Below are 144,179 nucleotides of genomic sequence, written 5' to 3' on the forward strand. Positions count from 1 at the left end.
TTTAAACTGACAGAAACAAAAAGTGTTCCATTTAAAAGTATCCTACAGTATTGAGACAGTCCAATAAAACACAGCACACCTAGCTTTAAAAAATCTTTCCTGAAGAGAAAAGTAATAAAAAAAAATCAATAAATTTAAGAAACTGGAATTTTTTTCCTCAAAAGGAACTTATCTGCCCAACAAAGGAAAGCACAAGCCAACCATTACTCCTCAAAAGCTGCAGAGATGCATACTCTTTGACAGCAGTAAAGCTCTGAAAGGCTTCACACCCAAACCTATCTTTTAGTCAGCTCAGCTCGAACTGCTTGATAGTTTGGGTGTGTGGAAGGTGCTCTGAAGTTTTGGAAGCTGGCCAGCCATTATATCCTTGGTAGGATATAACCCATATAGCTAAGGCTACTGCAGCAGTGATCAATATGATGAACATTCTGTGAAACAGAGGGTTCAAACACCAATTCAGAACCGAAATGTGCATTCAAAATTTAAGCTTTTAAATCATCAGAGAAGTTCTGATTATGTAATCAAGCATACTGTTTTAATACAACAGAAGAAGCAGTATTTCTCTCAAAGCATGTTTCAAAACCTGAGTCAAATTAGAAACAATTTACTTCGTATGAGACATCTGCTGTGCAGGTAAGGATGAAGCAAAGTCATCCTAACTGTATGCGCACTATAAAACAAATTTCCACACAGCCTTAATAATTTAACAATCTAAAGAGTACATTACTAGAGACATTCTTTTGCCCTGAAGATCTAATCATTTTCCCTCTGGATTAAATTAAGCCAATGACTTCATCAGAACAGGCGGCTAGAGAGACTGCAGCTGGGTCAGCAGTCAAATGAGAAAAGAGATGTCCCATATCTGTGGAGACCCTATATTTTCTCTTAGCCTTTTTAGGGTCTACTGGAATAGATATTGGTGTGAAGCAGACAGTTTTGCAAACATCTTCCAAGAATGATAAGAGATGGGGCATAGCCACAGAATTGGACATATCGTATATACCCTGCCTAGCTCTGGAATAGTTCCTAACACCAGAGTTAGGATCCATCAAGTCAGGGGAAGAACACCAGCCATAATAATAAACTGGATGTACTGGATAATGTATCAAAATAAACACTTAAAGTTTCTAGTAATTGTGTCCCACAAAACTGAATTCTGACAAATTGTGCTGTTATCACAGAATAAAATGGTTTGAAATGTGTTCAGAATTCTTTTACAACTGATGAAAGTTAAAGAATTTCCAGTACACAAAGTACAAACACTAAAGCAACCAGTGTGCCAAATCAGTGTTAAAAATTTGAGCTCAAAACACTTTAAACATGTTAATCTTCCATTAAAATAATATTTAATAGCATGCATTCAAATTACTTAATTCATGGTAAACTCATGTTCTAATATTAAAAACATTAAAAGTAGAGTCACCCATATGGTAGATAATGTATAAAAGCTGAACAAAAAAATAAAAGTACTGTAATATTTTCCTGTCAAAAGATGAAATGAAAGCAGAGCAACAGTAAAGACAAGAGCGATTAAATTATGGTTCTGATTGCACTGGACTACCCCTAGTATCTAGCAGTATGCATACATACTACACTTTTGAGAGAAATATTGAAAGTTTCCTCAGAAACATTAAAAATAACCATTTAGTAAAGATATATGACAAATAATCACTGCTACAAACAGAAATTCCCACATGAATAACAGTAAATACTCACAGAAATAAAATATTATTACATTTTTAAATAAACATAAAACTAGAAAGAGAAATAGAAGTTATGTACTTACCATAACATTCCATGTGAGTTGTTTATCTCGCCTTTATTCTCACTGATGGGTTCGGAGCCGATCCTCGGCTCTGACACAGCCGATAGCAAGCTCAAGGTTTGCCAGTAGCTCGAGACCAAGCCCCTTATCCCACAATGCACTGCTGGAGTTACCTCAGATCTTGTTTGCTGCAAATAACAGTATATACATATATACACATATATACAACATATACATACCCTCTTATATATATCTACAAAGAACACTTCCCAAAGGGGAAGAAGAAATATTGAATAACCAGGATGGTACTAGCCTCTAAGTCAACAGTCAGCCAGGAGGGGGGAGGAGGGAGGGATGTGAGAATAAAGGCGAGATAAACAACTCACATGGAACGTTATGGTAAGTACATAACTTCTATATGTGAAGTTGTTAAATCTCGCCGTTTATTCTCACTGAGGGGTAGTGTCCCTAGCACCCTCAATCCTGGGTGGCTCACGGGAGTATGTTCTTCAGTACCGTAGAACCAAAGGAAGACATGTCCCTTGAAGCCTTATCTACTTTGTAATGTGTAATAAAGGTATGAGGCTTAGACCAAGTGGCTGCAGCACAAATATTGTCAAGGGGCAATTTAGCTTGAAAAGCAGAAGAGGTAGAGACAGCTCTGGTAGAATGAGCTTTTGGTTTGCGCGTTAAAGGCATGCTCGCATTTTCATAAACAAAGGATATACAATTGGATAACCATTTAGATAAGGTAGTTTTAGCCACTGGATTGCCTTTTCTTGCTTCTGAGAAAGATACAAAAAGTTGGTCTGATTTTCTAATATCCTTAGTTCTGTCAAGATAAAATCTGAGCTGTCTGTGAACATCAAGTTTGTGCAGCATATATTCCAATTTGCTAGAGTGGTTGGGAAAAAAGACTGGCAGTTCAATTACCTGATTGATATTTGACTCAGAACAGACTTTAGGTAAAAATGAGGGGTTTGTTCTGAGAGATACTCTATCAGCATGGAAGATCATGTAGGGTGGTCAGATAGATAATGCTTGAAGTTCTGACACTCTGCGGGCAGACGTAATGGCCACAAGAAACATTGTTTTCCAAGATAAAAATTTTAAATCACAAGAAGCTGGTTCAAAAGGAGGAAGAATAATCTGAGACAGCATAAAGTTTAAATTCCAGGGAGAAAAGGGAATTTTGATCGGAGGTCTCATATGAACGCCTTTAAGGAAGGTTTTAGGTAATGTATGGCTCATAATATTTGAGCCACCAAGACCAAGGTGAAAGTTTGAGATAACAGCTAACTGAACTCGAACTGTAGCAGCTGCTGCCCCTTCCTTAAAAATTTTTGTCAAAAATTCCAAAATCGAAGATAGCGGTGCTCGAAAAGGGTCAGTGTTCTGCGTGTTGGCCCAAATTGAGAACGTTTTCCATTTACTGCCATATAATTTCCTGGTAGATGGCCTGTGACAAGACAAGAGAATCTGTCTTGTATCTTCTGAAATTGAATGAAGCCTGGCAAATAGGGGAAGTGGATTAGCCAAGCAGTCAGTTTCAGGGACTGCAGAGAAGGATGAAGGTCCTCTGACGGGTGAGTCAGAAGGTCCGGAACTGGGTCCAGGATCCATGGATCTTCCAACAGATGATGGTGGAGAAACGGAAACCAAATCTGTCAAGGCCAGTAGCGGGCTATAACAGTCCTTCCCAGTGATTTTGCTTTCTGTAAGAATCTGGGTATTAATGGGAAGGGTGGAAATGCATAAAGGAGACCCGGGGGCCAATCATGTAAAAGTGCATCTCTCGGGGGATGACCGGGAGGTGGTATTAGGGCAAAGTAGCTTCTGCATTTTGAATTGATGTGGCTGGCGTTTGCGGAAAATCAACTCTGCAACCTGTTGTTTGAGAGACCACTCATGAGGGAGTAATATTGCCCTGCTTAGCTTGTCCGCTATCACGTTGGATTTCCCCGGGATATGCGTTGCTAACAGAAAATGCTGGGATGACACAGCCCATTGCCAGACCCTGAGGGCTTCTCGACAAAGGGGGTAAGACTTGGTTCTGCCCTGCTTGTTCAAGTACCAGACTACTGACATGTTGTCGGTCTGAATTGCAATAGTCCCTAGAGGGAGAGAGTCCTGAAAGTACTGCAACACCAGAAGTACCGTTCTCAACTCTAGAACATTGATGTGCAGATGTGATTCTTGATCTGTCCATGTGCCTTGGGCAGTCTTTCCCTGAAAATGCCCCCCCCCCCCCACACCCTATCAGGGTAGTGTCCGTGGTCACAGTGGCTACTGGGGGGTGGGATAACAAAAGGCCTTCCAATTGTGACATGAAGAGACATCAACCACCACCGAAAGTCTCTCCTGCAAGAATCCATGATAAGAATCATGTGGTGCATCGGTAGTTTCTGGTAAGACCACTGAGCGAAGAGGAGCCATTGAAGAATTTGCACATGCATCCTTGCGAGTGGTATAGCCAGGATTGCTGCCGCCATCAAACCTAGTACCTTCAATACCTCCGCTGCTGTAGCTTTGTTCTTTGACACCAGTGAGCTGACGTTTTGGCGGAGAAGAGAGACTCTTTCAATAGGGAGACGTAGAGTGGTAGTTGAGGTATCTAATTCTGCTCCTATAAAAACGGTATGCTGCGATGGCGATAAGGCAGACTTTTTGAAGTTGACTGTAATGCCTAATTGATGGCAGAGTGTCAGAGTGTATTGTGTTGCCTGAGTCAATTGATGCCTGGTGGTAGCGGTGAGGAGCCAATCGTCTAGGTATGGAAACACATGGAATCCTAGACGTCTCAGGTGAGCCGTGACCACTGCCATGCATTTGGTGAACACTCTGGGGGCTGTAGTGAGACCAAAGGGCAGGGCTCGAAACTGGCAATGATTGGCTCCCAGCCAGAAGCGCAGATGATCTCTGGAGTGTCTGTTCATCTTTATGTGATAGTACGCGTCTTTGAGATCTATGGAGCACATCCAATCGCTTTTCCCTAAGAAGGGAAGAATGGACTGAAGCATGACCATTCGGAACTTCTCTTTCTTTACAAACTGGTTGAGTCTGCTGAGGTCCAAGATAGGTTTCCAGTCCCCTGTTTTCTTTGGTACCAAAAAGAATCTTGAGTAAGTTCCGAATCCGACTTGGTCTGCTGGGACTGGTTGGATGACTCTTTTTTTCTAGCACTCTGCAGACCTCTACGATTGCTTGTTCCCTGAGATTGGGTGGAACATCTGGGATTCTCTTTATAGGAATGGGAGGGGAAAAGAACGGTATGAAATATCCTCTGGAAATGATGCTTTGTACCCAAGTATCCGATGTTATGTTTAGCCAGGCTTCTGGTACAAAGACAAATGACCCCCGACTGCCTCCAGAGCCGAACAGTTGGGCCCCCTATCAGGGGAGCTGGCAGGATTGACTGGAGAACTGACCCCTGTCACCCTGTTGCTGCAGACCCCCTCTGCCATGGGGGTGGTGTCTTCTGTTATAATCCCCTCCTCTGCCTCTAGAGGGGGTTTCTCCACGTGTGTCCTGGAAGGCTGCCTGAGTTTTTCAGAACCACATTTTCCCTCCCCTAGGGCCCTTGGGGTAGGGCTGAGTAGGGGTCGAAAAATGGACTCCAACAGCAGATAAGGTCTTGCCTTCCTGCTCACACCTGGTTAAAGTTTCCTTTACTTTGGGCCCAAACAGTGATGAGCCATCGAATGGGGTATTAATAAAGGAAGACTTAAAGGGTTCCGCAAAGGAACAGAGATGCATCCAGGCTTGTCTTCGAAGAGCAATGCCCAAACTAGTGGCTCTACTCAAACCATCAGCTGCATAGGATATGAGACACATGGACGAGTTCACCACTGAGTTTAGGGTAGCAAGCTGGGCGTTAACTTTGTCGGCCACTCCTGCAGCTACCGTACCCTGGAGAATATCTCCTAACTCTTTCAGGAGGTCTCTCTGTAGTCTTGTAAAATGGGTTAAGTAGTTCAGTGATCACAGAGAAAAAGTCGCTGAACTAAACATGCACTTCCCATATCTATCCATAACCCTAGAATCTCTGTTAGGGGGATGGATAGAAGAGGATGTCTCAGATACTTCCTTTTTGGTGGCTGCAGCTACCACCATGGCATCAACAGGCACTCCCTTTGTCAGAAATGGCTTGTCCACTGGGGCAGATATGAATTTATTGGGTCTACAAGGGACAGGTTCAATGGCCTCCGGTAACTCCCACGCCTTACGAGAGATCAGTTCCATGAGCTCGACGTAAGGTGGAGACATCCAAGAAGTGGAAGGTTGAGACCCAAAAGCCTTCAAGAGCACAGACTCATCCTCAATAGGGGTCTTGGACTGCCAATCGCCCCTCTAAGGATCTCTAGTATCTCTGCAAAGGAGATATCCTCAGAGGGGGATCAAGAGGACCCTTCTGATTCATCTAAGTCCGTGTCAGATGTCAAAGACTCCTGTGGGGAGTCTAAGTGCCTCCTCTTGCACAGTCTCTTCCTGGGCACCTCCTCAGTGGGGGGATCTGAGGAGGTCTCAGAAGAGCAGGGGATGCCCTGTGGGGGTACTTGAGGCTCGGGGTCTCTACTCTTAGAGGGACCGGTAGATGAAGAAGCAGACACAGGAACTTGAGGGGAGAGGGAAAACTGAACCGATGCTGACGTTGTCTTTGGTGACAAAACCCTCCTCATAGCATCGAAGGCACCATGGCTCCAACGATAAGGAGTGGATGGACCCGAGAGTACCGTCCAATCCTCCCGCACCGAAACCCTGGGCTCCGAGCCCGAGGTAGGGGCCGAGCTCACCCAAGCTGAAGCCCCGAGAGGAAGAGTCGGCACCGACAAGTCGGTGCGGCTATCCTCCCTGGACCCGAAGAGACAGCGTCGGCTCCTAGAGCCCTCGGTCGGCGCCGAGGTCATCCGAGTAGATGGAGCAGATAATACCGGTGCGGGTATCGGCTCCAAGGGTTCGACCACCATCGGTTCAATTTCCTTCGGCTCCAAGAGTGCAGTACGGCTCGGAGGAGGAGTAGACAAATCCGGTCCCATGGTCTTCGATACCGACAATGATTTGGCAAGTCCTGGTGCCTGTAAAAGCTTCTGCATTAGCCGATCCATGTCCAAATCTGAAAGGCTGACTGAGGACTTAGCTGAATGCACCGAAGGTGCTGACTGGAGCAGAGGTGAAGAAGGAACTTCAAGAGACCAGCTCCAATACCGAGACCTGGCTCCGAATCAAAGGTACACTCGGTTCTGATGACTGTGGAACCGATGACCCTCCTTCTGAAATCTTAGCCTTTTTTGAGCCCTTATCTGAATACTTGGATTTTGAGGATTTGGAGGACGTACTAGTACCCTCATGGCTACTCAAAACTTCCGAAAAAGATTGCTGTAGCAATACCCAGTCTATAAGTTTCCTCCTTCTCTCCAAGAGGATTCTTGAAGAAAAGGAGTGGCAAATGCTGCAGGTGTCTTGGAGGTGTTTAGCCCCCAGACAGTAGACACATTGAATGTGTCCGTCAGTGACGGACATTTTCTGCCCACAATCTGGGCATTTTTTGAATCCTGATTTAGGATGGGATTTCTCCTTATCATCCAACATCTCTAAATGAAAAAAGGTAACTTAGATACAAACAACTAAGTCCAATCCGGGCACTATCTATAACAGTATTATATAGACACAAATATAGATACAAATATAGGGCTAAGAAAAAGCCCGACTATAATAAAGATTAATAGTACAGAAAAAGGAAGCCAACAAGGCCCTAACTTTTAAACTATTTATACTATCTATAAGTATTTAACTATAGAGTAAATATAAAAAGACCTAGTACTAACACACACAGATATTTTCTAAACAAAAAAGAAAACTTTTTATAAACTTGCTGTTAATTTTTTTTCAAAAATGGTCTGAGCTAGCTGGATCACCGAGATCTCTCTTGCCAAGGCAAACTAGATCTGAGGTAATTCTAGCAGTGCATTGTGGGATAAGGGGCTTGGTCTCGAGCTACTGGCAAATCTTGAGCTTGCTATCGGCCGTGTCGGAGGCGAGGATCGGCTCCGAACCCATCGGTGAGAATAAACGGCGAGATTTAACAACTTCGCATTAATAAATCTGCTAATAAAATTAGAGGAAGGGCAGTCCCCAATGTAAGCTTATCGGAATACTAAGCCAGAAAAATCAGTACTGGATCTTGTGAAGAGTTAGAGGACTTTCTTCTTTAGATAGTAGAAAAAGACTTAACACTCACTTCTTGTAACAGCTGAAGAGTTCCTTCTCAGGATATGCTCAGCCAATCAGCTGTCTCAGGAAAAGAGAGGAAAAGGAGTCTGACCTTCTTAAAGCTGGCCGGTACTGGGTTATTTTGGCAGAGGGAATGATGAACATCAAATGGGCAACAGGGATAACAGCTACATGATCATCAGAAAAGGGAAAGTGTAAACAAGAAAAAGATTATAAAATAAATTAATTAAAGTTGGAAAAAGAATTAAACACTGAATGTTTTCAACAGGGGAATGGAGTCAGGAAATTTGTCCTCTTCCCCACTGTAGTGCAATCTCGGAGTTGGCATACATAGATAGAAGGATGTGGGGATGCAGCCCCCCCAGCTGGGTGAGTTTGACATTCTGGGATGTGTGTGACAGTCACAATGTTGACCAACTAATTCCATTCCCTGTTGAAAACAGTTGCTGATGTGAACATTCACTTAAGTAAACTTTCTCTCTTTTCATCTCGAAGAACAGAGTTTTGTGGAATTGAAAGTTCGATTATGTGGCATAGACCCCAAATTATTAGGAGTGATAGTGGATGATAACCTTAAATTCAACCTGCATATAAAAAAATTGCACAACAAAACTCATCAAAAACTAAGGATGCTTTATAGAGCCAAAAATGTTCTCACCAATGCAACTAAAGCTACACTTGTCACTACTTATCTCCTCCCCACACTTCTTTGTGCTCCCCTTCTTACTAATCTTCAGGCATCACAAAAATCAAAACTTGAACAATGCTATAACAAAGTTGCTAAATTTGCAGCAAATACACCTTTCAGCACTGTATAGCACTAAAAAGTCTAAATTGGTTAGAACTACCATATCAGTTAACATATACACAGCTTCTTACCACCTATAAAATTATCCAGAATCCATCTGTTTGTCCAGCACTAAAATAACATTCTACACAACTATGTTCCCAGTCAGTCATTATGATCCATTGACCGAAAACCCTCGTCTGTCCACAAACCTATTAAATCTGCTGGGCATTGTCTTTATTTGTACCATGTTGTTAAGGCCTGGAACTCTTTCTCTAGCCATCAGGTCAATATACTCCCTTCCACCCTTTAAAACCATTCTGAAAGACTTCCTAGCCAAAAGCTGGATCTGTTCTTGCTCAACACCAGGATAAACTGTATCCCTAAATGTGAACAAATACATATTCATACCTTACATCTCCTTACTCTCTCCCTTCTTCACTCACTTCCTTATTTCTATCAATTTCTCTCCCGTGGTTTTCTCTCTAAATATACCATTAGCTTGCTATTCCCTCACTTCATATTGCAATTCCAGTTTGTATTTTACTAACTTGCCTGTAATTTCTCTATAAACTAGCTAATAATTCTCTAAGTATTATATCATTGTCATATAACTTGTATATATTCTTAATAGAACTTCCCAATCAACTAACTTACACTCAACTAACTCTAGCCCATAAGCTTATTCTAAACCCCTCCCTCTGTCCCTCCCTTTCCTCTGCCTTTAAAATGCACCTACCTAACAGAGTTCTAAGATCAAATAATCAAAATCTACTAGAAGTGCACAAACCTACTCATCCCCCAGGCAAAAACCTTCTCTCCTTCAGCCTCGCTCGCCTCTGGAACTCCCTACCTCCACCCATCCGCACCACCTCTAACCACTCTACCTTCAAAAAGTCTCTTTTCTTATATCTAGCATCACAGTGGGAATGCTCTTGCTCCCACCCTACATAACTAACTCTACCTAATTTCTTTCAGTATCACACCCTACTTTTATTTAGTTACTATGTTTGTTCTCTAATCTGTATTACTGTTTACATTTGTTCTATTACTAGCATGTTTCTTTCAATGTATTAACTGTTATTACTGCTATTCTGTATTTGATAAGTTGTATTTTTATTACTGCCTACGTAGTATTAATATCTCTCTGTACCTACATTGTCACTGTCAAATGTTGAATGTACATTTTGTCTTGGAGCTTTTCTCCCCAGGACTCCATTGAAAACGGGTTCTTTTTGGCCCAATGGACTATCCTGGTAAACCAACTGCAATAAATAAATAAATAAACAATGTTTTCATATTATATCTAATTTTGGTATAATTATTTAAACTGTATTTGTTTTGTATTATTTACAAAGACTGTGAAATTATTGTTATTAAAATGTTTTGTAATACTTTGGAGCTTTTCTCCCTGGCCCTCCACTGAAAATGGGTTCCTACCCAGATGGACTTTCCCAGTAGTCAAATGTCAATAAATAAATACATTTCTGGGCAAATTTAGCTTAACCAGTTTGTATTTTATTTTATAACTATTTCTAAAATCTTTCACTTAATTTAGCTCATTTTCATCTACTTGCATTTAGCAGTTTGTGAATTTATTGCTTGGTTGTTTTTTCTCCTTTATTCATTATCCAACAACCCACTGAATAAACAATTATGTATCACCTAAAACATAACTCCTTCAAATACTGACATTAATCTTTTGCACTGACTCATAAAGTACAGCAATGAAAAACTTCAGCTAGTTGAACCTGGAGGATTGGATGAGTCAAGATTTTTTTAGGCAGTGCTGGGATTGCTTATTGTTCTCTAATTATTTAAGTGCCTGCCTAATTCATGCTGTTATAGCAAACAAATGTGCATACCAGTTAAATGGCACAAAGTGGCCAAAGTCCAGCAGACCCATTTAGACACTGATATTCAGTTAATCCAGATTTTGAAGGGTTGTAGTATGACAGCAACTTGTGTCTCAACACCTTTTTTCCAGATTGGAATGATACTGAAGCACTGAACAATTCTCTGTCCTCCACTCCTAGTCTGATTACCTCCCCCATATACACTATTTGTAAAGGTCAATCAAGGATAAACAAACAACTGCGGATGAGCAAGATAAATGCCCAAAAAATACACTTAAAAAAGAAAATATGTGACGTCATAGGTAATGGTGCCAGAACCTGAGCATTACTATCTTCTATTTAGCTATTAACTTTCCAATCTTTCAGAATTGACTCCATCTATGATTTTGTTTTTACAGCACTCAGACATGAATACTAGCACTGAATGAGTGAAAAATCATGAAGTGCTACTTACTAGATATTCAGTGATAGTAGTGCCTCTAACATGTTTCCTAGAACTGACAGATTTCAAGTAAATGTTAAATATTTTGGATGATACAACCTAAGAAATATCAAAAAAACTATCCATAGACTTAACTATAATTGGATAACATATAGGCTATACCTAATAACAACAAACATACAGGGAGGAAGCCTTTCAGCTTAATGGAGTCTACAACATCGGATACTGTAATTTTTGCTAAGGAAAAGTGATTCAATTTGCTAATGACTGGCATTCCTCCATTTGTATCATTATCTCAATGTAAACTGAGGTAGGCTGGCCAATTTAACAGGAAGCTAAGAATATATATATTTACAGTCAAATATTTCCTCTGTCTCTTTTATGCAAACATTTGTATGGTAGGGCTAGGTTCTTTCCAAGTAATATTGTTCATTTAAACCATGCCGACAACAAGCTTATGTCATTTAAATTAGAACATCTATCAAGGTGCATTTTAGAAAATCCCTTACAGTCACTACTTTCATTATATGATTAATAAAAGGTTTCTTGCCAGTAATTCTGATAGCTCAAACAATAATCCCTACAGCTTCAATCTGTTAAAGTTTGTGAGAGCATTAACATTGCAATAGCAACAAAAACCTAGATTTTTTTTTATTCCTCCTTCTTCTCCACCTCCACAGGGCCCTGCATGATAGCACCACTCCATGTACAAAAACAGCTCATTCATTCCATGGGGCAAGAACCAGGTATCACTCAGCTAGTGAGAACTCTACATCCCATTGGATCATCCCCAAGGAATACCATCAGTCTATCTGTTCCTCCATGGTAAGAGTTGAGTGGTAAGGAGCTGCTTCACAGAACTGGCTTCGCAGGACATGCTACGAGTGGCGTACCCTTGGAGTTTCTTTCCCTTGGTGGCTCCATTGAACTCCATAATGCTATACATCACATCTAGAAAATGTAAGTGTGAGTCTACACACACACACACACACACACACACACACACACACACACACACACACACACACACACACACACACATACTAATCCAGGGCTGCTATGTACACATTAACACTGCTTATGGCAGCATGTGCTGGCTAAATTCTTGCTTCATGGATGCATCAACTTTTCCTTCTCCACAGTAAGGGTGATCTGACAATGGCTATTCACTCCTACCCATGATCTGTCCCATCCAGAGCCCATGATACTAATCAAATATGGCTCATTTGGGTCACATTAAAGGCTTCATTGTTCCGCTACACTGGGGTGGGCAACAAATATCTAGTTTAGCAGCAAAAAAAAAAAAAAATCCAATTACACTGAAAGCATATACTAGTTCCCTACCCTGGTGGAGTATAGGGATGAAACATTGACAATGAGCCTGGTGAACTGAATTCATATAGTGGCACAGGAACTTGCTAGCGCAGGCAGAAAAGATGGAGTGGGTGCTTGAGTGTGGATGCACCCTTGATATTCATTCCTGGTGAAGGCTGGGGGCGCCAATGGCATTTTCCTCAAAATGCTCAGCTGTAGCTGAGCCATCTTCGAGGCAGGATGGTATACCAGTTAGACCACTGTACACTTTTCCCTGGAACAAGATGGGTGCATACAGGGGGTTGGGCCTAAGGAGCAAACTATACTCAACAGCAGCATGACTGTCCCAGTATGACTTGATATCCTCAATGGCCCAGAATACAGGTTAGAGTTAGCCCAGAGAAGGCTAGTCAAGTTCATTAAATCCAGTGAAAGAAAAGGGACACATGGGAGCAGCTGATGGTCAGAAGAGTAAATAAATGGTACAGAAAAGAAAGAATATGCAAGTTACTCCAATGTTTGGACATCTGAAAGTGGAGGAGACGTGAATATATAAAAGGGATAACTAAAGTGCTACAGAAGTACTTAATATTAACAAGGGTGAAATAACAATGATAATTCAATTACCATTAAAATACAAAAAAATATTCAAGTGTTGAAAGTTATCACAGGCTAGTGTGAATGAAAGTAGCAGTAACATGTAAAGTTTCCACTCATGGAAAGAGCATAGTGAATGTAGTTCTAGCTCAGCCTAATCTGGACCCTCCTTTTCTTGTACCATTATACCAGCTAGGCAAATTCTGACCATCTGTATATTTTGAGCTACATCACTAACTGCTCATTGCCAAATACATGGGATTCCCATTTTGCAAAGAATGCAAATGAATACTCAGGATGTTTTTTATTGCAGGTCTGTATTTTAAATAAATTATGTTTTTCTGGACCTTATTCCTCAAATTAAAGCTCAGCCTTCATTATGTACTAACATATGCAAAATAATATAACAAGAAAAATGATCAAATCTGTTATTTACTAAAAATTAGCAAATCTATAAAATATTCCCAAATTAACTTAACTTAAGAGATCTGAGATGTTGTCCTCCACTTTTATAAAAGTATCTAAGTACACAATGCAAGGCATGAACAAACAGTAGCATGTCATAATGCCAACAATCTGAAAGCTTTCTATTCTTATTACTCAGACTATATAAATGAGTCAGTTGATAGCATCAGTCTTAAGGTAAAATATCAATATCTTAAGGTGATGACTTATAAAGTGGTGAACAGTGATGCCTTCCCTGCTACTAACCTGGAATGGGTTAAATATGAACTTGAAAAGAAAAAAAAACTCCTATCTTGGTCCTATTAACACTCGGACAATATTTATGAAGAAAAATAGAAAGCACCTGGTGATTATGTTACAGCACTCATTTTGATGATCTTTTGCCAGCTTTTATTTGCTCCTCAGCTGTGGCTTGCTCTAGTTCACCACTTCACAAAGGATGTGACAATATCTTAATAATTAAATCCAATTCATCACATTCATTACATACCACCTTCCTTCTCCCTCCTAGAGGCTCCTGGGGGATATTTGGGTCCACTTCCTTGACTAATGTTTTAGCTCGGAGACAGCCTCTGCTTTACTTGATAAGGGAAACTCGATCTGAGGTAACGGAGAATGGGATTATGGGTAAATCTTAGCTAGATAGTTTTTGGCTGGTGCGAGCTTTGGTATCAGGCCAACTTGGTTCCAAGGGCTCAGAACCAAACCCATCAGTGATGAATGGAATGAAGATTAACAACATCAGAAATAATTTTTGAGGAGGTAATTTTGTGAAGAGACACGCAGCTAATCAGATAAGTATCAGACACTGGACATCGATGGTGATCCGGGCAAATGGTTACATAATTAAAGAGACAGAGTGCTAATAGGAGAAGCAGCACCAGGCTTCTGTATGGTTAGAACAATGCCAAACTAGGATACCTAACATTTATGACAGATGTCAAAACAAAGGCAGGCTACCATGGCTGAGTCAATGTGCACTCATGTGCACAATGTAGCACTGCATAGCTAGGGCAGTGCAGTTATTCAGCTATGTAGCACTGCATAGCTGCACTGTACACTCATCTAGCATAGGAAGTGCAGCACAGGGATCACCAATTAGACCACTTTGGATATGCATGGCCAAGTGCTGAGCCTGTTCATCATGTGGTAGACAGAAAAGATATGAGAGATGGAGGAGAAATTTTAAGTTATGTACTTACCATAACTTGGCATCTGTGTTGTCCATTCTTGCTCTGATTCATGTTTGGATTACGGATCTGACTCAGCTGCCTTTCAAAGACTTCAGCTTCCAGCCTGAAGCTCCTCCCTTACCCATAATCCCCTGTACTACGCACAGCACCCTCAGATCGAGTTTGCTGCCTATTAGAAATAAGGAAAGGAAGAAAAAGGAGAACCCCAGAGGCTCAACCAGGAAAAGGTTCCTAAAAATGCTATACAGATCCTCCAGAAAAAAAGGATTGTTCCCAGGTCAGGGGACAGATGAGAGGGACAGTGAGCCACAGTAAGAACAGACAACACAGATGCCAAGTTATGGTAAGTACGTAACTTAAAAATCTGATGTTGTCCTTCTCGCTCTGATTCAAGTTTGGGTAAGAGCCCCCAGCTACATTCTCTCTTAGGTGACCTCAACAAAGGGTATGCCAGAGCACTGCCGAGCCAAAAGAAGCCCTGCTTCTGGAAACAATGTCCAATTTGCAATAAGTCACAAATGTATGGGATTTTGACCAAGTGGCTGCTGCACAGATGTCATCAATTGAAATTCTAGATGAAAAAGCATAGGATTTGGCAACAGATCTAGTTGAATGGGCTTTAGGTGAATTAGCTAACTTCATATTATTTTTATCATATATAAAAGAAATGCAACTAGTAATATACTTGGCCGGAGTTACCTTCGTTACTGCGTCTCCCAGGCGATTAGGCAAAAAGGACAGAAATAGCTGATCTGATTTTCTGAACTGTTTGGTCCTATGAAGATAGAAACATAGTTGTCTGTGAATGTCCACTAAATGCAACATGTACTTCCCTTTACTAGAAAAATTGGGAAAGAAAACCGGTAACTGAATGGTCTGATTAATGTTTGACTCAGTAGCCACTTTAGGCATGAAGGACAGATTAATAAATTCCAAATCGGAAAAACTTCCTCCTCTGCCTAAACAAGCAAATTGATCACTAGTGAAAACCTCCACAGCCAATTATGAGTTGAAACTAGCCTCCAAAATGAAGGGAAACCACAAGTCCTTCATCAGTTATGTTAGGAACCTCTATGGCAAAGTCCAAGTTTGTTCCAAACTAGTACTTAATGGTACCACTTACACTGATCCTGCTGACTTAGCCAAACTGCTATCTGGCAGGTTCAGCGCAAACTTCGCCCCCTTATCGCCCACCAAAGTCCCAGTCAACCTCCCCTATACTTGTCCCACACCTCACATCTCCATAGATCAAGTGTTAAAGGCCCTATCCAAGGCAAAGAACACAGCTTCCACGGGAGTTGATAGTATCCCAGGATGTATTCTGCACCATCTCTAGTAAGACTTAGCTTTGCCATTGAGCACCCTATTCAACCACAGCCTAATTACAGGCTTCATTCCAGCAGAGTGGAGAACTGCCATTGTCATCCCCTTGCACAAAGGTGCTGCCACTACTGACCCTGGAAACTATCACCCCATCAGCTTGACAAGTCTGATCTGTAAAGTCATGGAACGTAATATTATTGATCTCATAAACAAGGACATAGGCAATATTCAAGCACTCAACCCCACCCAATTCGGATTTGTCAGGGGCAGATCTTGCTTACTGAACCTAGTTGACTTCTTTGAGACTGTCACCAAGGCCCTGGATGAAGGAAAGTCAGTACATACAGCTTACCCTGACCTGGCCAAGGCCTTTGACAAAATCCCCCCACACGGGCATCATCAAAAAGCTAACACAACTTGGTGTTAACCCCTGTCTGGTCAGATGGGTGGCCAACTGGCTCACAGATAGGATCCACAGGGTCAAAATAGGCACCACCACCTCTGACAGCAGACCTGTCACTAGTGGTATTCCCCAGGGATCTGTCCTGGGACCCCTACTGTTTAGCATATACTTCTCAGAGGACCAGGCAAAGACAAAAGGCCTGTGGCTGACCAAGTTTGTGGATGACTGTAAGTTGGGTGCTGTCACTGACTCCCCAGTTGATGTTAACATACTGCAACAGGGTCTCATAGCTACAAATAACTGGTGCCAAAGTCATAGCCTTACGTTAAATGCAAAAAAAGTATTATCATACCATTCAGCAAAACCACGGTCCCTACTGATTACCACATCAATGGCAACCCCCTAAGCATACACCCTGTGGTGAGAGACCTGGGTACTCAGGTTGACAACAATCTCACATTCGACCATCATGTGGCAGCAGTGGTCAGAAAAGCTTTTTACTTGGCTCATCACAAGTAAAAGGATTGCATCCAGAAAAAAGGAGGTTATCACCTCTCTGTACTCCTTCCTTATTAGACCTATAATACCCAGTTTGGTATGTACCTCTCCAAACACCTGCACAAACTGGAAAGGCCACAGAAATACCTCACAAATAGAATCCATGGCCTCCAACACCTATCCAATGCGGACAATTATTAAATCACTGTCACTCTAGTTGGTATCATACAGATTGCTCAGAAGTGATCTGTGTTTCGCCTACTAGCCAATATTGGACCCTGCCCTATTAGAGATGCTCCATATCCATAAGTCTAACTCCTCACGCATTACCTGCTCGATAGGCCTAAATCTAATATGCGACATCAACAAAACCTGCTGGAGAGACAGGTTTGTCTCCCAGAGGCTGCCCTGTCTCTGGAATAGATTTCTCATACATGTCAAACAGAGTACCTCACTGACCCTCTTCAAGTGCAACCTTGATGAGTGGATGGGAAACCATAAATTTGTCCCAGGGGTTCCACCTTTGTCCCTCACAGACAGAGACAACAGGTGCTGACTGAGGTTTCTTTTTTAGGGATAAACTCTTGGCTAGGCTTGTAAGGGCCCCAGGGCCATTAGCCTAGTAACCTCCTATGATCCTAGTACAGACTGAAAAAAGAAGTTATGTACTTACTATAACGTTCCATGTGAGTTGTTTATCTCATCTTTATTCTCATTGATGGGTTCAGAGCCGATCCTCGGCTCCGACACGGCTGATAGCAAAGCTCAAGGTTTAGCAATAGCTCGCGACCAAGCCCCTTATCCCATGATGCACTGCTGGAATTACCTCAGATCTTGTTTGCTGCATGTACTATATCCCTGGAAGATGTACAATCTCCCAAAATGGAAGAAAAATAAGAAGAATTGAACAACCAGGATGATACCAGCCTCTAAGTCAACTCTCAGCCAGGTGGGGGATGGAGGGAGGGACGTGAGAATAAATGCGAGAAGTACATAACTTCTTTATGTGAAGTTGTTAAATCTCACTGTTTATTCTCACTGATGGGTAGCATCCCTAGCATCTGCATTCCTGGGTGGCTCACGGAAGTACATTTTTCAGGACCGTAGAACCAAAAGAAGCCCTGTCCCTGGAGGCCTTATCCAATTTGTAATGAGTGATAAAAGTATGAGGCTTAGACCAAGCGGCTGCAGCACAAATGCTATCAAGAGGCAGTTTCGCTTGAAAAGCAGAAGACGTAGAAAAGGCTCTGGTTGAATGAGCCTTTACTTTGTGTGGCAAGGGTATGTTAGCAGCTGCATGAACAAATGCGATACAATCTGATAACAATTTTGAAAGGGTTGTTTTAGCCACTGGTCTACCTTTTCTGGCCTCTGAAAAGGATACAAAAAGTTGATCTGATTTCCTAGTATCCTTAGTTCTAGTGAGATAAAATCTGAGCTGTCTGTGCACGTCAAGTTTGTGCAACATGTATTCTATTTTATTGGAATGGTTGGGGAAGAAGACTGGCAACTCAATGAATGACTTGATTGATATTAGACTCCGAACAGACTTTAAGCAAAAAGGAGAGGTTTGTTCTGAGAGATACTCTATCACCATGAAAAATCATATAAGGGGGTCTGATAAACAATGCTTGAAGTTCTGACACTCTGTGGGCAGAAGTAATGGCCACTAGAAAATTTTTTTTCCAAGACAGAAATTTGAGATCACAAGATGATGCTGGTTCAAAGGGGGAGAGAATTATTTGAGATAGCATAAAATTCAAACTCCAAGGAGCATAAGGAGTCTTCACTGGGGGCCTCATGTGAAAAGCACCTTTGAGAAAAGCCTTAGATAACTTATGGGCCATAATATTTAAACCATCAATTCCAGTGTGGAAGTTGGATATAGCAGCTAACAGAACCTGAACTGTAGCAGCTGCTGCTTCCTCCTTAAATATCATAGTAAAAAAATCTAGAATGGACGACAATGGAGCTTGAAAGGGGTTAATTTTTTGTTTGTCAGCCCAAATGGAGAACCTTTTCCACTTACTGCGATATTATTTTCTGGTGGAAGGCTTATGGGAAGACTATAGAATTTGTCTTGTGTCGTACGACAGGGAATAAAGCCTGGCTATGTGGGGAACTGGATCAGCCAAGCAGTTAGCTTCTGTGACTGCAATGAAGATGGAGGTCCCCCGGCGGGTGTGTCAGAAGATCTGGAACTGGGTCCAGGATCCATGGATCCTCCAGCAGATGATAGTGAAGAAAGGGAAACCAAATCTGTCAAGGCCAATGGGGGGCTATAAGAATGACAGACCTTCCCAGCGACTTCACTTTCTGTAAAAATCTGGGTATCAATGGGATTGGAGGAGATGCATATAGAAGACCCGGAGGCCAATCGTGTACGAGTGCGTCTCTCTGGGGATGTCCCGGAGGTGGTATCAGGGCAAGTAGCTTCTGCATTTTGTGTTGATATGACTGGCAAAAAGGTCGCAGCAAGGCTGGCCCCATTTGCGGAAAATCCTGTCCACAATGTCTTGGTTGAGAGACCACTTGTGAGACAACAGGATTGCATTGCTCAGCTTGTCCGCTATCACATTGGATTTCCCCAGGATGTGCATTGCTAACAGAAAACGCTGGGATGACACAGCCCATTGCCATACTCTGAGGGCTTCTTGACAAAGAGGGTAAGACTTGGTTCTGCCCTGTTTGTTCAAGTACCATGTTGTCTGTCTGAACTGCAATCATCCCTAGAGGAAGAGAGTCCTGAAAATACTGCAATGCCAGAAGTACTGCTCTCATCTCTAGAACACTGATATGCAGATGTGACTCTTGATCCGTCCATGTGCCTTGGGCAGTCTTTCCCTGAAAATGCCCCCCCTCACCCTATCAGGGAAGTGTTCGTGGTCACAGTAGCTACTGGTGGAGGAAGCACAAGGGTAGTCCCATTGTGACATGGAGATGTCAACAACCACTGAAGGTCCCTTTTGCATGGGTTTGTGATGAGGATCATGTGGTTCATTGGTAAATCCTGGTAAGACCATTGGGTGAACAGAAGCCATTGAAGAATCCGCATATGCAGCTTTGCGAGAGGAATGGCTAATATTGCTGCCGCCATCAAACCTAGTACTTTCAAGATCTCTGCGGCTGGAGCTCTGTTCTTGAAACCAATGAGGCAATGTGCTGGGGAAGCAGTGAGACCCTTTTGGTTGGAAGATGTAGAGTGGTGGTTGAGGTATCTAACTCTGCTCCTATAAAGACGATATGCTGCGATGGCGACAAGGCAGACTTTTCGAAGTTGACCATAATGCCTAATTGGCTGCAGAGTGTCAGACTGGATTCCATTACCTGAATCTGTTGATGTCTGGTGGTGGAGGTAAGGAGCCAATCGTCTAAGTATGGAAACACCTGGAATCCTAGACGCCTCAGGCGAGCCGTGACCACCGCCATGCATTTGGTGAACATTCTGGGGGCTATAGCGAGACCAAAGGGCAGGGCTCAAAACTGATAGTGACTGGCTCCCAGATGGAAACGTAGGTGATCTCTGGAGTGTCTGTCCATCTTTATGTGGTAGTACACATCCTTGAGATTGATGGAGCTCATCCAATCGCCTTTCCCTAAGAATGGAAGTATGGACTGAAGCGTGAACATTCGGAACTTCTCTTTCTTCACAAATTGGTTGAGTCTGCTGAGGTCCAAGATAGGCCTCCAGTCCCCTGTTTTCTTTGGAACCAAAAGGAATCTTGAGTAAGTTCCGAATCCTGTTTGGTCTGCTGGGACTGGCTGTATGACTCTTTTTTTTCTAGCAACTTGTGGACCTCTATAGTTGCTTGTTCCCTGAAACTGGGTGGAATGTCCGGGATTCTCTTGATAGGAGTGGGGGGGGGGAGAGAACAGTATGAAATACCCTCTGGAGATGATGCTTTGTACCCAGGTATCAGATGTTATGTCTAGCCAGGCTTCTGGGTATAAAGACAAGTGACCCCCGACTGCCTCCAGAGCAGGACAGCCAGGCCTTCTTTCAGGAGCGCTGGTAGGGCTGACCAGAGAACTAGCCTCTGTCACCCTGCTGTTGCGGACTCCCTCTGTCGCACGGGCGGCGTCTTCCATTATAACCCCCTCCTCTGCCTCTAGAGGGGGTTTCACCATGTGTGTCCTGAAAAGCACCTTTGGCTTTTCGGAACCACATCTTTCCGCCCCTAGGGCCTTTGGGATAAGGCCGAGTAGGGGTAGAAAAACAGACTCAGATGGCAGACAGAGTCTTTCCTTCCTGCTCACACCTGGTCAAAGTTTCCTTTACCTTGGGCCCAAACAAGGATGAGCCATCAAATAGGGTGTTGATAAAAGAAGACTTGAAGGGCTCCAAGAAGGAATAGAGATGCACCCAGGCATGTCTACGCAGAACAATGCCTGAACTTGCGGCCCTACTCAAACCATCAGCTGCGTAAGATATGAGAAGCATGGATGAGTTCGCAATCGAGTTTAGAGTAGCGAGCTGGTTGGTAACTTTGTCAAAAACCCTTGCAGCTACTGTACCCTATAGAGTATCTCCTAGCACTTTCAGGAGATCTCTTTGCAGTCTGGTGAAGTGGGTTAAATAGTTCAGTGATCGAAGAGAAAAGGTCGCTGAACTATACATGCGTTTCCCATATCTAGCGATGATCCTAGAATCTCTGTTAGGAGGATGGATAGATGAGGAAGTCTCAGACATTTCCTTCTTGGTGGCTGCCACCACCACCATGGCATCAACAGGCACTCCATTAGTCAAAAAAGGCTTATCCACAGAGGTGAAAATGAACTTATTTGGCCTCTGAGAGACAGGTTCCATGGACTCCGGCAACTCCCACGCCTCATGAGAGATCAGATCCATGAGCTCGTCATAAGGTGGAGACACCCAAGAGGTGGAAGGTTGAGACCCGAAAGCCTTCAGAAGCATTGACTCGTCTTCAGTATGGCTTTTGGACTGCCAATCACCCCTCTGCCTAAGGATCTCTAGTATCTCCGCAAAGGAGATATCCTCAGAGAGGGATCGAGGGGACCCTTCTGACTCATCCAAGTCAGTGTCAGATATCAAAGACTCCTGTGAGGAGTCCAAGTGTCTCCGCTTACACAACCTCTTCCTCGGGACCTCCTCAGCGGGAGCCTCTGGAGAGGTCTCGGAAGAGCAAGGGGCGCCCTGTGGGGCTACCCGAGGCTCAGGGTCTCTACGCTTGGGTTGGCCGATGGAAACAGAAGCAGACACAGGAGCTTGAGGGGAAGAGGAAGTCAGACCTGATGCTGAAGATGTCCTTGGAGACATGACTCTCCTCTTAGCATCGAAAGCACCATGGCTCCGATGAGAAGGAGTAGACAGAACCAAAGGAATCGCCTGATCCTCCCTCATTGAGGCCATGGGCTCCGAGCCCGAGGTAGGAGCCGAGCTCATCCGAGCCGAAGTCCCAAGAGGAATAGTCAGCACCGAAAAGTCGGTACGACTATGCTCATCGGACCCGACAGGAGAGTGTTGGCTCCTAGAGTCCCCGATCGGCGCCGAGGACATCCGAGCAGATGGAATCGAAGATGCCTGGACAGGTCTCGGCTCCACAGGGTCAACATACATCAGGTCGACCTCCTCCGGCTCCGAAGGTCCGGTACGGCTCGGAGGAGGAGCAGTCAAGTCCGGGGTGATGGTCTTCAGTTCCGACAGAAGTGTCAGAGCCGACAACAATTTGGCAAGGTCTGGTGCTTGTAAGAGCTTCTGCACCAACCGGTCCATATCCAGATCAGAGAGGCTGACAGAAGACTGCACAGACAGTGCTGTTTGAAGTAAGTCTCAGAGACCGGCTCCAAGGCTGAGAGCTGGCTCTGACAGGAAGGACACTCTGCTCCGAGGTCAGTGGAACCGATGGCCTTGACTCATCCATTTTCTTAGCCTTCTTAGATCCCCTGGAATCCACAGAAGATTTTGAAGACTTAGAAGACTTGCTGGCACCATCCTGGTCACTCAAAGCTTCAGAGAAGGGGTGTTTAAGCAAGCCTTGATCCACCAATTTTCTCTTCCTTTCTAACAGCACTCTGGAAGAGAAGGAATGACAAATGCTACAAGATTCTTGTAGGTGCTTCGCACCCAAACAGTATACACACTGAAAGTGTCCGTCAGTGACGGACATCTTTTGTCCACAGTCTGGACATTTTTTGAAGCCAGACTTAGATTTCTCTCTAACATCTGACATAATTAAGCTAATGCTTAAACTCTAAGAAACTATGCAAAAATGAAACAGTTTTAACACACTGAACAATGCCGAAAAAGGCCACACTATAAGGATATATATATATATATATATATATATATATATATATATATATATATATATATATTGACAAGACTATCTAAAAAACTCTATAACTACTATCCACTAAAGGCCAAGGCCAAAAACTAACAGCAAAAAGGCCACCAACTCAAACGGGCCAGAAAAAAAGTTAATAATGGAAGGGGCTAAAAGTCTAAAACACACTAAAGTAGTACTAACACTATAAGAAATATAGAAAAAAACTTGTAAAAACTTGCTAATAGATGAAAACAGTCTCGAGCAATGCTGGAAACCAAGAGATCCGTGCCGTAGCAAACTAGATCTGAGGTAATCCCAGCAGTGCATTATGGGATAAGGGGCTTGGTCTCGAGCTATTGCTAAACCTTGAGCTTTGCTATTGGCCGTGTCGGAGCTGAGGATCGGCTCCGAACCCGTCAGTGAGGATAAACGGCAAGATTTAACAACTTCACATCTCTGTCTTTGTGGAAAATAAAGTACGGTGGTTTAGAACAGAGGGGTTGTAATTCAGAAACTCTTCGAGCCAAGGTGGTGGCAACTAGAAAAATAGTTTTCCAAGATAAAAAAATTTATGTAAATTGTCATTTTATGACAATTACTGGCTGGTTCAAAAGGTTTTTGAGAGAGGCCTTGGAAAATCAAGGGAAGATTCCAAGGGGGAGTGGAGTCTTTGAATGGAGGCCTGAAAGAAAAACCCCTTTCAAGAAAGCTCTTCATAACCTTGAAGTGGCTACAGGTCCTGACAATAGAGTAGCACTGGTTCTCATTGGTACATGAGTTGCAACAAGAAAGCGGTTTGAAGAGATCGCCCATTCTCAAACTATCATGGCCTATCTGCAAAGGGATAAGAACAAGTTTCTCCTTGCTTGTTGATGTACCAGACTACTGACATGCTGTCTGTGTGAATTGCAATGGTCCCCAGAAGGAGAACATCCTGAAAGTCTTGCAATAAGAGGAGGACTGCTCTCATCTCTAGGACATTGATATGCAGTATGGTCTCTAAGGGAGTCCACATGCCTTGGACCATTCTTCCCTTTGAAATCTCCCCCTACCCTAGCTGGGAAGCATCCGTGGCCACTGCGGCTGTGGGTGCAGGAAAAATGAATGGTCTGCCAACTGACAGGTCAGAATGAATCTACCATTCCAGGTGGTTCTGCAAATTATTGTCAACTTGATAGGAACAGAGAGAGACTGGTGAAGTATAAATCACTGCACAGCCAAGGTCCCCTGGAGCACATACATATAGAACTAACTAACTAACCAGAGGAACTAATGCTATGGCAGCTGCAATTGCTTCATGAGCTCGAAGAACAAACTTAGCAGAGGGAGAAGGAAGAGTTATTATAGTCTGGATTAGCTTTCTCAAGGTGACTATCCAATGTAGGGGTTAACGACGCTATGTGGGTAACTGTGTTGAGCTGAGCTCTGATAAACTCCAAGGACTGAATAGATATTGGTTGTGACTTGTTCTGATTTATTGTGATGCTTAGGAGATTCAAGATCTGGAACAGGTAATCTCTGGCATGAGACAGTTGATGCCTGGTTGGAGCAGTTAGGAGGTAGTCATCTAGATACGGGAACACCCGAAAACCTCACAGTCTGAGAAGAGCTGTGACCACTGCCATACATTTGGTAAACACCATGGGGGCTGTGGCAAGTCCACAGGGCAGGGCTCTGAATTGGTAGTGACTGGTTCCTAGGCTAAAGCGCAAATGACTCCTGGAGTGCCTGCCTATTTTGATGTAATAGTACGTGTCCTTTAAGTCCACAGAGCACATCCAATCATCCTTCCTTAACAAAGGAAGGATAGACTGTACTGTAACCATCTGAAACTTCACTTTCTTTATGAGCACATTCAATCTGCTTAGGTCCAAGACTGGTCTTAGGTCCCTGGTCTTCTTTGGTACTAAAAAGAAGTGGAAGTACGTTCCGGATCCTCTCTGTTTGGTTGGGACCTACTGGATGACTCTTTTTTGCAGTACTGTGACTGCCAACTCCCGCTGACTGGGTGGAATGTTGGGAAATGTTTTTCATGTTCTTGGGAGTTTACTGTGAAAGGGGATGTAATAGTCTCTGGATATAATGGTTTGCACCCAAACATTTTTTGCTACTTAGCCCCAGGCATTTGAGTGCAGAGAAAAACAGCCCTCAACTGCCTCAAGGGCAGAACAACCGGGCAATGCTTCAGGAGAGCTGATACAGCTTGCCAGGAAAAGGTTCTCTGAAGCCCTGATTTTGTGGACCCCCTCTATCTCTAGGGTGGCATCTCCCATTAAAGTCCCCTCCTCTGCCTTTGGAGGAGAACTCTCTGTGTTGGTAAAGGAAGGATCCTTCTGACTTATGGAACCAAATTTTCTTTACCCCTCTCTGATTCCTGTAATAGGTCTGTTGGGTGGAAAACTTGATCCCTACAGCAGACAAGGTCTTGCCCTCTTTCTCACTGTGGGTCAGGGTGTCTTTAACTAATGGTCAAAATAAAGAGGAGCTATCAAAGGGGGCATTGATAAAAGGGGGTCTATATTATAAAACTGAAAACCCTTTTGAGTGAATATGACAACAGCGACACATATAGCCCGAACCGCAAATATGCCAAACCCCTTAAACTACGAAATTTAAAATCTCGAATCCTCATAGTCGGCCAGCCCTACCGCCCACTACATACTACCTACCCAAACATAATAAATAAACCACATACATATACTAACCAAACCCTACTTCTAATCCTACACTAAACCTTACATACATTACTATCTATGCACTTACCTTAACCCGCACCCTAACCCTAAGGTCCGTAACTATCACACACTTATCCTACGGAGATATACCCAAACAAAACAAATAATCCACACACATACACTTAACAAAACCCTACTTATTACCCTACACTAAACCTTACATACATTACCTATCTATGCACTTACCTTAGCCCGCACCCTAACCCTAAGGTCCGTAACTATCGCAGACTTACCTTATGGAGCTATACCGCAGATGGGCCAAGCAAGACAAATCGACATTTCAAATTTCACAGTTTTGAACGTTCACCGTTTCTGTAGTTCGCGCAATATGTCTCGCTCTTTTCCGATTCGCTCAAACAGATCTTTGGGCTTCTAATATAGACCCGACAAAAGGGTCTATATTAGTTCATCGACAGCTTAGGTTGTCAAATATGTAATGATCGACACCTAAGCGTCGAACTTGCAAAATCGCGAACGGCCATTTAAGCGAATTCTTTCCTTGGGAAAGAATTCAGTAGGCTGTCTGTGAACAAAATTAACTTTTTAACCTAAATAAAGTGGGGTGCTTTGCCCCCACACCCCCTGACATGGGAGGCTGTGCCCCCCCACACTCCCCTAACTAAATATACCAACTCTGAGATCGCTTCAAATTGCCAAAAGGGCAAATCCCCGATAACGGCCAAGCGACTTCTTTCCAGAGGAAAGATATCGCTTAAATGACCGTTCGAGATTTTGCAAGTTCGATGCTTAGGTGTCGATCATTACAGATTCGACAACCTAAGCTGTCAATGAACTAATATAGACCCTTGACAAAAGACACCTTAAAGGGCTCTGTGAAGTCACAAAGCCTTATCCAGGCATGTCTGTGTACAGCAATGCCAGTGCCAACTGCCTACAAAGTATCTTCTGCTGTGTGAGAGATGAGCCTCATGGACAAATTAGCAAGGAAAGAAAGAGTGGCCAGCTTTCGAGAAATCTTTCCAAAGTCCTCTGTTGGCATGGTCTCCACCAATGATTCAGAGAGCTCCTTGACCAGGTCTCTCTGCAGGCAAGTAAAATGTGCAAAGAAATGAAGCTCTCTCAGAGTGAAAGTGGCTGAAGCATAGACACGTTTGCTGAACCTGTCCATCACCCTAGACTCCCTGTTCAGTGGCTGGATGGTAGAGCTTTGTTCAGCTAGCTCTTTTTTAGTGGCAGCTGCCACCAACTTAGTATCAACTGCAATACCCTTGGACCAGAAGGAACAATCTGTAGGTGGGGAAAGAATTTTGTCAGGTCATTTAGGCACAGGCTCTACAGTGTCCATCGCCTTCCATGCCTAGCATGCCACCAAATTTATGAGGGGGTCCACTGGAGGTGTCACCCAAGATGTAGATGGCGCGGTCTCAAAGGCCTCCAGAAATACAGACTCCTCAAAGGTACACAAAAAGTTCCAATTGCTGGTAAAGGTTGCTGCCAAAACAACAACAAGTTTCCAAAGCATAAAACAAGAATGGCAGGACCACCACAGCTCGCAAATACAAACACTTTTATTAAAATAATAAAGCATTGGTTGCACAACATGAAAGCGGCTCATCTGTTTTATTATTTTAATAAAAATGTTTGTATTTGTGAGCTGTGGTACTCCTCAGAGGTAGGATCTTGGGACAACCAACCACCTCTTGTTTTAAAATTTCCAAGATGTCTGAAAAGGATATGCCCTCCTGTTGTGATTATGGAGATCCCTCCCCTTCATCGAAGTCTGTATCTTCAGTGAGAAACTCCATGGGGGAGTCTAGGTGCCTCCTTTTGCACGTCCTCTTCTGAGGCACCTCCTCTGTGGGATGTTAAAGGGAGGTATTGGAGGAGGTGGTGGCCACCTCATGTGGGAAATCCAGGATGCTCTTCGAAATGGGCTGACTCTGGACAGGAATGGTAGGCCCAGTTCCCAGATCTGATGAGGGGCAACAGGGCGGAGTGGTAGCCAAAGAGATTGGGTCTCTGTCTGCAGAGAAAGCCTTTTCAATGACCTGGAAAGCCAAGGGATCAGGAGAACCACTGCCCAACTCCATCAGGGCTGAAGCCCTGTAAGAAGACATGACAAGGGCCTCAGATCTACGGCTCCCAGACTGAATCAAACCCATGCTGTCAAGAGTCAAAGCTCTGAGGGGGAGAGATGACTCTGATCGAAACTCGATATCCTGGATTCAAGACCCGCTCTGATCAAAAGATCTCAGAGCAAAGGTGATCAAGGCAACCATCAGAATAGAGGAAGGGAAGCTCCTCAAGTCCGATACCAATTCTCTTGGGTGTTTAAGGTCCTGGGGCTCCAAAACTGAGGGTCAAATCAGAGAAGGAGAGTCAAAGTTGGTAGGGATGCTCATGGTCCAAGATGGGATGGGGCCGACAAAACCTCCATCTGGATCTGAGTCCTGATACTCTTCCTTGCCATCCTGTCCATGTCATATTCCAAAAGGCTTCTGGAGGATCTGGATGAATCCACAGATGAAGAATGAGACTGTTGCGGAGTTTGCAATATATTTGCCGGGACCAAAGGAGAGGCTGACTGGATGGAAAATACCAGTGAATGGCTCCCAATCCTTGGAGTCGAAGACCTAGGCTGCGAAATCGAAGTTGAAGGTAATGGAAAATGTGGCTTCTGATCTGATCGCCTCAGATCCGAGGACCAAGTAGGATTTGAAGGGGTTGAGACAGATAACGATCCGGGTGAAGTCAGATCTGAAAGAGTGGGTAATGTCTTTGGCATAGGCCCAGAAGGATCTAAGAGGCCTTTTGGATCCAGTGGAGCCAAGCCTGGTCTTGGAGCCAAGGAATCTGAAGACTTTAGGATTTTTGCAAGAGTTTCTGATGACATCCTAGGGTACTTATGAGAGTACGTCTTAGGGTCTGGAGCAGAATCTGGCACAGCACATATGGAGGGGGTGAACCCCTGGAGAAGAAATCAAAGAGGTAGGCAGAATCCCTTTCAGAATCAACTTGTTTCGTCTATTGGCAATCGCTCTGGGGATGAACCCCTCACAAAGGGCACACTGTGACTGTAAGTGCACCACACCTAGACAGTAGATACATCTATCATGTGAATCAGAGTGCAGATTTTTATGACTGCACTCCGTATACCTCTTGAATCCAGCAAGCATATCCATAAGTAAATTTGTACCAAACAAACAAGCACAACAACAACAACACTATAAATCTTAATAAACTAATGTATCTAAGATAACTATAACCACTATGAACACTATGATTATTATGACCTGTACAACAACACTATCCTAACAATTGACTATAATAAAGATAAAAATAATAACCACAAAAAACCTTAACAGCTAAATAGAAAGAACAACTCCTCAAAAAACTACAAACTATTCAGGAAGGGTTGCCCTAATGCCAGAGAGAAGCTTTCTGCACAGGAGGAAGAAGAAAAGGCAATAATTATCCCAAAAAGGAACACACTTATCTGTAAAGTGAAAACAAAACTTCAACTAGCTGCTCGAGCACTGGAGAGTACGTCTGAAGGTGGGCTATTAGACTGGCCAAACAGGTGCTCTCTAAAAGAACAGGAAAACACTTGCACACTATGGTGCAGACATGCATTTCATTGTGCTTGAAATAGCAATGGCCATTTAGACAGGTCCAGTCAAGGATCAAAATGGTAGCCCTGTGTGCAAGGATGCAAGTTTGTTGATCACATGCCACTCAATATAGCACTGCACAATTGTGTGAATGTATGTCTCTAGTGCTGTATTGCAGCTCTAAGAATGGATATAGCTCTGTACCATAGTGCAAAGGGCATAGACATGCTGTATGCATAAGCATAATGGTCACATGCACCGTGATCACCATGATGTGTATGAGTAATGCCAGCATGTCTGTGTAGCACAATGCACTATGGCAGCAAGTCACAGAAAATAACCCTAATTAAGTTCATTGGCATACACAATATGAAGTACCAGTGCCATTTTGCATAACTTCACTTTGAACAATACCACTGTGACACAAAGGAATTTCACTGAAGATTTTGTAGACTTGGAGCTTCACAAAATTAGGGAAGGAGCCCTGCCTTGTAAAGTACCTCTGCCATAACAACAAATCCTGTAATGGTTGCCAGTAACAGTAAGGCAAATGAGATGCTACGTGTACACTGTACCAATGACAGTGGAATAATATGAAATTTACCATCTGCCTGTCATTGTCGGGGGTGCAAAGCATATACACTGGAAATCTACACAAGGATATGCCAAGTGGGGTATGAAATTACAGAGCCCTATGGTGAGGCTTGGCTGCAGTACCTAAATAGATGGCAGCAGTTAAATTGAGCTGATAACCAGGTGCATAAAGTGGTGGAGGCTGTGTGCTCAACAGGATCAGCACATTGTATGCCCCATCAAGATGACCACTCATGGTCTCACAGGCCTACACACTCTCTGCTACAGAGCTCATGAAGCCCTGGCACCACAAAGCAACACAGTGGGTGCTGCCAATGCTCACATAATAGTAGCCTGGCACCTCCAATGGGGGATATAATCTTAGACTCCCCATAATTCCCCACCCATTACTTTAACTCCTCTGATAGTGTTGCACTCACCTGTCACTGTGTCCCTCCCCACCTGTGCAAGCGATGTTGACTGTGGAATAGTCACCCCATCTCAGAATGTGCAATCACCCAGACACTGTTTTCCTATGGGAAACTTATGTTGACTGGGCCCTACTCGTCGCTGAATCAGTGTAGGTATGATAATGTTGGATGCACATTATGGCCAGTCTGTGCACTTCCTCCATCATTTTTTTGAGTGTTGTAGATGCCCTTCCCCAAGATGAGAACTTCCATCCCTTCCTGCCAGTGCCTCAGACACCCGAATTAATAATTGTACCCAGGTTGCTTGAGTCATAGTTAAGACTTCACTCCATGACATTATATGAAAAAAAAACCAACTTCTTGCACTTTGATAAGTCTGTAAATTAAAAAAAAAAAAAAAAAAAAACAGATACTGAAAATGAAAGTCATTTGAAAGAATATAATATCATGGACATAAGTACTTATTAGTATGTTCCCCTTGGAACAGCATCAGTAAAATGAAAATGCTATAAATATGTCTCTCTCAGAAGTAAAAATAAATGAAAAGTAAAAGCTATATTCAGGACCTCCAAGATGAAGGCCTGATAGCAACTATGAACTTGCAAAGCACAGGGGATTAACCCTGTATTACAGTACAACAAAGAACCAAGTAGGGCTCACTGCACACTTTATTTTATAGCAAGCTTCTCTTATAAATGATGGCTCATAATCCAGATGCTTACCCTAATGTCAATGCTAAGAAAGGTCAGGTCAATGAACTGATGTCTGCTCTGGCTGATATATTATGAATTCCAGATGCAGTCATCTTTACTATTTCTCTCTTTTTCTCTCACTCACTCACTCACTCACTCACTCACTCACTCACTCACTCACTCACTCACTCACTCACTCACTCACTCACTCACTCTTTCCCTACTGCTGTCTTTCTTAGAATTTTGGAGAAAAGATTTTGCTTTGATTGGTAGGGTGAAAGGGTAACTGCCCAAGGTGCAAAATGTTAGGGGGTGCAATCGGTAGATGCCAGTTGGTCTTCAGTGCATTACTGGAATTTAGAAATCAATGCTGGTAATACATTTTCAGTCACAGCCAAAGCACTTAACACTTCATGTTTGGCATAAACTGTATAGCTACTACAGTTTTAAAAGAAAACAGCTTGTTTGTTTGTTTTCTTTTTTCTTTGTCCTTCAAGTCTGAGAAGAGCATTTTCTTTTTTATCCAGAATAGTTTGCCACACCTCAGCTTTTGAGATAGGGTTTACAGGCTTCAACAAATATTCTGTTTTTTCATGTCTAAATTAATTCTGTGCCACAAATCTGCTGAGATGCCTGTCCACTTGTCCATAAGGTTTGACATTTTGATTCTCACTAAGGGGACCTTAGATATAGGCAGCATACTTCTCAAAAGTGCAGATTTTTGCAGAATGTCCAGATTTTTGCCTCCTCTTATTGGTGTGTTCCTCATAAAATTTGTGGTCTTTCATATCACTTAGGACTGAAATCTCTAAATAATGACATATATCTGAATTTCAGACTTCATATCCTTCAGAAAAATGCATGCTAACACAAACACTGTTATTCTAGCCACTTTCTAGGTTTATAGAAACAGTAGTTAAAACCTGTCCCTGTTTTCGGGCCTTTTTCCCCCATTATTTTAGGGCTTTGCCCAGATTTCTTGCACTAAGAGACTGAGCGGTATGATAGGCAGGACTTAAAAGTTGGGGAGAATAGGGAGGAAGTCCTTAACGGCAAGGTAGAAAGGAAGACATAGAGTTGTGAATAACAGTTTCCTTTGTTTAAAGGAGACGGGGTGTATTTTCAGGATACCCCCTCAATTGATAAAGGCAGAGGCACAGTCACTTCCATGAGGTCTCCTCTTGTTGATGACTGATTCATAAGTAAAGTACATTGAATGAAAAGTTATTTTTATAAAAGGCAGATTCATTATTCCTACAATAATATTCAGAATAATCTGTTCAGACAGGAAACACTTAAAGTTCTTTTTGTTTTACCCATATTTTCAAAGTCATGAATAAAGGTACTGACTTCAGTGCCACAGAGAGCACCAATATAAAATGGGAGGCGTCTAAAATTAGAAAACAGTCTCACTGAAAAGGTTCATAGGTTGGTACTAGGCTATTGGTCCTAGGGACTATACAAGCCTAGCCATAACAATTCCCTGGCTATTTCTTCCCACAGTATTTACTTCCCTGGACCCCTGCCTAGCAGGGCGACTGACATGATCCCCGGGGTGAATTTCCTATCTCCCATCCAATTGTCAAGGTACCTTTTGAAGACGGCCAAAGTGGTGCTCTGCTTGACATGTATGGGCAGTCTATTCCAGAGTCTTGGGAGTCTCTGGGTCAGGAACCTATCCCTCCAGCATGGTTTGTTCATTGTAATGACAAGGTTTAGATCCCTGGAGCGTGTGGCTCTGAGGGATTGGGATTTCTTTAAGTGTAGCATGTCCAACAGCTCTGAGTTTGACATGGCCTTGTATGTTAAGCAGAGATCGTCTCTGAGTAGACAATATGCGACAGAGTATAGCTGAAGTTTTTTTAGACAGTCAGCATAGGGCATCTACTTTAGGCCTGTAATTCTTTTAGTGAGGTATTTCTGCAGCCTTTCCAGTTGTTGCAGATGTCTTGAGAAGTACATACCAAACGAGGCGTTGTATTCTATAATGGGTCTAATGAGGGATGAGTACAGTGGAACAATGACTTCCTTTTTTCTGGATGAAAAGTCCTTAGTGATGAGGTATGCACATAGAAGGATTTCCTGACTGTTGTGGTGATGTGGTTATCGAAGATGAGACCACTGTCCACCTGTGTCCCTAAGTCTCTTATCACACTTTCGATGTTTAGTGTACTGCCACCTATGGGGTAATTCACAGGTACATGTTTTTCCCCCCAAAGGAGATAACTATACATTTCTTGACATTGAGCTTGAGCCCATGGCTCTGGCACCAAGCATCTGTTTCTGTAAGGCCCTTTTGTAGAATATCCACATCATTTGGGGATTCAGTAATAGCTCCCAGTTTGCAGTCATCTGCAAACGTTGTTAGCCAGAGTCCCTTAGTGTCGGCCTGTACTTCAGAGAAGTAGATGCCAAACAAGAGTGGTCCCAGGACTGAACCCTGAGGTACTCCACTTGTCACTTGTCTGGAGCTGGATTTGGTGTCTGCTACTTTTACAGTGTGGGCTCTGTCAATAAGCCAGTTGGCAACCCATCGAGTGATGTAGGGATTAATGCCCAGCTTAGTAAGTTTATCTATGATTCCAGAGTGGGGGATGGTATTGAAGGTCTTGGCACGGTCCAGATAGGCTGTGTGGACTGCCTTACCCTCGTCCACAGCTCTGGAGACTGATTCGAAGAAGTCAATCAGCTTCAGGAGACAAGATCAGCCCTTCATGAACCCAAACTGTGTGGGGTCCAGTGTTTGAAGGTTGCCCATGTCTTTGTTTATAAAGTCCATGATAATACGTTCCATGGCCTTGCAGATCAGGCTCGTCAGACTGATGGGGAGGTTCCCAGGATCCAAGGTGGATTCCCCCCTTGTGGAGTGGGATAACTGTAGCTGTGCGCCACTCAGTGGGCATGAAGGCTGAGGTGAGGCTATGATTAAACACGACACTTAGGTGAGGTACCAGTTCATTTTGTAGTTCATGTAGTACACAGCCTGGGATGTCATCTGGTCCCATGGATGCTGTATTCTTAGCTTTGGAGAGTGCATTTTTACCTGTGTGGTCGTTATTACCAGAATTTGGCAATCTTTCGGCATTGAGATGGGCCCTTTAGGGGGCGACAGGGGGTGAAGTTGGTATTGAATTGATCTGCCAGAATATTGGCAATATCCTTGGGATCAGTATATTTAATGCCATTCTGTTGTAGCTCAGAGCAGATCTGAGCATTGCCATTTAGATTCTTGACATAGCTATAGAATGCCTTGTGGTTCTCTTTGGAATATTTGGCAATTTTATTTTCGTAACTAGCTTTAGAGGATTTTATGAGGGATCTCAGCTTCTTACTGAGGCTGGTAAGGGAGTTTTTTGCATCCTGGGACTTTCCTCTTTTCTGCAACAGTTTCTTCCTTTTGTTGTAAAGTTTGTTTATGGCAGGGGACCACCACATTGGCTTCCTTTTTTTGAGGAGAGCGTCTTGGTTCTATTTGAGATGACACGATTCATGCATGAGTGGATGTGCTCATACAGTGCCTTAGTGTAGGATTCAGCAGTCAAACTTTCAGTTCCCGTCTACAGGGGTGTCATGAAGTTTGTCACTTCTGACTTGAGTAGCATGAAGTTGGCTTTGCAGAAGTTTTTTTTATGGAGGTTTCCTTACTGGGGGGTGAGGGAGGGATGTGGATGTCGATGGTGATTAGAGTATGGTCAGACCTGACCAACGAGGGGGTGACCATAGGTGTGGAGCATCGATTTCCCATGTTGGTAATGACCAGGTCTAGGATATCGGAGACCCTGGTGGGATTATGGATTAGTTGATCCAGGGCATTGGAATTTATGAATTCCAAGAACCGTTGGGCAAAGGTGTTGGTACACGACTAGTTTTCCCAGTTAATGGCAGGATAGTTGAAATCACCCAGTATTAGGGTGCTTGGTTGTATCTTAATATTTTCCAGTATGTTTAGAAAGGTGTAATGAGAAACTTGGGGCATGGTGGGGGATATGTAGCAAGCTACAATTTGGATTCCAGTCTTACCTAGTGTTAGTTGCACCTGGAGAATTTCAGACACATTGTGTTGGGCAACTAGCCTGGTGGTGTGAATATACTTGGTGAATATGGACACTCCTCCACCTTTAGTGTTTCAGTCCTGGTTTGGTGGCCGAAAAGTGTGTTAAGAGTTGTAGCCTGGTATTGCAGGGATGCTCTCTGGAGCCTTGAAACAGGTCTCAGTTACTGCACATATATTGATGTTCTCCATTTTTAGGAGTGCCCTGAGAGAGTGCATTTTGAGGTTTAGACTTCCAGCATTGAGTAGCATTACCTTCATATTTTGCATGCTTGTACCTGTTACAGTGGTGATTTTGTCCTCTGAACTTTGCCTAAAAAAGGCACTATTGGGGTGGCAAGAGCCTTAATCTTAGCCTTAATCCCAGGGGCGACAGGTGCAGACCATCTCTGGCAAAGCATTGTGGTCTGTCGATCATGTTGCCCCAGGGGCAGACAGATACTGGATCCCCTTTGAATGACACCAGAAGCTTAGCCAATTGTTGATGTCAATCATTTTGTCCTTATACTGTGGTATAATTCTGGGTGAAGGCAGGATGCTACTCAGGGCTAGGGTCATACCTGACTGGGCCAGATGATCTGAGAGCTCTTCCATGTCTCTTTTCATGTAGTCCAGGGAGGTACATCTCAAGTCATTCACTCCAACATGAACAATGACAGAGTCATATTTGTACTTGTTGTGGAGTGACTTGAGTGCATGCATTATGTGGTGGATCCTAGCACCCAGCAGGCAGCTGACTGTAATTTTCTCCTTGTTCAGCCTGGTGAGTGGGACATCAGTGTGCCTGACTATAGAGTTGCCTATGACTAAAGTGTTGGGTACACTGTCTTGCCTTAGGGGCTGTCGTTGGGTGGCACACTGGTGTTGTGAGCTATGTGACACTTTGGTTGTGATTGGTGTTTGTTTGCGTGTCAGCTTTGGAGGTCCTTGTTGCTTGAGCAGGTTACTGTTAAGGGCCTCTGCATATGAGGGTTTAGTGTTGCTATGTGAGGGTGTTGGTGGTGTGGGTTTAGAAGGGCTATGTATTGCTTGAGGTGTAGTGTGGGTGTTAACCTTTTCCTCTTGACTGTCTAGCACAATCTTGGGTGGAGAGAGCTTTGCTTTCAGTTTGGCTATGTTAGTGCATCTCTCGCAGGTTGTAGTGCTGGGTGGTAGGAGAGGGTTGTCTGTGTACATGAGGCAATTGCTGCATTGCCCCAGTATGCCCAGATTCACCAGAGGGACAGGAGAAATCACCGGACGCTGACCCTTGGACATCCCTGGTTTGGTGCTTTTTTTTTGTAAAATACAAGAGCTGTTTTCCCTTATCTTAGCAAGGTACTTTGCAATTATAGTCAATCTTTAAATCAAGCATGTCTCCTGCTTATTGCATAAAAATCAACAGACTGAAAGGAAAAGTAAGCAACAAGCTAAGATGTTTTATAAAGTTGAAGAGATAAATTAAACACTTCATAAAAAGTTTACAGTTAGCAAAGAGGTATAAGACCATATGCAGATAGACCTACGCCCTGTAATAGTTGTGTGTATGATTCCCCATGACCATTGTTTGCCTACTGTGTCTCTGAGCAAGCCATTTAACCTGACATTGCTCCTGGGTCACTTCTAAAAATGGCACTGTCCAGTGGGCTTATCCAGTTAACAATTTTTTTGAGCATCACATTATTACCTTAGTCTGAACTTGACTCCTCAACAACTAAAATAAGCTGATTACCAATGCCATTTTGACATTTAATGATAGCTATTAGCAGGCTCGAAACCCTAATTACAGATCTGGAAGAAAGTTCAGTTGCTTAAAGAAACTTACCATAAAAGTAGATGTTCAACTCATCATGCAACAGCAGCCTTAGTGATATGGGGTTATATCCTGTCAAGGATATAACAGCCAGCCAGCTTCCAAAGTTTGAGTTCACCTTCCACGCAGCCAAACTGTCATGCAGCTCAAGCTGAGATGGCTAAAAGACATGTTTGGGTGTCAAGCCCTTCAGAGCTTTCCTGTCAATAAAAAGAGGAACGCTGTGCCCACAAAGAACAATGCTAGGAAGAACAAGAAATGAACAACCACACCCTGGCAAAAACAACATACCAAAATATAAGGGGGGGGTGGAGGGAGGGAGTGGCTACTGCAGCCGTGTTCATTCAAACATCTACTGTTGTGGTAAGTCTACTTACACAACTGTAGCATGTTCATTATACTGATCACTGCTGCAGTAGCCTTAGCTATATTGGTAGACTACCCTAGCTTATTACATTTGGGAGGTGGAAGAAGAAGAGTCTAGGAGCCCTTGTAGAATTGCCCTTGCAAAGCCTGATCTAGACCCAGGGAAGGACTTAAGCTTAAAGTGTTTTGTAAAAGTATGTACAGACAGACCAAGCTGCAGCTTCAAGAATACTTATGCAATTCAACCCATTCCAAAAGGCCATATATGAAGCCAAGGACCTGGGAGAGTGGACTTTGACAATGCCTGGAAAAATGTTGTTGTGATGAGTATCAATAAAGGTAATAGCCTTAGAAAACTATTTGGAAATAGTCTGTATTGACAAAGGCTGTCACATCTCCTTACCTTCACAAAAAAGAACAGCAGATATAAAGATCTGAAAATGTTGGTTTTGTTAAGATAGTACCTGAGATGTTAGTGGACATCCAAGGTATGGATTAGCCTTTCTCCCTCATTTTTTTAAGATCAGTAAAGAAAATGGGGTGGGGTGGATAGTTTGGCTTAAAGTAAACTCAGATACACTTTAGGCATAAAGAAGCAGTTCTCAAAGAAACCCTGTCTCTGTAGAAAATGAGATAAGGTTGACTCACCATAAGGGCTTGCAACTCAGATACTCTTCTTGCTAAGGTCAGAAAAATTAGTAAAATTGTTTTCCATGTTACAAAATTCAAGTCAGACAGATTAGCTGATTCAAATGGAGCAAGTATTAGCTTCTCTAACACAAAATTAAAATTTCAAGGACGGGCCACTGGTTTTCTTGGAGGTTTCTTAAGTAAAACCCCTTTCAAGAACATGTTGGCATGAGAAAGCCTTGAAAGAGGAGGATCCATGGGCAGACATGCTGAAAAGGCCAATAAATTAACCTTATTGGAGGAGTAAGAAAGATCATAGGAAAGTCACTCACACAAATATTGTAAAACCAGAGAACAACTAGCCCTGAATGGCTGCTGGTTATATTGGTGTTGGCAACAACTAGAAAATCTTTTCCATTTGCTAATATATAACTTTCTAATAGCAGGCTTTCTTGCCTTCATTAGTACCTGCTGCACACCTTCAGTAAATAGGTGCCTACAGGAAAATAAGACCCTATCATCCAGGTAATCAGTTGACGTTGATTGAGGTCAGGTGCATCAAACAGCACTGATCTTGTGTGAGTAGATCCATTCTGTGAGGAAGCTTGTGGTATTTGAACCTGGCCTTTTCCAAAATAAGGGAGAACAACTGCTTCCTGGACCAGAAAGGGAGACAGCACAGAGATCGTGGGGGATTCATTTTGAATCTTTAGAGGTACCCTGGATATCGGTGGAAAAGGTGGAAAAGCATATAGGAACACTCCTGTCAAAGAAAAAGAAAAAGGCTTTTGTCTTCTCAGGTCTTCTAGAATGGAGTCCTGGAACAGAAGCTTCCCAGCTGATTATTTAGAGAGGAGACAAATGGCTCTACTAGAGGAACTCCCCATGGATGTCTCAAATATTGGAAGACCCCTGATTTAATTTGCATATGTGAGGGTCTGCCCTATCCTGTTCAGCTTGTCTACCATGCAATATTGCTCTGATGGAATTAAGGATGCCTGTAGATTGAGACTGTACTGTGAAGCTATATCCCAAGCTAACATGGGAAGTCTGCAAAGGGGGTATGACCTGATTCCCCCCTACTTGAAGAAGTACCACATGACTGTGATATTGTCTGAAACAACTTGAAGAGGTCCTGGGGACCAAAGATGATTCTGAGAGTTGAGTGCCTTGATCAGGGCAAGCATCTGTTTTATATTTACGTGCTTACATCTATCCTAGCTGTCCCACATTACTTGCACCATTATCCCTCCTGAAACTGCTTCCCAAGTAAAGTCTAAGATGTCAGTGATGATGTACTGCTTTGGAACAGGGATGGATAATTGGAGATTTCAATTTAGGAATATTTGCTGTCTCCACCAAGTATTTTTTCTATTTAAAAATCTCAGTACTTAGATTTGAAAAGACAAGAGATGTTGATGCTGGGACCAAAGAGACTTCACATACCACTGTAGCTTTCTCATTTGGAGTATTGCCAGGGTTGCCATGAGAATCACAGATGCCATGAAACCCAAAATCCTGAGGTATTCCCTCACAGTGAAAAGTCTGAGTGAAGAACCTTAAAACAGATCTAGATATAGATCTATTTTTCCTGGGAAGAAAATCTCTTTGAACTAAGGTATCCAGCTGACACCCAGGAGCACAACCCTGTGTGGAGTCAAAAGGATCTTTTGAATGTTAGTTTCCTGACACTTTGAAAAAGACTCTGTAAAGATAAGTCATCTAACTATGGAAAAAAAAGAAAATGGATACCCTGTATCCTGCAACAAGCTATAACTGGATATAGCCACTTATTGAACACTCTTGGTGTGGTGGATAATCAAAATGGTAAACCAGAGAACTGATAAAGTGATCCATATACACAACCTTAAGAAACACCTGAAGTCTTGATAAAAAGAAATGAGATAATAAGCATCTTTTAACTATAGAGTTATCAGGAAAATTGAATGAGGAAGAAGAGGTAACAGATTGTGAAGTGACATAATTTTCAAGTTAGACAATATCACAAATAGGTCTTAAAAGAATGATCTAGACCTCATCTCCAAGCATTTTCTTTCTTTGGCACTAAAAACATACTTTGACAGAAATCTTTCCCATCTTGAGATGGAGGAAATGGTTCTGTCACTCCCTAGAGCAGCATGTAATGAAGGATAAGTAGGAATAATTCTGGTCTGGTGGATGAGGAATAACCTCTTGGCAAGGATGAATATATTCCCACTGCCATCTACAGTCTTGATGAAAAATCTTCAGAAACCATTTGTCTGAAACTATCTGTTGCCAAAGAGGAAAATGTACATTCAGACTTTCTGGAAGGGAAAGTGAACTGCCAGGGTGGGAGGGGGAACAAAGTTCCTTAAAGGTTCATAGGATGATACTAGGCTACTGGCCCGGAGACCCTTATAAGCCTAGCCAATAATTTTGCTCATGTTTCCAAAAAGTCAGCACCTTATATAGTTAAACTGACTAGTTGGACTGCCCTTGGTTCCTTAATTCTTTTTGGAGCACCCTTGCCATTATGACAAAATTAGATGAAGGTTATAGAATCCCTTAGAAAATTAGAAAAAGGGAGGCAGAAAATATTAGAGATTCCCTAATTTAACTTAACCCATTGACCCTCTGCAGCAAAGGAGCCAAAAAGTGAATCTCTATCCAAAATAGAAAATAAAATGTCATCATTCACATCCTCTTGGGAGTTTCTGAGAATGCAGACAGACAAACCTGTAACAGAGGCTATAGCCCTAAATAATTATCAACTGAAACACACCCACAGTAAACAGAGCTCAATGACTAGTACACTAGAAGAAACTAAATAATTTAAAGCAGATAGTTCCTCACAGGAAGAAACTGCAGACCAAAGATTCATTATACTTTCACAATTAGTCAGAATAAACATCAATATGCAAGCCTGACAATTCAAAATGCAGAAAATTGAAGTTGCAGAAGCATACACTATTTTCCTGTACCCATCAGTAATATTTGCATCGTTATCAGAAAGAGTAGAATAGGAATTAATGAGCTCTTGTATGAACAACTAAAGTTACAGCTGTGGGTCAGGTTTGGGAAGAGTGTATAAAAACTTAAAAAGACTGAGGAACTTTATACATTATATCTGCCTTTTTAGGGACAGCAGGCTGGCTAGCAGGAAAAATGCAGACAAAGACACCACATCCTCCAAAGCTGACAGAACTGGAGGAGATGGTGAAGGTTCAGGAAATTCCTTTTGTAATGGCTCATAACATTTTCTGAAGGTATAAGAAACCTCGGTGTACTCCCACTGAAAACACTGACACATTTGGGAAGTAGTCTGAAAGAGAGAGGAACCACAAAGGGAGAATCAGAAACTGAGCTCTCTTCTGAGTATGAATCAGAAAATTAAGAAAACCTCTCTCTGTCCCTTCATCTTCCTGTCCAGATTCAGAATCTTGAATCTCCTCAGGAAAGGAGGAAGGCGGTATCCTTCTTGCCAGAAAGCAATAAATAAGATGGATCAAAAGCCAAAATAAAACCCTGAGCCAGACCCAGTAAACTACTCCTATCTAAGAACATTTTAGGAGTAGATACACTTTTAGTTTTCTGTTTCTTTTCGACCAAAAAAAAAAATTTAGCCAACAGTGTTATAAATGGCAGCAATTGCTTCCCCAGGGATGAGCACAACAGTCTGACAAAACTGGGAAGCTTTCCCAGTTCCTTCTCCCAGGACCAACAACAGTGGCTTTCCCTTGCCTGCTGAGCAGACCACAGCAGCTGCAGAGGATGGGTCCCTATTAATACATCAAACTGCCACATTGCTGAATGGCATTTCATCAGAAATGCCCATTTGTTGAACTATTCTGACTGAGATCACATTACATTAGGGATGAGGAAATTTGCCCTTTCCCCACTGTAGTGCGATCTCGTAGTTGGTATATATAATTAGCAGGGGGGGGGGGGAGGCTAACCCTGGGCCATAATGGGTTTAGATGCTTTACCAATGGAATAAAAGATGAGTGGTCTAAGGGAGAGCTGAGAAACAGGGATATTGAATCAGTATAGGGAGAGGTGTAGAGGCTACCCGTGGTTGTGAATGCCTGGTCAGATGTTAAGTAGAGGGTGAGGCCCCCACTAATGGACCCCGTGACTGTTGACATGCTGGGAAGTCTGTTAGATGTGTAATATTCAATTTTTTTTTTTATTATGTTCTGTATTTTTTTTTATTTTTTATATTTATGTTTGCTCTGTGTGGCATGGAGTGCAGCAATGCAAGCAGAGCTTACATATAGACAGCTGACACCTGCTACACATCTAAAATTAGAAACCAGATGTAATCAATTCTCATAATTAATGTCATTATTTTATTTGCTTTTATGTTTTATTTTTCACAAATGCTGTTTACGTGTCATGGCGCTTAGCGCAGTGGAGCCAAGCACAGCTCATACATACATAGCTGACACTTGCCAGACATCTAAAAACAGAAACCAGATGTAATTATTTATTTATTTACAGGTTTGTTTACACGTGTTTACATGTGTTTGCACGGTCGTGGTGCTCAGCAATGCTAACAGATAGCTCAGTACTATATGTGAAAGTATAGTCGTTTTTATAATATCCAAGTAGCTAAATGGGTAAAGTTCCGACTTCATGTGTAGTAGGTCTTGTGTTCAAATCCATAGCAGGGAGAACATGTCTGTAATTTAAGGTACTATTTTTGTATAATAGAACAAAATTGTAAAATATGGCATTGCTGTGCTCTGCTGAGCTATGTTCAACCATGTTACGCACCGCATAAACATGATAATGGCTGCTAATGTTTGCATGGTACTAAGCTTCGCTAAAACCATGGTTATGAAGTTTTCTGGTTGCTCAGCTCTGATTAGCTGGTTTGTGCCCTGCTAAGCAACCCTGTGCTTTTTTTTGAATGTTGCTCAGTGATGTGTAAGAGCAGGAAAAACAACCTATATTAAGCACAATAGGCAGGAATTCTGCAGCATTCATTGGAGTTCAATCGACTGTTGATATGGCAGGTGGCTCTGGTGAAGGTGCACGCTTTTGAGCACAGAAGTGGGGTATTCAGGAGTCCGCTGTCACGACTGGGCTCCTTGTTAAAAACCATAATGCCAGGCTGATGCAGGGCAGATTCCAGGGCTTAGAGTTTAAGGGGGTGGCCTGGGACAATTTGACCAAGGAACTCTCCAGGGTTACTGGTATCCCCAACACAGGTGAGCAGTGTCATCACCACCATGATGACCTGAAAAGGAGAAAGAAGGGAACCTTTGACACCTGGGTCCAACAAGCAAGAGCAGGGAATGTCCCACAAGTATGTAAGCATGTTTTCTGCTGTCTTAACAAAATGCAAGCTGAATGTCTGCAAAACTGGCATGCATAATGGTGTGCTTCTCTCCCAACAGCTGCAGCTGAGAGGGCTCACAATGTCAAGTCCCATGCCAGGTACCTGGCCAGCTTGTGCTATGAGTGTGGTAAGTACAGATGTATTATGCTAACTGTAGAGCACAAGCTGGCCAGGTTGTGCTATGAGTGTGGTAAGTACAGATGTATTATGCTAACTGTAGAGCAACAGACATGAAAGAGTAAAGCATTTACTGCAATAAAGTATAAGAAAAAATCTGTAGTGCAATAAATGGGGAATTAGAACTGTAGTGCAATAAATGAACAATAACAACTGCAGTTAAATAAAAACAAGAAACAATACCAATAACAGTAAGAAAATTGTGTACAACAGGATTGTGTTGTATAACCATTGCAGTAGAGATGTATGCATTGATTCTGTAAGGTAAGGTCACTGCAGTCAAGTATAACACTGTAACAGCTGTAGAATGCAAATCGAATGGGCTGCAAACTGTATTGCTTAGCTCACAGTACTGCTCAAGGCTGTCTCCAGGCCAATATCGGTCATATAATGCTCTCTATTCCTCAGACTTCAGGTAACAAAGGTATATGGGTGAGGTAGCCCACTCCATGGGCAGATATTGTGTGTGGACTTCACAGATATTTCAAACTAATAACAATAAAATGCATTCACCAGCATTGTTGATTCTAAAATAAAACTGTATTAATATATGCAGTATGCTTGTATTCCATGCATGTGTGTTCTACTGTCACTGCAGTCTAGTATAACACTGTAGCAGTACTAGAATGCTAGAGGAATATCCTGTAACTTGTACTGATCAATTCATAGTATGGTTCCAGGTGATCTCCAGGTAAGTATCAATCACCCAGTAGTCAGCAGTGACTCAGTAGCTCAGTCTGTTAAATGCATTGTACACAGTACATTTTGCCACCCACACACAGTCCAAGGTTTGAATCCAGGGGTATGCAGCACTAAATTTTCAGTATCAGTCACATAATGCTCACATTTTTTCTCTCCCCAAAAACACAAAAAATATATGGGTGAGGTAGCCCATATTATGTGCACATATTGTGTTTAGATCTCACAGAATGTTACAATCAATACCAAGAATGTGTTTATCAGCATTGTTGATTAATAAATAAATCTGTATAATCCCAGTACGGATGTATCCCTTGTATGTCTGTACTAAGTTGCTGTAGTCAATTATTACATTATTTGCAGATGTCCCCTACAGTCACAGTTATTGGGTTCTGCTCCCATGCCTGCCAACTAAGGCATGATAGCTGTCTAGTTTACTTTCTGTACATAAACATACTTCTCAAGTGTCACGATTTCTTGTAATGTAATTAAAACTGCCTAATTCATCTGTCACATGATTACCAGATAAATTATTACCTAGAATGCAATGTATTACCACATCCATTTACAGAACACTGTGTAGTTGTGTACCTGCATTTGTTAGCACTTGGCCCTTGCTGCCCCATGCTATCAACTTGAGAGATATGTATGTGCTACAACAGCTATAAGAGAATTGTAGTCACTGTAATCACAACTGACAGTACACACCTGTAGAAGTATGTATTACCAGTGTTTTCAGGGATATCATCTGCAATGTCACTAAAGGAATGTTTTGCTCTCTCTCTCCTCCTACCCCTTATCTTAATTTATTCATTACTGTTTTGCATTACTATGATTTAATATTAACCTAATTTGTTTAACTATATTTTGGAAACTGTGGTTCATTATTATGTTTTATTATGATTCGATATTAACATATTTTGTTAAACTAACTGTTGTGTTGGCCTTATGGTTTACTTCACACTAGCATGCTATTACCATACTTATTGCTATGTTACTTAATGTTCTGCTGCACATAACATGCATTAATGTGTATCTGGATTAATAAATATGATGTTCCATTCCGTTAATACTAACAATGGCTTGGTTATTACTAACCGTAACTTATTGCTATACCTCATTTACCACAGCACGTCAAGGTAGGCCAGTTCCGGCTGATCTCCCTACCTTGCCACAACCGGCAGTGGTACTGGGTCCCAGTATGTCTGGGACCCAGACCAGTGGTGCCCCCCCTCTGCTGCCTCTGTACTACCTGCAGTGTCGGGTAGTACCACCCCATGGGATGAGGATGGACCCCCCCTCAGGGAGTGGAGGTAGAGGGGGAGTTGTCACCTGGGATAAGCTGCCAGTCTTGGTGTGCATGATAGTCCACCATGGCTACGACTGCCATCTGCCCCAGATTGAGGACATGCTAGCCAACTTGGTGGGGCAGCCTCACCCTGCTGCCCAGCCTCCAGCACAACCACCCTCAGGGTAGTGATGGAGCAGTGCCGACAGTCCCATGGGTGGGGATGTGAGTCACGTTGCTAATGTCTGGAGACACATGGGACTCTGATTCCACAAAAACACCTCCCTAACCAAGGTGTTCACCCCACTCATGTGGCACACACCGCCCCTGTCTGCTGTCTTGTCTGTTTGCAAATTCATCCTCAGTTACCCAACCTACCTCCCCCACACATACATTATGTTCCTTACCCAACATTCTACTCTCACCTTAAAAAAAAAAAAAATGGGCACCTGTCCAAAAAAAAAATATTGTTCCATACATAGCTCTCCATTTCACACATGTGTCCACTGGACACACATAATTTGGTCCAATTGGCTTGACAATGCAATTATGCTCTCCTCACCTCTCTCTCTGGGGTAGAGAGTTCAAAGTCATGTACAAATTCTGTCAATGTGCACAGTTGTTGCTGTACAAGAAATGGATAGCTATGGTTCTTTCCTACACCCTTCCTGCACACATTCCTACCTGCCTTTACTATGTTTTTCCCCCTGATTGCCCCCATTTCACCACTTTCCTATCTCCCCTTTTTTCTTTTCTTTATATTTTTTAGTGCAGTGCTGTGAACTACATCGCATCGAGCAGCTTTGCTTAGCTCAGCTAAATAGAGCTATACTAACTATATGTGTTTATGACATTGTAGGACACATGTACAAAATAAACACCTCTGCATGCTTCGAACCTTAGCCCATCACACCTACAGCACACTACATTAACCTGCCATGCCACACAATTCTTTATTAAAATAGGTGGTTTAAACAAAACCTAGTAATTGCCAGTTACACTCATTAGGCGTGTTTCAGCAGAGCTGCGTGCCACACCACAGCAGACAAACTGGAATTAAAAGTAATGAGATAAATGGGAGTGTACCTTGGACTCTGGTGCAATAGTACACTACTAGACAGCCAATGACATGATTATGGATGTAAGTGAGGCCTGTGACAGCAGGTAATTGTGGACTTTTAATAGAAACATGTAGAAAGACACCTGCTAAGGCATCAATGGCAAAGTACATGTACAACTGGGACCATGGTGCAGAAATACAGCCATATAAAGCCATGCACATATTGATGGATGTGGAAAATGTTTCTCGCAGCCTGTATGTGTGCACATATATCTTGCAAGTACACCTGCTTTAGCAGCGACTCAGTAGCTCAGTCTGTTAAATGCCTTGCATACAGTATCTTTTGCCACACACAGTCCTGGGTTCAAATCCAGTGTCGTGTCGCATTTCAATTACATTATTGTGAAGACAACAATTAATGTATTACACATGCACTCTTTATCCACACAAAGTATTGCAAATGTAATAACTGCTTTTCAGTGCTGGAAGTCACAGACCTGCAGGTAGGGACACACATCACATATTGTATAGCATAACTATATGTTGCCTAGTACTCTCTTAGTGACACAGTTGCCTTACATACCATAAACACATACCTTAATTGGAGTGTAAAGGGAACTCTCACCCTGGCTCTGGTTGTACAACAATGCTGACACAGCTGACACAGTTACACCTACAGCTTGTTGTCCCCAAAGTGTTCACACCCTCTGCCTATGTCTACTACCTGCAGCAGCAACTGCAACCTGTGGTACACACAGCTCTATGTAAAGGTTTCAGCTACAGACCTTCCCTCTGCGACAATCTAGTCTCCTCACCCCGGTAATGTGCATCTCAACAGCTAAGAAAGGGGCCCTGATCTATATGAAGGCCTTATATATTGCACAGTGGTTGCATGTCACTGGCTAATGATAGTGCAATTCAGCTGTTTAGGCTGCAATTAGCATATCAGCACCACAGATTGGTTTAGAGGCAATTACCTGCTAATGAGAAGCATGTTAAAAATGCAAGCAAATGACTATGGGAAAACATTCTGTATGAGACTTTCTCACACAGAGTATGCCTTTGTGAAATGGTACCAGATGGAAATTTCAACAAAGGAGTACTGAACTCCAGCAGGTATGTAACTGTTTTTTTGTGTTTAACAGGATGCAGATGAGAAGATAGAGGTATGGGGAATAGGGATTACAGCAGGAAGCTTGTCTTAGACCTGTGGTAATGACATGTTATTGATACCCTGCTGTCGTACACCTATAGGGGACATACAATACATCAAGGTTGCATTGTCTTTTGTCATTGTGACACACTGGTGTTGTTGGACTGTGCCTATATAGAGGCTGTAATAGCACACTGCTATTTCTCTGGCACTCATCTTATGACATATTATTGGGTGACCAGCCTTAGGGGACACACCACATTGGACCAGAGTGTTGGGTGTATGATCATACAGCAGAATATCTCATGTCACACAGGGAAATACCTCAGTAATGATACTATCTCAGTTGTATCCACACATGTATTATGTTGTCACACTGTGGGGTATGACATGTGTGAGCAAGCAATTGATAGTGCTGGATATTTTGTTCTTGCTTTACCTGTACATAGCGGACATCCATGAATATGATCCTGTAATGTGTTTCCTTTTTGTTGTCTTTCAGGACTAATGTATCGTAGATGCCATGTCCCCTTCTCAGATGTGGAGAATGAACTAATACTTGAAGGACTACAACACCATCATCACATCCTTCTATCCAGGGAGAGGCATAACAGGGAACAGCAGGCTGCAATGTGGGCAGACCTTGTCCAGGAGGTGAATCCCAGTGACCACCAGGCAGGAAATATCAGCAGGTTTGACACAGCACTACAGACATGGTAAATACTGCATGCTGTCACCGGTGGAGGGCCTGCAGCAGAACAATCATTTATGCCACTGATGAATTCCTGGCAAATCTAGGGACACATGAAAGCTCGCAGGCATCCTTCACACCATACATCGTGGAGGTGGGTGCTAAAGTGTCTGCAGCACAGGAGCGTGCAGGTAAGCTTACTGTGGTCACCACTGTAATACTGTAGCAGTAATTCTTTCAGGCTGTACATACCTTTATGTGGGTGTCAGATCTATGTGCTTTGGGTGGGCGGGGTTTAAGCTCAGTTGAACACTCATACTCAGAATGTCACCAAAACATCAAGTAACACAGTAGCTACTGTACATGTGAGATATATGCAGGTATTACCTTGTTGTGCTGCAACATGCAGTGGTACTGAAATTACCTCACCCTCACCTTTTTACAGGTCTGTCAGGTACTGTCCAAGGCCATGGTCCTGCTCCTGGTAAGCTTGATACTGTTTTGTTATGGAACAGACACATGCTATTAAATTTAAGGTTCAGACTAATGCCATATGTACAATTAATCCTGAGTGTAACCACAGTAGAATGTTTGTATGTTCCAATCTGGAACATTTACCTAAGGTTCCTACAGCGGGTAATTGCAAGACTGTAGTTGAATGAAGAGAAACACATTTGCAGTTATAGGTTTGCATGAGGCAATTAATCCAACATGCCTTTTAAAAAACGAATGGTTGATGGTACATACCTTAGGCATTGAAACTTGTATTTGTATATATCTGTTAAGATAGGTGTACTGAGTTTTAAGCTTTGTTTTATCAAGTACAGTGTCATATTGCATAAGTAAAAGGTAAATTGTACTGGTCAAGTTTCACTTGATTTACCTGACATGCTTGATATAAAGGCCTTGAGTCAAATGTGCATTTGTTGTGAGGAAGTCGGTTGTGCATGAAAGTGGAGATGAGAAGATATGAGACTGGTAATGCAGTTGTGAATCCACATTATTATGAGTCTTTGTGGATTTTCCATACATAATAGTGCTGGTAGTAATGTACTGTTTTTGTCTTGCTTTTCACAGGTGACTGAGGGGGTTGGGGTCTCTCCCCCACACAACCTGATGTCAATGTCTCTTTGGACTCTGGTGATGATGGTGGCCACAGTGAGGCAAAGGTGGGGTTGTCAGGGGCTGAATCTGTCCCAGAGTTTGACATCCCTGTTCAGCCCCCATTGTCACTGCACACAATCAGTATGCCCATACATACCCTGTCCCCAGAAGCTACAGATATTGGACAGTCATAGGGTGGAGACACTGAACAGGACAGTATAGCAACTATGGCTTCAGAGAGTGTAGACACTGGACATAGCCAGAGAGCTGGTGAGGTCCAACACAGGTGGATTGACAGGGCTGCTCATAGGAGGACTGTTGTCCACTCACCACCTATTGCAGGTGTGACAGCATGGGTCACTCGGCGCATGTTTTGGGCTTTCATGGAGGCACAGCCATATTTTGAATGGAACACCAGACGTATGCTTAGGGTTATGGATGCAGCACAGTCTGACATCCATGACTGTCTCCACTGCATCAGGGACACCCTGGATTAGTTACATGATGCAGTGGCAGAAGGTGGGCTGAGACAGTGTCTGTCTTGGATCACACACTGTCGGTGCTGGAACATGTGGTTGGAGTAGGACAATGGACCCATGGACGTAGGTCAGCAACATCATGTGCTGAGAGCCCATGTGGCCATGCACAGTAATGCTCCCATAGTGGCAGTACATCAAGCACTACAGAGGGGAGTGTGCTGTCCACACCATGATGTGGCAGGCCATGGGCTTGTGGTCATGGGCAGTCCCATGAGGGGCATAGTCCCAGCAGACAGCAGTCAATATCACGTACTAGCACCTCATCTGATCTTGGGCATGGTGGTGCCAGTGCAACTCCTGGCAGAGCCAGTTCCCATGTTCGGGGCCAGAGAAGGTGAATTGTCAACTCTACCAAGTATGGTCCAAAGCTGTCCGGTTAGCACTGAGCTTGACTGTGTACACGCACACACTCACATGCCACTGTCACATACAGGTCACATAAAGACATATATGGCACCCCTACATGGCCCATCTAACCCAGTCACCTTCCAGATTCACACACATGCTGTCAACTCTTTGGGCGAGCCTAGGCCTCCAGCACCCCTACACAACACCCTGTGCAATTGATGATATCTGTGCCACATCCCTGTCATCCTTCCCATCAATGCAGGGAAATGAAGCTATGTGTCTGATGCACATAGTGTCTATATTACTTCACATGTACTTGTGTAATGCAGTATTGTTTTGCCATGCCACCTGTAGTGGTCACCAACGTATGCTGGCATGTGTCATCAGTACGCAACATACTTTTGTGTACCTTATGTTGTATGATGTTGTACTGGTGTTGTTACACAATGACAGGTATGTCACCACCTGTGTATGTTTCTTTTCCAGGAGTCTAAGGGGATAACCTATGGCCACACAACGGCAGTAAAGCAACACAGGATGGCATGGCAGCACAGCAGAAATATGACTTCAGCAAGATACAGCAATATATGTGCATGGCTCCATAGGTTCATATGTGTATGATAGTCTAACAAGGACAATGGCAGCAGTCAGAATACTCATGCATTCATGATGTGTGATAAGGTCTGCTACCCTTGATACGTGTCACCTGTGTTTTTGGAACTTACACATCTACAAGCTGTGGTGATGGACTGTACCCATCTACATACATCCTGTGTCTGGTTCTGACAGTTGGCCAACATCAGTTATGACTGTTGTGTTCTACATCCCATTGTGTAACCCGCACATGATGTGTATCACAACAGATGTGTGCTTTACATGCATGGGGGCCTGTTTCATGTAAGGTGTACTGTCAGTGTTACTTAGCAGTCTCCCCAGTATGTACTATGTATACCACATTGATGTTGTAGATCTGTAGAACATGAGACATGTGTTACTCCTGTCATGGTAATGTGGGAAGTACATGGTGGGATCTGACACCTCCCTGTATGGGGACACACACATCCCCTTCAAAGGATTTAGGAGACAGACTACATCTGTACGGTCGTAATACGGACTCCATAGGACATGTTATCTGCACTGTGTACTGGTGCACCATGGCACCTGTGTGGCTGCTACAGTTGTATGATATGCTTGTGTGGTGACATGGCAAGGGTGTCATTGCACACAATGACAGGTGTGCTGGCTGCTACATTCAGTATAGCAGTCACAGTCTGACATATACATCCAAAACATGTCGGTATAGGTGGTACAACAGTGAGTGTATCCCCACATCCTAATAAATAGTGACCATCAATGGGTACAGTACAGTGTGTCATAGGTTCATAGGTAGGTACTAGGCTATCGGCCCTGGGGCCTATATAAGTCTAGCCAAAAAGATTCCCTGGCTTTTGCCACCCAAGAAAATTATTTTCCCCTGTTAAGCAGTGTCCTTACCTTCATGTGTAATGGCTCAAGTGTGTGCGGTGTGTGGACACTACAATATTGTGCTGGGGTGGGTGATATCCCATAGGATAGTATCATGTAGTGGTTGGCATACCATCTGTGTCAGAGGCTAAGACAACAACTGACTATGTCATATGCCATCCTGGATAATTGTTGGGTCTGTGTGGGAGTCAGTGATGGCTCCAAATATGCAACTACCTGCTAATGTACCAGTCAGAGGATACTGACAGTGGCTGTGACTGCAGGGAGGGAATAACTAGAAGGGGCATGCCATTAACTGTGGATGGAAAATCCCACTGGTGAGTGGCGTCAGTGCAGCGTAGGTCTCCCAGTGCTATGTTCCCAGTGTATAACTCACAGACACATGCCTATACACCAGCTGACATACCACTCTGAACATGACGTACACAGTTTCCAACATGGTCTGCTACCCTAATATACACATAAACCTTGTCAGGCCAAGGATGTTGGGGTAAGACTGCTGTCCGACATCTATCGCATAGTGTAACAGTCACCGACAGTCTGCCGGTCACAGTCAGTAGGCATGATCTGGCATTGAGCAACATTAACAGTGTTTGGCCAGTCTCAGTAGGTGTATGATAGTCTTAGTGCTGATATCCATGCTAACCACTATCACAGCATTTTAGGTGACATGGCTCAGAGATCTAGGGATACCGCTTAACATTACATGCTAGTTGTCCTCTGTGCAAGTAAGTATTGCAGTTACTTCCATCATGTTGCAAGAAGAGAGTTATGCAATTTGTATGCACAGACCACAGACAAACATGTTAGGGAAGTTTAATATGTACGCACTTTGTTGCCTACACATGCTGCGGCTCCCTTGTCCGAAGCATGGTCTAGGTCCTTACTTACTATGCCCTGGAGTGGTGCTGTGACATCACCACATGTGGTACGAACATATAGCATCATGTGTGTAGCAATATGGTTGAAAACTACAGCCCATCCAATGTGAGGTCCACCCTGGTGAGATCTGGCCACATGACTGTCTCCTTAGAACTGCCAGCATGTACACCCCTTGCAGACAATACAGACGTATGTTAACAAAGCCATTTATTACCTCCTGTGGGATGCTTGACATAGCATGACTGCACCTCCCCCTTCAGATGGGGCAAGCATGTCTGCAGAGCTCTACACCCATGCATTTTGTTATCAGCATTACAACTGCATGAACTTGGTTGTACAGGACAGAAGGAACACAGGCTCATCACGGCTCAGCACACCAGACTGGTGGACAAGTGCCATTAGCAGGCTGTGCAATACCAGGTGGACATTGATGTGTGACAGTTGGGGTTGGAATGCCCCCCTGAAATTGTGACACAACCTCCTCAGGTAACAGCAGCACACAGTGTTGTGATGTTGAGTAGACATGGTAAGTGACACCTAGCACCACTCACACAAAGCAGGACCGGAACACACAGTGTAGTTACATGTGTAACCCCAAAGGACAGGCCCAGGAAGTCAGTGACCACAGATGTCATGATGCCACATATGATGGGTCTTGTACACATAGCTAACCTGTACTCCCACTCTGTCTGCATCATGTACACTCTCTAGTCCCCACCACTTGTGAAACATGACACTCCTACAACCTGTCCCACCGCCATATTGACAAGGCAGAATGTAACCGGCCTCACAATGGAAGGCACACAGCATCTATTGCACATGCAACATTCCAGGCTGAATCCAACCTGTGATCTGACAAGGTTTACTAAGACCATTGGAAAGCCCTTGCACTCATACTGACATCATTATATGCACACCAGATGAGTGGACTATGGCACCTGTTCTACCCTTGCACAGAGGTGGTGCATCCACCGACCAACATAACTATACAACTCTTTGTGTAAATATCCATATATTTATGCCCGCAGGGGCGAGCATCATGGAGGTGATAAGCACACATATATGTGGTGTAAGCACAGTTGAGTATACACACTTTGGATGTGTGACAGGGGATGCATGACTGTTACATGTGGTGAGCATTTCCAAGGCAGTCAGCAGGGACATGGGTGAGGGTACATCAGGCTGTACAACCCCCAGACTGAGCCAGGCCATCTGACTATACCACCTGTTCAGGCAACATGTACAAAACACCCACTTAGGCATCCATGATACTATCATTGTAGGGGTCACTACGTGCCCCATTGATGGCAGACATATGCAACATAGGGACATGTGACTCCAATAGCTGATCTGTAAGTATCAGTGCTCAATAGGGTGCAGTCCTGGGTCCTCTACTGCCTGGACTGCATGTCATCACAGTACATGTGAGTAATGAATGACTGTGGCAAACAATGTGGGCTGCTGCCTGCTAATTGTGAGCACTCAAAGAGTCTCTGTGTTATGTCAGTATCCTGCAAGAGGGTATTGCAAACACATGCCTGTGACATACTAATGGTCTAATCTCTGAGCGATATATATATATATATATATATATATATATATATATATATATATATATATATATATATTATTTCCATCAGGTAGGCCTATGTCCCCGGTTAGTAGCATAACAGTCCCAACATGTGATGTCCATACCCAGGGTTAAAAAGTGGGCACACAGACCTGGTCACACAGGTTTACAACTAAGGTGCATCAGATCACCATGTCTCTACACTGGTATGGCAGGAATCATATGGCATAGCTGAGACCACAGTCACCAGCAGGTGACATACTCATAGCCTCCACATATTCTTTTATCAGCATGCCAAAATCTGAGTACAACGGCCATTTGTTAACATACCTTACCCAAGCTGTACTGGCACTTGCACACAACAGTATCGTCCCTCACAAGGCCACTTCACATCTTCAGTATGTGCTCACTGCTGATCATCTGCAATGGGTGTCATTGCCACCTGTGGCATATAGACTACTCAGAGGTGATCCATGCCTTGCATACACGGCAGGATGTGACCCTGCTGGAGAGTATATGTTGCCTATCTGTAGGGAGCATAGTAGATGGATGACTCACTCTAAAGACATTAACGTACTATGTGACATTAGTACTGCATGCTTGGAGGAGATATTTGTCTAGCAGATATATTCACACCCTTGAAACAGACCCTGCCTAATGGTACACAGAGCACCTCAGTGCACCTGATCACATGCCATCTGTTTGATTGGCTGGGTGATCATCATCTGAACACATGGCATCTGCCTGAGTCCCTCTTGGACTAGGGCAATATGTGCTGATCCTGTACAGAGGGGGTATACAGATGTCTCTGATTGTGAGGGCTGAATGGCCATTATGCTAGTTAAGTTCACATGCCATATGGCTTCATAACATGATGTATAATGCTGTAACAGCCTCACACACAAACATGGTCACATTCAGGCTAGCACCACTTCCACTCACTGCATACAGGACACGCCAAGGCACACACATAGTGGAAGTTTCTTGTATGTAGATTAGAACACTTACCTATGTACTGGAACGCACTACAGATCACAGTATCCAATGCACGTGACACACCTCATGTCTGTTAGTACTATCAGTTTAGAACAAATAATACTTGTTGATATCAGCAGACTTGTTGTGGTCAGTCATTTAGGGTCCACATCACCCTCGACAAATAAAATAATGCAACATCCTACCTATGTCTAAGTTACAAAGGACAAAGGCTATCATACATATCAGGCACATCATTGCTAGAATCTCCCTGTCTTCTGACAGAGAGTGTTTCTCAAACAATCTGTAAATATACAGCTGATAAGTATATCTTATAGCAATTTAACTATTCAGAATTATGCACTGTCTTAATTTTTGCTTGACTGAATTATTTATAAATTTGCTGGCATTGTTTTTGATCTGTGCTGAAATTGTTTTTCTCTCCCCCCCTCCACCCCCATATATTTGCTGGCATTGTTTTCTGATATTCTAAGGGCCTCCGTTTTGATTTATTCCTAATTTACTGCTTTCTGCACTTGTTTTTAGATTTTTTTAAGTTAATTGCATTTATTTAAATTGTATTTGCTTTAATATTGCTACACACTCAAGTATGCTAGCTAGCACTGTATTTGAATTGTTTTTACTGCTGTTTTAGCTGCTTTTCTGTAAAAAAAAAAAAAAAAAAAAAAAAAAAAGGTCTAAGCTTGTTTCATCCTTTCCTATAACTAGTCTAGTCCATATATAGATTTGCTGTATCCAGGACTGTTTGTAAGCATCTGAGCCCCTCCAAGGCTTTCTTTGTTGGAGGGAAGCCTTCTAGCTTATCAGTGGGAGTAGTAAGCACTGGGTAGCCTCTCTACCACAAGAGGAGTGGTTTCTGGCCCAGAAATTGTAGTTTATTGGCCGTTTGGGCAGTTTTTCCATCCCTTTTAACTTTCTGGTTTGAAAGCCCACGTTTGTGCTTGTTTCCAACCTTTCCTGTAACTAGTCTAGTCCATACACAGATTTGCTCTGTCCAGGACTGTTTGTAGGCTTCTGATCCCCCCCCAAGCCTTTCTGTGTAGGAGAGAGGTCTTCTAGCTTATTAGTGGAAGTGGTAAGCACTAGGCAGCCTACCTACCACAAGAGGAGTAGTTTCTGGCCCAGAAATTATAGTTCATTGGCCATTTAGGCAGTTTTTCCATCCCTTCCAACTTTCTGGTTTAAAAGCGCGGGTTTGCACTTGTTTAAGCTCCACACAGCGGCACCGAGTTGAGGTAAACTATTACTTGTGCCAGAAAGTCTGCTCTTCGGTTTTTCCCTTAGATCTTGCTAGTTCTTTCTCTCTTGTACTTCAAACAGCTTAATCGCTTTGCACTTCAACAGGTTTTTGTAACAATTATTGTAGCACACCTAAGTGCCATCAGCACTTTCGTTCTTCATGGAAATAGCTCCACTACTTAGTAGTTATGACCACCCCTCCAGGCATGATTAAAGGGCAGTTCCCTGTGCTTTCTCCTATTAACCTGGTGCACTTGTGCATTCTGAGGCAGTGTAGCAACTGCCTCATGTACACAGACAACCCTCTCCTCTTACCTCTCAACACTTAGACTTGAGAGAGATGCACTTATATCACCAAATTGGAAGCTATGCACTCTCCACCCAAGACCGACCTAGCTGGTCAAGAGGAGAAGGTCAACACCTGCACCACACCACATGGAACACATAGCCCTCCAGAACACCCACCATCACAGCTCTCACATAAAAACACAAACCACACACCCACCTTTGCGGAGGCTCTCAATAGAAATTTACCCAGACAGCAGAGACCACCAAGACAGAAATGCACTTGACCACCACAACACAGCACAAACCACAGGACACATAGCTCACCTCCACAGTGTGCCTCTCAACCTAAGCCCCTAAGGCTAAACACCTTGCCCAATACACTAATAGGTTACTCAATAGTGAGGCAGAGAGATGTCCCACTCACTAGGTTGAATAAGGAGAAGGTAACAGTCAGCTGTCTATCAGGTGCCAGAATCCGACACATAACACACGCACTTAGGTCACTCTGCAAGTACAAGTAGGACTCTGTCATTGTCCATGTGGGTGTGAATGACCTGAGATGCACATCCCTGGACTACATGAAAAGAGTCAAGGTGGAGCTCTCGGATTATATGGTCCAGGCAGGTGTGACCCTAGCCCTAAGCAGTATCCTACCATCACCCAGAACAATACCACAGTACAAACAACAAATGACTGACTTCAACAATTGGCTAAGTTTCTGGTGTCATTCTACAGGGATCCAGTATCTGTCTGCTTGGGATGACATGATTGACAGACATCGATTCTTTACCAGAGATGGCCTGCATCTGTCACCGCTGGGTTTCCGGGTACTGACTAAGGCTCTTGTCACCCCTATAGTGCCTTTTTAGGCAGTGTTCCAAAGACGAATTACCACCGTAACAGCTATAAATAAATGCAATCTGAGGGTCATACTGCTCAATGCTAGAAGTCTAAATCTCAAGATGCACTTGCTCCAAGCACTCCTCAAAATGGAGAACATTGACATTCATGATGTAACAGAGACCTGGCTTAAAGTGGCAGAAAGTACCCCTACGCTTCCAGGCTATAACTCATTCCACACCTTTCATCCCCGAAACATGGACCGAAGCTCCAAAGGCAGTGATGTCTCCATATTCATAAAGGATATGAACACCTCCAGACTAGTAGCCCAGCATAATGCATGTGAGGTACTTCAGGTACAACTAACATTGGGTAAGACAACAATCCAGGTCATAGCTTGCTATAGGTCCCCAACCATGTCCCTAAACTTTCACTCCATGTTCCTAAGCACCCTGGAATCTATCGAGGTCCAACCCAACATTCTCATACTAGGAGACTTCCAACTACCCCTCCATCAACTGGGAAAACTACTCAAGCACCAATACACTGGGCCAATGCTTTCTGGAATTCATCAGTTCCAATTCCCTGGACCAGCTCATTCTGACCCCACTAGAGGAAGCAACATCCTTGACCTGGTTATTACTAACATGGGTGACCATTGCTCTACACCAATAGTCAATCCCTCCCTGGTCAGATCCAACATAAACTAATCACCATGAAAATCCACATCTCACCCCCCCCCCCCCCGCAAAGATAACCACTTTGAGAAACTTTTCCAAAGCTGACTTTGGGCTCCTAAAAACAGAGATGGCTAACTTCATGGCACCCATGCCAATGGAAAAGAGCTGCATGACTGCTGAATCATACACTAATGCACTGTATGAACATGTACATAAATGCATGGAACTAGCCATACCCAACAGAACCAAGACGATCTCCTCCAAAAAAGGAAGCCAATCTGGTGGTCCCCTGGTATTAATAAACTCTACAATAAAATGAAGAAACTGTTGCAGAAAAAGGTAAATTCCCAAAACTGGAAAAAACTCCCTTATTAGCCTCAACAAAAAGTGAAAATCCCTCATCAAAGCCTCTAAAGCCAGATATGAAGCCTTTTATAGTTATATCAAGAACCTTCACGGCAATATCCAGATTTGATCTGAGTTACTGCACAATGGTACCTCCTATACTGAGCCAACAGATATTGCCAACATACTGGCCGACAGATTCAGTGTCAATTTTACCCCCCCCCCCAAAGGACCAATCACAATACCAGAAGAATGCCAGGCACTCAGCATTACTGCAGCAGAGGGTAAAGCTGCATTGTCCATGACCAAAAATACAGCTTCCATGGGACACAATAATATCCCTGGCTGTGTTCTACATGAACTACAAAGGGAACTGGCAGCACATCTGTGTACCCTGTTCAGTCACAGCCTCACCTCAGGCTTTGTCCCTACCAAATGGCGCACTGCTACAGTCATCTCTCTTCATAAAGGGGGCGCGACTACAGACCCTGGGAATTATTGCCTCATTAGCCTGACAAGTGTGATATGTAAAGCTATGGAGCGCATCATCATGGACCTGATTAACAAAGATAAAGGAAATCTCCAAACTCTAGACCCCACGCAATTTGGCTTTGTGAAAGAGAGATCATGCCTGCTCAACCTGGTTAACTTCTTTGAGTCAGTCACCAGGGCTGTGGATGAAGGTAAGGCAGTGCATACCACCTACCTCAATCTGGCCAAGGCCTTTGATACCATTCCTCACTCTGGAATTATTGATAAACTCACCAAACTAGGCATCAACCCCTATATCACTAGGTGGGTTGCAAACTGGCTCAAAGATAGAAAACACGGTGTGAAAGTAGTGGACTCCAGTCAGACCGCCGACAAGTCACGAGTGGAGTCCTAAAAGGGATCAGTCCTGGGTCCTCTCCTGTTCGGCAACTACTTCTCAGAAGTCCAGGCCAACAAAAAGGGACTCTGGTTGACATAGTTTGCAGACATCTGCAAGCTGGGAACCATTATTAACTCCCCAAGTGATGCAGACATCCTACAGAAAGGCTTCATTGAGACCAGTAACTGGTGTTGAAACCATGGCCTTAAGCTTAAGGCCAAAAAAAGTGTCGTAATCCCCTTTTGTAAAAACTCAGTTCCCACTAACTACTACAGCGATAGGAGCCCACTGAACACTGAAGGAGTTATAAGAGATCTGGGGATATAGGTTGACAACAACCTCTCCTTCGACCACCACATTGCCACTGTGGTCAGAAAGTCCTTCTATGTGGCACATCTCATTACCAAGGGTTTTGCATCTAGGAAGAAAGAGGTCCTCTTCTCCCTCTCAATTCCTCCCTCATTAGACCAATCATCGAGTATAATGCCCCATATGGCATGTTCCTCACTAGACACCTGCAACAGCTGGAGAGGCCACAGAAGTACCTAAGGAAGAGGATCCTAGGCATTAAACACCTGTCTTACACAGACAGACTCAAAAAACTCCAGCTTTTCTCTGTCTCATATCGCCTACTTAGAGGCAATCTCTGCTTGACTTACAAAGCCATGTCTGAACCAGCTCTGTCAGAAATGCTACATCTAAAGAAATCCCAATCTCTCCACATCACACGCTCCAGACATCTCAGTCTCATTACCACAATCAACAGAACATGCTGGAGGGACAGGTTCCTCACCCAGAGACTGCCTATGCTCTGGAATAGACTTCTCATATATGTTAAGCAGAGCACCTCGCTGTCCCTCTTCAAGACAAATCTTGATAAGTGGATGGGTAATAGAAAGTTCACCCCGGGGATCACTCCAGTGGCTCTACTTGATACAGGCACTGGGAACTAACGTTGGGCTGCATGATGCCAGGGCACTTCTATGGGCTAGGCTTGTAAAGGCTCCAGGTCCATTGGTCTCGTACACACCTATGAACGTATATGCCATATGGATATACACACGCACCAAGTTGTGCAGAGTGAGATTAGAACCCCTACCTATATAGGCTTATACACTACAGATCACAGTACTTATAGCATGTGCCATAGCTTACATCTGATACTACACTCTCAGCTGGTAGTCTTAAGGTAGCTGATATCATCAGGCCTTGTAGAAGAGGTCAGTTTGGAAGCCAGCAGCAAGTTACGGCCTCAAAAAGTGCATAACCTATTGCAGGTGGATAGCCCATGAGGGCATGTCCGTTGTTTTGCAGGGATATGTGCGCGCACACACACACACACACACACACACACACATACACACACACATACACACATACACACACACGCACGCACACACACAGACACACACACACACACACACACACACACACACACACACACACACACACACACACACACACACACACACACACATACCAAGTGGCCTAGAGTGAGATTAGAACCACTACCTGTTTAGGCTTATACACTATGTGCCACAGCTTGTCAGCTGGTAGTCTTAAAGTGGCTGACATTATCAGGCCTTGTAAAAGAGAGCAGTTGGGAAGCCAACAGCAAGTTATGGGTCCAAAAAGTGCATAACCATTGCAGGTGAATAGCCCATGAAGGCACATCAATTGTTTTGCAGGGCACACACACACACACACACACACACACACACACACACACACACACACACACACACACACACACACACACACACACACACACACACACACACACCAGGTAGGCTGGAGTGAGATTAGAATCCCTACCTATCTAGGCTTATATGCAACAGATCACAGTACTTATCACATGGGCCACAGATTAAGTATGTTGTATATGTGACTGCAGGCACAGTACTTGTGCATTACACAAACTAGGCTTGTGTTGAACAGCATCTGTGCCTGCAGAGTAATATTGCTTCATACTGTTATCTGCATCTAGTATCCTAGCAGTGACATAACTGTTGTTATCCAAGCTATGTGTGTACAGTTACCAGTATGGCCATATGTGGCTGCTTGCAGTTAGACAGGCAAAACTTTGGGCAGAGACAATGTGTCCTGTCTGACGTGCACTGACACCAATATACATTACACCACCTGCTCACCTGTGTCTGTCTGCATAGTGACATCCAGCAGGGATAGGGGTCTGTAGGTAAGTGGATCATGTACTGTTGCTCCCTTAGTTTGGATCTTTTGAGCAACATCATGGTTGTGTGATACTGCAGATTTACTCATCATTATTAGAGTATGTCAGACAATCCAGACATCCACACACATACTTCTGTATATAACAAGGATGTGTGTGTGTGTGTGTGTGTGTGTGTGTGTGTGTGTGCATATATATATATATATATATATATATATATATATATATATATATATATACACATATATCTAGCTATTATAGCTATATAGATCGGTATATATCTATTTGACACTACATAATGATAGATATGTTATCCATGTGAGAGAGATATACTGAAAGACAAATATGTACATGTATATGTCTGTATGTATAGATTTTTATACATAACAGGTCATTTCAATGAAGGGGCAACAGAATTGCTCTCATTTTTACTAAGTGTACTGGTATGCCCAGTGGGACTGTCAGTACTTGTAATGTGACTCCAGACCAAATCTACCTGTACTCCAGTGCAGGATTTTGTATGTTACAGACAATAACATCCACCCCTGTTTCTGCAGTACTGCACTTTACTCAAAATGTCCATGGCATTCCCCAGCTGTCTGCTGTACTTAGTATGTGACTGAGGTCAGTAATGTTACATCAGCAACAGACTGACAGCCTGCATACCTCTCAACTGTACTGATTTTCACAGAATGTCCAGAGTTTTGCCTCATATGTTTGGTCTGTAACTCATACATTTGTAGTCTTCTGGTTCTTTACTGAAAGGACATCAATACATTCTACTAACTACAGACAAACATTTGTGTTTCAGACTTTATATCCTTCAGACAATATGTAATAATGAAACAACTTTAATTCCAGCAACTGTCTAGGTTTATATGACTAATATTTAAAATCTGTCCCTATGTTTTGGCCTTTGTCCCCCCCAATCTTTCTGGCTTTGTCCGGATTTCTTGCACTAAGAGGTTGAGAGGTATGACATTCTGTGAAAACACCAACACAGTACTACCTCACCTGCAAAAGATGTGAGTAATTCCAGATTAGAATCATCAACACCATTGTCCATGCTAGCTTCCCTAGTTCACTGAGGCACACAGGTCGCTAGACAGAGGGGAGTCATTCATCACACAATCAACAGCATACATATGTACATTGTTATCCTATGTGAACAGAGACATACGATGTGTGAGTGATATCTATAGTACAACCTGAGGGTATCTGGTCCACTAATATACCTGATTTTCTGTTAGAGCGATTATATGGGTACACTGCTGTGTTGGTTGTGGGAAACATTAGCACATGATCAGCTTGGGTAGATAGTAGTCCAAATATGATGTGTGCCCAATGTTTAACATCTCCCTTGCCTGATATCATGAATATTTCAACCATGAGGCCTAGTGAATATTAAGGAACACATACTATTGGACTGGGTATCTCTAGTCCCATGTGGATGTCAAATCTGACCAAATAGTCCACTATATTTCCTTGCATAACAGTAGCAGATCCATACATACAATACATTATTATAGTAATCCTTACAGTTAGTGTGTAGGTTACAGACTTACCTTGCGAATGCAGCAGTTGACAGAACTGTAGTTCAGGGCTGACTCTGTGTGATGCAAGCAGTAGACAGCCAATACATGAACAGGTATAGGTTGTGTGGGTTGCCTGGCATCAATAATTTTAATATATGTATGTGAGTATGCGTAAGGTGTTGGTCCCAGGGCCCTATGTTGTTAGTGAATGTGCTATGCATTGTCTCTTAGCAAATGCCAGGGTGTACCCAGCACGCCTACGTCTGCCTACAGGGAAATCATCAGGGGGGTCCTCCTCCGATTCCTCCTGTGAATGTGGCTGTGGTGACCAAGGCACTAGTGGGGGGGCTGAGTATCCCTTCCCTTTGCTGATTCTACTGCAGCTGCTTCTGCAGGATCATATTGTGTAGCCTGGCACATACTGTGAACATATGTGCACATGTGGCTAGAGAGTACTACAGGGCTGCACCAGATGTATCGAGGCACTGGAACCATGACTTCAGCAACCCAAACACATGCTCTATGATGTTCCTAATTTGTGCATCTGCCTCATTATGGCATTCTTCCGTGGGTGTGTGTGCATTTTTGATGGGTGTCATCATCCACGGTTCCAGTGCATAGTCAGCATCCCCCAGTAAATGGCCATGTGGGATGTCTCCGTAGCAAACATCTGCTACAGCTGTGATGCATGCCAGATATGGGAATTGTGATAGCTGCCAGGGCTGCCAGCAAACACATTCATGATAATGCCTTGGGTATTGCACACGACCTGGCAGTTGCTGGAGTGGTACCCCTTGCTGTTGACATAGATTCTATCCTCCTCACTGGGTGGTTCCTTGATGTGTACATGAGTGCAATCTATGACACACAGCACCTCAGAGTAGTGTGCTGCATGGTAGAAGTGTTGCATATTGCTGGCCCTCACCTAAGGGGTGAGGGGAAAATAAATGTGCTCACTGGCATGTGGTAGCATGGCATCCAGGAATTGGTGGAGAACCCTGGATGCTGATGCATGTAAGACTGCCCATCATATCCCCAGATGGTCTTTGGAAAGTACCTGTGGTGTCCAAACGGCAATATCCAGAATAAATGATGTATTCCACAAAACCACTGGCAGCAAAGACTGGAAAATGAATCATAAAATCTATTTTATTCCATAAAGTTGAGCGCTTTCACTCACTAAACCGTGAGCTTCCTCAGAACATTCAAATTGTAATTCCTACTGAATTAAATACATCTATTTGGCGCCAAAATCACATTCAAATTCTTAAAGCTGTATGCTATTATTAAATACCTATCGTTTCTAAAAAAACCTATCATTTCTAAAAAACTGTTTTACCAGCATAAGAAAACAGTACCTATGCACAATAAAAGTATAAAAATATTATAATATTAAAAATATATTGACAACAAATAATACTATTAATATGTGGTAAATTTTACAACTTTCGTCAATTCATAATCTCTAATAATGATTTGACTGATATATAGTCATTTAATCCTGGCGGTGTCGTGGCATCTGTCAGTATCTGCCAACAGGTCTCCTTGTATGCCAATGAAGAAACAGAGATTATTTAAAAAAATTATAATAGGACGAAATTATTTTTCAAATGGGGAAGTTGCAGTACAAAAATTTTAGTTTACTTAGCCAAATGCATGGCCTGTCCTTCTTTCTATTTAGGTAAAACAGAGCAAAACTTTAGGTAAAGAATTTATTCTCACCTATACAGCATAAGGACGAAAGACCACAAAAATGCTTTGGCCAAACATATTATTAGCAAAGGAGATAATCATCATTTCAAGTTTGCTATATTAGAAACTGTAGCAAGCAATCCGAGGGGTGGAAACATTAGGAGTATGTTGGCATACAAAGAGACCTGTTGGCAGATACTGATGGATGCCACGACACCGCCAGGATTAAATGACTATATATCAGTCAAATCATTATTAGAGATTATGAATTGACGAAAGTTGTAAAATTTACCACATATTAATAGTATTATTTGTTGTCAATATATTTTTAATATTATAATATTTTAATACTTTTATTGTGCATAGGTACTGTTTTCTTATGCTGGTAAAACAGTTTTTTTAGAAATGATAGGTTTTTTTAGAAACGATAGGTATTTAATAATAGCATACAGCTTTAAGAATTTGAATGTGATTTTGGTGCCAAATAGATGTATTTAATTCAGTAGGAATTACAATTTGAATGTTCTGAGGAAGCTCACGGTTTAGTGAGTGAAAGCGCTCAACTTTATGGAATAAAATAGATTTTATTATTCATTTTCCAGTCTTTGTTGCCAGTGGTTTTGTGGAATACATCATTTATTCGTGAGGTCATTGGCGATTTGTAGCGTTCTGGATATCGCCGTTTGGACAGTACAAGTATTTTGAAACGCTACTTCTTGGTTCAGTTGAAAGTACCTGTGGCTATTATCCTAAGGGCTATACATACCTTTGTTTCTACTGGGATGGGCTCCCCTCTGTTGGCTCTTGGTCTGAGTTGAGGGCAGCAGAGCTCAGTGAGTTCTTGTAGTATGTCCCTATCCACCCTGTAGCGCTCTACAATCTCCAGCTGATGTAGCTCCTGGAAGGTTATCCTGGGCCTGAACACTCTTCTCCTTCTCTGCCTAGACCTATTGTCAGCAGCAGCCGCAGCACTGACTTCAACATCTAGCACATACAGATGCAGCAGACCTGCAGCAGCCCCTAGCATTCTTTCAGTTAAAATTCCCAAGTCTGTACTCCAAAGGTGCACAGTGTGGGGGAAAAATCAGATTGTAGGGTGCATGCATACTTTATAGTGCTCTACTGTAGGTGCTGCCTGCATGATTGGCTACCTATGATGCATTGCACCTGCCTAGTATAACATTGACATCATTTAATGATCCTAGTTTAAGTTAAACAAGGATCAACAGTAATTAATAACTCATTGGCCTTTTAGACACTCTCAGCAATATGGAGCAGCACGCAAATATGAGCCCAGTAGGTAAACAAAGCTTAGCAGTTAATGGACACACTCCCCAAGACTTGCACGGTCAGCATTGCCGCACTCCACACAAACATGCAGAAACATACGAACCGTATGTAAACAAAGCTTTGAAGTCAGAGTACAGAACCCCCCCCAAACTTGCACACTCAGTATGGCGGCATGCCAACCAAACAGGAGCAGCTAAGCTCCAATCAGCACAGAACTTAGTGGACACACCCTCTCTTGATGTCAGCTACCTCCTCTGTGGACATAAACACAGTTCTCTGCCTACACGGTGGGGATATGTGGACACAATTACCCCATTATGCTATTCAGTAATTCCACCTCATTTGCATAGCGATCTGTGGTCACAACCTGGATACTACACTCTTCCAAGCCCTACTACATTAGCAACAGCACCAATGCACCATTGTAGATACTGCATGCAGGGTCCTGTAATACATTTCTGTAACATGATATTCATTTTGATTTTTCTACTTTTTTGTGTTATATAAGCCATGTTTGTGCACTGCAGCACACCAAGCAAACATGCCCAGATTATTTAAAAAAAATATATATTTTACTATATTTACTGTAACATTTGAGACACATAGATGATAGTTTCACTCATATGTGTGTGTGGTCTGCCATTTCTGTCCATCTACCTACATTTTCAGCCCCTTTTGTCTGTCTACAGTCCTGTATATGGAATTTTTTTCGTGCAAACTTCAGACACTGACATGGGGTCTGCAAGGCTGTCTGTCTGCTTGTTGGATTGCTCTACCTGCCTCATTTGCATAAGATTCACCTGATTATGAGGTGATTTGCATGCACAGAACTTCCCATGTTGGCTTGTGCATGTGTGCTGCCCAGCATTGGTTATTGGATGGCAAATATGCTTGTTTTCATGTAAGCACCGTGGCATGATGCCTACATGGTAAATAAGACCATGTAGGCTTTATTAAACTCCTCCACAAACTCCTATCTTTACAATAACTTTCCTGAAGAGGAAAGTATTAATAATCAACAAAAACGACTGACTGGAAAGATTTTTTCCCCTAAAGGAATTTATCTGCCCAACAAAAGTACAGCAAAAGCTGAAATCAATCCTCAAATGCCTCAGTAGAGTGTACTCTTCAGCAGCAGTTAAGCTCTAAAGGGCTTGGCGCCCACATTTGTCTTTAAGTGAGCTTAGCTTGAGAAGCCTGACAGTTTGGGCACAAGGAAGGTATCCTGAAGCTTTGGAAGCTGGCCAACTGTTATAGCCTTGCCAGGAAATATCTCGATATAGCTACAGCTTCTGCAACAGTGACCAATATGATGACCATCACATCGTCTTTGCTTAAACAGCAAACACTTTAGAATCTTTATCAAATAAAGTAGAATGATATAACATTTATCTATCTCTGTCAGCAGCAAAATATGCCTGATCAAGAGATAGGTAAGGGGATCTAAATTACTGTTAAAAGCCTTGAGCTACATCATTCAATCTTTCAAATATCTTAAAAACTTTAAACCACTTGTATAAAAATGTTTTCCCTTAAACATATAAATTCACATGCATGGGAGTATGCTGAAAATGAAGGACTGTTAGTAGGCACTGATGTAGTCAAATTAAAAAAAAGTTATTTCCTTAAATAGGGGGACAGATTTCATTTCTCTGATAACTGCAAGAAAAGTACCAAAGTTAAACGTCTGGAGCAGCATCTTCTGCTTCTTCAAACTGCCTCTGTAGTCATTCAGTTTCATTGTCTCTCTCTGTCTCTTGCCATTAATGCAAAGGATAACAGGATAGCATTTTTGACAAAAAGTACAGTTGTATAAGCTGTACTTACCCATAAAAGTAGATTATCAAATTCGTCCCTGCTGCAGTAGCCTATGGGTGTATCCTGCCAAAGATACAGCAATTGGTCAGTTTTTATCCCCTCCCACACTGTTACTCTGGCTGCTTTAAGCTATTTTGGACAGAAATATATAAGTAGCTAGGGTGACTAAAAATCTTCGAGACTTCCTTGTTTCTAACTAAAAAGGGGTTCATCCTGGATTTAAAGATATAAACAACAAATCCAAACTTTACATGCCACACTAGACCTACAGACAACAAAGTGGAGGGGGTACTGTTACTGCAGCAGTGAAGAATTTGAACATATCTATGGGTAAGTGCAACTTACATAACTGTACTATGCTCATCATTCTCACCACTACAGTAGCCTATGGATAGAATATCATTGCTTATCCAACGTGGGAGGAGGAGGATAATGATCTAGGACAAAAATTTTCAACCTTTTTCATCTCATGGCACACATAAACTAATTGCAAAAATCTTGCGGCACACCAAAAAAAAATTTTTGCCTCACAAAAAATAGATATAATTTTGATTGATTTAGAAAATCTCTTCCTCTTTTTTTACTTGCATTTAATATTTAATGTGAGATATCTGAGCCTGACATTGTTTTAGAATGTCTTTTGTGCAAGGCTGAATTTTGGACAAACATAATCTTAAATCTTCTTCCATGGTTTCCATCCGCAATCTATTTTTTTGTTCTTAATACTATTCATTGCAGAAAAGCTTGATTCACACAAACATGACATGGAGAAAGGAAAAAGTATTTCTATTGCTTTTTTGTAATATTGGGAAATTCACTTTTAAGAGATAACCAAAATGAAGTAGTATCTGTTGAATGTTTAAGTTTTAATCCTCTGCCATTTCTTATCTCTGTTAACTTGTCCTCTTCTGTAATATTTAAATTTGCCAGTTTGCACACATTTAAGACAAATGTATCTCTTATCCAAACCAAGGATGATATGTCAACTGAGGGAAAATATTTTTCAATGTTCATACTAAGTAATCTTAAAGTTTGTAAAATGACATTTATAAGACTTCCATCCAGTTTCCACATTTTCGTTAGCTCATTTTCTCTTCGGTTTCTTTTTTCCGAAAAATGGCATTAGTTTTTCTTTGAAAGCAGTAATTTTGTTGGTAGAAGTAAAAATATTTTCACAATCTCCTTGCATACATTTATTAAGTGTGTTCAAAGATTGAAACAAATCATAAAGAAATGCAACCTTATTGCATCAAAGCTCATCACTGAGAAAATCAGCTAACTGAGATTGTTGAGTTGTCAAAAAAGTTAAAATTTCCTCTTTTAGTTCATAAAATCTTGATAGAACTTGACCATGAAATAACCACCTAACTTCTCTTTATTTACTTATTTTACATTTGCTTACCGGGAAAGTCCGACTGGACACAGGTCCCTTTTTAGAGGAGGCCCGGAGACAAAAGCTCCAGTTACAAGGATAATGTCAACGTATACTAGCATATGTAGAGTTCCAGTTACAAACATTTCAGTCGTTTAACTAACATACAGGATACTGTATTGATGGCAAATACAAAAGTAGAAGACATATATTTCATTTAATTGAAAAAAGTCCTATCATATCTCATATTGCTATAGTTGCAGTTGAAATAATTGACAGGGTTATACACATACAGATGTAGTTGCCACAGATGTGATTGAAACGATATAAGGGTTATAAACTTAACATATGAGGTTACTACATCCTGTTATTTAAATAAAGAAGGTAGAAGATTGTTTGGGAAATCAGGAAGGCCTAACCAGGGGAGTAACAAGAACATAGCCAGGTGTCCTAGACTCTAGGAGACCCTGGAGAATGGTCCTAGCAAAGTCTGCTCTGGACCTTGAGAAGGAATCCAGTTTGTAGTGCTTTGTAAATGTATGAGCTGAGGACCAAGCCTCTAGAATCCTTCTTTAGTCCTCCCCTTTCCAGTACGCCATCATAGAAGGCTACAGTGGAACCTGCCTTAACATTGTCTGGAATAGTTTTGCTATGGTGTGAGTAACAAAACACAACAGCAGAGGCTTACCACCTAGAAATAGACTGTTTAGATATGGGTTGACCTTTCTTAGTCTCAGAATAGGAAATGAATAGCTGGCTAGCTTTCCTGAAGGACTTAGTTCTGTCAAGACAGTACCTGAGTTGCCTATTCACATCCAGAATGTGAAGAATCCTTTCTCCCTTGTTTTTATGATATGGATAGAAAACCGAAAGATTGATAGCCTGATTTGATGTTAACGCTAAAACCACTTTGGGCATAAATGAAGGGTATGTGTACAGAGTCTGTAGCTCAGATACTCTTACTCCAGGAGTCAGACCAATGAGAAAAACAAATTTCCTCAACGTAAGTCACACAAGCTGGTTCAAAAAATGTCACATTCAATTTTACCACCACAAAATTGAGATCCCAAGGAGAAGGAACCTGTTTAAGAGAAGATGTCATGTAAAACTTCACTCAGAAACAATTTCACTACAAACAGAGAGGAAAGAGAGGAGTCCATGAGGAGACATACTACAATGATCACAAGATGAACCTTTATACGGGAATGAGAGAGACAAGAGGATAGTAGCTCAAACAACTATTTGAGCACCAGTGGTACAAAATCCCTGCTGGGCCCCTGGTTATTGGTAAAGGACTGACTAGAAAATGTCTTCCACTTGTCAATATAGAATTTTCCAGTAGCAGGCTTTCTTGCCTCCTTCAGTACCTGATGTATGTCCTCATGAAAACGGCACCTAAAAGGTATCAAAATTGAAATATCCATTTTTACAAGTGTGGATGTCTGGATCGATGTCCTTAGCTTGAGCAATGGACAATCTTTTTTTAAACAAATAGGCTTGACAGATAAGACAAAATGGTGAAGGACAAGGAAATGATGAGTTTCTTGAATCTGTAGAGTTATTAGTTTGTTTTTTCCATTAGAAAATGCTCTCACTGGGAGACATGGAGTTTGAAACTGAATGCAATTGACCAGGAGAACTCTGCAAACTGTGTTGTAAATGAAATGTACAAAAGATTCCTGCAAGCTACTTTTTCTCTAACTGCTGACAAGCTGTCTGCAGCTACAAGCAATTAATTTCGAGAGTTCTGAACAGTCTTTGTTGAAAGAAGCATAAGATTTAAAGGTATAACGACAAGCAGTTCAGTGGAAATAAAATCTGAAATTGGGCGAAGTGAATCAGAAACAGTAGCTTCCCAGCAGTTTTAATACTTTAATGCATTTCAAAGAGCAGTACTCAACTGGATTTTATTTAAAAGTAGACTGCACTTTTTCTTAGGGATAAAAGTTAGTTATCTGAAGATATGTAAGCTGTTTTTCACATCTGGGAGGGGTACAGAGATAAGAAAATACACAGAGAAATCAGTATAATCCCATTGTTTGAGAATCTGTGTAGCAGCAGGACCAAACACAAATTCAGAATTTAAAGGAGCATTAAAAAAAAATCTCATTTTTTAATCCTCAGAAAAATTATTTTCATGTAACCAAGCATACCCCCAGATTCCCTATACCTTGCACAGTGTGCAAGATCAGTGCAGGAACTCTAGCAGGCGATGTGTCAGCTGTGGGATCCAGGAACGGCCTGTAGGGGCATGCACGAGCACTTCTGCACTAATCCTGCACGGACTAAGCCCCTGTATGCAAATCACCCCACTTGCAGGAGAAATCAATGCAAATGAGGTGATTTTGCGATCCAGGAAGCTTGCAACCAGCCGTGCAGGACTAGTGCAATCTGCAGAAATGTACTCGGTTAGCAACCAAGTGCATTTCTGCAAAATCCAAAACGGAGCTGTGACAGCTCCAAATAAAGGCTGCATATCATGTAGTAAGCATGCCAATGGCCAAGTATAAGGCCATTGGCATTACAAACAGTGAAAAAAAACAAAAATCAACTTTTATTTTTTTTTTAGCCGATCTCGGCTGTTTAAGCATAGGGCAGCAGCGCGCAAATGGGATCGCGGGGGAAATAACAAAATAAACCTAAATTAAGCATTCCAACTAAAATCATTATTCTGCCATGCAAGTCAATGGCAGGCAGAAGAAAACATGGCCAGTGAGGAGTGGTTGCTAAGGAGGAAGGCTCAGTTTGAGACATGTAACTATGCATTAGCAGGCAATCCTATGCAAATGAGGGGAATGATAGTGAATCCCAGTTTACCCCAGCATGCTAGTCAGATCCCTACAGTGTAACAGTAGGAATAGCTTGGTGCAACCCTAAGAGTTTGGTGACATCATGGGGGTGTGTCAGGCATACTGTAAGCGGATTAGAGCCCTGTGGCTCGGATTTGCTCCTAGCTTAGCACAGCTAAGCTAGGGGGTGTGTCTAAACCTGTCTAGCACTCTTTACATTGCTTAAGCAGGTGTACGTGCCACACACTGGGTTTTAAAGGCAAAAAAAAAGTGAAACCAGGAAATAGCAGCAGTGTGCACATTTGTGCACTCTGTTTGCTTGGTGCGCCCCCGAGCTTAAACAGGAAGGCAATGGGAAGGGAAAACAGCAGTAGGAAGGTAATCAAGAAGAACTAGCATAGCTGGCAGGTGAAATGTATCAGAATCAGCCAATTACACAGGCAGCAGACCAGCCCAGCCCAGAATACTACTATTAACTATGCAAATACCTTCCCCTCTGGTTCTTCCCACATACACCACCAGTGTAAACAAGCTGGGAACTTTTAACACTCACAACAGCAACATGATAGGGGCTGCAATAGCTATCATGCAACAACTTGTGGAACAGGCTGAGGATGGTGAGGATGTGAATGCTGTTGACCAACCCACACTGAGGAGACGGAGAAGAGTGCACAGACTCAGGGTAACCTACCAGGCCCTGCATGAGCTGGAGATAGTGGAGCACTATAGGGTGGACAGGGACCTCCTATAGCAAATTGTTGAGCTGTGCCGGCCACACCTGACACACAAAACTAACAGAGGGGAACCCAGCCCAGTGGATACCAAGGTATGTATAGGCCTACTAATACTAGCTAAAGGTACCTTCCAAAGGCCAACTGGGGATATTATGGGGATTTCACAAGCATCAGCATCCAGGGTACTCCACCAGTTCCTGGATGCCATGTCAGCACATGGCAGTGAGCACGTATATTTCCCCAACACCTGTGAGGCGTTGGCCAGCAATATGCAACTGTTCCACCAAATAGCAGAATACCCTGAGGTAGTGGGTGAGATAGACTGCATGCACATATGCATCAAAGCACCACCCGGTAAGCAGGTTAGGTTCTACATCAATTGCAAGGGCTTCCCCTCCATCAATTGCCAGGTTGTGTGCGATGCCTAGGGCATAATAATGAACGTGTGTGCTGGCTGCCCTGGAAGCTATCATGATTCCCACATCTATCATCTGACGCAGCTATATCAGAGATTTGCCAATGGGGACATCCCTGACGGTCACCTAGTGGGGGAATGCTGGATACGCATTGGAGCCATGGCTGATGACACCCATCATAAATGCACAGACACCCGAACAAGAACTCTATAATGAGGCACACATACAGACTACAATTATAGCAGAGCATGTGTTTGGGATGCTCAAGTAATGGTTCTGGTGCCTGGACACATCCGGTGGAGCCTTGTAGTACTCACCAGCTACATGTACCCAAACTGTTCTTGTATGTGTCATGCTACACAATATGATCCTGTGCAAACAGCTGCAACAGGAACAGCACAGGGCAGGGCCACACAGCCCCCACCATTGCCAAGGCCTGCACAGGCAAAGAGTGACTTGGTGGAGGAACAACCTGAGCCTGCCCCAGCAGGCAGAAGAAGGCGTGTCCAGTATGCCCTGGCCTTGGCAAAGAGGCAACACATAGCACATACACTGACACAGGAGAGACCCAGGGAATAACACCTCTCTCTGACTCTCATGTACAGTAAAAGGGGTGCCAAACATTACACTACCTGTGCTTAACCATGTGTAGGGAGTGTACTGCAGCTCCACCCTCAATACCACAAGGTAAGTGATGCACACATGCCAGTCAAGGGGGTTCACATACCCAACAACAGTCACAGCCAGCAGGACAGGTGTAGACAAACACAAACAAAGGCTGTGCTATGGCCTCTGAATGAGGCCTATGGGTAACCTCCCCCCAGGCCTACACAGACAGACTACAGCAGGTCAGGCAGTGGGATATCAGTTCTGAAGGGTAGGAAGTCAGAAACTAATATGTAGGTAAATAAAAGCTAAGATCTGTAGTACACTGGTATGCCTCTAGACAGCATGATAGGTAAGACTACAGAATGAAATGGAGTACCAAACATACCAGTACAGTCAGGTGTGCCCCCCCACAATCCTGTGTAGAAATATAGAAATAGTCAGGTGTGCCCCCCCATCCTATGCAGAAATGTAGTAACAGTGAATGCAAAATGATTGACAGATACCCTGCAGAGACAGCATGCTACCTGTAGGTGTACAACACAAAGGTCAGCACTGCAGTACAAACTACCTGGACTCGATCCACACATTCAATACAGACGGGCATACTGGGCATGCTCACACACACAGAGAAATGAAGGCAATGTCAGTCAGCAACATACTGAAAGGTCATACTGGGCATGCTCAAACACTTAAAAGGCCATGTCTGCAAACACCAGCGGACCAGACATATCTGGCAGTCGCAGATGTTAGTGTAGACACTCCTCAGTATGCACCACTAATGCTTTGCACACACAGTGGATAGAAATGCAGGCATATATATAAGGACAACACACTATAATAAGCCAAAGGTAGATGTACATAGATGTGTGGAAGAGGGTGACTGTGACAAGGAGCCATCCAAGCCTGTCCCACCCAGCATACAACCAAAGAGCCACAACTACACAAGGGTCAGATGTCACTCACTGCAGATACTAGCCACCGGTATCTGTCAGCATTACAGACTATGTGGTGCACGTGCTAGCTGTGCAACATGACTATACAAGGAAGTAGTCATCTATCAGCTGTATACATGTATCTGTGAAATATGACCCTGTTTGTGCCCGCATGTGACGTGTCAACCCCTAGATGAATGGGTTATGGCCCATGCACACACACTGCCCTCCCCATAGCCCTACTATGACAAGCATGCTGAGGTCATCCACTGTGAAATACACCTTTGGGAGAGTTATAGCCCAGTAATCTCCGTGGCGCATCCCATAACTGCGTACTGCTGTAGTGTGATAAACTATTTATTTATTTATTTATTTTACATTTGTTGACCGGGCTAGTCTAACTGGATATATGTCCATTTTCAGTAGAGGCCCGGGGAGAAAAGCTCCAGTGGAATATTACATTGTTTATAGAGAATAGACCATACAAGATTAGAATTTAAAAAACAAAGTTAGACAATATATGCAATGTACAACTATGATAGGAGCAAACAAGGAGAAAAAAGTCCTAATGTCTTTATACAAAAAAATAATAAAAAAAAAAAAATAATAATTTTTTTTTTTAACCGTGGTAGTACTGTGTATATGAGATAACATTTCACTGCATAGATATTAAGAAAAGGAAAGTTATGAGGGTGTAGGGTAAGAAAAAGAGACAGAGTAAGAGGGAAAGTTAATCTGGGTTGGTACAGGGGCAAAGCCATTGACTATTGAGATGCATAGTTAGTTGTCTTTTAAAAAGTGAGAGTGTAGACAAAGATGTGATATCAGAGGGTAGTTTGTTCCACATTTTTCCAACAGAGTTGGAAAAGAGGCAGTCCCCTGCTGAGTTATTAGGTTTGGGAGTATAAATCAGTAGTTTGTTTGAGGAGCGTAGCTGTTTCATGTTCTTGTAAGGTGTAACAAGGTTAGAGAGTATTGGTATTTTAGTTGGTTGGTGTAGAATTTTGTGAGCTATTAAGAGCTGTTGAAGTATTAATTTGTTGGTAAATTCAAGCCAACCTAGTTGTCTTACGTTCAGGCAGTGGTGAGTTCGAAACTGGGATCCTGTAGCAAATCCAGCAATATTATAGTAGGATGTAGCAAGTTTCTTCAGGTTGCTTTTGGAGAGATTAGTATAGATGGGGGAGGCATATAGAAGAGTAGAGATGAAGTGAGATCTAGCTAAGATGGTTCTTGTTTCATGTGTAAGGAAGGGTTTGATTCTGTAGAGCGAACCAATTTTTTTGTTAACTACTTTTATTGTGTTGATGTGTGAGTCAAAGCTTAGATTGTTGTCAACAGTTATTCCTAGTAATTTTGTTGTTGAGTCAGGAGTAATGAGAGTGCTATCAGTGGATGTGAGAGAGAAATTAAGTGGTGTACATTTACGGGTAGGTGGGAACAGTAACAGTTTGGTTTTCTTGGGGTTGAGGAGAAGGCAACGATCAGAGAACCATCTTTCAACAGAAGAAAAGGCTTTTTGGGTAAGAGACTGAAGTTCATTTTGAGAGGCGGCAGTGCAGATTATAGTAGAATCATCTGCATATTGTATGCAAGTGGTGTTAGGGATAGCTGATTGGAGGTCATTAATAAAGATTGAAAATAAGAGGGGGCCTAGTATAGACCCTTGAGGTACGCCTAAAGAGATAGGTAGGAGATTAGATAGTGAATTCTTCCAGAGTACTGCCTGCTGACGGTTGTCAAGATAAGATGTGAACCAAGTTAAGGAAGGGGTGTCAAGTGAGAGAGATTTTAGTATGTGTAGGAGGAGTTTATGATTAACCATGTCGAAGGCTTTAGATAAGTCAATGAAGATTGAAGATGATAGATAATTGTTGTTGCGGTTGTGGTTGATGGTGTTGGTAAAGGAGAGTAAGGCAGTGCTGTAGTACTGTGGAAAGGTCTGAATCCATGCTGGCTGTTAGCAAGTAGACTGTTTTGGAGAAGGTGGTTAAGAAGTTTTTTCTGGATACATTTCTCCATAGTTTTGGCTAGAGGTGATAGTAGTGCTATTGGGCGATAGTTTGAAAGATCATTACATTTCCCCCCTTTGTGTAGTGGGATAATGTGAGATATCTTCCAGACAGAAGGGAAGATTCTTTCATTAATAGATCTATTTATTAGAATAGAAATAGGGTAAGTAATGGCTTTGGCTCCAATTTGCAAGAATTCAGCAGGAAGTTTGTCTGCAGAGGGGGTGGTAGGTTTAAGTTTTTGGAGCAGAGATTAAACAAAGGAAGTAGTTATAGGTTGTAAGTGAAGAGTAGGAGGAGTATTTGTGGTAGGTAAGAGTAGTTTAGAGGTGTCAGGAGATAGGTGACTAGCAAGAGTTTGGATGGTATTAGTGAAGAAAGAATTGAAGTCATTGGCAATTTGTGTGGGATTGTCTGGATTAGAGTCCTGAGGGTTGGGTGTGATAGACTGGCTTGGGGATAAGAGATTATTTATGCTGGCCCAGAATTTTTTAGGTTCATTTTTGGAGGTTTGTTGTAATTGAAGGTAGTAGTTCTTTTTGCCTGTCAGTATGGCTTTTTTTGTACTATTCCTAAGCTCTTTGAAGTATTGGTGGTCTGATAGGTTTTTTGTGGTATGCCATTTTGCCCAAGATTTGTTTCTGAGAATTATTTTTTGCCTAGTACTGTTGGTCAGCCAGGGTGCTGCTTTAGCTTTGGTTCTAATAGTACGACTTGGGGCATGGTGATCCAGGATAGACAAGAAAGTGGAATTAAAGTAATCTACTGCCTCATTAAGTGGGAGATATTTTATTGGGGACCAATTACATAGTCTTAACTCAGTTAGAAAATGCTCAATGTTAAATTGCTTTTTGGAGCGTAAGGTTCTGTAGGCAGTAGGTAAGATTAGGTTGGTTTTATGTCTAATAATATATGTTAATGAGTGGTCACTTAGGTCTTCTGGTAGGGTACCTGCATGGTAATTCTGTTGGGGAGTATTAGTGAGGATCCAGTCTAAGGTGGTTTCATTATTGTTGGTTTTGTTAGTTCTAGTAGGACTATTGATGAGTTGTATGAAGCCATAGAGGTTTATATGGGAGGTAGGATTTGTATTGTTACAGGTAAACCAATCAATGTTAAAGTCACCTAAGACTAATGTTTCTTGTGGGAGGTTGGTGGAGAGTGAACTGAGGATACATTCAAGGGTATTAATGTTATTTCCTGGAGGGAAATAAGCACAAATGATATTTATAGCTTTGGCAGTGTTGACTTGAAGTTTGGAGCTGATTATTTCGGCATTATTTTCTACGGTAAGAGTCAGATTGAGATTACTAAGCTGGAATTTTGTTTTGTATACAATTGCTACACCTCCACCCTTTTTGGCAGTGCGATCAAGTCTAATGATGCTATACCCAGGTGGAGTGATTTCATTGTCTTTAATGGTTGGCTTGAGCCATGTTTCAGTTAAACATAAAATGTCAAATTGATGGATTTCTAGGAGGGCATGGACTTGAGTGATTTTATTGCAAATACTTCGTATGTTTAGATGGGCAATAGTGAGAGAGTTGCTAGATATGGAAGATAATAGAGAATGAGGTTTGTCTTGTTTTTTGTGGACATTGGTATTGGTATGGTGTGGGCCAGGGTTAGGATGAATATCTCCGTCCAATAGTGAGTGGAGGAGTTTATAATATTTTGCTAGGGGAAGTTTGTAAATACAGTTAAATACTTTCCTAGTTTTTAGTTTGCTTGATTTGAAGTGTGCCAGTCTGTGGTATTTAGCTAGTGGGTAGTTAGGCTGATAGGTGAGATTTAAGAAGGTGAGAGAGAAAGGAGATATAGATGTAGAGGTATATTTAGAGGGAAAAGGAAGAGAAGAGTTAAGTGGGTATTCATAGGATGTAAAGAGGTAAGTAGTGACAAGAAAAGATAGAAGTGATAAGGAGATAAGTAATTTAAGTTGTGAAGGAAAGAAAATTGTACACATTGTAATGATGGGGATAGTGAACAAAGGGATGAGAAGTAGAGTATGGGTACAGATGGGGAAGGGTAGGAAGATTAGGTAAGAAGGGGAGGAGCTAGATATGTTAATTAGTGGGTGTATGGTACACTTCAGAGGTTCGAAGTGGATTATTGAGTTAACAATTTGAGTGGATTGAAGAAGATAGGGGAGTGTCTACTAGATGAATAAGTGTAGGACCACTGGGGGTGGGTGGGAATTGGGGGCAGGCTAGGGGAGCGGAGTGAGCCCGCAGGGCGAATGGAGCGGGTTCAGACAGGTGAGCAAGAAGTTAGCAAAAACCTAACAGTAAGCAGCTAACTGCTGTGTACCTTAGTAGGGAAGGAGTAGGTCTAGGAGGATAGATGATAGTGGACGTGGAGGTAAGTGGTAGTAGAGAGCAAATGCAAGAGAGAGTAGCAGGGAGATAGGGCAGGAAGCCAGTTCACCAGCAAGGGATAGAGCATTGGCTTCTTTAGATACCAGGAAAGGAGGTAGGATTTAGGTGCTAACCTGGTTTAGAATGGTATCAAGTGGACAGAAAGAGTTACCAACAGAGGCAGGTGGGCAGAGAGAAATATATCAAGGTTTGGGAAGACTCCTAGGGATAGTAGCAGGAGGAGGCACAAGAGTGACAAAAGCTTCTAATCACTAGGGGATAAAGAGGGAGGAATAGCTGCTAGGTATCCTGGCTGAGTTAGCATCTAGTACGTACTCTAGATATGTACAAGTGTTTATAAATTACCACTTTATTTGATATCACATACTTTCTTGCCTCCTTGTAAACAGGGTTCAATAAGCAGGACGGCAAGTCTTTAAGGTATAGAGGAGTAGTAAGGATGTAGTTTGCAGGGAGTCCTTTCACCAGGTAGGTATGTTCACAAGATATTACTGTAGGTTAAAGGTTTCTAACCTAGGAACAGAGGGGACAAGAAAAAAGATAGTGAAGGGGTAGGAAATACATTTAAATAATTGGGTAATTCACACAGTGCATGCAGTTCATAATAGGCAACAGGTATTTAAAACTACAGTCAGGGTAATACTCAGAGCAGCTTGAGTTCATACAGACAGTTGAAAAACAAACATTTCAAAGTAATCAGATACAAAGCAAGGAATGGCAGCTTCTATTTAAACAAACATTTGAAAAGCATTCATGGCAATAATAGCAGACATAATGCTGGTGTCCCTGCACTTATTCAAACTAACAATGGTACATAGTACTCATACAAGTAGACTATTGAAATACAGCAGTTCCATTGCTCAAGGGTCAAAGATAACTTTACAGTGTTACTTTACTTTTAGGCAACAAAACACCATATTCGAGCGTTCTCTGCATAGAGTAGATAGTTTACCTTATTGGTAGCACAGTAATAACTGTATTGTAATAAATATTTTCCTACAATGCCTAGTTATCTTTAATAGAAAGCATGAGATGTACAAACTATCTCTTTTGTTAGGTAGGAGATCTAATCGCAGACTTGGCAAGTGTGTGTCTGTCTGACTCTGTGTAGAGAGCAATGCTTTTTAGGGTGGTCACACTCCCTACAATTGAAATGCCCTACTTTGTTAAGGCTGCTGATGTCATCCACCTAGAAATATACCTCTGGGAAGGTTGTAGCCCATTAATCTCTGTAGCGGCTGCCATAACTGCGTACTGCTGTAGTGTGATAAACTAGTTAGGTAGGAGTTCTAATCCCCGACTTGGCAAGTATGTGTGTCTGTGTGTGTGTCTGTCTGACTCTGTGTAAACAGCAATGCTTTTTAGGGTAGTCACACTCCATATTATTCGAATGCCCGACTTTGGCAATCCTGCTGATGTCATCCAATGTGAAATACACCTTTGGGGAAGGAGTTCTCCAGTAATCCCTGTGGTGCATCCTATAACAGCTCCATGCTCTGTTAGGGGTTCTATACCCACACATGTTGGTTGGGGATGTTTTATGTGTGTGTCACTGTCTGTGTAGGGAGCAATGCATTTTAGGCTAGCCACACTCACTACAATTCGAATATCCTACTTTGGCAGTCCTGCTGATGTCATCCGATGTGATATACACCTTTGGGGAAGGAGTACTCCAGTAATCTCCATGGCACGTACTATAACTGCGTAGTGCTGTAGTGTAATAAACTAGTTAGGTAGGAGTTCTAATCCCAGACATGACAGGTGTATGTGTGTGTGTGTGTGTGTGTGTGTGTGTGTGTGTGTGTGTGTGTGTGTGTGTGTGTGTGTCTGTGTTTGTAACTCATATCCTGTGTGGAGGTGTGTGTGAGTATGTGACACCTGGGCCCAATGCGGAGCGGGTTTTGCAAATTTCTTATATGGTGGCCCTAGTATATATCACAATGTCCACCATACAGGGATGACAGATGTGAAATAGCTGAGAGGCTGGGGTGCAAATCCATACCCATTCATGTGACATCAAGGCCAGGCAATCACAGTTAGCAACCCCAGTATTACCCAGAGCACACTCTCAACCCATGTCTCATACACACACACATACACACACACTTGCCTAGGCAACAGCCAATATGTGGATAGTACACTGCATATTGGCCACTGATAGTAACTAAGGAGTGATTGCAATGGACTACAGAGGGCATGGCACCCTGTCCATCTGTCCAATAGGCATGTACATGCAGACAGTGCACCTTCCCCATGTTCCCCACTGGACACATGCAACACCTGTGGTGCTATCAAATGTGATCCACAAAGGACATACCATGCCTGAAAACATGCCATTTATGGACAGATGCCACTGACACCAGGGAATGACATTAGCATGCTATCAATGTAGGTGCAGGGTAAACCTGCTGTCCATTAGCAGTTCCCGCCACAGGAGGTCAAGACTGGCACATCTAATGATAATCTGTGCATACAACATGGGCCAGACCAGACACCATCCATCTCATGGACTAAGGAACACATACATGGCAAGCGATGCACAGCATTGCCCACATGCAATAGTCAGCCAGGTGACTGGATGGTGGGTACAATACTCAACTGTGTGGGCAAATGCAGAAACTACATCCCTGAGCCACAATGCAGACCATTGTCATGTGGCCTGATGCTAAGGTATACCCATCACCTAGCCTTGTATAGCCATCTGGCACAGTCGACCACCACACACCTGTGCAGAAATGCATCCATGCATGTCAGTACTGGCATTCTGTGTGTTTGTGTGTGTGTTGTATGATGCGTATGATCACATCCACACTCTCTGTCTGATGTCAGACACGTCCTCATATCCTTTGCCCATATAACCTCCGTATGACCAGTGTGGTGCATGTGATACCTGCACAGTAATGTGTTGTGGCAATCTCACTAGTGATGAGTTGTATTTCTGGCCCTGCCAAGTGTCTCAATGTGTGTGCGTCCATGTGAGAGTATGGCTGTGTTGACTCTGGCACCTGTTCATGCGGACAGGCACATGTACTGCACCTACCATATAGCTATCATAGCCCTGTTGCAGATGTCACTCACCATCACATATATGTCCTGAGGGCTCCACAACAGATAACCTATGTGGCACATCCAATAACTGCATAGAACTGTGATAGCACTACATAGTTGTCAGGGGTTTGATACCCTGTGCTGGTAGGTGTGTGACACAAACATGCTTAAGTTTTACTCTCCCACCCCACCCTGACTTATCTTTGCCTCTGTCTGCCTCTCTCACTCCCTCACTGGTGGATGTGGAGACCTACACCTGCTTTGCTTAGGCAGCAGCATGTGCATTTTAAGTGATGCTCATGATCAGCTGATGGCCTCTGCATGAATTGCAGCCCTCCCCTAGCTGATTGCATGTGGAGCAGCTGTGGTAACATTCCCATAGCCAATTGCATTGAAACACACTCCAATATCTAGGAACATCATGTTGGTGTTGGGCCTTTTCATTCACTGTGAGTAACAACTTGATCTGTTGTTTGGCAAACAGCATCTCAGATGGATTGGGGATTTACCTCTAACAACATACGCTGTGGAAACAGGCCAACACACAGGATGGAGATTTGCCTAACCTGACTAATAACTGTAAATGCTGCTATACTGCATTCAGAGTAATGTTGGTTTAAAAGGGTGTGTGTGGATATGGCTGTCCTACATGTTTTAATACCTGCCATGTCAGTTCTATGTTTATATAGGGTCATCTGCAGACTGGGCAGTGTGCGGTGCCTTTGGTTTCATGTGTTTCCCACAGAACATCTATCTGTGAACTGCAGAAGGTAGTGTGAGGATTCCAGTCTGTAGATGGTGAAAGCCGTGACAGTTACTGACTTCATATCCCTCATAGGACATATGTGACAAACCCTGTTACAACAGTAAATGTATGAGGCTATCACAGCAACATGTCAATATTGGCCCTGTGTATGTGTTCTAGCCACAACTCTGTCAAACTTTGTACATATGTCATGCATTAAGAGGTGCATATGTGCTGTACACCATAATTAGTGTCATCATATCTGATAACAAGCCAGTGAGATATCAGACTGCTACACGTTATGTACAGTATGGCTTACATTTGATGACATAACCTGGACATTCTGTGGTTGTTGGTACAGTACTGAGGTCTGTGTACTTATGGTGAATGTTGACAGTGTGTGTATTGTTAATATGCACTTTGGCCTGTGTACAGACTGTGGTAGATGTCATCGTTCTAGGTCCCATCCTACCTGATGTTACATGCTGCTCCACTGTATGTTACCATATTGGCTTACATGTTTGTAGGGCCATACACACACATGTCCCATACCACAGACAGGCATCAGCCCACACTGTGTAGTGGTCCAGTATATGTAACAGGTACAAGCATGCAAATTCTGAAGGTAATGCTACTCAATGCTAGAAGTCTAAACCTCAAAATATACTCTCTTGAGGCACTCCTAAAAATGGAGAACATCGATATCTGTGCAGTAAATGAGACCTGGTTCAAGGCTCCAGACAGCACCCCTGCAATACCAGGCTACAACTCTTACCACACTTTTCGGCCACCAAACCAGGACCGAAACACTAAAGGTGGAGGAATGTCCATATTCACCAAGGATATTCACACCACTAGGCTAGTTGCCCAACACAATGCATCTGAAATTCTCCAGTTGCAACTAACACTAGGTAAGACTGCAATCCAAATTGTAGCTTGCTACAGATCCCCCACCATGCCCCAAGATTCACACTATACCTTTCTAAACATACTGGAAAAGATTAAGATACAACCAATCACCTTAATACTGGGTGATTTCAACTACCCTACCATTAACTGGGAAAACTACTCATGTAACAACACCTTTGCCTAATGGTTCTTGGAATTCCTAAATTCCAATGCCCTGGATCAACTAATCCAAAGTCCCACCAGGGGATCCAATATCCTAGACCTGGTCATTACCAACATGGGAAATCGATGCTCCACACCTATGGTCACCCCCTCGTTGGTCAGGTCTGACCATAAGCTAATCACCCTTAACATCCACATCCCACCCCCACCCCTCAGTAAGGAAACCTCCATAAAAAACTTCTCCAAAGCCAACTTCATGCTACTCAAGTCAGAAGTGGCAAACTTCATGGCACCCATGCAGATGGGAACTGAAAGTTTGTCTGCTGAATCCTACACTAAGGCACTGTATGAGCACATCCACTCATGCATGAATCGTGCCATCCCAAATAGAACCAAGATGCTCTCCTCCACAAAAAGAAGCCAATCTGGTGGTCCCCTGCCATAAACAAACTTTACAACAAAAGGAAGAAACTGTTGCAGAAAAGAAGAAAATCCCAGGATGCAAAAAACTTCCTTACCAGCCTCAGTAAGAAGCTGATATCCCTCATAAAATCCTCCAAAGCTAGTTATGGAAATAAAATTGCCAAAGATTCCAAAGACAACCATAAGGCATTCTATAATTATGTCAATAATCTAGATGGCAATGCTCAGATCTGCTCTAAGCTACAACATAATGGCATTAAATATACTGATCCAAAGGATATTGCCAATATCCTGGCAGATCAATTCAGTGCCAACGTCACTCCCCTCTCACCACCTAAACGGCCCATCTCAATACTGTAAGATTGCCAAATTCCAGTAATAATGGCCACACAGGTAAAAAATGCACTCTCCAAAGCTAAGAATACAGCATCCATGGGACCAGATGACATCCCGGGCTGTGTACTACATGAACTACAAAATGAACTGGCACCTCACCTAAGTGTCATGTTTAATCATAGCCTCACCTCAGGCTTCGTGCCCACTGAGTGGTGCACAGCTACAGTTATCCCACTCCACAAGGGGGGATCCACCTTGGATCCCAGGAGCTACTGCCCCATCAGTCTGATGAGCCTGATCTGCAAGGCCATGGAACTTATTATCATGGAACCTATAAACAAAGACACTGGCAACCTTCAAACACTGGACCCCACCCAGTTTGGGTTCGAGAAGGGCTGATCTTGTCTCCTGAACCTGACCGACTACTTTGAATCAGTCTCCAGATCCGTGGATGAGGGTAAGGCGGTCCACACAGCCTCTCTGGACCTCGCCAAGGCCTTTGACACCACCCCCCACTCTGGAATTATAGATAAGACTTACTAAGCTGGGCATTAATCCCTACATCACTCGATGGGTTGCCAACTGGCTTACTGACAGAACCCACACTGTAAAAGTAGCTGATTCCAAATCCAGCTCCAGACAAGTGACAAGTGGAGTACCTCAGGGTTCAGTCCTGGGACCGCTCTTGTTTGGCATCTACTTCTCTGAAGTACAGGCCAACACTAAGGGACTCTGGCTAACAAAGTTCGCAGATGACTGCAAGCTGGGAGCCATTACTGAATCCCCAAATGATGTGGATACTCTACAAAAGGGCCTTACAAAAACAGATGCTTGGTGCCAGAGCCATGGGCTCAAGCTCAGTGCCAAGAAATGTACAGTTATCCCCTTTGGTAAAAAACATGTACCCATGAATTACCACATAGGTAGCAGTACACTAAACACCAAAAGTGTGATGAGAGACTTAGAGACACAGGTGGACAGTCTTCTCACCTTCGATAACCACATCACCACAACAGTCAGGAAATCCTTCTATGTGGCACACCTCATCACTAAGGGCTTTACATCCAGAAAAAAGGACATCATTGTCCCACTGTACTCATCCCTCATTAGACCCACTATAGAATACAACTCCCCATTTGGTATGTACCTCTCAAGACATCTGCAACAACTAGAAAGGCCACAGAAATACCTCACTAAAAGAATCACAGGCCTAAAGCAGATGCACTACGCTGACCATCTTAAAAAACTCCAGCTATACTCTGTCGCATATCATCTAGTCAGAGGTGATCTCTGCTTAACATACAAGGTCATGTCAAACCCGGAGTTGTTGGACATGTTACTCTTAAAAAAATCCCAATCCCTCAGAGCTACATGCTCCAGGGATCTAAACCTTGTCATCACAATAAACAAAACATGCTGGAGGGATAAGTTCCTGACCCAGAGACTCCCCAGATTCTGGAATACACTGCCCATACATGTCATGCAGAGAGCCTCTTTGGCCCTCTTCAAAAGGAACCTTAGTGATTGGATGGGAGAAAGGAAATTCACCCCGGGGATCATGTCAGTCGCCCTGCTAGACAGGGGTCCAGGGAAGTAAATAGTGTGGGAAGAAATAGCCAGGGTATTGTTATGGCTAGGCTTGTATAGGCCCTAGGGCCAATAGCCTAGTACTAACCTATGAACATATAAACCTATGTAGGGTTAGTGTGTGAGTGGCACATATGAGGATGGTGTTGAACAGATAGTCCATATACTGTAATATTATGCTAGCTTACCATATGTGGCTGTGGCTGTGTTCACATTGGTTGTGGTTATGCACTTTCACACAGGTGTATCTTACCCTGTGCTGTGACATGCCTGTAGAACCTACTATATATATGCAGGTACATGTGCATTCCCCATAGGAGATGTAGGCCAGTGTTGAGCCAGTCTGCATGTAGCCTACACAGTGCTTTGTTATATGCCTAGCAGCTTAATGTACTTACCCAGTGAGATGTCAAGTCCAGATACTTGCCAGATGTTCTGCTGCCGGGCCACCCTTAACATTCATGTATGTCAGACAGAGCAGTGGGATGCTGTACAGATGTATGTCAATATCTAGTGGGTAGTATGTGACCATGGCACCTCTGTGTCAACAGTTATGTGTCAGGACAGACAGGAGTGTGTGAATGCACAACCTATGCAGGCGAATGTATACCTGTCATGTGTTATACCCATCTGCATGGCTGTTAACATCCATATTGTCAGGCTTGGTCTACATGTTCTGGAATAAGGGGTTCTATTTATACCTCTGGACTGTACAGAGTGTGTCAGAATGTCCACATATAATGGCCAATATCTATGCTGTAGTCCACAGGAGCATTACGTGCTTGCAGCGGTACTGTACTATGATGTCCTTAGGATGTCTGTCAGTAGCCAATGACAGACATGTGAAAAGCAGATGTGACCTTCCAAACACACCATGTCTGTGAAGACAATCCCTATAACAGTAGCAATAGTCTACTAATATACCTGCTATACATACCTGACATCCCCTTGCACTAGGAAGTTGGGACTATAGGGGCTGAGGTAGGGCTACACTCCATGTTCAGGACATATGGTGAAAATATATGTACATATGATTATCCAGATATCTATATAGATAATTACACACATACATATTGACATATATAGATGGGTATGTATATGTACATAGATATGCATATACACACCCAAATATATACATATACAGAGCATTATATGTCTACACATATGCAGACAGTGATAGATATGCACATATACATGTACCACTCTGCCATTCCTGCCATCAGTCCACTGCTGTTGTATCCCCCACAGATACAGTGGGGCTGGGGCCATATATGTGTGGGCTTCACCTACACAATACATGTGTGCCCATATGCACTCCAGAGGCCAGTGTATGTAACAGTGGTATATGGCCCTGTATTATTGAGTCTGGGGGGATGCACCATACATAACCTAGGCTGTTACAAAATGTGGGGGTATCAGGGGTGAGCTGCCTTAAGGTATCTGGATGTACAGTACCATACATTTCACTTATCTTGACATTACTTACATAAAGTGGGTTACTGCAGGCCTACTGCCTCCTGCCATACAGACTGTTCTGTTTGTCAGTGTGCCTGTGATGGTGTCAGTTATGCCTTGTTATGCAACAGTTACATTCCATTTGGTCAACTGAAGTCCTTACCACCTAGTGATTGTGTACAGAGTGTAGATAGAGGCTGCTGAACTATACGCCTGCATTACTTACTGTTGATTGTGTGGTATCCTGTGACCCAGTATGTCTTTACTATTGTACGACTTGAAGGGCTTGGCCTAGACAGCAACAGTTGTGGACCTTTCCAGACATTTGCATTACTCTGTTTATATGGATGTCAGTGTCTGAACAGCTATATGACATGGCATATAAATCTGTAATAGTACACAAATAAAGGTTTTCCATATCTGCATTCCTGTGTGTGGTGTTTTATCCTATGAACTCTTTGTGCGTATATGTTGCAGGCAACAAATGTCAGTTGTATGGGTGGCTCATCCAGTGTCCATTTGTTAGGGTGTTAACTTTAGGCATAGTGGCTGTTCCATATTGTGTGCACCTACCAAATAAGTATCTTACTGTACATATCTCTGCGTGTGTATGTGTAGCCACATGTATACATATATATATATATATATATATATATATGTGTGTGTGTATGTGTGTGTGTGTGTGTGTGTGTGTGTGTGTAGATCTGTATCTGCATATATGTGTCTGTGTATATGTATCTGGGGGATGTTGATAGCTTCCACACTTTACATTTCCTATGGGAGCCAGACAGTACTGCATGATATCTTATCAATACCAGCCCGACATCATACAAGTGGGATGTAGTACTGTTAACATCTTGTGCCCATGTCGTGTCACGACCTGGTTATGGGATTTGCAACACTTGGTAGTGTACTGCAGGGCGTACATGTTTGGCTGTGGGGGGGTGGTGGGTATACCTATTCGTACAAGACGTATATTGTTTGGGGCCTCTCAACTGCATTAACAGTGCATGTGGACATATATGATTTAGTTAATCTCCCATTGATATCTACACATGTATGTCCATATATATCTATATGGATATATATATATATGCTTACATATATATAAGTATGTCTGTGTATTCCTACATAGATATATATTTGCTTACATATATGTAAAGTGCTGTGTATATGTAGACATATAGGTGTAGACATATATATATGTGTGTTGATGTAGGCATCTGCATATGTATATATATATATATATATATATATATATATATATGTTTATATGTATTTATATATCTGTATACATATATATATATATATATATATATATATATATATATATAGATATATAGATATGTTGTATCTGTTTAGATATTAATATATTTACACACACACATATATCTAAATGTTGGAATACATTCTCTGTACTGTTTAATGACTGGGCTGGATGATATGTTTTTGAAAACATCAGGGTTATGTATAGCTGGTATGGCTTAGTGGTAAATCACTTTGTCTATGGTGTGCAAATCTTGGGTTCGAGCCTTGCACAGGCTATTTTGTTGCTGGCCAAAACACGGGCCGTTGGATACAGAGTGATTAAGGCAATTTAAAGCAGTTATAAGTGGGTTTGCGCAGAGGTAAGCACTGCTAACTTCTGGTTACAGTTTCATATACTCATTTAGCTTCTAAATTGCTTAACCAGTGTAGGTATTGCTTACCCCACACAAACAGGCTTAGACCCACTTACTGCTGCTTAAAAGTGCTTACTCCCACTTACCCCCGTGCTAATTTCTTTAAAAGAATAGAAAAAAGGGTTGATAGGAAAGTGGTAAAATAGGGGAAAAGACAGTAGGGATATAGCTAGGGATGTGCAGGAAGGGTGTAGGGAAGGTCCATAGCTGCCCATTTCTTCTACAGCAACAGCTGTGCATATACACTGAATTTGGAGGTAGATGTGGACGCTCACACCCCTGGGAGAGGGGTGAGGGCAACAATAATAAGTTGTGATGCCAATTAGACCGGATTACATGTGTCCAGTGGACAAGTGTGTCAAATGGACAGCTATGTATGGGGAAAGTGTTTTGTGGGAACAGATTGCCCTTTTTTTCTTTTTTCAGGAGAGAGTGGGATGTTGGGGATGGGTAGTAGGTATATTTGGGGAGGTAGGTTGGGTAGGTTAACAGACAAGACAAACAAGATGCATACAGGGGTGGTATATGACACATGTGAGGGGTAAAAACCTTGATGGAGAGGGGTGTTGGGATATCGGAAGCCCACAAGCCCCCTAGTGGTAACAGTGGGACTGAGGTCCCCACACATGGGCAGTCACCATTGCACCTTCACAGCCCCAAAGGTGGCTGTGCTGGAGGCTGAGCTGCAGAGCCAGGCTGACTCTCTAATCGCGACATGCGGCCCTCAAGCTGGTGTAGAAGATCACCAAATTGCTCACTGATTGCTCTACGCACCACAACCCTGACCTGGCGATGGGTGACAGATGCCTGTGTGCACCCACTCCTGGGGGGGTAAGCCCCATCCCCTGAGGCGGTTCAACTCGAAGGTGGTGCAGGACCAATGGACCCGCCTTATACTGGGAGCCCTGGTACTGGCCCTGCAGCAGTCTCTGAGCATGGTCTTTAACTAGGAGTCCTGCCATGACCTTGGACTCCTGGATGCACCACGCATTGTGCCTGAAAATGCAGTCCTTCTTGCCTTACTGCCATAGTGCCTGCAAGGGGAAGCTACAACCAGTTATGAGATGTATTCCCACCTCTTGGGTTTAAGTAGGGCCGGTTTTCTGCACTTTTCCATGATTGGCCGGTTTTGAAAAGGCTATGCTATGGGCAAACCTGCTTACCTACAGTTGGCATTGTTTAAAAGGGCATACCACTAGGCACAATGAGTTAGCTGGTCTACACATTGCTCACACCTCCTAAGCTGGCATGTGCAATGCTTAGCATTGCTTACATTAGACTTTCATTATAATGCCTTTTGGAATTGTCTTATTACAACTTATATGTATGCCTGGTATTCATGATTAATGTGTACGTACACTCTGTGGGGTCCTTGTGTTTTATTGGGGACTTTAACACTCTATTACAATTACACCTCACTTCTAGGCTTACTGCTATTCTCCAGTTCACATATTTATGTTATGTAGCGGGTTATGGTACATATGACTGTATACTGATTCCTTTCAAAGGTTCAGTTTGGTTGTACTATGGTGAGGACTTGTTTACTACTACCTCATTCTTCTGTACTTCTGTGATGGCTTGGTGGATAACTACTGGGACTATGATGTATAAGGTCCTATGTTCAAGACCTGCATGGCTGTTTATTTTGTTGATGGGCAGAACAAGGGCCATTGGATACAGAGTGATTAAGGCACTTCAGTTGTAAGTGGGTTTGCGCGATGGTAAGCATTGCAAAACTGCCGTTATATCTGCTTACACAGTGTTAGCTTTAGAATTGCTTAACCAGTGTGGGCATTGCTTACGTCCACGCAAATGGGCTTAAGCCAGCTTACTAGTGCTTAAATATGCTTACTACTGCTTATTTGTGCTTACACCTGCTTACCAGTGCCTTATTCATTATGACACTGACACCTCACATGTGCATTTACTGCAGTACTTCCAGTTCATAAAAATGTTATTTAGTGAGTTATACAACATAAATATTACTCATAGCATGTTTTGCCATGGAAAATGGAATCTGCTGCAGTGGGACTCGAACCAGGAATGCCTGCTCATAAGGCGAATGCTCTACCCACTACACTACTGCTATGCTGCTTCATTTGCATATATCTTCCTTGTTATCCTCTTCAGCCATTTAAGCTGCATTAATCGTAGCTAAGCGATGTGCACACCCGTGCACCTACGGTTAACTGTAATCAGATTTAAAAAAAAAGGTTTCTTAATTTTATTTATACATTCTGTTGCTGTTATACATAAGGGGGACTGTTGCTGGGGATATGCGGTCACCTGTGAGTGGTCTCACTCACTGCATACCCCTCTCTGCTGTTCTTCATTGTGGGGGCATGTTTATTCTGAGACCTCTGCTCTCAGATACACCCCCTGCACTCTTACATGCTCCATGTAAGCCTAGGTGCTCGGGCAGAGCGCCTCATTAATATGCATGGCTCGCTGCCGTCCTGTTCCTAAATGGTCACTTAAGATTACTAAATCCGGGGGATACTTTCTCAATATAACAGAAGCGGCTGCATTTCTAGAAATAGTGCCCGGACTTTCCAAGATACCCTTCAAAGCATGTTTCAAAACCTGAGTCACATCAGAAACAATCTCATTCATACAACGCCTCTGTTCAGCAGACAAAGATACATAAAAGTAATCAAAACTGTAAGCACATTGCAAAATAAATTTCCACATGAAGGCCTGACAATTTAAAATTCAAAAGACTAAATTACTGGACTGAACCAACTATTCTCCCTGAGATTCGAATCAATTTACTTCCCTATATCTTCCATCCTACTTCTGTATATAACCTCTCTAAACCTGTCAACAATCACACAGGTATTATTAATTTAATATGCCATTTTAACCTGTTTGTAAAGTTTTGCTGACTGTAACTGCTTTTTGTTAATTTTTATTGCACTGCACAGCCTCTCTCCGTCCACCTTTTGCATTTATGCTGTCTATACCTAAAAATCAGTCATGTTGCTATTAAACATTTCTTTTGCTATTGTAACCTGATAGTAATTTTTTGCTGATTGTAAGTGAATTTTGTTAAATTCTATTCTCTGAGGAGCTTTTCTCCCCGGGTCTCTGCTGAAAATGAGCCAAAAGCTCAGTCAGACTAACCCGGTTAACAAATTTAAAATAAATAAATAAATAATTGCCAATTTTTAACTGGCAGTGTAGAGTTAGAAGAAGCCAAGACTATCTTTGTTAGAGTTGGCAGCTAGAAAAAATGTAGCTGGTTCTGCTGACAACACAGCAAAGAGAACTGTAAGGTCAGAGTACATGTATTTCCTAAAAGAAATACTCTAAGTAGCAGACAGGAACACCACCACAGGAAGGTAAAACAGACCCTTTATTCACAGATCCAAGTCCTAGTACCTCGGCTTTTTGCCTTCAATGGAACATTGTATCATTCAAAAACCTTCTCTTTAAATACAGCAGCAATAATTCATCAGCCAATTCCCTAATTAATCAATCAAAACTAATTAGTTCATTTGCACTATGAACAACATTACATTGATTGAATGCAAACTTCATCTTACAAAAACATTTCAGAATGCATAGTCCCTAGTGCAAAAAATATAACATAATGTCAGCTGAATGAATAAGTAAGTAAATAAGTGGATATAACAAATACACACAACATACACTAAATGCCCAATAACAACTTTGATGTGTGCCTGACCATACAATAAGAATGGGGTATGAATTTGGATACGGGTATACCATTATAAACTTAATTTCTCAGCATGGAAGTATGTTATTATATATCACACTTGGGTGAATTGGTAAATAGATTTTGTATTGTGACATGACAGGTTGATTTTTTTATAATATTTTTTAAAAAATTCTTATTGTATGGTCAGGCACACATCAAAGTTGTTTAATACATTGGGTATTTAGTGTATATTTAACATATTGGGCATTTAGTGTATTGATTAATTAGAGGATTGGCTGATGAATTATTGCTGCTGTATTTAAAGAGAAGGTTTTTGAATGATACAATGTTCCATTGAAGGCGAAAAGCTGAGGTACCAGGACTTGGATCTGTGAATAAAGGGTCTGTTTTACCTTCCTGTGGTGGTGTTCCTGTCTGCTACTTAGAGTATTTCTTTTGGTTCGTGTTCATGTTTGCAGATGTTTTATCATAAATGTATTTCCTTAACGCTTTTTAAAAACTGGTTTACTCACCAAAGGGGTTACATGCAGTTTTACTGACACCCTTTCAGGCTAGTAACACGGGAGGAACAGCTAAAACATTTGGAATCTTATCCTCAATAAAATCTTAAACTCTGCCACATTTCCAGATCGCTTTCAGGGATTCAGGGCAAATACACCTCTAAACCTAGCTATTATCTCTGGAAAGGTGAACACTTGCTCAAATTTTTGAACCTGTTAACCTTCCAAAGAATCAGAATGGATGTACTCAGAGTGTTCACTACTATCTGCATCAGAGTCCCCATCAAAATTTGTAGTTTTAGCCTGATATCTAGAGAAGGTAACGCATAGTAATTCTGAATAGGAGTACAGTGTCAAATATTAGCTGACTGTAAAACACTCTTAGTTAAGGAGACCACATCAGCCCTATACAAGGTAATAACATGACTGTCTGCCGTATAGTGAAGTCTCTCTTCTTACTATGAACTACACTACTGGGCAAAATATCTGGGGACAGAGCACTATGTCTGGCAAGGGGTCACTTATCCTGGCTCTCTCCTGCACCTAAAGGGTTTGGTTTTCCTGTACCTGAACCAGGTACGGGAACAGCCACAGAGGATGTGTCTGACTCACATACCATAAAGGGATGTTAGCTCACACCAGAGGTTAACAGACAAAAAGGGAAATAGTCTGTGGGCTGGCTTAAGGGCATCAACAGATCAGATTCACAAACCATAGACTGAGGTATGTTTTTGTTAAATTTTCCCTCTTTAGGTGTAATTAAATTTGATGGGGGAGACTTATCAGGATCCATCAAGTCAGGGGGAAAAACACCAGCCAGAATAATATACTGACACTATTAATTGCTGACTAATAGCAGCAATAACAGAAAATAAATCTATGTCCCCACATAGCAAATAGGGCTAAACTGCATAAACTATAGCAAAAAACTGTTTAAATTATGCTAAGCCTTGTTCTACAATTTATACATTGTAGAAAAGAAAATGCCACACATTGTCACAATATCAAGTAAAATTCACTTATTGAAATAGTGACAAAAATCAAATATATGCCCTTCAATCAAAACAGCATAAATAAACATTTACTTAAATGCCCTTACCAGAAATGAAAAATCTCAATAAAAGCCACAAATAAAGTACTTTGATGTAGCTGTTTTTATCATTAAATTGTGATTTTTTACCACAGTGTTAAATCACTAGTAAAATCTTATAATTGAAGAAAAAAGTGAAAAATGCAATATTGTCCTGTCCTAACTTCCAAATGAAGCAAGCAGACGTACAACAGAAACAAAGGCCTAGTGTTCAACTGATACTACAGAACTTCATTTTCCAAGTACAAGTCATAGAACAATTTAGAAAAGCCCCTTAATTGCTTAAAAGCATTATTAAGCATACAAACAACACGCTGATGGAAAAGGCTTAGACAATCTCCTATCAGAGAAAGTCAGTGGAGGGAGTTCTGAGCATTGGAATGCTTCCAGTATAGGTATGTGTGGCAGCAGAAAACCAGGCTCTATATTACATTATCGAAAATTCAAAATGTTGAACGGCACAACAGCGAAAGTGCCAAAATGTCGAAGGTCCGTTTTTGAGATCCCAGTACAGTGAAGATTGGGATATTTTCCCTTTCCTCACTGTAATGCAATCTCGGAGTTGGAATATATATTTAGTGGGGGGTATGGGGGTGCAGCCCCCCACAATACCAAATTCAAGTTTTGGCATTTTCACTCTTGTGAGCATTCGACATTTTGCGTCTTCGATGTTATAATACAGACACGAAAACCCAGATCCCACTGAAGCAATGTTAATGATGAACCTTAACAATAACCATACAGAGTACTATATCCATAAAGTTGCAGAAAGCATTCTAATACCTAAGTCAGCACAGGAATGGAAAAAGGAGAGTTTGCCGATATGGATGACTGTAAACAGAGCTACAGAAAATAGACAAGAAGGATTGGAACTTACAAGAGAAAACTAGCAAAGAAACCAAGATACTGGGAGCAAATAGCTTGAGAGGCAAAGATAATAGAGTAGCAAATACTGGAGGTGGGATGGGAAAGAGAGAGGTAAATGGGAGCATATTTTTGTGAATGTGCTAAATTGGCAGATTGGGCTTGTGTGGTTCTAATAATCCCATGCCATTATAAACAAAGGTAATGCAGTCAGAGAGCCATCTGGATAAATTCATTTTAGAAATTCCTTGTCTCAATTTGGTTTTTGAAAAGGTGAGAAAAGGATTGTCTGTTTATTTCTAATGTCTTAGATGTGATGCAGGTAAAATCTCAGTTGACGATAAATATCCATCGAATGTGAGGTGTACTCCCCACTGTTTGAATCATTTGGGAAGAAAACTTGTAAGTTGTCTGGTTAAGATTTATTCTGAGGCCACTTTACAAAGAAAGTGTATGTGTGGACTGATCCACAGTGATACCTTATCCTTATAAAAAAGCAGCTAAGGAGGTCTGCAGGACAGTGCTTGCAAATGAGATCCTCCTAGCTAAGGTGATTGCTACTAGAAAAAAAATATTCCAAGAAAGGACTTCTATTTCTCCTAAGGATGCTGGCTCAAAGGGGAATCTAGTTAAGGATTCTTGCATAAGAGTAATATCTAGTGGAGGAACTGAATGTCTAAATGAGGATCTTAGCAGGAAAGTCCCCTTCAAAAAACATTGGAGATTTTCAAAAAGGCAATATAGGTTTGGTTTTGTCCCGTGTGAAAGTTGGATATGGCTACTAATTGTTTGATGGTTAAGAAGCTAACAGCTCTCTGAAACAACGCCACCAAGAAGTCTTACATCATAATGGTGCTGAAAAGGGGTCTAAACCCTTATAGAAAGCCTAGATAGCAAATCTCTTCCACTTGCTAACATAAATCTTCCTAATGCTAGGTTTCTGTGATGAAGACAAAATCTGTATAACTGAAGTAGAAAACCTGGTATCTTTGGCCATCACTGGAACTGGAAAAACCATGCAGTCAATTTCAGGCTCTTTATGTCTCAGTGAGGCTGACCGCACCAATGCAGTTGAAGGTCTGGACATGGATTCAACACCCAGGGAGGGTGTTTCAGATGATGCCAAAGAAAGAGGACCCATACCTACCAGGGCCAAAAGGGTGCAATGAGAATCACCATTGCATTATACCTCATGGCTTTCTGAAGAAAGTTGTTTGTGTGTGGAAAGGGTGAAAATATATACAGGAGACCCAGGAGCCAATTGTGAAATACAGCATCCTTCAGTGACTGCCCCTCTGGGAGAATTAAGATAAAGTAGCTGCTGCTAGACTGGGTATTGAGGTGGGAGAGGAAAACACTGCAGCAAAGCTGGCCTCAGTGACTGAAAATCATTGTAGCCACTGACTGACTGGAGGCCATCATGAAGCAGAAGAACAGACCTGCTCAGGTTGTCCACCAGAACACTACAAGTCCCTAGGATGTACACTGCTACCAGAAAGTGTAGAGAAGACATTATCCACTGCCACACTCTCATAGCTTCCCAGCAGAGGGGGTATGAAAGGGTTCCTCCTTGCTGGCTGATATACCAGGCCATTGCCATGTTGTCCATCTGTATGGATATCATACCACTGGGGAGGAAATCCTGGAATGCCTGCAATGTGGGAGGACCACCATCATCTCCAAGAAAGTGATGTGAAGCCTGACCCATGTCATCTACCATGTACCTTGAACCACCTTCCCTTGGTAATGCCTCCACCCCCATTCCACAAGGGATATGGGTGTCCATGGTCACAATGGATGTCGGGGGTGAGACAGTGAAAGCTCAATCTCATATGACTATCAGGGACATCAACCACCAACAAATATGGTTCTTGCAAACTGGTGTGAAGCACACTGCGAAATAAAGGAGCTGGTGCAACACTGTGCATTGTATGGAGAGTGTCCACGGCAGAACTCTCATGTAAAATCTTGCCTTAAACACTATGGGAACCCTTTCATACCCAAATTGATGTTGAATCCAGTTGGCACCCTATGAACTCTACTGTCTATGATGGGGTCAACTAGCTTTTAGTTAGGTTGATCATTATTTTCAAGGAAGGAACTAACATGGTGACCACCCTGGGAGCTGTGATGTGATCAAAGGGCATCATCCTAAATTGAAAATCACTGGCTCCCAGATGGAAGTGGAGACATCTCCTGGATTTCCTAGCTATCTTGATATTGTAGTAGGCATCCTGGCGATCTATTGAACATATACAGTCATCTTTCCTCAGAACAGGATGGACTGTACCATGACCATCTGGAACATTGTCTCTTTCACAAATTGGTTGAGGTGGCTTAGATCCAGAATTGGCCTGAGGCTGCCGGTCTTTTTCGGAACCAAAAAGAACCTTGAATATATCCCAGATCCTTGCTGGTCTGACAGGACCTTCCTGGATGATTTGTTTTTATTGCAGCTTTACTATTTTTTGCTGCTGCTAATTACCTTTGACTGGTGGGAACGTCTGTGATTCTCTTTTTCTTTTTCAGAGGGAAAGCAAAGGGAAAAATATTACCTGTAGTGGTTATCTTCTGCAGCCATAAATCTTAAGTAATGGTTAGCCAGGTACGAGGCTGCAGGGATAAGCACCTCTAACTGCCTCCAGAGTGTGGCAGTCAGGCAATCCTTCAGGAGCACTGAAAAGGCTTTGCAACAAAGTGACCACAAAACCCTTGATTCTGCAGTCTGCCTCTACACCTGGGGTGACATCCACTGAAGTTATCTTCCCCCTTGCTCTGAGTAGGTTTGTCAGCAGACGTGTCTTGGCCAAAACCCTTGGATTTTCTAAACCATCATTTTTTTTCTACCTTTCTAGTTCCACAAAAGAGTCCTTTGTGGGTGAAAACACATATGCCTATAGCAGAAAGGATTTTGCCCTCTTGTTTGCTTCTGCTAAGCATATCTTTTACCTTGGGTTCACAGAGTGTTGAACTATCAAAGGGGGGATTAACGAAGAACATCTTGAACCTTTCTATGAAACCGCAGAGACACATGCAGGCATGTTGACAAATAACAATGCCAGTGCCTGCTGCTCTCGACGTGCCATCAGTTGCATTTGAAAGAATACGTATGGACACCTTTGGACATAGACTGCAGAGTAGATAGGTGTTACTCCACAGATTTTTAGATATCAGTAGGCATATTACTTGAGAGGGATTTGGATAACTCTTTAGTCAGAACCCTCTGAAATCAAGACATGTGGGTCATATTTATTTATTATTTATTTATTTATTGCAGTTTGATGACCGGGGAAGTCCACTGGGCCTAAAAAGAGCCCATTTTCAGTGGAGGCCCGGGGAGAAAAGCTCTAGTAACAATGACAAACATATTAGCATATACATATACAAAGCAAAGAAGTCATATAGCTTTATGCAGCATTCTACAGTACAAAATTTCTACGTTCTACAATAATAATAAAATGTAGCAACTGTACAGTCTAAGAGTCATTAACAGAAAATTACAACTGAAATTTTACATTCCACAATAACAGCAGTAAAAATCTATAGCAACAGAAGAATCTAAGGGTAATTAACAGTGAATTACAATTGAGGAAGAAAAATTGTTGTAAATAAACTAGTAACAAAATTTGGAGGTTATGGAGGAGTAGGAGGGCAAATGATGTGAGTGCAGAGATGATGCACAGAGTTAGAAGGTGGGTTTTGATATAGGAGGGTCCTACATGGGGAACAAGCAAGGGCACTCCCACTTTGAAGATAGGTAGGAATGGAGGAGGGATTTAAAGTTAGAGTGGTTATGAGTATTTCTAAAGGAGGGAGGAAGAGAGTTCTATAGTATAGCTAAGGAGCAGGATAGCAAAGTGTGTCCAGGTGGCCGTAAAGGTTTGTAGATTTTGAGCAAGTTCTGACTTTCCGACCTAAGTGAGTGAATTGGAATATAGAGGGTTAAGGAGGTGGAGAGAGAGGGACAGGAGGATGGGTTAAATATGAGCTTATGGGCAATGATGAATTTAAGGAGGTTCAGATAGTTGGGAAGCTCGAGCCATTGCACTGAGTGGAGGGAGATGCAGTGATGGGATAACTTCCTAGAGTTGGTGCAAATCTTCAGATTTTATTGTAACAGGCTTCTAATGTAGTTTGAAGGCCAAGCTGAAGATTTAAGAACAGAGGAGCACCATAGATTAGGGAGGGAAGAAGGTATGTGGAAGGAAGGGTCTTTCTGGTGGAGGGGGTTGAGATAATGGTTATGCCTATATAGGAGTCCTAATTTTTGGTGGGTTTTTTGATGTTAGTTTAGATGTGAATATCGAATTTTAGATGTTCGTCAGTAATGACGCCGAGCAGTTTGGTGTGAATAACAACTTCAATGGGGGTGTTATTCTGGCTTATGATCTTGAATGAGTTTTTATCGATGGGGGAGTGTTTAGATGGGGAAAAATCATTAATTTGGTTTTACTGGCATTAAGGGCTAGGTGGTTGTTTTGCATCCAGGTTTCAATATTTGAGAAAGTTGACTGGGTTATCTGCACAAGGTCGGAAGGGGTGTCAGCTGAGCAGATGATTGTTGAATCATCTGCATACTGGATTAGTGGAGAATTGGAGATGGAGTGGTGAAAGATGTTGATGAATATATTGAAAAGTAAGGGGCCAAGGACAGAACCTTGAGGCACCCCAGTAGGGATGTAGAGAAAGGAAAAGGTGGAATGTTTCCATTTAACAGCTTGTTGTCTTTTGGAGAGCTAACTGGTGAACCAAGCTCTGGTGGAAGGGGAGAGATTGAGAGAGGAGAGTTGTGATAGGAGTATAGGGTGGGAGACAGTATCGAAGGTTTTGGAAAGGTCTAGGAACAGGGTAGTTATCATTTTGCTGAAGTCACTGGCATGGTTAATGGACTCGAGGAAGGAGAGGAGTGCAGTTATGGTACTGTGGCCAGAATGGAATCCGTGTTGTGTGGGGATTAGAAGGTTGTTTTGCGTTAGATAAGGCATCGGTTGTGAGTAAATAGTTTATATATATATATATATATATATATATATATATATATATAAATTTTTTCATATATATATTTTGCATATAGTTCAGCTTGAGGACAGCAAACTCACTGAAGCATAAGTCTGTTTTCCAAATCTGTCCTGCACCCTGGACTTTCCATTAGAGGGGTGGACAGATGTGCTCTCTTCCAAGAGCTCCTTTCTGGAGGCTGCTGCAACCACCACTGCTTCACCAGGGGTCCCTTACTCCAATGGTACCAACTCCTAGTGGCAACCAATATTTTGTTGGGTTTCCTTGGGATAGGCCCCACCACACTGGGTTCCTTTCAGGTCCAATGAGAGACCAAACCAATGAGCTCATCAATGTGCAGGACTGCTCAAGGAGGTAGATGAGCCAGCTCTGACAGCCTCAAGCAACAGTGAGGAGATTCCTAGTGGGGATGGTAACAAGCCTGCTGTCCAGATATGGGAACTCAGCCCAAAGGGCAGAGATATGAACTGTAAGTGACTGGCTCCCATCCACAAACAGAGAAACCTCCTGGAGAGTCTGTCATCTTTATGTGGTAGTATGCATCCTGGAGGTCTATTAAGCATATCCAATTGTCCATCCTCAACAATGGGAATTTAATTTGCTTTGTGTATTGGGTCACATTACTGAGGTCCAGAATGCCTGAAGTCCCTGTTTTTCTTTGGTACCAAAAAGAATCTTGAGTACACTTAGGATCCATATTAGTCTGGCAGGACCTCATGGATGTCTCACTTGTCTAGCAACTTTTTTATTATTGGCACTGCTGTCTTTCATTGAAAGGGTGGAACATCAGAAAGTTTTTTCGAAAATGGGGACTGAAAAAGAAAGGGAATTGTATAACCTCTGGTTATGATCCTCTGAACCCAAAAATCTCAGTTGAAGGACATCCAGGCCATGAGATGCAGGGATTAGTATCACCTGACTGCCTCCAGAATGCGGCAGTAAGGCAAAACCTATCAGGAGTGCTGAAATGGTCTGTTGGAGAAAAGACACTAAAAGCCTCAATTCTGCAGTCCAGCTCTGTCACAGGGGTGATGTCCACTATGAGTGTTCCTCTTCTACCTCAGCGGGATCTATCACCAGATGTGTCTGGTGCAAAACCTTGGGATTTGCATAGCCACAGTTTCTTCCAACCATTCTTGTTCCTTGAGAAGGTCCCCTGGGGGGTAGAAAACAGTATCCCATTGGCAGACAAGGTTATGCCCTCCTGCTCCTGCTTGGACAGCATCTCTTTAACCTTAGGTCCAAAAATGGGTGGACCCATCATATGGAGCATTAATAAAGGACATTTTAAAGTGTTCTGTGAAGTCACAGGGATGCATCTAGGTGTGCCATTTGATACCTATTGCAGTGCTTGCTACTCTTGATGTGCCATTGGTCACATTTAAGACATTCACAGTGGCACATTTACAAAGGACTGAAGGGTGGCCAACTGTGTCTTGACAGCTTTCTTCTCCCCCACATATAAGGATGCAGACAGGGACTGAATAGCTCCTTGGTCAAATCCCTTAAAAACGTGTTATGTGAACCACATAATTCAAAGTCTTGACAGCAAAGATCACTGAAGCATATGACTGCTTACCAAACCTCTCCAATGCCCCGGACTCCCTGTTATGGTGATGGACAGTGGATCTCTCCTTGGCAAGCACCTTCTTGGCAGTCATCACCAACATCACCATGGAATCCACTGAAGACTCTTGCTCCAAAGAGGATGGTCTTTTGGGGGACACTAACATTTTGTCAGGCTTCCGAGGGATAGGTTCAACTTTGCCTGGTTCCTTCCATGCCTGCTTCAAAACTAGGTCAACTAATTCATCCATGGGGGCCCACCCAAGAGGTAGATGGACCAGCCACAAAATCCTCAAGGAATACTGATTCCTCCTGGGAGGGTCTTTGGTGGAGCCCCTTTTTGTCTGACATGTTTATGGATCTCAGTGAAGGAGACATCTTCAGGAGGCATCTGAGGAACTCCTTCCCTTCATCAAAATCTGTATCTTCTGTCAGAGACTCCTGTGGGAAGTCTATGTGCCTTCTCAGGCACAAAGGCTTCCGATAACCCTATCCAGTGGGATAGTCTGAGAAGGACTTTAAAGCCAATGGGGAACACACTGTGTGGACTGCCTCAAGACACTGAAGGGCTAGCTGTCTTGACATGACTGAATGTGGACGACAATGACCCAAAGAGCTCCAGGGGGCAAGGGCAGAGCTGAGCAGGGAAGGGAAGCCTGCTCTCTAATCCAAGAAAGCACTCTCTCAAAGACTGCAAAAGCCGAAGCTGAAAAAGGCCCCAACACAATCCCAGTAAGATCCAAGGACTCCAACACAAGCTGGCCCTGATGAGTTGTCCGACTCAGCTCCAAGGCCAATACAGATGCAGAGCTAACAAGTAATGATTCTCCAAGGGGAAGGTATGGCTTCAACAACTTTGGAGACAATCCAGACCCCACTGTGACGGCACCAACACCTTTGCTCCAAGACCCATAGGGGTCCAAGGCACATGGTGTCGAATGGATCAGAGAAACTGTTAAGAGATGATTAAGACCAAGCCTTTGGATCCAACACAGACAAATCCCAGAAAGCCCTTGCTCCCAGGTGCTCAGAGTCCAAGGGCTGGATTGGGGAAGGAGCTATAATTTGATGAAGGAACAGAACAAGGCATGAAATTCTGACAGAGGTCAGAACCAGGAGAAGCTCCAGCTGAGTCTGGGTCTTGAGGAACTTCCTCATCATTCTGTTTCAGATAGGCTTCTGATGGACCGCACTGACCTCAGGGATGAAAACATGGATAGGGTTCTGGACATCCTATGAAAGATTTTTCTTGCGGAAAAGGTGAGCAGAGCATGGAGTATACCAGTTCCAGTGAGAATCACAGCTCTAGGGGTACAGGAGTGACGGATCCAATGGTAACAGGCTCTAGAGCTAGAACAGGGTCCTAAAGTGTCTGTAGCTTTGGCTACAGGCTGGAAGGATCCGAATGATCCACAGAACATTTCTTAGGCTCCTTATGCCTCTCCTTATCTTTGTTCTTAGCTTTTTCTGAGCTCTTCTTGCCCCAACTCTTATTAACTACTATCTCTGAAGTGGGGAACAGGAAGAAGAAGAAGCATGTGGGAGGTGAACTTCTCCCACTGTTACAGGGAGAAGCCCCTTGACTACCAACTTGTTTCACCTTTCTGTAAGTCCCCTAGTACCAAAGGCAGTACAAATTGAACATTCCTCACTTAGCATGAGTATCTAAATTAGGGATTTTGTGGCCAGAAACCAAGGACTTTTTAAATTGGAGGGTTTCTCTGCCATTACAACTCCCACTAAAACCTACAACCAACAAGAAAAAACACAATGACAACAGAAAATACTACCACTGCACAGATCAAAAGGGAAGGAAGGTCCAAATAGGTACTGAAAAGGCAAAGCGAGAACATTTTTTTAATAAATGTATATGTGTGTGTGTGTGTGTGTGTGTGTGTGTGTGTGTGTGTGTGTGTGTCTGTGTGTGTATATGTGTGTGTGTATATATATATATATATATATATATATCTATATATATATATATATATATATATATATATATATATCTATATATATATCTAGAGGGGAAAAAAGTTGACGGATAAAGTCCTAAGATATTATCGCAAAGGAAAAAAGAAAGGAAAAAAATACCAAAATTCTAAACTTAGCTGTCACCCAAGCGTTAAGCCTATAGATCACATCTGAAGCAAACAAGCAGCAAACAAGATCTGGGGCATTTTGCTAGTAGGAGGGGAATTATGGGTAAAGGCAGGAGCCTGAACCTCGGATCTAAAATCTGAGAGTGGCTGAGGTTGAATCCTAGTCAGATTTGGTAATCCACCCAATGAAAAATGGATGGAAAAACAACATCAGATCTTCCCGCTTGTTTTTCCTAGGGAAATCCCTGGATGAAGACCAATTACAGTAAGGCACAGCATCCCAAGCAAGAGGTCTTTTTCCCTGGCCACCCTGAGAAGACTCTCCCAAAGTGGTTCCCGTATCTAAATGGATGGTTCTCCATGCCCACACTGGACACTAGATCAGCTGAAGAGGACATGACTGATCTCTGATCCATAGTGGCCAGCAAAGCTACACCAGAAGGATTCAAGGAAACCAATAAGTGGTTTGAGGAACCAGTACTGGCCACTGCACAGTCACCCTCATCCTGAAGACAAGGGCTTATGCTTTAACTGCTTTTTTTTTTTTTTTTTTTTAGATACATTGGAAGAAGGACCAGCAGGACAAGACTAAAAGTATTCATGCTGTAGCTGAGGAAGAAGCATGTTTGCTGGAAAATGGTACATCATTACTTTGTGCACACAAACAGCACATAAACACTCAAAAAGCCCCAGAGCCCCAATAAACAATAAAATACACAGTGTACTATAAATCTCCTTAGAAAAAGAAATACCTTCTCAATGTGAACTGCTAAATAAATAGTCTTGTCAAATAGGTTGTCACAAAGTGTACACAGTAAGAAAACATTACAAAGTTTCTGCCCCTAAAATACACTTCCCAGCTTTCCAAAACATAAGTAAATATTGTAAAATGTAATTAATAAATCAATTAAGTCTAAATAAATAAGTTAAACCTGACAGCTATGTCCAGAACCACAATAACTGTACTTCAGCGAATAACTTCTAACTTTAGTGAAAAAAACAGTATTCTTAAAGAGACATACCACATTCTGTCAAAAATAGATAAAACATATATATATATATATATATATATATATATATATATATATATATATATATATATATATACTTTTTTTAATTAAAAATACAAATATGTGTGACTTATCTGTCAAAGAGGAAGCATCAGGCAGACTGCTATGTTTCTGCATGTGGCAGCAAGAAAGTCCTGAAGATGTTTAGTCATTCTGCCTGTTTATATAGTTCCCTCCAAAAGGGCTGCCTATAAGCAACCAGAATGACAGTATGGGAGGGGGTGAAGGCTTTTTTTAAAGCTGGCTGGTTGCTGTATCTTTGGAAGGATACACTCATAGGCTACCACAGCAGTTAAAATGATGAACATCGCTGCATACTGAACTGAGCCCAAAAACTTTCTTTAATTTTAAAACAAATTCTGATAATCGGGTTCATTAAGGGCAGAGTTATACAGTCATTATGTGGTTGAACACTGGTGTCATAAGTAGAACTGTAAGCACTTACCATAGAGGATCTTCCATGAAATTGTTGGGGTTTGTTGCACAAATGAATTCCCAGAGATATTTTTCATTAACTCATCTTTATTTTTCCACTTTATTTAAATCTGGAACAGATGTATCATTCATACATTGCAGAAACACACAGGAATTCCAATTTTCAGAGATTAAACGGGTAGAATTTATAGAAGCACTTAAAAAAAAGAAGTTATGTGCTCACCATAACATTCCATGTGAGTTGTTCTTCTCGCCTTTATTCTTATTGATGGGTTCGGAGCCAATGCTCAGCCAAATGCAAAAGCTCGAGGTCTTCAACAAGCTCCTGGCCTACTCCCTATCCCATGATGCACTGGTGATTCCCTCAGATCTTGTTTGCTGCTAATAAATATATATGCCACTTTTGACATACTAATAGTATAGAAAACACTTGATAAGGATCACATACAGCCATGCTTTGCCTTAAATCTCAGTCCTCAAGAAGCCTGGATGGGGGTTGAAGGGTGGGAAGTAAGAATGAAGGCGAGATGAGCAACTCACATGGAATGTTATGGTGAGTATAACTTCTTTATGTGAAGCTGTCCTATCTCACCTTCATTCTTACTGATGGGTCAGTGTCCCAAGCACCATTTTTCTTGGGTGGCTCACAGGAGTATATTCTTCAGGACAGTGGAACCAAAGGAAGCTCTGTCCCTGGATGACCTATCTACTTTGTAATGAGTGATAAAGGTATGCAGCCTTGACCATGTGGCTACTGCACAAATAGTATCTATCGGTAATTTGGCAGTAAAGGCTGAAAAGGTGGAGGCAGCTCTAATTGAGTGGGCCTTTATTTTGTCTTGTAGGGATTTATTCACTGAACTATTAGTAAAGGAAATACAATCCAATAACCATTTTGATAAAGTGGTTTTCACAACAGGAGCTCCTTTCTTGGAATTTGAGAAAGAAACAAAGAGCTGTTCCGTTTTCCTGAAATCCTTGGTCCTATCTAAATAGAATCTAAGCTGTCTGTGAACATCAAGCTTGTGCAGCATATTCTCCACCTTATTGCCATCTTTAGGGAAGAAGACAGGCAACTCTATCAACTGATGAGGTTCATTTCTGAACATACCTTTGGTAAAAAAGAGGGATTAGTCTGAACAGAAACTATCTATATGAAAAATTAGATATGGCGGTTTAATGGACAAGGCCTGTAACTCTGAAACCCTCCAAGCAGAAGTAATGGCTACTAGAAATATGGAAATATGGTTTTCCATGTAAGATGCTTTAGGTCACATGAGGAGGCTAGTTCAAAGGGAGGTAGGATGATTCTTGAAAGAACAAAATTCAGGTTCCACAGAGTAAATGGAAATTTAATGGGTGGTCTCAAATGCATAGTACCTTTGAGAAATGCCTTGGAAAGTCTATGTGACATGATATTGAATCCTTCATTACCAAGATGAAAGTTAGATATTGCAGCCAATTGAACTCGAATAGTAGCAGCGGCTCTCCCTTCATTGAAAAGCTTAGTCAAAAATTCCAAAATAGAGGATATCGGAGCTAAATAAGGATCAGTATCATTTTGTAATGCCCCATATTCAGAATCTTTTCCATTTGCTGAGATATAACTTTCTGGTAGATGATATGTGAGAAGATGTCAAAATATGCTGTGCTGCAGCTGAAAGATTCTGTAACACGGCTATGTTTTGAAATGAAGCAGTCAAGCTGTCAATTTGCGGGACTGAAGGGATGGATGAAGACCCCCCCCCCCGGATGAGTGAATCAGGAGGTCTGGAACTGGGTCCAGGATCCAAGGCTCTTCCAATAGATGAGGTTGAGGAAAGGGGAACCAAATCTGGCGAGGCCAGTAGGGGGCTATTAGAATGATTGTCCTCCCCAGAGCACTGGCTTTCTGTAAAACCTTGGGTATCAGTGGAAAAGCATAAAGAAGATCCGGGGTCCAATCGTGAACAAGTATATCCCTTGGGGCATCCCCTTGAGGGGGAATTAGGGCAAAGTAGCTGCTGCATTTAGGTGTTTTGGGAGTGGCAAAGAGATTGCAGCAAGGCTGGCCCCATTTGCGGAGTATCCTTTCCACACTTCTTTCTTTAGGGACCACTCGTGAGGCAATAGAATTGCCCTGCTCAATTTGTCTGCTATGACGTTGGACCTCCCCGGGATATGCGTTGCTATCAGAAAGCACTGACTGGAGGTTTCCCACTGCCATATTCTCAAGGCCTCTCGACATAGGGGATATGATTTGGTTCCTCCTTGTTTGTTGATGTACAAGACTACTGACATGTTGTCTGTCTCTATCGCAATGGTCCCCTGAGGAAGAGAGTCTTGAAAGGACTGGAACGCTAGAAGTACCACTCATCTCGAGGACATTGATATGCAGATTGGCCTCATAATGATTCCATGTGCCCTGGGCTGTTCTTCCCTGATAATGCCCCCCTACCCTATCAGGGAAGCGTCAGTGGTCACTATGGCTATGGGGATTGGTAGAACAAAGGGACGGTCCGTCATTACCCAATGCGATATTAGCCACCACTGGAGATCCCTTCTACAAGATTCATGATTATGATCTGATGAGACATTGAAATAACCACTGTGTGAAAAGGAGACATTGTAATATGCGCATGTGCATCTGACCCAGTGGAATTGCAATGCTGGCTGCTGCCACTGTACCCAACAATTTGAGAACCATGGATGCTGGGGCTTTTTGTTTTGAGAGAAGAGTTAGAGCCTGTTGTTGAAGATTACAAACCTTTTCTGGCGGAAGTTTTAGGGTCATTGTGGTGATGTCCAAGTTTGCTCATATGAAAACGGTATGTTGCAATGGCAACAAGCAGACTTTTCTGAGTTTATGGTAGTTCCCAACTGACAGCATAGATTCATAGCAGTATCCCATGCTTAAATAAGTTGATGCCTGGTGGTGGCGGTTAGCAGCCAGTCATCTAGGTATGGAAACACCTGCAATCTTAAACGTCTCAGGTGAGCCGTGACTACCGCCACACATTTGGTGAACACTCTGGGGGCTGTAGTGAGACCAAAGGGCAGAGCTCGAAATTGGTAGTGACTGGCCCCCAGCCAAAAGTGCAGATGATCTCTGGATGGTCTGGCCATTGTTATGCAGTAGTATGCATCCTGGAGATCTATCGAGCACATCTAATTGTCTTTTCCTAGAAAAGAAAGTATCGACTGCAGCGTGACCATCCGGAACTTCGTCTTTTTTACAGATTTGTTCAGTCTGCTGAGATCCAAAATGGGTCTCCAGTCCCCTATTTTCTTTGGAACTAAAAAGAAACTTGAGTAAGTTCCAAATCCTATCTGGTCTGTGGGGACTGGTTGGATGATTCTTTTGTTTAGCAACCCTTCAACTTCTATGGTTGCTTGTTCCCTGTCACTGGGTGGAACGTCTGGGATTTTCTTTACAGGGGGAGGTGGGGCAAAAAAGGGTATACAGTAACCTCTGGATATGATACTTTGTACCCAGCTGTCTTTTGTTATTTTTAGCCAGGCATCTGGGTACAAAGATAAGCGTCCCCCGACTGCCTCCAGAGATGGACAGGCGGGCCTCTTCTCAGGAGCGCTGGTAGGGCTTCCCAAAGAACTGATCTCCGTCACCCTGGTTTTGCGGACCCCATCTGTCGCGTGGGCGGCATCTTCCATTATTACCCCCTCCCCTGCCAGGTCTATATTAGAACACTGAACTTTCAGAATTTCAAGTGTTCTAATATCGAACCCTATTAATCGAAAATTTAAAACATCGAACATAAAGAACAGCAAATTTTTTCCTAGGGAAAAATTTGCTGTTCCAAAACACATACACACAACACAAGCGCACCAAACAAACAGCAATCCACACACATACACCTAAATTCTTACACCTAACCCTCCACTAAACTATATACACCACTAACTATCCACTTACCTTAACCCAACCCCTAACCCTAAGTTCCGTCACTATCGTCACCTCACCCACGCCCTAACCCTAACTCACTTACCCCACCCTAACCCTCACATCCACACAATCGCACACTTATCTGACTCGCTCCCTAACCCCAACTCACCTAACCTGCCCTAACCCTCATGTCCATACAATTGCACACTTACCTGAACCCGACCCATAACTTTCCATGACAGCGCTGAAAATATAAAAGCAACAGAAACAGACAACCAAATTCTTTCCCTAGGAAAAAATTTGGTTTTCTGTTTCTTCGATATTTTCAGCGTTCGCTGAAAATGGGTTGATATTAGAACACTCAATATTTTGAAAGTTAGGTGTTCTAATATAGACCCTCCTCTGCCTCTGGAGGGGGTTTCACCACGAGTGTCCTAAAAGGCTCCTTGTGTTTTACGGAAAAAGAAGTTATGTACTCACCATAACGTTCCATCTGAGTAAATAACTTCATTTGTCAGCAACCTGTGGGTATCAGATCCGACCGGGATCCAAGCCGACAACTTTCCAAGCCAGAGATCTGAGCTTCAAGCTCCTCCCCTTACCCACAATACCCTGCTACCTCCTTCCAATCCTCAGATCACGTTTGCCCATCTATATAACCTCACAACGACAAAACAACAACCTGAAGAATCCTAACCTAAGGATTAACAAAAGACCTGAGAAACCATCCTAGGTTTCAGGTAATCAAGGAACCAGGTTAGGGGGAAGGAGGGAGGGTCGGTTGCTGACAAATGAAGTTACCTACTCAGATGGAACGTTATGGTGAGTACATAACTTCTTTATCTGAAGTAGGTAACTTCATTTGATCATCAACCTGTGGGACAGAGTCCCCAGCTACCAAAATCTTGGGAGGTCCTCAAGGAAGGATATTCCGGAGCACTGCAGAGCCAAAGGCCGTCCTACCTCTAGACACTAAATCCAATTTATAGTGAGAGATAAAGGTATGAGAGGACGCCCAAGTAGCCGCACAGCAAATGTCATCCAAGGGAACTCGCGACCAGAATGCAGCAGAAGTAGCCATAGAGCGGGTAGAATGAGCATGAACCCCTGTAGGCTCCAGCAGGCCAGAGAGTTTGTATGTGAGTAGAATGCAATTCGATATCCATCTGGCCAGAGTTACCTTCGACACAAGGTTACCTAAGAAGGGATTTGCAAAGGAAACAAAGAGCTGATCAGACTTGCGGAATGCAGCTGTTCTGTGTAAATAAAAACGTAATTGTCTATGAACATCTAACAAATGAAGTTTGTACTCCCCTTTGTTTTGATAGTTAGGGAAAAAAACTGGGAGATTAATGGACTGATTGATGTTTGCCTCGGAGGTCACTTTAGGTAGAAAGGATGGGTTAGTCCTCAAAGAGACCCTGTCCTTATGGAAAACAAGATACGGGGCTTTAATACAGATGGTCTGAAGTTCCGACACCCTTCTAGCTGAGGTAATCGCTACCAAAAAGACAGTTTTCCAGGACAAGAATTTCAAATCAACAGAAGCTGCATGTTCAAAAGGAGGTCCAGTCAGAGCCTGAAGGACCAAAGTTAGATCCCATGGAGGAACGGGGTTCCTAGTAGGAGGTCTCAAGAGGAAAGTACCTTTCAAAAAGGTCTTGCAAATCTTGGTGGACGCGAGGAGATTGAGATTGTCCCCAGTGTGAAAATGGGAGATGGCAGCCATTTGAACCTTTACAGTAGAAGAACTGGCTGAAACATATGAGATAGGAAATCGAGCACTGCTGGGATGGGAGCAGTGAAAGGGTCCAAATTCCTATGAGACGCCCAAATAGAAAACTGCTTCCATTTACTAATGTAAACCTTCCTGGTAGAAGGCTTATGTGCCGCTACCAGGATAGATCTGACTGCAGACGAGATACCGGGAGTCCTAGCAACTAATGGAACTGGATCAACTAAGCTAAGAGCTTGAGATCGACCAGATTCAGGAGTATCAATCCCAAAGGATGAGATATCAGATCCGAGATGGGATCCAAGATCCAGAGAGGAGCTATAAGATGAGACCGTAGGCATGGGAACCAGGCTTGACGAGGCCAGAATGGGGTTATGAGGATAATCTTGTTCCCCAACCAATGAGCTTTCTGTAAGAATTTTGTTATCAATGGAAGAGGAGGATAAGCATAAAGAAGACCGGGCGGCCAAGCATGAACTAGAGCATCTCTGGGGCTTTCCCCCAGCGGGGGAATTAGAGCAAAAAACTCGCTGCACTTCGTGTTGGAAGGCGACGCGAAGAGATCGCAGCAAGGCTGACCCCACTTGCTGAAGTTCTGTTTCGCTACTAAGGGATTCAGAGACCACTCATAAGGTGAGAGGATAGTTCGACTCAGTTTGTCCGCTAGGATGTTGGACCGACCCGGAATGTGCATTGCTAAAAGAAAATGGTTGGTGGATATTGCCCAGTTCCAAACTCTCATGGCCTCTCGGCAAAGAGGGTAAGACCTGGTCCCCCCTGTTTGTTGATGTACCAGACCACTGACATGTTGTCTGACTGAATCGCAATAGTCCCTGGAGGAAGAAGGGCATGAAGGGTTTGCAATGCTAGAAGCACCGCCCTCATCTCCAGAGCATTGATATGCAGAACGGTCTCTGTCTGAGTCCACGTACCTTGGACAGTTCTGCCCGCATAATGCCCCCCCCCCCACCCAAGGCGAGAAGCGTCCGTGGTCACCATGGCTTGGGGTTGCGGCATAATAAACGGTCAACCTTCCCGAAGATCTTGAGATTGACGCTACCAGATGAGGGAATTTCTGCAAACTCTGCTGAGAGGAATCGGTAAGTCCAATGGGTGGTGAAGGATGGACCACTGAACCTGCAAAGTCCACTGGAGAATCCTCATGTGTAAGCGAGCTAAGGGCATGAGATTGATTGCTGCTGCTATGGACCCTAAAGCTCTCAGGATTGACTCCGCTGATGGGGCAGGTGACTGAAGAAGGGCTAAAATGTGTAAGGACAAACTGCGAAGTCTGTCTGATGTCAAGAAGGCCTTGGTCTGAAGTGTGTCTATTCTGGCCCCTATGAACTCCAAGACTTGAACTGGTTGAAGGGATGACTTCTTCAAAGTTTATGGTGATCCCCAATCGGGACGCTAGAAGTAGGAAGCAATCCCTGGCTAAGCAGAGTAGATGCCTGGTGGGGGCGGTAAGGAGCCAGTCGTCTAGGTAAGGAAAAACCTGTATTCCCTGAAGTCTCAGGTGGGCCGCTACAACTGCCATGACCTTGGTGAACACCCTGAGGGCTGTGGTGAGGCCGAAGAGTAGGACCCTGAACTCATAATGACTGGCCCCTAGCTGAAAGCAGAGGAACCTCCTGGATCGCCTGTCCATGAGAATGTCTATGGAGCACATCCAGTCTTTCTCCTGCAGCAGGGGCAGGATGGATTGAAGCGTGACCATCCGGAATTTCTCCTTGGCAATGAAGAGGTTCATTGTTGAAAGATCAAGGATCGGCCTTAAGTCCCCCGTTTTTTTTTTGGCACCAAAAAGAACCTGGAGAAATTGCCTAATCTGGATTGGCCTGGGGGGATGTGCTGGGTGGCTCTTTTTTCTAGCAGCTTTTTTACCTCTAAAGCTGCAGCCTCCCTCTGACTGGGTGGAACATTGGGGAGGCGCCTCAACTGAGGAGGCAGGTTTATGAAAGGGATCGAGTAACCTCTGGATATTATTCAAAACACCCAGCGGTCTGTTGTGATGGACTCCCATTGGGCCAGGTGCTTCGAAAAATGCCCCCTGACTGCCTCTAGAAAGGAGCAGTCAGGCAACCCCTCAGGGCTACTGCGTGGGTCAATCAGAAAAAGGTTCCCATGACCCAAAATTTTTCAGCCCACTTCTGCCTCTGGGCTGGTGTCCACCTTGTCCCCCTCTGCCTCTGAAGGACGAAGGGTCCGGAGCGTAACGGGACTGCTGAGACTTCTGGAACCACATCTTCCTTTGTCCTCTCTGGTTCCTGGAAAAGGACCTTTGAGGAGCCAAGAAGCGGACTTCGACGGCAGACAGCATCTTCCCGTCTTTCTCGCTCTGAACCAATGTGTCGCGGACGGTCTTTCCAAACAGGGTAGAACCATCGAAGGGTGCATTCATGAAGGATGCCTTGAAAGGTTCCGCAAAATCACAAAGCCGGAGCCATGCGTAACTCCTTAAAGCGATGCCGTACACGCTGGCTCTAGCGGCCCCCTCAGCGGCATGGGAAAGTAGCCTCACAGATGTGTTTGAAACAGATTTCAGAGTGGTCATGTGAGCCGAGAAAGTGCGTTTGTCCTCGGCCGACATGGACTCAGGGGGAGACTCAGCCGTATTCTTTCATCAGATCTTGCTGAAGTCTAATTACATGGGCCAAATAATTCAGTGCCCGTATGGAAAAGGTAGCTGAAGCAAATATCTGCTTCCTGATACGATCCATTGTCCGAGACTCCTTATCAGGGGATGGATCGAGGAACTATCCTGGGCAAGTTCCTTCTTGGTGGCTGCCACCACCACCATGGCATCCACCAGGGAACCCTTACTTCAAGCCGTCCTATACACAGGGGGACTAAGAATCCTATCTGACCTCCTGGGGATTGGCTCTACAGTATCTGGTTCCTTCCATGCCCTGGTAGTGATGAGGTCAACCAGGGGGTCGGCCGGAGGGGACACCCAAGAGGTAGACGGGCCTGCATCGAACGCCTCCAGGAACACCGACTCGTCCGAGGAAGGTTTTTGGGCTGACCACCCCCCCTTTAAGCAAAGCATTTCCATAATGTCACCAAAGGAGACGTCCACGGGGGGTGATCTGGGGGAACATTCCCCTTCCTCCAAATCAGTGTTCTCCATGAGGGACTCAGGGGAGTCCAAGTGCCTCCTCTTACACTTACGTTTGTGAGGGGCCTCCTCGGTGGGATTGTCTGAGGAGGGCTCACCAACAGGGTCGTGTTCCACCAGTGGAACGGGCTGGGGCATCAACGCATGCTGTGCCTGGGACTGGATGATGGAAGACAAGCCCAGCTGCAAGGGAGTGGGGTGGGATCCGAAGAAAGAGCAGGGGGTCTCGAACCTCTCAAGAGGACCCTCTCTACCAGAACAAAATTAACATCCCAGGCTGGAGTAGGTGCTCTTCTGGGAAGTTTTAAATTGCAAGCACCTCTGAGAAACATTTTCATCAGGGGATGAGAGAAAATGGGATGTTCAAGAGAACAATGAGCAGAGATGGCTGAAGCATGGATCTTGATAAAGGAAAAAGAAAGACCACCCTGAAGCAAATCAGCCAGTTATTCCAGGATCAGTGGAAGGGTAGGTTGAGAAGCAGACTCCCCTCTAGCCTGCATCCAGTGAGAGAACCTTTCCCATTTGCCAGCATAGGATTTCCTAGTACTAGGCCTCCAGGCCTCCCTCAGCACATCAACCACCTGTTGGGAAAGGGAGGAAGAAAGGGAAGGAGTCATACAATGAGCCAAGCTGCCAAATGAAGAGACTGAAGATGAGGATGTAGAATGTTTCCCCTTCCCTGAACCAAAAGATCTGGCTTCAGAGGAAGATGCTAAAGATGAAGATGGGAGAGACTGCGAAGCAGCGGATACTAATGCTGTCTGGGCCAGTCCGGAGTGATGAGAATAGTCCTTGGACGTTCGTCCCTGATCTTCACTAATACTCTGGGAAGGAGAGGAAGAGAAGGGAAGCTGTACACTGATAGCAACGTCCAAGGGAAGGACAGAGCATCCACTTTCCAGGCTTTGCTGTGCTGCTGTCTGGTGCAAAGAGAGGTAGCAGACGGTTGTCTGGGGAGGAGAAAAGATCCACCTGAGGAGTGCCTCAATGTTGAATGATGCTGTAAAAGACTGCTCTGTTCAGCTGCCACTCGTGAGGATCCAGGGTTTGCCTGCTCAACTGGTTTGCCAAAACACTGAGCCTTCCTGGAAGAAACTGAGCTAGGAGATGCAGGTCCAGGGATACTGCCATGGACCAAAGATTCATGCTTTGCCTGCACAGGGGGTAAGAGTGAGTCCCTCCCTGCTTGTTGATGTACCACATGACCGTGGTGGTGTCTGTCCTGACAAGCAGGGTCTCTGGAGAAAGAAGATGCTTGAAAGCTAGTAAGGCCTGCTGAAATGCAATCAATTCCTTTAGATTTATGTACAGGTGCATCTGCTGGGCGTTCCAACGTCCCTGTATGCATCTGCCATCCAGGTGTGCTCCCCAGGCAAAGTCCGATGCTTCTATAGTCAGAACTTGAATGGCAAGAGGTGTCCAAAAAGGCATGCCTTTGTTTTGAAGACAGGCTGTTGCCCACCATAGAAACTCCACCTGCAGAGATGGAAGCAGAGGAATCATCATATCCAGAACCTCTGTGTGTTGACACCAAATGTTCTTGAGGTACCATTGCAATTTCCTCATATGCAGTCTTACATATGGAATCATGAGAATATAAGATGCCATGAATCCCAGAGCTTGCAGGTATTTCCTTGCAGGGAGCTGGGACAGGCTTGCCAAGTCCTTGAAGTAAACTGAGAGAGTTGTCTGCTTCTCCTGGCTGAGATATATCATCTGGGCGGGTGTGTTCAGACTCGCTCCCAGGAATGTTATCTCCTTGGATGGTACCATTTTCGATTTTTCCACATTGAGAGTGTAACCCAGGGAAGAGAGAAGAGTCTTTACGAATTCCAGATCCTTTAATAGCTGTTCCTGAGAACTTGCTTGAATCAGACAGTCGTCCAAGTATGGGTAAATCTGAATTTTCTTCTGCCTGGAAAAAGCAATGACTGGGGCCAGGCACTTTGTGAAGACTCTGGGAGCAGTAGATAAGCCAAAGGGCAGCGTAGAGAATTGGTAATGTTGCTCGCCCACTCTGAAGCGAAGGTACTGCCTGCAACTTCCCTAATAGGCATGTGCAGATAAGCCTCTTTGAGATCCACGGTTACCAGCCAGGAATCCTTTTCTATCAGTGGTAGCAACTGATGCAGAGTGAGCATTTTGAACTTTGGAAGTACCAGAAAAGAGTTCAGAATAGAAAAATCCAGGATAGGACACCAGGTGCATTCTTTTTTTGGAACTAGGAAAAGCCTGGAATAAAAGCCCTGGCCTACTTGCTGAGCAGGAACTGATTCTATTGCTCCCAGATGAGACAGAGACAACATTTTATTTTTCTATTTCTGCCCTTTGGTTTGGAGGAACGTCCGGGAATCACTTGGGAGCTGGAAAGGTGCGGAAAGAAAACTTGTGCCCTAGGGACATCGTTCTGAGCACCCATTTGGCATCTGTGACAGTGGCCCAGACATCTGCAAAAAGGGCCAACCTTCCCCCTAAAGGACTCTCCCTGCAAGCAAGAACAGGCAGAAGTTGTAAAAAGTCATTGAGAGTGTTTTGATTGAGTTGCAGGCTTGGAGCTTCCCCCTTTAGAAGTGGAAGCCTGCCAGTGCCTAGACCTTTGAGGGGTAGCCCCCTCCCCCCTAGAAGATTTGTAACCTCTAGTCTTGGAACGGTTCTGTCTGCTGGTATCAGGAAAGGTCCAACTCTTGGAAGTGTAATTCCTGCTAAAGCGAGGGGGTTGAACTTGCAGAAAATCCTTAACAGTCTGCATTGACTTGGCCTTATCCTCCATCTTCTTTAGTACCTCCTCTGCTTTGCTGCCAAAAAGACTGTCTTTATGCAAAGGTACATCCAAAAGCTTAGTCTTGACAGGTTCTGGAAGAGGCTGTTCTCTGAGCCAAGCGTGCCTTCTAATAACAGATCCAGTAGCCGTAGCCCTGCTGGAGGCATCAAGGATGTCAAAACCACAATGTAAAGAATGCTTATTGACCAGACTGGCGTAATTCAGTAAATCCTGTATGTCTTTGTTCTCCCAAAAGAGGTACACTTGCCATCCTAGACTTAACAGCCTCCAAGGTGTGCTGCTGGTACTTCAGCATATGAAACAGACAATTGTTAGCCCTAATAGCTAGGGTGGCAAAGGTATAAACCTACTTGCCCCACCTATCCAGGTTCCTAGACTCCCTGTCAGAGGGAACAGGATTCCTGGTAACAGCGGCCTTAACTCCTTTAGGGTCCTGAGAAATAACCTCTGGATCTGCCAATGGATTCCTGAAAAGAAACAGATGAGAATCAGGGACCCTGTAGTACCTGTCAGGTTTCCTGGGAGCAGGAGGAACCGAATTTGGAGACAAAGAATTTTCCAGAAACACATCATCAACAACTTCCAAAACAGGGGGAATAGCAAGAGGCGTATGCTAAGGTAAATCCAGAAACTCCCTAATCCGTTTCTTGGATTGGGGATAATCCTGACTTTCCCATTTAAAATGTTCTCTGTGGGTATTTAAAGTATCACCAAAAGAGAAATCCTCTGGAGGAGAAGCCAAAGGGATGGACTCCTCTGCATCTGAATCCTCAAAAGGAGGAAAGGCCTGAGAAAATTTCTCTTCATCAGCAGAAATGCTGGAAGAATCAGAACCCGAGCAGGACAAAATCTAAGGAGAAACATCCCTACTCCTTTTAGAAGGAGGAGGCTGAGAACCCCTAAGGGTCAACAAATCATCATATATATATATATATATATATATATATGTATATGTATATATATATATATATATATATATATATATATATATATATATATGGGTCTACTTTGATAGAAAACACACTTACCGAAACTCATTTTGTTGAAGCCACATTTCACTGAAAATTAATTGCCTGAGCACAATTCACTGAAAGCTCACGTCACTGAAATCTCATTTGACTGAAACACATTTAGTCTAAACAAGCATATGCCCTGTTCCCCACTGTAGTGCGATCCTTGTATTTTCCATCTTTTTTTTTTTTTTTGGTATTTCAAGACTCAGTTATCTTAGTGTCAATATTTCAATAGGGAGCCATGGTAATGTCCTGCCTATGACGTACATAACTCAAGTTTAAGTGCTGGCTCAGGTGTTAAAAGAACTGAGTGAGAGAAGTTTGGAATGATTGGCTGCTGCCAGCTCACCCATTCTGTGGAGTAGGACTGGTAGTTGTTGATGGCTGCATTTCTAACCAACAAGAAAAGTCTTGCTAGTGCCAGTAACACAGCACAGAACATGAATGAAGGCTTTGTCTTACAAGCAGGTGATGAAGTCCTGACTGGCATGTAGATGAAAGCACACACATGTTGGGAAAAGCTATAGTAGGCCCTCATGGGTGATATAGCTACCCATGTCAGCTGCCAAAAAGAATGGTTAGGGCTATAGAGAAAAAACCTGCATCATCTTCATCTAAATAAAGCAATAGCAGATTGAATGAGGATGCCGGGTAACTCTTCCACTTGGAGCAATTAGGGCCAAGTCCAAAAACACAGCTGGACAGATGGTCCTGGTTTGGGGAGGTGAAGCCAGACTGTGACACTGTTAGGACAAGGGCATTCCCCAGCTCCCAGAGGACAAATATATGAATAATGCAGTCAGGGGCAGCAACTCCTTTGTGACAGCCAGTATAATGGCCCTTTCAAGATGGTACTCTACCCCTAATGGCAGCTCTATGGGGTGTGAAATATTTGAGGAATTCTGAGTGCTTACAGTTCATAGAAGGGGCCTGATGGCCACCAGGCATGAAAGGAATAAGATTATAAAAATAAATTAGTAACATGCTGTAAAACATCAATTTTTGCAATTCACTTCACTAAGAATTAGCAAATACAGAAGATGCCTCTTTCAGGATATATCACCATAATGTCATGGTAGCAGCACCAGGACATTTCTATATACTCTTCTATGTCTATCAGGAAATAAAAAAACATGCATGCATGCTGTGTCTGTCTATGCTATAACACCCAACTACACCTTTGAAATGATAACACTATCAGTACTTTGTACCTAAGTGTTAACCTTTTCAAAACATACTTATCAGTTTATGTTTTCTTCTTTGCAGCCTGTAATGACTGATGAAGATTATACATGCATACATACAAATATTTCAAGCATGGACATTAATGCCCTTCTAGCCTGCCAATATACCAAAACTTTTAGTTATGTACTTACCATAACTTTAGATGTTTGGGATCCATCTCGCCTACATTCTGTACTGATGGGCTCGGAGCCGATCCTCAGCTCCGACTCGGCACGCTATGCTATAGAGCGAAGCCTCTTATTGGCTGAGCTATTCTCTATCCCAGGATGCACCACCACTAATTCCCCAGATCTTGTTTGTCCGCATTCATGCACACACACATAACTGTTTATATAACATTGCCAGATGTTTCAAGATGAAACAATAGAATTCGGACCGTCCAATCTCTTCTGATCTCCAAGGCAGGGGGAAGGAGGGTGGGTTATTAGGAATGTAGGTGAGATGGATCCAAACATTTAAAGTTATGGTAAGTACATAACTAAAAGATGTTATGTGATCCTATCTCGCCTACATTCTGTACTGATGGGACAGCGTTCCTAGCACCTAATTCCTGGGTGGCTCACTGGAAAACACTCCTGAGCACTGTGGAACCAAATGAAGCTCGCCCCCGAGATGCCACATCCAATTTGTAGTGGGAAATGAAAGTGTGCGGGGAAGACCACGTAGCAGCAGCACAAATGTCACTAATGGCAAGCTTAGAATGGAATGCTATTGAAGTAGCCATAGCTCTTGTAGAGTGAGCTTTGACAGAGGCTGTAAGCTCTTTATTAGAAGAGGAATAAGCTTGACTAATACAGTCCCTGATCCATTTGGCAATAGTGACCTTTGTGACGGCTTTGCCCAATTTATTATCTGAAAAGGACACAAACAATTGATCTGTTTTCCTTGTTTGTTGGGTCCTGTCTAAATAAAAACGCAATTGCCTGTGAACATCCAATGTGTGGAAGATGTATTCCGCTTTGTTTGAGTACTTTGGAAAGAAAACTGGAAGTTCTAATGACTGTTGCAGGCAAAAACTGGAACAAACTTTATGGACAAAGGATGGATTAGGCCTGAGGGATACTCTATCTTTGTGAAAAAACAGGTACAGTGGTTTTACAGATAGAGCTTGAAGCTCTGAAACCCTTCTGGCAGAAGTAATCGCGACCAGAAAGGCAGTTTTCCAAGAAAGAAATTTCAAATCACATGTTGCTGCCAGTTCGAAGGGGGAAGAGGTTAAGGCACGTAATACCACATCGAGATCCCACGGAGGAGCAGGATGAGAAATCGGAGGTCGTAAAAGCGCAGCACCTTTCATGAAGTTTTTATACAATCTGTTGCTCATTAAAGGTGGGTTTATAGATTCATGAAAATTGGAGATAGCTGCCAATTGGACCTTGATGGTAGAGACTGAAGAACCTTGATTGAATAGGGAAGTTAGAAATTTCAAAACTTCCGATACAGGAATAGTGATGGGATCCAGACCCCGGAGTTGAGCCCAAATAGCAAATCTCTTCCATTTGCTAGTATACAATTTCTTAGTGGCAGACTTGTGGGCCGATGATAAGATATGTATGACTTCCGGGTCTAAGGTATGATTCCTGACTATAGTCGGAAGAGGAGGAGCCAAGCTGTTAACTTCAAAGTGTGAAGGGACTGGTGGAGTTGTCCCGACTGATGAATTAATAAGTCTGGGATCTGATCCAGGAACCATGGACCGTCCAGTGCATATTTCCGAAGATAGGGGAACCATACCTGACGAGGCCAGTAAGGGGCAACTAAGATCATTTTGCTCCCCAAGTGAGACGCCTTTTGGATCACACTGGGAAGGCGGGGAACTGGAGGGAAGGCATATAGCAAGCCGGTGGGCCAAGGATGGGCTAATGCGTCCATAGGACTCTCCCCCAGAGCTGGAGTGAGAGAGAAGAACTTTCTGCACTTCGTGTTCAGCGGGGTTGCGAAGAGGTCACAACAAGGAGTTCCCCATCTGCTGAAGATCTGAGTTGTCACTGCATCGTTCAGAGACCACTCGTGAGGAGAGGGGATAGTTCTGCTTAGTCTGTCGGCTATCACGTTGGATTTGCCAGGGATATGAGTTGCTACCAGAAAACGTCTGGTCGCCACTGCCCATTCCCAAACTCTCATGGCCTCTCTGCAAAGAGGGTAGGATCTGGTCCCTCCCTGCTTGTTCAGATACCAGACTACTGACATGTTGTCGAAGTGAATGGCAATTACGCCCTGAGGGAGGTAATCGTGGAGGGCTTGTAGAGACAGAAGCACCACCCTCATTTCTAAAATGTTGATATGAAGAAGACTCTCTTCTGAATGCCATTTGCCTTGGACTAACCTGCCCAGGGAATACCCCCCTCCCCATCTGGGAGGCGTCCGTAGTCAAAGTGGCCATAGGAGGAGGAGGAACAAAGGGTCGTCCCTGATCCAGATTGGAGGGCACCAGCCTCCAGCGAAGGTCCCGTTTGCAGGTTTCCATGATCCGTATGAGGTGACTGAGAGGGAGATCCTGAAAGGACCACTGTGTCGAAAGGAGCCACTGGAGAATTCTCATATGCAATCTTGCTAGGGGGACTAGAAGAACAGTGGCCGACACAGAGCCCAATAGCTGCAGGACCATCCTGGCTGGAGCTTTGGATCTGAGAAGCAAGGCTCGGACTTGAGCCTGTATAGTTTGTATCCTTTCTGTAGGAAGATAGACCTGCATTCGGTTTGAGTCTATTTCTACTCCGATGAATCTTATGCGCTGAGATGGCAGCAACACAGACTTTGGCCAATTGAAGGTGATTCCAAGGGAAGTGCCTAGTGATATTGTGGCTTGTAGGTTCTGCAATAGTAGACGCCTGGAGGTGGCAGTTAGGAGCCAGTCGTCCAGATACGGAAACACCTGGAATCCTAGACTCCTCAGGTGAGCAGTCACGACCACCAAACATTTGGTAAACACCCTGGGGGCTGTGGTGAGACCAAAGGGCAGTGCGCAGAACTGAAAATGACTGTCTCCCAGGCTGAAGCGCAAATGTCTCCTAGACGCCTGATCTACCAGGATGTGGTAATAGGCGTCCTTGAGATCTATGGAGCACATCCAAACACCTTTCTCCAGCAGTGGGAGAATGGATTGTACGGTGACCATTCGGAACTTGGACTTTTTGACTGAACGATTTAGGATGCTGAGATCCAAAATGGGCCTCAAGTCCCCCGTTTTTTTTGGCACCAAAAAGAATCTTGAGTAAGTCCCTAATCCGATCTGGTCTGCGGGGACCGGTTGGATGACTCCTTTTTGAAGCAGCTTTGAGACTTCTAAGGCTGCAATTTCCCGTTGACTGGGTGTCGGGTCCGGGATTTTCTTGGACGGAGGTGGGGAGTGAGAAAGGGGATGGCGTAACCTACGGCGATGATTCGAAGCACCCATCGGTCCTGAGTGATACCTTCCCAGGCTTTTAGGTGCCTCGAAAAACGACCCCCGACTGGCTCCGGAGCTGCACAGTCGGGCAATCCTTCAGGGATTGTGGAAGGCTGAAGAGCCATGAAAGGACTCGCGGTCTCCAGTGTTGCGGGGGCCTCTGCCGCCTCTGGGACGGCATCTTCCAGAAAAATTTCCCCCTCCTCTGCCTCTAGAAGGGGGATCGTCCTGCTGCGAGGGATAAGACTTCTGGGATTTACGGAACCACATTTTCCCTCCTCTTTTAGCCTTGAGATAAGGCCGAAAGGGAGTGGAAAATTGTGCCCCTACGGCAGTCAAAGTCTTACCTTCTTGCTCGCAGCGGGTCAATGTGTCCTTTACCTTGGGTCCAAACAAAGAGGACCCATCAAAGGGAGCGTCGGCAAAGGAAGACTTAAAGGCTTCCGCAAAATGACACAGGTGGAGCCAGGCTTGCCTCCATAGGGCAACACCCATACCCGCCACTCTACTCGCCCCCTCGGCCGCATATGAAATGAGCCTCATAGACGAGTTTGATATGGATGACAGCGTAGCCAACTGAGAGCCAACCGTCTGGGCGAGCTGCTCAGGTAGGTTACCCAAGAGGGTATCTGAAAGCTCCTTGATCAGATCCCTCTGAAATCTAGTGAAGTGCGTTAAATAGTTCAGGGACCTTAAGGTAAAGGCCGCTGAACTAAGGGTGTGCTTCCCGTACCGATCCATGCTCCTAGTCTCCTTATTAGGAGGATGGACGGACGTTGAAGCCTCTGCTACATCTTGTTGGGTAGCAGATGCCACCACCAAGGCATCTACAGCCACACCTTTGGTCAAAAACTCCTTCTCTGGGGTGCTGATAAGAACTTATTTGGGCGAGCAGGCACCGGTTCCACAGAGTCTGGATGTTCCCACGCCCTTCGACAGATCAAATCTAGGAGCTCGTCGAAGAGCGGAGACACCCAGGAGGCAGAGGGCTGAGCCCCGAAGGCCTTGAGGAACACCGACTCATCAGCAGAAGGGGGTTTGGAATGCCAGCCGCCTCGTTGTTTGAGGGCTTCCAAGATGTCTGCAAAGGAGACATCATCTGAGGACGACTTAGGGGACCCCTCTGCATCATCAAGATCGGTGTCCGACGTGAGAGACTCATCGGGGGAGTCAACGTGCTTCCTCTTGCACGGTCTTTTCCTTGGGGGTTCCTCCAAAGAAGCTTCAGAGGGACCTCCAAGAGGGGGGGAACCCCCACTGGGGGTGACCTCAGGCCCCGGGGCTCCGCTGTCTACAGACAGGGGGACTACCAAAGACCCAGTCTCCGTATGTAGGGAAGGTGATGGTGAGACCGTGGAGGTAGCCAAAGAAGATTTGGCCAACGCACTCCTCATGGCCCTGAAGGCAGGACCGCTAGAATCCTGGGAAGGACCAACCCCCGTGGCCACAACAGTAGACGGTACCCCCACAGCCGACACACCAAGAGGAAAGCTCAGAACCGAAAACATCGGTCCCGAAGTGTCCCTCCCAGGGCCGACGGAGGAGGTCTGTGTACCGAACTCCGACTCAAGAGCTGGGGTTGGAGTAAGGGTCGGAGCCGACCCGAAAACCTCCATCGGCTCGCCAGCACCGGCTCCAACGGTGCCGAGGCTGTTGGAGGAGGAACCAGAACTATGGGGTGGGCCATCGGCTCCGAAGCCGAATGGGCTGGAGCCGAAACTAATTTCTGGAATACAGGAGACTGAAACAGTCTTAGGAGCACCCTGTCGATGTCCGAATCTGACATCTTGGAAGATCGTGAGGAAACCGACAGGGTCCGAACCGACTTCACCATCAGCTCCGAAGGACTGGGGGACCGGCTCCGAATAGACTCGACCAGTATTGGTGCCGAGGGAGATTCCAAAACAATTTCCCTCGGTGCCGAGGAGGGCTTCGGCGCCGAAGGGGAAGAGTCTGAGCCGGCAACCCTCATCGGCTCCAAAATCAGTGGAGCCGATGAAGGTGACCCGCCTCTCGAAGCCCCAGCCATCGGCTCCAAAACCAGAGGAGTCGAAACTGGAGGAATCGAGGCAGACCGTTCCGCCCTCGGCTCCGAAGTCCGTGGAGCCGATGGAGAAGCCTACCTAGATTTCTTAGTAGTCGGTTCCAACGGGCTGGTCGGAGCCGACGCTTTCTTTTTCTTAGCTGGAGAGGAAGAGGAAGATAAGGCCTCCTCGAAGGAGGGTTTGATAAGCCCTTTCAAGATTAATTTATTCTTCCTCTCTTGGAGGACCCTAGAGGAAAAAGCGTGACACACGCTGCAAGACTCCTGTAGGTGTTTGGCGCCTAAACAGTACACGCACGAGGAGTGATCATCGGTGATGGACATTTTATAATTGCACCTCGTGCACTTCTTGAATCCTGAGGGTCTATGCTCTTTGGACATAATGCCTGTAAACCACTCACTATATCTATGTCACTAAAGAAAGATTTTAACAACAATAAAACCTACTTTTTTTTTTTTTTTTTTTTTTAAACGAAAGGCCAAAATTAACAAGTACAACACAAGTACAACAAACACCAAAAAGGAGGGCCAAGAACCCTCTAACTTAAACAGGTACTTGACCTCTCTAAAAATAAGAAAACTCGCTAAAGAATAGGGGAAGGCCCCTCTAACTTAAATGGAAACCTTTCCCTAATCAATCACACAAAATTTACCACAAAATTTTACCAAAAACACACTGATACACAACGATAGCTGTTAAAACAGCTTTTGGGTAAAGAATAAAGAATTTCCTGACAGGAAACTTTAAGAAAAAAACAGCACTTAGCTCAGCCAAGTTTGAGACCACGTCCTAGCTTGTAAGCGCAAAGCGAGATCTGGGGATTAGTGGTGGTGCATCCTGGGATAGAGAATAGCTCAGCCAATAAGAGGCTTCGCTCTATAGCATAGCGTGACGAGTCGGAGCCGAGGATCGGCTCCGAGCCCATCAGTACAGAATGTAGGCGAGATAGGATCACATAACATCAAGAAGTTATGTACTCACCATAACGTTTGATGTATGTAGTCCATCTCGCCTCACATTCTTACCGTGGGTTTGGAGCGAATGTCTGCTCTGACTCGGCCATATTTTTTAGCTCAAAGTCTTTCTATTGGCTGAGCTAAGATGGTATCCCATGCTGCACTGCTCTCTATCCCCAGATCTAGTTTGCTGCGAGCACCAGCACTCATTCTCCATGCATAACAACACCTAAGGAAAGGAAGACCAAACCAAGAATGAAGGGATCTCTGAAACCAGACCTAACCTCCAGATCCTCCAGGACGGGGGAAGGAGGGGGGGTACGTAAGAATGTGAGGCGAGATGGACTACATACATCGAACGTTATGGTGAGTACATAACTTCTTGATGTTATGTAGTCCAATCTCACCTACATTCTTACCCGTGGGAAAGCATCCCCAGCACCTAAATCATGGGAGGCTCAGTGGAAAATACTCCTGAGCACTGTGGAACCAAAGGAAGACCTGCCCCTAGATACCACATCTAACTTGTAATGAGTAACAAAGGTGTGAGGAGATGCCCAAGTAGCCGCAGCACAAATATCATCCATAGACAATCTGGCCTGAAAGACTGTAGATGTAAATACAGACTGAGTAGAGTGAGCCTTCACCCGGAACGGTAAATCTCCCCCCCCCCCCAAGGAATAAATGAAAGAAATACATCTGGAAATCCACCTGGACAACGTGACTTTGGAAACAGGAGACCCAATTCTGTTTTCCGAAAATGAAACAAACAACTGATCAGATTTTCTGAGGTCTTTCATTCTGTGCAAATAAAAACGTAATTGTCTGTGCACATCCAGTTGATGAAATTTGAATTCTGCCTTGTTTGAGAACTGGGGAAAAAACACTGGTAATTCAATAGATTGGTTAAGGTTACTGACTGACGCTACTTTGGGAAGAAAGGCGGGGTTCAGTCGGAGAGAAACCCTGTCCTTATGAAAAACCAAATAAGGGGGTTTGATTGATAAAGCCTGAAGCTCCAAAACATGTCTGGCTGACGTGATGGCTACCAAAAAGACAGTCTTCCAAGTTAAGAATTTTAAATCACAAGTGGCTGCAGGCTCAAAGGGGGGGTGAAGTAAGACCCTGTAGAACAAAGTTTAAGTCCCAAGGCATAACAGGTTCTGATACCGGAGGATGAAGTAACAAAGTGCCCTTCAGGAAAGCTGTAGAGAGTCTATGTGCCATCAGACTAGGCTCGTCTGCGACATGAAAGGTAGAAATCACCACCAGCTGACTTTAATGGTTGTGGCCGCTGAACCCTGGTTAAAGAGCATAGACAAAAACTCCAATACAGATGAAATTGGAGCTGTGTAAGGGTCAATCTTATTGGCATGTGCCCAGATTGTAAGCCTCTTCCATTTGCTGTGATAATTCTTCCTGGTCGAGGGCTTATGAGAGGAAGAGAAAATATGAACCACCTTTGGCAAAAAATGATGAAGCCTAACTAATGACGGAAGTGGAGTAGCCAGGTTGTCAACCAGAGGGTCCGAAGAGAGGGATGGAGCTGCCCCGACATGTGTGTCAGTAAGTCTGGTTGTGGGTCCAGAATCCAAGGAGAGTCCATGAGATAGGGATGGAGAAAGGGGAACCAAATTTGATGAGGCCAGTGTGGGGCAATCAGAATCATTTTGCTTCCCAAGGATTGCGCTTTCTGAATAACTTCTGACAGCAAGGGGAATGGAGGGAAGGCATATAGAAGACCAGAGGGCCAATCGTGGATTAGAGCATCCCTGGGTGACTCCCACTGAGGGGGGGGATCAGTGTGAAGTAGCTGCTGCATTTGGCATTGAGGGGGCTGGCAAAAAGATCGCAGCAAGGCTGACCCCACCTGCGGAAGATCTGCTCCGCAACTTGACAGTTCAGGGACCACTCGTAAGGCATAGAATAGCTTTGCTTAGCCTGTCTGCGATCACATTGGACTTCCCTGGAATGTGCATTGCCACCAGAAAACATTGGGAAGACACTGCCCACTGCCACACTCGCATGGCCTCCCTGCAAAGGGGATAAGACTTTGTTCCTCCCTGCTTGTTCAGATACCACACCAATGACATATTGTCTGAGTGGATTGCAATAGTCCCGAGAGGAAGAAAACTCTGAAGTGCTTGCAACGCTAGTAGCACAGCTCTCATCTCCAGCACATTGATATGCAGATGCATCTTGTGCTCTTGCCAAATGCCTTGGAATGTCCTGCCTAGATAATGCCCCCCACCCCATCTGGGAGGCATCCGTGGTCACCATGGCAACTGGGTGCGCAGGAACAAAGGGCTTTCCCGCATTCAGGTTGTCAGTGCAAAGCCACTAACTGAGATCCTGTTTGCACCTGTCTATGAGTAGAATAGGGTGAGAAAGTGGAAGACGTTGAAGAGACCACTGGGCGAAGAATAGCCACTGAAGGAGCCTCATATGTAACCTTGCCAGAGGGACTAACATAATCGTAGCAGCCATTGTCCCCAACAATTGAAAAACCCATCTTGCCTTCACTCTTCTCAGAGAAAGCAAGCCATAAACCTGTTGTTGTAGGACTCTGATTATTTCCTGTGGTAGAAACGCCCGCATGAGGACGGTGTCTAAATCGGTACCTATAAAAGTGACATGCTGTGAGAGCAACAAGGCAGATTTTTCCAAGTTCAATGTGATGCCCAACCGTTGACAAAGGTTGATAGTAGCATCCCTGATCTGAAGTAGCAGATGCCTGGTGGTGGCAGTAAGGAGCCAGTCATCCAGATACGGAAACACTTGGAATCCCTGACATCTCAAGTGAGCAGTCACCACTGCCATGCATTTGGTAAACACCCTGGGGGCTGTGGTGAGCCAAAGGGCACTGCTTGAAACTGAAAATGACTGGCTCCCAGCCGGAAGCGTAGGTGACTTCTGGATGCCCTGTCCATCTTTATGTGGCAGTAAGCATCCTTGAGGTTGATGGAGCACATACACACTTCTTTTCCCAACAATGGGAGAATAGACTGCAATGTGACCATTCGGAACTTGGACTTTTGCACATGGGTGTTCAATTGGCTGAGATCCAATATGGGTCTCAGGTCCCCTGTCCTTTTCGGCACCAAAAAGAATCTGGAGCAAGTCCCTAATCCGATCTGGTCTGAGAAGACATGTTGGATGGCTCCTTTTTCTAACAGCTTTGTAACTTCTGAAGCTGCGTAATCCCTTTGACTGGGTGGAACATCCGGTATTTTCTTGATTGGAGGGGGATTTGACGAGAAAGGAATGACATATCCTCTGGAAATTATTCATAGAACCCATTGGTCCTGGGTGATATCTTGCCAGGCCTCTGGATATAATGAGATTCGACCCCCGACTGGCTCAGGAAATGCACAGTCGGGCCTCCCATCAGGAGCGGCGGTAGGGAGAACCACGAAAGGAATCGCAGTCTCCCGAGTTGCAGGGGCCTCCTCTGCCCCTAGGACGGCATCTCCCTGAATAACCACCCCCTCCCCTGCCTCTGGAAGGGGGCTCACCTTGTGTGCACCGGGAAAAAACCTCTGCGATTTCTTGAACCACATTTTGCCACCCCTCTGGGCCTTGGGATAAGGCCTAGAGGGAAGGGAAAAATGGACTCCTATGGCAGACAGAGTTTTTCCCTCCTGCTCACACCTAGTGAGAGCGTCTTTCACCTTGTTTCCGAACAAGGAGAAACCATCAAAAGGGGCATCGGTGAATGAAGACTTGAAGGCCTCTGCGAAATGACAAAGGTGCATCCAGGCCTGCCTCCTAACAGCAACTCCTGAACTTGCTGCCCTACTCTCTACCTCGGCTGCACAGGAGATTAGCCTCATGGAGGAGTTTGCAATGGAATTTAGGGTAGACATCTGAGTGTTGACCATCAGGGCCACCGCCTCAGATATGTTACCCATGAAAGTATCTCCAAGCTCCTTGAGGAGATCTTTCTGGAGCCATGTAAAGTGTGATAAGTAATTCAGTGACCGTAAGGTAAAGGTCGCTGAAGAAAACGTATGCTTCCCGTACTGGTCCATAGTCCTAGACTCCTTGTTAGGGGGATGGACGGTGGAAGAAGTCTCAGCTAATTCCTTCTGGGTGGCAGCTGCCACCACCATGGCATCCACAGGGACTCCCTTGGACAGAAATTCCTTATCAGGAGGAGCAGACAAAAATGTATTGGGTCTCCTGGGGACTGGTTCCACAGAGTCAGGGGTTTCCCACACCCTTCGACAAACCAAATCCAGAAGCTCGTCGAAGGGTGGAGATACCCAGGAGGCAGAGGGCTGAGCACCACAGGCCTTCAGGAAGACCGACACCTCCACGGAGGGGGCTTTGGATGGCCAGTCACCTCTTTGTTTCAAAATTTCTAGGATGTCAGAGAAAGAAACATCCTCAGAGGATGACTTAGGGGACCCCTCCGATTCCTCGAGGTCGGTGTCTGATATGAGAGACTCATCCTGGGAATCAATGTGCTTCCTCTTGCACGTCTTCTTTCTGGGTGGCTCCTCAGGCAAAAACTGTGAGGGGGCCCTCAGAAATACGGGGACCACTCGTGGGGGCACCCTGAGGTCTTGGGGCTCCGCTGTCCAGAGATAGATGGTGATCAGAGACCTGCACCAGTGTAGTAGGGGACAGAATGACCGACCCATATGATGCCGCTGACGACCTGTCCAGCATGCTCTGCATGGCCATGAAAGCTGGTCCTCCCAGGTCTGGAGAACGACTAGCCTCCGAAGCCAAGGCAGGTGTCAGACTTCCCCACGGCGAAGCACTGAGAGGGAGACTAGGAGCCGAGAGGTGTCCCAAAGCCTCTCCCTTGGGTCTGACCAAAGAATCCTGAGTCCTGATCCCCATGGATGGTGCCGACGAGGTCAGAGCTGACGTTGGAACCTATAAGCCAGGGGGGGGCTGTCCAAACCAACCTAGGAACATCACACAGAGCCGAGCACTCCGGCTCTGAAAGCTGAGATGTACTCGGAGGAAGTATCGATGCAGGTTGAGGGACCGGCTCCGGAGCCGACTGGGTTGGAGCCGAGAACAATTTTGCCAGTACCGGTGACTGAAGAAGTCTCTGCACCACTCTATCGATGTCCACATCTGATAAGGTCCTGGAAGATTTGGAGGATACAGAAGGAGATCGAGACCTCCTCTCTGAAGAGGATACTGGCCTAATGCTAGGCGATAGGCTCTGAACAGGTTCCAGGAAGACTGGAGCCGAAGCAGGTTCCATAACAACTGACACTTCCTGCGGCCCCAAGGACAATGGAGCTGAGGATGTCGATGCAGACTTTGCTATTTTCTCCGGTGGCTCCGAGGAGACTGATGGAGCCGGAGATCGCATTTTTGCTTTTGAGGATTTTGCCTTAGTGCTGGAAGCACTCTCCAGACCCTCCTCGAAGGAGGGTTTCAGAAGTCCCTTCAAAATCAATTTATTCGTCTTTTCCTGAAGATCCCGCGGACAAAAGGCATGACAGAAACTGCACGATTCCTGGAGATGAATCGCTCCCAGAGAGTACACACAGACAGAGTGTCCATCGGTAATGGACATTTTATAACTGCATCTAGAGCATTTCTTGAAGCCCGAGGGCTTATGCTCTTTAGTATCTTTGGACATAGTTAGCCAACAACAAGTAACCAAATGAAAAAAAGACCAACGGTCAAACAGTCAAAGGGCGGGAAAAAAACCTACAACAGACAGAATACCATGATAACACTATCAGTATTTTGTGCCTAAGTATTAACCTTTTCAAAACATACTTATCAGTTTATGTTTTCTTCTTTGCAGCCTGTAATGACTGATGAAGATTATACATGCATACATACAAATATTTCAAGCATGGATATTAATGCCCTTCTAGCCTGCCAATATACCAAAACTTTTAGTTATGTACTTACCATAACTTTAGATGTTTGGGATCCATCTCACCTACATTCTGTACTGATGGGCTCGGAGCCGATCCTCGGCTCCGACTCGGCACGCTATGCTATAGAGCGAAGCCTCTTATTGGCTGAGCTATTCTCTATCCCAGGATGCACCACCACTAATCCCCCAGATCTTGTTTGTCCGCATTCATGTACACACACATAACTGTTTATATAACATTGCCAGATGTTTCAAGATGAAACAATAGAATTCGGACCGTCCGATCTCTTCTGATCTCCAAGGCAGGGGGGAGGAGGGTGGGTTATTAGGAATGTAGGCGAGATGGATCCCAAACATCTAAAGTTATGGTAAGTACATAACTAAAAGATGTTATGTGATCCTATCTCGCCTACATTCTGTACTGATGGGACAGCGTCCCTAGCACCTAATTCCTGGGTGGCTCACTGGAAAACACTCCTGAGCACTGTGGAACCAAATGAAGCTCGCCCCCGAGATGCCACATCCAATTTGTAGTGGGAAATGAAAGTGTGCGGGGAAGACCACGTAGCAGCAGCACAAATGTCACTAATGGCAAGCTTAGAATGGAATGCTATTGAAGTAGCCATAGCTCTTGTAGAGTGAGCTTTGACAGAGGTTGTAAGCTCTTTATTAGAAGAGGAATAAGCTTGACTAATACTGTCCCTGATCCATTTGGCAATAGTGACCTTTGTGACGGCTTTGCCCAATTTATTATCCGAAAAGGACACAACAATTGATCTGTTTTCCTTGTTTGTTGGGTCCTGTCTAAATAAAAACGCAATTGCCTGTGAACATCCAATGTGTGGAAGATGTATTCCGCTTTGTTTGAGTACTTTGGAAAGAAAACTGGAAGTTCTAATGACTGTTGCAGGCAAAAACTGGAACAAACTTTATGGACAAAGGATGGATTAGGCCTGAGGGATACTCTATCTTTGTGAAAAACCAGGTATGGTGGTTTTACAGATAGAGCTTGAAGCTCTGAAACCCTTCTGGCAGAAGTAATCGCGACCAGAAAGGCAGTTTTCCAAGAAAGAAATTTCAAATCACATGTTGCTGCCGGTTCGAAGGGGGAAGAGGTTAAGGCACGTAATACCACATCGAGATCCCACGGAGGAGCAGGATGAGAAATCGGAGGTCGTAAAAGCGCAGCACCTTTCATGAAGGTTTTACACAATCTGTTGCTCATTAAAGGTGGGTTTATAGATTCATGAAAATTGGAGATAGCTGCCAATTGGACCTTGATGGTAGAGACTGAAGAACCTTGATTGAATAGGGAAGTTAGAAATTTCAGGACGTCCGATACAGGAATAGTGATGGGATCCAGACCCCGGAGTTGAGCCCAAATAGCAAATCTCTTCCATTTGCTAGTATACAATTTCTTAGTGGCAGACTTGTGGGCCGATGATAAGATATGTATGACTTCTGGGTCTAAGGTATGATTCCTGACTATAGTCGGAAGAGGAGGAGCCAAGCTGTTAACTTCAAAGTGTGAAGGGACTGGTGGAGTTGTCCCGACTGATGAATTAATAGGTCTGGGATCTGATCCAGGAACCATGGACCGTCCAGTGCATATTTCTGAAGATAGGGGAACCATACCTGACGAGGCCAGTAAGGGGCAACTAAGATCATTTTCTCCCCAAAGTGAGATGCCTTTTGGATCACTCTGGGAAGGAGGGGAACTGGAGGGAAGGCGTATAGCAAGCTGGTGGGCCAAGGATGGGCTAATGCATCCATAGGACTCTCCCCCGGAGCTGGAGTGAGAGAGAAGAACTTTCTGCACTTCGTGTTCAGCGGGGTTGCGAAGAGGTCGCAACAAGGAGTTCCCCATCTGCTGAAGATCTGAGTTGTCACTGCATCATTCAGAGACCACTCGTGAGGAGAGAGGATAGTTCTGCTTAGTCTGTCGGCTATCACGTTGGATTTGCCAGGGATATGAGTTGCTACCAGAAAACGTCTGGTCGCCACTGCCCATTCCCAAACTCTCATGGCCTCTCTGCAAAGAGGGTAGGATCTGGTCCCTCCCTGCTTGTTCAGATACCAGACTACTGACATGTTGTCGGAGTGAACGGCAATTACGCCCTGAGGGAGGTAATCGTGGAGGGCTTGTAGAGACAGAAGCACCGCCCTCATTCCTAAAATGTTGATATGAAGGAGACTCTCTTCTGAATGCCATTTGCCTTGGACTGACCTGCCCAGGGAATGCCCCCCCCACCCCATCTGGGAGGCGTCCGTAGTCAAAGTGGCCATAGGAGGAGGAGGAACAAAGGGTCGTCCCTGATCCAGATTGGAGGGCACCAGCCACCAGCGAAGGTCCCGTTTGCAGGTTTCCGTGATCCGTATGAGGTGACTGAGAGGGAGATCCTGAAAGGACCACTGTGTCGAAAGGAGCCACTGGAGAATTCTCATATGCAATCTTGCTAGGGGGACTAGAAGAACAGTGGCCGACATAGAGCCCAATAGCTGCAGGACCATCCTGGCTGGAGATTTGGATCTGAGAAGCAAGGCTCGGACTTGAGCCTGTATAGTTTGTATCCTTTCTGTAGGAAGATAGACCCGCATTCGGTTTGAGTCTATTTCTACTCCGATGAATCTTATGCGCTGAGATGGCAGCAACACAGACTTTGGCCAATTGAAGGTGATTCCAAGGGAAGTGCCTAGTGATATTGTGGCTTGTAGGTTCTGCAATAGTAGACGCCTGGAGGTGGCAGTTAGGAGCCAGTCATCCAGATACGGAAACACCTGGAATCCTAGACTCCTCAGGTGAGCAGTCACGACCACCAAACATTTGGTAAACACCCTGGGGGCTGTGGTGAGACCAAAGGGCAGTGCGCAGAACTGAAAATGACTGTCTCCCAGGCTGAAGCGCAAATGTCTCCTGGACACCTGATCTACCAGGATGTGGTAATAGGCGTCCTTGAGATCTATGGAGCACATCCAAACACCTTTCTCCAGCAGTGGGAGAATGGATTGTAAGGTGACCATTCGGAACTTGGACTTTTTGACTGAACGATTTAGGATGCTGAGATCCAAAATGGGCCTCAAGTCCCCGGTCTTTTTTCGCACCAAAAAGAATCTTGAGTAAGTCCCTAATCCGATCTGGTCTGCGGGGACCGGTTGGATGACTCCTTTTTGAAGCAGCTTTGAGACTTCTAAGGCTGCAATTTCCCGTTGACTGGGTGGCAGGTCCGGGATTTTCTTGGACGGAGGTGGGGAGTGAGAAAGGGGATGGCGTAACCTCCGGCGATGATTCGAAGCACTCATCGGTCCTGAGTGATACCGTCCCAGGCTTTTAGGTGCCTCGAAAAACGACCCCCGACTGGCTCCGGAGCTGCACAGTCGGGCAATCCTTCAGGGATTGTGGAAGGCTGAAGAGCCACGAAAGGACTCGCAGTCTCCAGTGTTGCGGGGGCATCTGCCGCCTCTGGGACGGCATCTTCCAGAAAAATTTCCCCCTCCTCTGCCTTTAGAAGGGAGATCATCCTGCTGCGAGGGATAAGACTTCTGGGATTTACGGAACCACATTTTCCCTCCTCTTTTAGCCTTGGGATAAGGCCGAAAGGGAGTGGAAAATCGTGCCCCTACGGCAGTCAAAATCTTACCTTCTTGCTCGCAGCGGGTCAATGTGTCCTTTACCTTGGGTCCAAACAAAGAGGACCCATCAAAGGGAGCGTCGGCAAAGGAAGACTTAAAGGCTTCCGCAAAATGATACAGGCGGAGCCAGGCTTGCCTCCGTAGGGCAAAACCCATACCCGCCGCTCTACTCGCCCCCTCGGCCGCATATGAAATGAGCCTCATGGACGAGTTTGATATGGATGACAGCGTAGCCAACTGAGAGCCAACTGTCTAGGCCAGCTGCTCAGGTAGGTTACCCAAGAGGGTATCTGAAAGCTCCTTGATCAGATCCCTCTGAAATCTAGTGAAGTGCGTTAAATAGTTCAGGGACCTTAAGGTAAAGGCCGCTGAACTAAGGGTGCGCTTCCCGTACCGATCCATGCTCCTAGACTCCTTATTAGGAGGATGGACGGATGTTGAAGCCTCTGCTACATCTTGTTGGGTAGCAGATGCCACCACCAAGGCATCTACAGCCACACCTTTGGTCAAAAACTCCTTCTCTGGGGGTGCTGATAACAACTTATTTGGGTGAGCAGGCACCGGTTCCACAGAGTCTGGATGTTCCCACGCCCTTCGACAGATCAAATCTAGGAGCTCGTCGAAGGGCGGAGACACCCAGGAGGCGGAGGGCTGAGCCCCAAAGGCCTTGAGGAACACCGACTCGTCAGCAGAAGGGGGTTTGGAATGCCAGCTGCCTCGTTGTTTGAGGGCTTCCAAGATGTCTGCAAAGGAGACATCATCTGAGGACGACTTAGCGGACCCCTCTGCATCATCAAGATCGGTGTCCGATGTGAGAGACTCATCGGGGGATTCGACGTGCTTCCTCTTGCACGGTCTTTTCCTTGGGGGTTCCTCCGAAGAAGCTTCAGAGGGACCTCCAAGAGTGACCTCAGGCCCCGGGGCTCCGCTGTCTACGGACAGGGGGACTACCAAAGACCCAGTCTCCGTATGTAGGGAAGGTGCTGGTGAGACCGTGGAGGTAGCCAAAGAAGATTTGGCCAACGCACTCCTCATGGCCCTGAAGGCCGGACCGCCAGAATCCTGGGAAGGTCCAACCCCCGTGGCCACAACATTAGACGGTACCCCCACAGCTGACGCACCGAGAGGAAGGCTCGGAACAGAAAACATCGGACCCGAAGCATCCCCCCCCGGGGCCGATGGAGGAGGTCCGTGTACCGAACTCCGACTCAAGAGCCGGGGTTGGAGTAAGGGTCAGAGCCGACCCGAAAACCTCCATCGGCTCCACCAGCACCGGCTCCAATGGTGCCGAGGCTGTTGGAGGAAGAACCAGAACTACGGGGTGGGCCATCGGCTCCGAAGCCGAATGGGCTGGAGCCGAAACTAATTTCTGGAATAGAGGAGACTGAAACAGTCTTAGGAGCACCCTGTCGATGTCCGAAGCTAACATTTTGGAAGATCGGGAGGAAACCAACCGGGTCCGAACCGACTTCTCCATCGGCTCCGAAGGACTGGGGGACCGGCTCCAAATAGACTCGACCAGTATCGGTGCCGAGGGAGATTCCAAAACAATTTCCCTCGGTGCCGAGGAGGGTTTCGGCGCCGAAGGGGAAGAGTCTGAGCCGGCAACCCTCATTGGCTCCAAAATCAGTGGAGCCGATGAAGGTGACCCGCCTCTCGAAGCCCCAGCCATCGGCTCCGAAACCAGAGGAGTCGAGACTGGAGGCATCGAGGCAGACCGTTCCGCCCTCGGCTCTAAAGTCCGTGGAGCCGATGGAGAAGCCTGCCTAGATTTCTTAGTAGTCGGTTCCGACGGGCTGGTCTGAGCCGACACTTTCTGTTTCTTAGCTGGAGAGGAAGAGGAAGATAAGGCCTCCTCGAAGGAGGGTTTGATAAGCCCTTTCAAGATTAATTTATTCTTCCTCTCTTGGAGGACCCTAGAGGAAAAAGCGTGACACACGCTGCAAGACTCCTGTAGGTGTTTGGCGCCTAAACAGTACACGCACGAGGAGTGATCATCGGTGATGGACATTTTATAATTGCACCTCGTGCACTTCTTGAATCCTGATGGTCTATGCTCTTTGTACATAATGCCTGTAAACCACTCACTATATCTATGTCACTAAAGAAAGATTTTAACAACAATAAAACCTACTTTTTTTTTTTTTTTTTAAACGAAAAGCCAAAATTAACAAGTACAATACAAGTACAACAAACACCAAAAAGGAGGGCCAAGAACCCTCTAACTTAAACAGGTACTTGACCTCTCTAAAAATAAGAAAACTCGCTAAAGAATAGGGGAAGGCCCCTCTAACTTAAACGGAAACCTTTCCCTAATCAATCACACAAAATTTACCACAAAATTTTACCAAAAACACACTGATACACAACGATAGCTGTTAAAACAGCTTTTGGGTAAAGAATAAAGAATTTCCTGACAGGAAACTTTAAGAAAAAAACAGCACTTAGCTCAGCCAAGTTTGAGACCACGTCCTAGCTTGTAAGCGGCAAACGAGTTCTGGGGGATTAGTGGTGGTGCATCCTGGGATAGAGAATAGCTCAGCCAATAAGAGGCTTCGCTCTATAGCATAGCGTGCCGAGTCAGAGCCGAGGATCGGCTCCGAGCCCATCAGTACAGAATGTAGGTGAGATAGGATCACATAACATCAAGAAGTTATGTACTCACCATAACGTTTGATGTATGTAGTCCATCTCGCCTCACATTCTTACCCGTGGGTTTGGAGCCGAATGTCTGCTCTGACTCGGCCATATTTTTTAGCTCAAAGTCTTTCTATTGGCTGAGCTAAGATGGTATCCCATGCTGCACTGCTCTCTATCCCCAGATCTAGTTTGCTGCGAGCACCAGCACTCATTCTCCGTGCATAACAACACCTAAGGAAAGGAAGACCAAACCAAGAATGAAGGGATCTCTGAAACCAGACCTAACCTCCAGATCCTCCAGGACGGGGGAAGGAGGGGGGGTACGTAAGAATGTGAGGCGAGATGGACTACATACATCGAACGTTATGGTGAGTACATAACTTCTTGATGTTATGTAGTCCAATCTCACCTACATTCTTACCCGTGGGAAAGCGTCCCCAGCACCTAAATCATGGGAGGCTCAGTGGAAAATACTCCTGAGCACTGTGGAACCAAAGGAAGACCTGCCTCTAGATACCACATCTAACTTGTAATGAGTAACAAAGGTGTGAGGAGATGCCCAAGTAGCCGCAGCACAAATACCATCCATAGACAATCTGGCCTGAAAGACTGTAGATGTAGATACAGACTGAGTAGAGTGAGCCTTCACCCAGAACGGTAAATCTTCCCCCCCCCCCCCAGCAATAAATGAAGGAAATACAACTGGAAATCCACCTGGACAACGTGACTTTGGAAACAGGAGACCCAATTCTGTTTTCCGAAAATGAAACAAACAACTGATCAGATTTTCTGAGGTCTTTCATTCTGTGCAAATAAAAATGTAATTGTCTGTGCATATCCAATTGATGAAATTTGAATTCTGCCTTGTTTGAGAACTGGGGAAAAAACACTGGTAATTCAATAGATTGGTTAAGGTTACTGACTGACGCTACTTTGGGAAGAAAGGAGGGGTTCAGTTGGAGAGAAACCCTGTCCTTATGAAAAACCAAATAAGGGGGTTTGATTGATAAAGCCTGAAGCTCCGAAACGTGTCTGGCTGACGTGATGGCTACCAAAAAGACAGTCTTCCAAGTTAAGAATTTTAAATCACAAGTGGCTGCAGGCTCAAAGGGGGGTGAAGTAAGACCCTGTAGAACAAAGTTTAAGTCCCAAGGCATAACAGGTTCTGATACCGGAGGATGAAGTAACAAAGTGCCCTTCAGGAAAGCTGTAGAGAGTCTATGTGCCATCAGACTAGGCTCGTCTGCGACATGAAAGGTAGAAATCACCACCAACTGACTTTAATGGTTGCGGCCGCTGAACCCTGGTTAAAGAGCATAGACAAAAACTCCAATACAGATGAAATTGGAGCTGTGTAAGGGTCAATCTTATTGGCATGTGCCCAGATTGTAAGCCTCTTCCATTTGCTGTGATAAATCTTCCTGGTCGAGGGCTTATGAGAGGAAGAGAAAATATGAACCACCTTCAGCAAAAAATGATGAAGCCTAACTAATGACAGAAGTGGAGTAGCCAGGTTGTCAACCAGAGGGTCCGAAGAGAGGGATGGAGCTGCCCCGACATGTGTGTCAGTAAGTCTGGTTGTGGGTCCAGAATCCAAGGAGAGTCCATGAGATAGGGATGGAGAAAGGGGAAACAAATTTGACGAGGCCAGTGTGGGGCAATCAGAATAATTTTGCTTCCCAAGGATTGCGCTTTCTGAATAACTTCTGACAGCAAGGGGAATGGAGGGAAGGCATATAGAAGACCAGAGGGCCAATCGTGGATTAGAGCATCCCTGGGTGACTCCCCCTGAGGGGGGATCAGTGTGAAGTAGCTGCTGCATTTGGCATTGAGGGGGCTGGCAAAAAGGTCGCAGCAAGGCTGACCCCACCTGCGGAAGATCTGCTCCGCAACTTGACAGTTCAGGGACCACTCGTAAGGCATCAGAATAGCTTTGCTTAGCCTGTCTGCGATCACATTGGACTTCCCCGGAATGTGCGTTGCCACCAGAAAACATTGGGAAGACACTGCCTACTGCCACACTCGCATGGCCTCCCTGCAAAGGGGATAAGACTTTGTTCCTCCCTGCTTGTTCAGATACCACACCAATGACATATTGTCTGAGTGGATTGCAATAGTCCCGAGAGGAAGAAAACTCTGAAGTGCTTGCAACGCTAGTAGCACAGCTCTCATCTCCAGCACATTGATATGCAGATGCATCTTGTGCTCTTGCCACATGCCTTGGAATGTCCTGCCTAGATAATGCCCCCCACCCCATCTGGGAGGCATCCGTGGTCACCATGGCAACTGGGTGCGCAGGAACAAAGGGCTTTCCCGCATTCAGGTTGTCGGTGCAAAGCCACTAACTGAGATCCTGTTTGCACCTGTCTATGAGTAGAATAGGGTGAGAAAGTGGAAGACGTTGAAGAGACCACTGGGCGAAGAATAGCCACTAAAGGAGCCTCATATGTAACCTTGCCAGAGGGACTAACATAATCGTAGCAGCCATTGTCCCCAACAATTGGAAAACCCATCTTGCCTTCACTCTTCTCAGAGAAAGCAAGGCATAAACCTGTTGTTGTAGGACTCTGATTATTTCCTGTGGTAGAAACGCCCGCATGAGGACAGTGTCTAAATCGGCACCTATAAAAGTGACATGCTGTGAGAGCAACAAGGCAGATTTTTCCAAGTTCAATGTGATGCCCAACCGTTGACAAAGGTTGATAGTAGCATCCCTGATCTGAAGTAGCAGATGCCTGGTGGTGGCAGTAAGGAACCAGTCACCCAGATACGGAAACACTTGGAATCCCTGACATCTCAAGTGAGCAGTCACCACTGCCATGCATTTGGTAAACACCCTGGGGGCTGTGGTGAGACCAAAGGGCACTGCTTGAAACTGAAAATGACTGGCTCCCAGCCGGAAGCGTAGGTGACTTCTGGATGCCCTGTCCATCTTTATGTGGCAGTAAGCATCCTTGAGGTCGATGGAGCACATACACACTTCTTTTCCCAACAATGGGAGAATAGAATGCAGTGTGACCATTCGGAACTTGGACTTTTGCACATGGGTGTTCAATTGGCTGAGATCCAATATGGGTCTCAGGTCCACTGTCCTTTTCGGCACCAAAAAGAATCTGGAGCAAGTCCCTAATCCGATCTGGTCTGAGGAGACATGTTGGATGGCTCCTTTTTCTAACAGCTTTGTAACTTCTGAAGCTGCGTAATCCCTTTGACTGGGTGGAACATCCAATATTTTCTTGATTGGAGGGGGATTTGACGAGAAAGGAATGACATATCCTCCGGAAATTATTCATAGAACCCATTGGTCCTGGGTGATATCTTGCCAGGCCTCCGGATATAATGAGATTCGACCCCCGACTGGCTCTGGAAATGCACAGTCGGGCCTCCCATCAGGAGCGGCGGTAGGGAGAACCACGAAAGGAATCGCAGTCTCCCGAGTTGGGGGGCCTCCTCTGCCCCTAGGACGGCATCTCCCTGAATAACCACCCCCTCCCCTGCCTCTGGAGGGGGGCTCACCTTGTGTGCACCGGGAAAAAACCTCTGCGATTTCTTGAACCACATTTTGCCACCCCTCTGGGCCTTGGGATAAGGCCTAGAGGGAAGGGAAAAATGGACTCCTATGGCAGACAGAGTTTTTCCCTCCTGCTCACACCTAGTGAGAGCATCTTTCACCTTGGTTCCGAACAAGGAGAAACCATCAAAAGGGGCATCGGTGAATGAAGACTTGAAGGCCTCTGCAAAATGACAAAGGTGCATCCAGGCCTGCCTCCGAACAGCAACTCCTGAACTTGCTGCCCTACTCTCTACCTCGGCTGCACAGGAGATTAGCCTCATGGAGGAGTTTGCAATGGAATTTAGGGTAGACATCTGAGTGTTGACCATCTGGGCCACCGCCTCAGATACGTTACCCATGAAAGTATCTCCAAGCTCCTTGAGGAGATCTTTCTGGAGCCATGTAAAGTGTGATAAGTAATTCAGTGACCGTAAGGTAAAGGTCGCTGAAGAAAACGTATGCTTCCCGTACTGGTCCATAGTCCTAGACTCCTTGTTAGGGGGATGGACGGTGGAAGAAGTCTCAGCTAATTCCTTCTGGGTGGCAGCTGCCACCACCATGGCATCCACAGGGACTCCCTTGGACAGAAATTCCTTATCAGGAGGAGCAGACAAAAATGTATTGGGTCTCCTGGGGACTGGTTCCACAGAGTCAGGGGTTTCCCACACCCTTCGACAAACCAAATCCAGAAGCTCGTCGAAGGGTGGAGATACCCAGGAGGCAGAGGGCTGAGCACCACTGGCCTTCAGGAAGACCGACACCTCCTCGGAGGGGGCTTTGGATGGCCAGTCACCTCTTTGTTTCAAAATTTCTAGGATGTCAGAGAAAGAAACATCCTCAGAGGATGACTTAGGGGACCCCTCCGATTCCTCGAGGTCGGTGTCTGATATGAGAGACTCATCCTGGGAATCTATGTGCTTCCTCTTGCACGTCTTCTTTCTGGGTGGCTCCTCAGGCAAAAACTGTGAGGGGGCCCTCAGAAATACGGGGACCACTCGTGGGGGCACCCTGAGGTCTTGGGGCTCCACTGTCCAGAGATAGATGGTGATCAGAGACCTGCACCGGTGTAGTAGGGGACAGAATGACCGACCCATATGATGCCGCTGACGACCTGTCCAGCACGCTCTGCATGGCCATGAAAGCTGGTCCTTCCAGGTCTGAAGAACGACTAGCCTCCGAAGCCAAGGCAGGTGTCAGACTTCCCCACGGCGAAGCACTGAGAGGGAGACTAGGAGCCGAGAGGTGTCCCAAAGCCTCTCCCTTGGGTCTGACCAAAGAATCCTGAGTCCTGATCCCCATGGATGGTGCCGACGAGGTCAGAGCTGATGTCGGAACCTATAAGCCATGGGGGGCTGTCTGAACCGACCTAGGAACATCACACAGAGCCGAGCACTCCGGCTCTGAAAGCTGAGATGTACTCGGAGGAAGTATCGATGCAGGTTGAGGGACCGGCTCCGGAGCCGACTGGGTTGGAGCCGAGAACAATTTTGCCAGTACCGGTGACTGAAGAAGTCTCTGCACCACTCTGTCGATGTCCATATCTGATAAGGTCCTGGAAGATTTGGAGGATACAGAAGGAGATCGAGACCTCCTCTCTGAAGAGGATACTGGCCTAATGCTAGGCGATAGGCTCTGAACAGGTTCCAAGTAGACTGGAGCCGAAGCAGGTTCCATAACAACTGACACTTCCTGCGGCCCCAAGGACAATGGGGCTGAGGATGCCGTTGCAGACTTTGCTATTTTCTCCGGTGGCTCCGAGGAGACTGATGGAGCCGGAGATCGCATTTTTGCTTTTGAGGATTTTGCCTTAGTGCTGGAAGCACTCTCCAGACCCTCCTCGAAGGAGGGTTTCAGAAGTCCCTTCAAAATCAATTTATTCGTCCTTTCCTGAAGAACCCGCGGACAAAAGGCATGACAGAAACTGCACGATTCCTGGAGATGAATCGCTTCCAGAGAGTACACACAGACAGAGTGTCCATCGGTAATGGACATTTTATAACTGCATCTAGAGCATTTCTTGAAGCCTGAGGGCTTATGCTCTTTAGTATCTTTGGACATAGTTAGCCAACAACAAGTAACCAAATGAAAAAAAGACCAACGGTCAAACAGTCACAGGGCGGGGAAAAAAACCTACAACAGACAGAATACCACAAGATCTCTAAGTTAAACGATCCTCAGACACAAACACAAGAGGGAGAGGACTAATTCCTCTAATTTAAACGGTTTTAGTCCTGGAAAGCTTTTAGCACACAAGGAAAGCAAGGGGACAGACTAGGTCCTCTAACTGAAAATGGGCCTAGC

The sequence above is a fragment of the Protopterus annectens genome, chromosome 17.part0, assembly GCF_019279795.1.
Source record: "Protopterus annectens isolate FY-2018-M chromosome 17.part0, PAN1.0, whole genome shotgun sequence".
Taxonomy (NCBI): domain Eukaryota; kingdom Metazoa; phylum Chordata; order Ceratodontiformes; family Protopteridae; genus Protopterus; species Protopterus annectens.